Raw genomic sequence first — 144179 nt, forward strand, 5'->3', positions numbered from 1 at the left:
AGGATGGATGATGGATTGGACAAGGAGGGAAGAGGCACCGTGCAAGGAAGGAAGGAAGGAAAGAGGGAGAGAGAGAGCCTGAGAAAAATGGGTGAAGGGAGGGACGGGGAGGGACAGATGAAGGGAAGGAGGGAGGAGGAGCAATCGTGCGGAAGAGAAGGAAGGACGGAGAGAGAGAGAGCGAGAGAGAGAGAGAGAGAGACTTGTGCGTTAGTGGTAAGAGTTGGTAGTCCATGGCTCGTATTTTCGTCGGCCAAGAAACCCTAACACCTCTTCCTTAGCGATTTATTTTTAGATGTGGCTGGTTAGTATCCTTTTGTACGTTATTTATGCAGAGTATGGCGATAATGGAAGAATTTATGTAATACAGAAGGGGACAGTAAAATGTAGTGAACAATATAATTCGCTTAGGAAAAGATGTTAGGGAGCTTCCTCAACGGACGAGAATACGCGCCCATGGCTAGTTTATGCTTATCGTGTGTGTGTGTGTGTGTGTGTGTGTGTGTGTGTGTGTGTGTGTGTGTGTGTGTGTGTGTTTTCTCGATCGTGGGCAGTTAGCTGATTCTGTTCATATCTTGCATGTTTTCCCCTCTAATGCCTTCCTTCGCCCTGTGGTTACAAGAGCGGATTCTGATGCTTAATTTATGCCTATCTATCTATCTATCTATCCATCTATCTATTTATCTGCACTTATCTGTCTGTCTGTATCTACCTATCTGGATGTATCTGTTTATATTTGTCTATCTCTTCTTTGTGTCTCATCTATCTGTGTCTGTCTATCTATATCTGTCTATGTCTATTGTTACATAGCCTATGATTTCATCATCCTTTGTGTAATTTTAACGCACAGTATGCTGCATGTTTGATCACGAGCGTGTTCTGCCTCAGTTCCCCCCTTCTACCGTTATAGTAGAGTAAGTCGTCCTTTCTGTTGTTCAGAGCGGGATTGTCAACTCTTTGTCCCCATGGCTTCATTTGCGCGTCCTTCTTACAAGTTGTATCAAGCTCTGCCGGCCCCTATATAATGAGCTCAGTCTCTGCATCATTGCCACTTAGATCTACTCCTCATTTTGCTCACATCTCTGTCCTCCCCTGTACGGTTATTATTGTGAGTACTCAGGAAGTCTCCAACCATCTAGCAGCTGTGTAATTTGAGTGTAAGTGATATTGCATTTTGTTCTTGTATTGTGTAGCATAGAGTGTTGATTCTTAGGCCTAATAAGGTTTTTGTGATTAGTGTAAGGTTTTATGTCAGTCATTTTTTTAATATTTTGTATCTGTAATAATTTATCTTGCATTAACTGAGCATTACCCAGTGTATTTTCATTTTATCAGGGCTGACTTAGGTAAATTTACTCTTGCTAATTTCATGTTAATAGAGGCTATTGCAGTTAACCATATATTTAACCTGTTTTTTGCCATTACATTATCCTTATGAGTCCTGAATGTTTTGTTGTTAGTTTGAGCATTAAACTTTAACTTGTAATTTTACCTAACTCTTTTGTTTTGAACCTGGAACTTTACGGGACAGTAGTGATTCTTAGTATTCTCACTTAAAGTGTACATTATCTTTCTCTGTTCCGTAACACTATATATACATATCCATCTGTCTATCTATTAGTGGCTTGTCTAATGCACCTGTCTGTTTCTACCTACCTTCCTACCCACCTACCTACCTACCTGTCAGCCTTCCTCCCTCCCCATGAATCTGTCTATCTGTCTTTCTATCTATCTATCAGTCTGTCTATCTATCTATCTATCTGTCTTTCCCTCTGTGGCCACCAGGTCGGACTCTGATGCGTAATTCGTAGCAACTCGCCTCCATAAACAGCAATTTGCCTCTGCCTGCATAATGGAAGAGGGCTGGGGCAGGGAGGGAGAAGGGTTGGACATGCAGATGGAGGAAGGGAATGAGGAGGGAAATGAGGAAGGGGAGAGGGGTGAAGACATGGGAAGGAAAGAAGGGAGAAAGGGAGGAGGGAGGGAAGACAGAAAGGAAGAGGGAGGGAGTGAGGAAAAGGAAGGAAAGAGGGAGGGAAGGAATTTTTTTACTTGAAGAGATGTAGATGAAGGAAAAGGAGGTTAGGACATGAGGATGGGAATATCAAGAGGAAAAGAGAGAGAGAGGAAGGAGAGTGATGGAGGGAAGTTAAGATGGAGAGATGGAGAACAAGAGGAGTAAACTCGCCATTAAAGAAGAAAAACGATAAAATGTTTAGAATAAGAAACGGATAAAAAGAGTGAACGGATGGAATAACAAGCGACAACGAGAGAGAGAGAGGTTAATAAATCATTCAGTAGAGAAGGCAGGTGCTTAAATTGTTTATCCTAACAAAGCTCTTGATACCTAGTGATGACTTGGTAATATTCATTAAGACTGTGATTTAGCCAGCGACAGACAGACGTGACGAATTCAGTAATAACAAGGAGATTGACGTGCTAATTGCCTGATTAATAGTCCAGTTTGACTGACTGAACGGATCCCCAATCTCCCTGCATGACGTAAAGGGAATCCAGAACGGGGAAGGGTTCTCTGTAATCGGTTTGTGTTTATCTGACGGAACTGGTCCACTCCCAACTTGAATTCAAAGTCCCGTATTCTTGTCGCTGAAGGAGTCCCCCAGCACCACTTCCTTAGCGATTTATTTTTTTGTAAGGCCATTTAATATAATTTTATACGTATTTTGTGAAGAGTATGGTGACTGGAATGACCTAAATAACAAAGAGGAAGCAGAGTGTAATATGCAAAATAAATCGCATAGGGAAAGGTGTTAGGGAGCATCCTCAACCGACGAGAATATCAGCATAAGTCGTGTTTGCATGAAATTTAATGAGATTTAGTTGTGAATTAGAAGTGGGTTTCCTTAATTACAATAACACCCTTTTTTTTTTTTCTCCTCAGTTGATAGCCAAGTATAGCCAGACTGGGGGGTTGATTTGAATAGTAATCAAGGAGACTCATTTTTGTAAAAAGGTCATCGAATTTCTTGCAGCTAAGACTTGAGATTCGAGGTTGTGAAAGTGACCTGGTTTCTTGAGGAAAATAAGGACTCTAGTAACCAAGGAGACCCATTCCTGCCTCATAACCAGGTTCCATTGAATTTAATGCAGCCACGGCATAATATTCCTTCAGGTGCAAAGAAACTGACTATTCTTTTTATAAACATACTCGGACCAGAATTTTGAGACGAAAGAGAAGATATTGCTGTGTATAAGGATTAAATTTTACTGCAACCAAAAACTAACAGAAATCCTTTATTTTTTTTTTCCCCCATCATGTTTTCTTTCCTTCCTCCAAAGTTCTCTCGTTCTTTCCGTCTTCCTTCATACTTTTCTTTCTTCCTCCAAACTTCCTCCAAACTCCTTTCTATCTTTCTTCCTTCAAGGTCTTGTTTTATACACCCTCATCTCAGCAGGCATAACATCATTTTAATAGCCATTAAAAAACTCTGAAATTCCTTATTCTACTGTTATTAGACTCTCTCTCTCTCTCTCTCTCTCTCTCTCTCTCTCTCTCTCCATTATAATGCTAATTCGGTTAGCTTGCTCGCCGACCAGTTGGTCAGACAAACGAAAAGCAATTTGGCCAAGTTAAAGAAATGTAATGAAGTGTTTAAGACATAGTTACTTCCCCATGAATTTTAAGTTTCGTATTGAAATGTGTGTGTGTGTGTGTGTGTGTGTGTGTGTGTGTGTGTGTGTGTGTGTGTGTGTGTGTGTGTGTGTGTGTGTGTGTGTGTGTGCAGTGATATTCATTTAACTTTCCAAGTCGCTCACCCATCAAGACACGGTAACCATGAAAGTACATCTATCTATCTATCTATCTATAGCCCGACGCCCTAATCCCGCAAAGGGTGGCCGCAGACAAAACGCCTCCAAGTCACTCTGTCACCCACCATTTGACTCCCCTCCCCCCAACTCACCCCCCCCTCCCTCATATACCTCTCAACTCCATCCCTCCACCTCATCCTCGGTCTACCCCTCCCTCTCCCTCCCTCCACCTCACCTACATACACCCTCTTAGTCAGTCTTTCATTCTCCATTCTCTCCACATGTCCAAACCACCTCAGTGTATTTCTCCTAATCTTTTCAACCACATCCACATCTACCCCACAACGTTCCTTCACTACTTCATTCGTCAACCTGTCCCTCCACGTCACTCCACATGCTCCTCTCAAGTAACTCATTTCCACTGCTCTCACTCCTGACTTGTTCCCCTCTTGCAATGTCCACGCCTCGCTTCCATACGTCAGGGTAGGGATCACAATACCATCATGCAGTGACTTCTTAACTTCCATACTCACCTCCCTATTTCTCATCACTGCTTTCAGTGTACCAACAACCTTTCTTCCCTGCTGTACCCTTTCACGTACTTCATCCCCCAAAGTTCCATCCTTACTCATCACATTACCCAAGTACTTGAATGCACTCACATTCTCCATATCCTCACCATCCAACCTCACTGCACACTCTGTGACTTCATTCCTCTCAAACACCATAACTTTACTTTTGTTTACATTAACTTTCAGCTTCCTCCTCCTACACACTGTCCCAAATTCATTCACCAAACCTTGCAACTCCCATTCATCTTCACTCAACAATACTGTATCATCAGCAAAGTACATGAAAAGTAATAAAATCAGCTTTCTTAGCACAGAAACTGAGCGACGCAGATAATTATAGTACTCGCTTAGAATATACAGTGTCCCTAATTATTTGACATCATCTTTATTTACATATAGAAAATAAAAGTCATTACGTAATCAGTCGTCATTCTCAGCCAAATTAGCAAGATTCATATACAACCTAATTAGTAACATGCCCATAATATTTCTTCCTCGACACAGTGGCGTCTATTTTAGTTATTTCTGTTACTTTTATCAGTATTTTCTACTTTGGAGAGACTTTTCATTTTGGAGGGGTTAGATGTATCCTCCCTGAAGCCCTTCGCAAAAAAAGGAAAAGTTAAAATGAATTGGCTGGAGTTAGTAAGAAATAATAATAATAATAATAATAATAATAATAATAATAATACCTGGTAATAATAATAATAATAGTAATAATAATAATATTAATAACAATAATAATAGAGTAGTAGTAGTTCTGGTGGTAGTAGTAATAGTAGTAATAATAATAATAATAAAAAAAAAAAAATAATAATAATAATAATAATAATGCGTCACCGAGAGGGGTTACAACATACCAAGTCGTCCCTCCCCCTGATGAAGGGAGGTACAATCATATATGCAAATTTGTGTTAGCTTGTCCTCTCTTATATTATGTCGTTTTCTGGTGTGTGTGTGTGTGTGTGTGTGTGTGTGTGTGTGTGTGTGTGTGTGTGTGTGCTCAATTATTATTGGTGTTATCATCATCATCATCATCATCATCACCAGTATCATCATCATTAATACTGTAATAATTATTGCTGTGATTATTATTATTATTATTATTATTATTATTATTATTATTATATATTCATTATCATTAATTTGTAACAGGAAAGATCTCGGTAAGCCATGTCTAGACTGAAAATTTCTACTAGTGGTGTGAAGAATGTAGTAAAAAAATAAAAAGAAAAATGAAAGTTGGACATGGAGTAAAAAGGATTAGGAAAGAATGAAAACTGAGAGATAATAGACTGTGATTCTAGTAAGCATCTTTGTCATTCTAACTAGCGAGAAACAGGCGTCCCGAACAATATCTAAGCAGTTTCTAAGCTCCTCGTTTTCCTTCTTGTTATTTTTAGCGTAACTTCCTGAATGAAAAGCAAATCAATTTCCCCGTTCCAGATGTAAACAATAGTCACATAGATGAGGGTAATACAAAGCTAGCAGACTTCTTTAGCCCGAGTATTTCCTTGTATTTTTCATGCTGCCAGACGATTTTATTCAGTTTTAAGAATATTATTTGTTTTGATTAGTGAAGGCTCGTCTATCCCCACCACCCGAAAAACTTCCCCTAACCTGAAGATATAGTCAAGAAAAATTGTATAAAAAAAAGAGAGAAAAAGAAATAGTTTGCCATAGTGAAGAGGAGGATCCGTTTAATACCAATTCAGTGTCTTCCCTAATCTGAATATAAAGGTTTAAATACAGTAGGATTAATATAAATAAAATTGGAGTTATACCCCTTTTACTTTAACCTGGCCCAGATTGTTGTCCTTATGCGGCTTATTTCCTGTACCTGAGTGGCAGAGAGACAGTGCTACGGCTTCTTTGCATAGCACTTCTTCGTGACAAGCATCGTATATTAGTGCTAATCTCTCATTAAAACTCAGCATTCTAGATAGAGATGGCAATTTTAGGCCAAGTTAGAGTAAATAGGGTATAGTAGTGAAGAAAAAATGCATGATACAAGCCAGTTAAGGTAATTACTCTTCTTAATCACCGACCCTAATTAATGTGTTGTTGGTAGTAAGGCCTTTTTCCTTCCCTGGGGACAAATTCTGTAAACACTGGATAAGTTTATTTAATTAGTTTTTTTTTTTCCTTCACCGACAGTAACACACGAGGCCATTAAGTAAATTATCCAGGGAGCGGTCTGCAGTAGCCTCCCGTGTGTGTTGTATTTTTGTGGCGGGAATTAATTTATTTTCTAATTAGGTCTCAAATAACAGCGCGTTTTTTAAAATTTGCTTTCCATTTTCGACGTCAGCAGAGGGAAGGCTTTACACGAGCACTTCAGATGTATTTTTTTTTTCCTCTGGCACTTCTCGCACTAACACTTCACAATGAGGTTGAAGGCTAGTTTTGAACATCGTTAAAGAAGGTGTTCATTATGATTATGTTTCGAGTTTACTGTGCAGCGTCTTCATCTGGGAATAATTAAAGATGTCCACAGAAGACCGACAGGAACTTTATACAGCCAAAAGCAGCAAAAGATGGGAAAGATTTACGCCTGTTAAGTAGACACTCAGTTTTACCAAGTTCCATTTTTCTCCCCCAAAACACAACCTTCAATAACCGAATTTAACCCTGGTCCCTAACTGCACTGCTGTGTTAAAAGGGGAGAGTAAACAAGCTTTATCGAACATTCTGACCGGTCCGATAATGGAGCAAGGTGTAATTATAGGATATTGGACACATTATGAATGTCAAGGTTGCTGTTAAATAATTGTTTCAATACCAAGATAACAGTTTGGGAGTATGTGTCATTGTGGTTATCAGAATATTTCAGTTTCGTTATTAAGATAAACAGTTTCGAGGTAGATGTCATTGTGCATACAAAGTTCCATAAAATATATATATATATATATATATATATATATATATATATATATATATATATATATATATATATATATACCGGTATATAAAGAATAGTTTCGTCCTTGTTTTGTTGGCGAGGCTGTCAGGTATCCCATGCATATTAATATCCTATCAGAATAATCCTCTTTTACCCACACGCCCGCCACCTTCTACAGTACGTTGTGGCAAAAATAGTGTAGGTCACTGCCCCTTCACGTCCCCTTCACCACCTCAAAAAACATAATGGTCATGGTGGTGGTCGTCGTCGTCATTTTCATCTGGGTATTCTTGGTTATCTCCAGCTTTATCGTTCTTTTGTATTCTTCATCATTTTCATCTCTTCATCTTCATCAGCATCCTCCTCTTCATTTTTATCATCTTAATTTTACCACTTCAAAAACAGTATGGTCGTGGTCGTCATTTAATATGAGTCGTCATTATTATCATCAACATTATCGTTCTTTTGCCTCCTTCATCTTCATTTTCATCTCAGGTTTCATCTTCATCAACATCCTCTTTTTCATTTTTATCATCTTAATTAGCATCTTATTCATCTTGATCTTCAGGCAGGTAAATCAGTCCTAGTTAAAGGGAAGACACGAAATATCCCAAACGCTTTCTGTTATTCACATCTTCCGGGGAGAGCGAAGTGTTGCCTTTTTTATCATTATCATCATCATCATCTTCGTTATTCTCGTCTGGGTCTTCATCTTTATCATCATCATTCTTATCGTTATATTGTGTTGTATTCATCTCCATCTTGATTTTCATCTATATTTTCATCTGCATCAGCATCCCCATTTTCATCTTTATCATCTTCATTAACATCTTCGTATTCATATGTATATTTATATTTCATCGGCATCTTCATATATATCGTCATCATCACCATTATCATCAATACCATCGTTTTAATCTTTTTTAGCTTCATCATGTGCTTCATACTCGTCATCACCACCGCCACTGTCTTCTTCAGCTTCATCATCATTTGCTTCTTTTTTGCCATCATCATCATCGTCTTCGTCTTCAGAATCGTCATCATCATTTGCTTCTTCCTTTTCATTATCATCATCATCGTCATTTTATATCTTCTTCACTTTCATCATTAGCCAATCCTGATCATGAACAGCGTCCCCAGCATTTTCACTCAGCTAAGCAATGTCTCAATTAACTCACCCAGACCATCTCAATCTACACCACCTCATCACAACACCAATACATTCAAGTCCCATCTTTCCTCTCAACACTTAAACAATGGAGGGGGCTTAAGCATACGTCACCATTCCTGTGTATCATTTCGCTCAGCTGTAAATATTGTGAAGTCTAATATCCTACACTCCAAGCACACTATTACATGCACTGTGAAATTGTTGAATGAAAATGCCTGTCTGAATTGCAGCGCATCAGGAAAATGCGTTTCATTCACGACATCGTTGTCAGTAAATGGAAAAAATGGAAAAGAGAATGAAAACGCGAGAATATTGCTTGGAAAGTGTGTTGACATTTTTATTTACTCATGGACTTGCTGTTGAATGTATGAGCCACGTTAATCTTTATTTTCAGTCTTCAGTCTGTCTGTCTGTCTCCATCTATTTATATCTACCCATCTCCTATTTTTCTGTCTGTAGCCAGCCGCCTTAATCCCGGAAGCGGTTGCTATAGACGAATTGCCTTCAAGCCATTCAGTCGTCTACCATCAGGCTCCCTTTCACCAACTCATATCCCTCTCACTCATATACCTCTCTGTCCCATCTCCCATCTCATTCTCGTTCTCCCACTTCCCCTCCCCTCTCCACTTCACTCACATACATTCTGGTCAGTCATATATTGTTATCACCGATTTTTTATAAACTTATAAGGTTCCTTAGTCTTTTCCCTGCCTTGTTTACTTTGCCCACCTAGTATTGTTTACATCCCCTGGTGAATTTGTCACCCTAGTATTGTTAACCTGCCTTGGTTAATTTTTCTGTCAAGTATTGTTTATCTGAGTTCATTTTCACCTAGCATTGTTTACCTAGGTAAATTTTTCTGCCAAGTTTTGTTTACCTGCCGTGTTTGCTTTTTTACTGTTTTCTTCTCTTGTTTACTCTCCTCGTGTCTTTTCTTGTCTTGTTTTCTCTGTGCCTGCCCTTTCCCCTCGTGTTGTTCTTTCTCTTGATCCAGCCACATATAAAGTGCATTCAACTCCCCCCACCTGTTCTTTCAACACACAACTTGTTTTTCCTCCTCCTCCTCCTTCTCCATGCTGCATGGTGGTTTTTCTTACTTTTTCCTGGAAGGTTTGGGAGTGGGGGGAGCCTTCTTGCTTTACTCTCCTTATCCTTCAGCATGTAGAGTTAGATCTTGTAGTCATAGTCTTCTCTGTAACAAGCAGCCTCGAAAGGACCATAAGGTCTGTTGCTGTTTGCTCTCCTCCTCCTCCTCATTATCCTCATCCTTCTCCATTTATCTTATCTTTCATCATGTCACCCTGCTTCTCGTCCTTCCTGTCTTGCTGTCTTTCTCTTGAAATTCTTTTTTTTTTTCAATATCCCCATCGTGATCATTTCCTCCTCCTCCACCTCCCCTTCCCTCACCCTCTTCTCCCCTTCCCCATCCTCTCTCTCCTTCCCGTCCCCCTCCTTTCCTCTTTCACCCCTCCATCTTCTTCTCTGGTGTTAGTGGGGCAGCCATCTTCTCTATGTAGGTCAAGGAGCTCTTACAGAATTTATTTTTGCCCAGATTGAAGACCTCTATGGTAGGTGGCTTTGTACTGCTTGTGTGTGTGTGTGTGTGTGTGTGTGATTTCTCTCTCTCAGGAACTCTGTAAAATTTTTAAAGATCACCCTGTTTTGCTGGCGAGTACTCTGCTCTCGTATGCATGAATGTTAACTTGATATTTGCATAGTTTAAAGGTTGCAAGAAATTTTGGAAAGGATGTGTAGAAGGGAAGGAGAATATTAGTGCATGCATAAAATAATAGATACAGAAAATAATATTAAATTGAAATACTTTAGAGAGTTTGGCCATGAGGAGAGGGTGAAGAATGAGTGACTAGAATAAAGTGCGTGAACGAGGTGAAGGTGGAGAGGAGGAGGGATGAGACAGTGGATGAAATTTAGGGATGGACTGGGGAGATACGTGAGGGGTATGTGAGTTGGAGAGAGGGCAGCCTAATGGTAAATTTCATGGCGACGTGGAGGTGATTTGTTTGTGACCATCCCTTGCAGGATTAAGGAGTTAGGCAATAGATAGATAACGTATAGGGTAGTTTTATATGTAGCTTAGTAAAAACGTGAATCCATAGGATGTTCGTGTGTGTGTGTGTGTGTGTGTGTTTGAGAGAGAGAGAGAGAGAGAGAGAGAGATGGATCAGTTGAGCTTGTGTGCGCGTGATTGAGAGAGAGAGAGAGAGAGAGAGAGAGAGAGAGAGAGAGAGAGAGAGAGAGAGAGAGGGAGGGAGGGAGAGAGCTGGATTAGTTGAGCTTGCGTGTGCGTGACTGAGAGAGAGAGAGAGAAAGAGAGAGAGAGAGGTTGTGTTAATTAGGTGTGTGTGTGGGTGATTGGAAACAGAATGACATTTATTGGGAGCTACTGATACAAATATCTGAAGGGAGCAATATTGTACACACACACACACACACACACACACACACACACACACACACACACACACACACACACACACACACACACACACACACACACACACACACACCTTTGCTTCCATATATTCCTTAGTTATCCTTTCATCGATTGATTTCCCTACTTCTCGGATGTGATTTTTATTATTTATTTATTTATTTATTTGTGGGTTTGCTTGTTTGCATGTATGGTTAATATTTCGGTTAGCTGTAGACTTCGGGTGTTGGAAGATAGTGCTGAGAGTGTTCGTGCGATTTTGTTGAGAGAGAGAGAGAGAGAGAGAGAGAGAGAGAGAGAGAGAGAGAGAACGAGCTGTGACAGTTGAAGGGTGCGACTGTCAATGGGAATGACAATCTGCGTGTGTGTGTGTGCGTGTGTGTGTGGTTCAGATGATCAGTTTATTCAATTGCAGCAACTGATATACGATTTTTTGTCAATAAGGCAACTTTCGTTAAATTATCCTGACGCTATTACATACGTAACCAGCCCTGCCAAAAATTCACCTCAATTCTCCCTTCAAATAACGGGCTAAACATACCGAGATTTTGCTCCTAATGTTATCTTGAGCTTTTCTTACTTGTGTGCATAGCCAATATTTCGTCATTTTTATAGTTAGGATGTTGGTATATAGAAAAAGTGTGTCTAAGATACTCGTATTTATTATTTTAGGGGTAATTTGATTTAGATTTAGTTACTGGAAAGTCAAAATAAAAGGTTAAATTTAGGTATGTGAAATATCAAGTAATATTTGACTGGGTTGTTTGTATAGTATGTAGGCTGTACTTTTAGCAGAGAGAGAGAGAGAGAGAGAGCATAGGAGAAATTGTTTTTATTTTTTAATGAAATGGATGTAATCAATATCGATGATCGGATGGTCCGCCGTAGTGTTTATATATATATATATATATATATATATATATATATATATATATATATATATATATATATATATATATACTGTAGATATGAGGCCTGTTTGAATATGAACATTATCTTTACCAGTTCCTTAAAATGTTTCTCTTTTTCGTTTCAGATTAATCGTAGGCTTGACGACCATTCCCGGATAAGAAAATGTGAACCACAGTCCTCTGACAAAATGAATAATACGTGTGAGAATAAGTACTATGCTAATTTTAACAATGACTTAGATCGTAGTAGAAACTTGTGGAAAATTAATCGAAATTTTCTCCCTTCATTTCAGTTATCCGCAGTGCTTTATTTGTTCATTTCTCCTCTGTGCCTACACATACAAAAAAGCCAAGCATTTGAAATGAAAGTAATGGTGAAGATGTTTTTAATGTTATTGCTGGATTACTATTGAAGAACTGGAGTATTTGGCTAGTGTATGTGCAAGCATTATTTGAAAATGATAAGCAAGTGGTGTAATTAGCTAATGCAGATAAAAGCAGGTGACGCAGGTCGTTTTCCAAGAAGTGCTGGGCTTTATAGATTAAAGGAGTCTAAAGAAAAAAAAAAAGAAGAGAGAACAGCTGTGCAAGGATTCTCAAACTCTGGTAAAAGGAAATAATGATCAAACTCTCCTGAATTAATGCCTCCAAAGTTTTTTTTTACGAGTTACGGCATAACGACACAGTTTGCCGAAAGATGAAAATAAATCACGTGGAAGTTATCTAAGAAAAGCAGGTATGCATCCTCTCATTTACGCCATGTGTAAAAGTTTGCAGGAACGCCATATTGTATCAGTATTTTTGGCTCCTGAATGAATTTATATGAAGTAAAGGACCATGAAAGATGTACCATAAAAGGCACAAAATTTTATTAATATTTGACCAGTACGTGAATTAATAAAGTCTTGTGAAACTAAGAACCATTATAATTAAGTAACACAGTGATAGTCAATTTTGTGACTGGTAATTGAGTTTTGGAAGATTTTTATGAAATGAAGGTCCATTGTTAACCGTGGCGTGTTAAAAATTGTCAATATTTGTGACTGGTGAGTGAGATACGGAAGATTTCTGTGGAATTAAGAAAAATTTTAGTTAATCCATGAAGTGTCAGAATTTGTCAGTATTTTATGGCTGGTACTTGAGTAATGGAAAAAAATTTATGAAACAGATCCATGGAAATGATAGTGTCCTGATCGACGAACCATTGACAAGACCCTAAATGCTTTGAAGTAAATGGTTTTGTGTGAGGCTGAATCATGGAAATTATGCCTGCTATCCTGACCAACTCTGAATCCACCAACAGCGAATTGGTGAATCATTGAAGAGAATTTTTGAAGAGTAAAGTGAATCTGGATGGGGAAAATTATCAGTATTTGCGACTTGAGGGAATAAATTGAAGCCATTCGTGAAGTTGAGAGCCATGGGAGTGATACCTACCGTCCTGACCTATGCTGAAGCCACCAATCTGACCTTCATTGACCTTTGGAATGGTGAGGAGGAGAGGACGTGGACGGGTCGAGGAGGTCAGGGTCAGGTTGCAGAGTGTGAGCCTTTGTATACCAACCTGAGTGATCCCACCGCTGCCACCGCTAGACAGGTGAGTTAGATAGATAGATAGATAGACAGACAGACAGACAGACAGACACTAACAGACATAATAGTGTATTTACCACTCAGACTGCTGTAATGCACTCAGAGGAACAAAAGAGTCTGGCCTTTATTATCCCAGAATTAACACTTTTAGGTTCTTGTGTCCCTCACCTGAACAGATTCATCAGTCGAAGAGAGAAACCTGTACGGTACTTTACACAGGAAAAATCATCCAGTATATTACCATCATTGTGGAAAAATAACCAGTTCTTAGCTAGAGCAAAATATCATTCATAGTGAGCACTGAGACAGAAGGAGAAAATTTTCATAATCGCCCTCCTAACCCTCATGCCCACTTAATAAAAAGGGAGGAAGTGATTCGGGACCAGGAAAAGGAAAATGGGAAAGCTGGAGGACTATCAAACAAATTTCCCAGAACAAATAGGCCACAACTCTCCTCCACTTATCAAACTCTCGAAATTCTGGACTTGACATCACAGGTAAAAATGATCCACACAATTCTTTGACGAGCAGTTTAAAAAAATGGAGGGTAAGAGGTAAAGAAAAAATATAAAAGAAAGATGACGAGAAGATACATGAGGAGTAAGATGATAAGAATAGGTCGTAAGAAATTAATAAAAGGAAAAATGATTGAAGAAAATTGAAGGCGAGAGAAAAATCAGACTAATTACAAGGGAGAAAAAATTATATGGCGGAAATAGATCGTTTCGAGGTAGTGAAGACCCTTATATGAAAGTCTTTATATAATGGAGGAAAAAAGAAAAAAAAAAGGATGAGAGAGTGGAAAATCTGAAGAAAAGGTGGAACAAAAAAGTGGGAGATAGAAATGGGCAGACAAAGCGAAATGGGGAAAGAAAGAAGCATTGAAGAAGGGTAAGAGTTTGAATGGATCGAGTTACGAGAAGAAAAATGGGGAAGACGGTCAGGAAGAGGAGAGGATAGGAGAGGAAGGGCGAGGCGAGGCGAGGCGTGGTGTATGGTGTGGTGTGGTGTGTGTGGTGTGGTGTGGTGTGGTGTGGTGTGGTGTGGTGTGCGAGGAGAGGAGAGGTCAGGAGAGGAGAGGAGGAGGAGGCTTAGGAGAAGACAAGAAGGAAGTAAAAGAAGAAGAAGGGAAGAAAAATGGATAAGGCGATCTTACAAAGGAGGAGGAAGTGGAATAGGAGGAGGAGGAGGAGGAGGAAGAAGAATAGATTTGGAAGCAGTTAGATGAGAAAGGAGAGGAGAGGAGACGAGAGGAGATGAGGGGTGATAAAGCAAATTAAAAGAACGATGAGGAGGAGGAGGAGGGTCGGAAACTGAAAGGAGGAGGTTCTGAGAATTAGAAAAGAAAAAAGTAAATAGTGGGAGGAGAGAAAAGATGAATAGCGGGAACTGCTAATTAGTGAAGGTAAAGCCGAGAAAAGTCTGAGTAAAAATTGAGCAAGTGATGAAAGGTTCTAAAGGAGAGGGTTGCAGAAGAAAAGAGAGTACCTTGAAGAATGTGATTTGAGAGAGAGAGAGAGAGAGAGAGAGAGAGAGAGAGAGAGAGAGAGAGAGAGAGAGAGAGTTTGTTTAAGGAGAGGGTTGCAGAAGAAAAGAAAGAGTACCCTGAAGAATGTGAGTTGAGAGAGAGAGAGAGAGAGAGAGAGAGAGAGAGAGAGAGAGAGAGAGAGAGAGAGAGAGAGAGTTAGTTTAAGGAGAGGGTTGCAGAAGAAAAGAAAGAGTACCCTGAAGAATGTGAGTTGAGAGAGAGAGAGAGAGAGAGAGGAGTTTGAGCTGATTACCCTCTCATCGTCAGGATAACTACTATTTTATATCGACTATCGCCAGACGAATTTATTCAGCTAAGCATGAGTCATAGGAGCCTGAGAATAGGAAGAAAATTAATCAAAAGAAGTAAGATGTGAAAAGTTGGGACGAGAAAAGAGCAAGAAGTGAGGGATCAGAGTGACCTAGGTGTCAATGTAGTGAAAGACATTGGTGAAAAATTACAAGAAAAAAAAAATATATATATATATACTGTAGTTCTAGGAAGGAGAGATGTGGATGTGAATGTTATGGAGGAAAAAAAAATTATGCATCAGCAGTTAATAAAAAAATAATGGTACCTAGAGTGTTATTGACAGGTCTAGGAAAAAGTTTATTTTCCTCCTCCTCCTCCTCCTCCTTTCTTTCCTGCTCTCTTTCGGGCGGAGGAGGTGGCGGAAAGTAGGAGAAAGCAAGCTCATTTGGTCTCATTCAGTCTCACAGGGGTTGTAAAGAGTGATCAGCGTCTAACTCCTACTCGGTGCAAATGGAACTTGAAATAGAACAGAGGAATACAAAATGAGGAGAACTGTCTAGTAGAGAGTGCCCAGAAAAATACACCACACACACATTCTCATATATAACCCCTTTAAATGGAGAATATATTTTTTCTTTTATTCATGTAACCCCCAGACAGTTCTTATTCTTTTTATGGAAGACATCTCGTAGGGGAAAAAGGGTAATTTCTCCCCGCACCCCCATTAGACACGTATCAGTTAATAAAATCGTCTGTTGGTAGCAAGAAAAGGTAATACATAATCGATTTGAAGGGAGAGTTTTCGAAAATTGTGTTTTGCTCAACCAAAAGATGAACACAAAAGTAAAATAGTACAGTAGATGATGATGATGATGATGATTGGTGATAGTAGTGATAAAAAGCGTAATAGTGATGATTCCACTGATTGACTAATTGAACAGTGAGTGGAAATTTTATCATGTTCGTATTTATATATTCTCTCATCTGTCCATTCCTGTCCATCGTCATTTCTTTGGTTCCTCAGATTTCACATTTGGCTGATTCGCTTTACTTCCTCAGGTGTGAATATCCCTTGCTCAGGTGTAATTAATCTAGTTGTGTAATTTTCCTTCATTACGATGACCTCTTATTCTCTCTCTCCCTCTCTCTCTCTCTCTCTCTCTCTCTCACACACACACACACACACACACACACACACACACACACACACACACACACACACACACACACACACACACACACACACACACACACACACACACATTCCCTCATATCACTTAACTAAATTACCTTCATTGACACCTCAGAGCATTATCTTCCTCTCATAATTTAATAATAAGCACATGAATTACTCTTAATCTCCCACGCCTTCTCTTTCACTCTCACAAACCATAAATCTTTCTTATCATCTCTGACTCTCAATTATTTCCTTTCACCCCTCATTATCACTTTATCTCACCCTCTTTCCCCTCTTATCTGCTATTGTGTGATTATCCAGTCTACCATTTCCTTTGTCACATCTTTGGTCCATTCTGATTGTCTGCTGTTTTTTTCCTTTTTTTTTTTATCACCAATTTGCCATAATTTTTCCTAATGTACCTTCGTCTATGTGTGTGTGTGTGTGTGTGTATGTGTATGTGTGTGTGTGTGTGTGTGTGTATGTGTATGTGTGTGTGTGTGTCTGTGTGTGTGTGGTGTGTGTGGTGTGTGTGTGTGTGTGTGTGTTAATCCCTTCACAACAGTTACCTATTTCTAGTATACTGTTACTCTCATCTTAAGAATTTTATATATTGGTGAAGGGACTGATGAAGGCCCTATCTAACCCCCTCATTTCAGATTCACGTCTAGGCTTAATAATTTTTCTGGTAGTGACAAGAATTAAGATAAAGAAATAACTAACGAAAAGAAATTTATAAACAAGACAGGAGTATTTCAGGGCATAAGTGTTGATTATAATTGTGGGTTGGTATTTAAGGAAGGACGTTTTGGATTTAATAGCTACGTTTTATTAGTTCGACACAGATCCTTGATAATTAAGCCTGTTTCCGATCTCGCTTCTGTAGTTTGTTATCCCAGACGGGGGAAAATCGGAAAAAAAGAAGAAGAAGAAAAGATACTGACAGACCGAATGTTGTAAGACTAGTATTCAGCATTCAGAGATAATTAAGCTATTCAAAAAATAAATAAATAAAAATAAAAGAGAAAAGTATAATTAGGTTTCAGAAAAAAGAGAAAAAGGGACGAAAAATCTGATAGTGACCTTACTTTTGAAGATGTGTGTTTAGTATTTGTATTTTAATTAACCCACTCAATTGGACAAAGTTTTTCATATATGTTACTCCAGTCACCATCAGACGATTATACTTAGCTTTGGAGACACCTTTCTTCGCCAAGGGATGCAGGAAGACTACATCTAACCCCTCCAGTTTAAAATGCATGAGCTGAAGGAAATCCTGTTGGGTAGTTGGAATAAAAAAGATAAACGTGTGAATTTCTGTTTAGAAGGTATAACTGATTAAAATCGTCTGAGGCCAGCAAGAATTAAAAGTTTGACGGCAGGTTGATGATGTATTTAAGTAGGTAAGGTTGATTGCAATCGTCTGAAGATTTGAAAAATATAGTAATGGAGGATCTTAAAAATAAAGCAAAGAAGGATCCTAGAAGTAAAGTAAGGGAGGATGTTAAAAATAAAGGAAGATGTATTACAGCTGTGTGAATTCATATGTATGAGTATATGTACTTAATTGAAAGGAATCTCTTGACTAGAAAAAAAATGATACCAAAAAAAAAAAGGTGGTCAGGTGTGGATATTAATTTAGTCAGGTTGGTAATAAAATGCATGATAGCAGTGTCAATATTTAGGCAAGTGTTGCTAAATGAAATAGTATGATGGTAGTAAAAATAATAGAGAGAGAAGTTAGACAAGAGTGAATGTATATTTAGTTAGGTATTTAGCTCAGAAGGTCGAGAGGTTGATATAAAAGGGTGGCCCTAAATTTAAGGATAGAACACTGGCTGGGTTGTTTGACATATCTGGAGGGTGGATGGGAGGTGAGGAGAGAGGGAAATTCTCTCTCTCTCTCTCTCTCTCTCTCTCTCTCTCTCACACACACACACACACACACACACACACACACACACACACACACACACACACACACACACACACACACACACACACACACACACACACACACACACACACACACACACACACACACACACACACACACACACACACACACACACACACACACACACACACACACACACACACACACACCAGCAACAACAACAGCGATGGACGTGCTCAAAATGCGAAGTAGACGCAATTATGTAACTTTTGTCCCAGACTGTACACTGTATTTCTGTCTCGCAGTGCACGTTACTTGTACCTTCGTATACCCGTCACACGTACTATTCAACAGGTGAAGTACGTGCACTGTTATGCATTGTGTTTCTTCTTCAGTGCACGTAACCTAAATATATTCCTGTCGCACTTACTGGCCGACAGATGAAATACGTACACAAGTTACACATGTCCCATACCCGGTGCACGTAATCTTCGTATTCCCACCCAACGTACTGCCCCACAAATGAAGTACGTGCACTCTTGTATCCTTTCTCCAGTATACGTAACCTTCTGATACTCACCATACGTGCTGCCCTACAGGTGAAGTACGTGGCATACGGCGTGGTGCTGCCCGTGCTGGTGTGTGCTGGCGTGCTGGGCGACGTGCTGAACCTGGTGGTGCTAACTAGGCCAAACATGACAGGGGCTGCGTACATCTATATGAGAGGTGAGTGGGGTGACGGCTCTTGTTTGTTCCGCTGTTGTTGTTATAGTTGTTGTGTGTATTCGATATTGTTGCTGTGGCACAGAAGAGGATAGTGGTGTTCGCAGCAGCTGGCGCTAACGAGGAGACTATACGGGGTGGCGCTGTGCACCCTTGGATGGAGCAGCTGTGGCGTCCTGTCGGGAGCCAAACCTCCTCATATTTCCCTACACCTCACCGTGAAAAAAAAAAAAAAAAATGATTTGACCCTGGAGAAGCGCTGCCAGCCACACGAGGACACTGGTTCCCTACACAGGGTATGTGCTGGATTGTACATGAAGGACGGTCCCGCAGAAGCAGGTGCTTACCTGTGGTCGACGGGTCTGCTTGGCCGCACAAACCGGGATTTAAAACAACAACAACAACGTTTATCTTTATTGTTATTGTTTGGTGGAGTTTATAGTACTCTTTTGTATCAATATTGTGTTGCGTGTAAGTGATGGAGTTTAACGCACTTTTATCATAAGCCGATTGTTATTGTTACATTAAGAAATATAGGATTTTACAGGGTTTGACTTTATCATTGTTATTTTTACGTCATATGGCAGGTAAGTGGTGGAGCTTACAGTTATTATTATTATTGTTTATGTGTGACGGAATATACAACATTTTTATTATTATTGTTTTTCTGTCGTCAGATTTACGGCAGGTATTTGAATCGTTATTGATATAATGTGGTAGTTAGTAACATATGCCGTGGTCCTCATGCACGTGGTGGGACAGTACAGGATTGAATGATGTGTGGAATGGACGATAATAATGATGATGATGATGATGATGAAATATTTGTACCGTTATTTCCTCCCCCAAGGTGGTTATGTTTTTGCCTGCGTTGGTTTGTTTGTTTGTCTGTCCGTTACTGACTTTACTCAAAAAGTTATGAACGGATTTTGATGAAATTTTGTGGACGTGTGGGCCATGGGCCAAGGAAGAAATTGTTGTATTTGGGGGCGGATCTGGGTGTGAATCCGGATCCGGAGTATCCCGCACAATGTCTCCTAAAGTTCTCAGTGAATTTCAAATGAAATTTTGTTGAAATCTGGACCATGCACCAGGAAAGAAGTGATTAGATTTTGGGGCGAATCCGGATCCATTTTGATGATAATGGCGTTGGCAGAGGTATGCTCCCTCTGAGTGCTCTCTAGTTAATAATAATAATAATAATAATAATAAAAATAATAATAACAATAATAATAATAATAATTATTATTATTATTATTATATTTTTGTACTTACTGTTTTTGAGCCAGTTTAAAGGGCTTACCATTGACTCATTAGTTGTGTTAATTACAGGTCACTTTTATGTGGCAGATCTCTTCAGTTAGGTGACGTCATTGTGTATTTATTATTTACTTATGTATTAATATTTTACACACGTCTTAACGATTATGTTCAGCAACTTAAAGACCAGTCGTATTAAAAAGTAAAATAAGCCTCAATATAACCCCTCCCGTTCGTAAAGCCTCTCCTGGAATTCGCAGAACCGTCTCAAGGTAGCAAGAATAAAAGACGTTATTGGATTAGCAGACATAACATTGTTCATCGACATCCTGAAGCCTTGGGAAACTACAGTGTGTCTTAAGGTGCATGATAAGCGTCTTCAGCTTAAGCAGAAGGAGTCTGCTGTTTGGCGGAGTTAAGGAGAGAGAGAGAGAGAGAGAGAGAGAGAGAGAGAGAGAGAGAGAGAGAGAGCAGTAAGTTCTTGCTTAAAAATTAGTTTCCACGTCGAAATGAGATGGAACGGGAAGAAGTGAAGGAGGAAGATAGATAGATAGATAGATAGAGAGAGAGAGAGAGAGAGAGAGAGTGGGAGACAAGTAAGGTATCCACCGTAGATGAATGGAGAGGAGGAAATTTAATAAAGGAAGTTGTATGAAGCAGAAAGAGAGAAATGGGAGGAGTGAGGCAGAGTGGGGCATGGATAATTGAATTGGAAAAGCGAGTAAAGGAAGGATATAGATAAATGGACAGACAGATAAATAGATAGATACATTTATATAGATTGATCGAGCGAATGAGGTAGATATGTAGTTTAACTGATAGATAGATAGATTGATACAGACATGGATAGGTCAGTAGAGAAATAAATAAATGAATAGATATACACACATACGTACATACATACAGTCGGCGTCAAAAGTCCTGTCGCCTCTCCTGTCAGTGTGGTGAATCCGTAGCAGTGGTCAGTAATGAATTCGCTTGGATACACATCAATGTCGTCAGTGTCTTTTGGTGGGGCTTCAACACATTGGTATTCAGAATCCATGGAGAGAGAAGCAGGAGAGACGAAATAACTTTTTGATGCCTACTGTACGTACATACATACATATACATAGATACATACTGTACATACATACATATACATACATACATACGTATTAATACATACATACATACATATATACATAGTTACTTCCATACACATATATACAGCCATACACATACATGCATACATACATACATACACACATACGCATACATACATACATACACACATACGCATACATACATACATACATACATACATACATACATACCTATATTTTATACATACAGTATATGAGACAGACAGACTGCCAGACCAAGATATAGGTACATGGAAGAGTGGGGAGAGAGAGAGAGAGAGAGAGAGAGAGAGAGAGAGAGAGAGAGAGAGAGAGAGAGATTTGTATATAAATTATGTTTTTAGGGAAGACAATAACGTGCATAGGACAAGACGAGATCTAATATTCGGAAACAGGAAGAAGTGGAAGAGGAAGGGGAGGAGGAGGAGGAGGGAAGAGGGCTGGGAAAAGTGTAGGTAAAACACGAGACAGCGAGGAGGGAGAGGGGGAGGGGAAGGAGGAGGTGGAGGAATGCAGTTGATGAAGGAGGGGGAAAGAATTACCAAAACACCCCGGTAATTAAATGCGCAAGATCACACTGGATGCACAGAGATGATATACAGTATACGCCCATTGTACACTGAGAGGCAGATGTTGGCTTAATATTTCACCTTTGCTCCTTATTTCCCTCTTCCGTCTATTATAATTTGGCGGAGGCTTGGCTATGTTTCTCTGTCTAATATTTCGCATCTACCTTTCAGTTTCCTTCTGCCGTCGTACGCATTTAACCTGAGAGAGGCTTGACATGTTTTCCTGCGTAATATTCCACATCACAGTTTCCTTCTGCTGTCTGCCGTACTTAATCTGAGAGAGGGTTGGCATGTTTGTGTGTCTAATATTTCACTTCTCATTTCTTCCTGCTGCCGAATATACTTAATCTCAGAGTACTGGTTCATTTCTCTCTCTGTTAACTCTGCATCTCCGAAACGTCACTTAATATTTCACCTTTTTCCGCTTAGTATTTCCCTGTGCTGCATATATATTGAATTTGAGGGATTTGATATGCTCCTCTGCTAAATGTTCTGAGAGACTTGGCTTGTTATTCTATCAAATTTTCCACCTTTACCTCTCACCTCTTTCCACTGGCTGAAGTTGTACAAATGAGAAAGGAATGGCGTGTTTCTCTACTTATTAATTCACCTCTGCCCCTCATATCCCTTTTCTGCCTAATACACTTATCCTTAGAGAGGCTTGGTATGTTTGTCTGATGTAAAGGCTTGGTATGTTTGTCTGCCTGATATAATACTTATTCCTTTCACTTCATTCTGCTGGCTAACATTTCTAAATTAGGTACGTGGTATATATATATCTGCCTAATAGTTTGTCTCTTGTCACTTCTCTTTGTAATATCCCAAGCCAGAGAGGCCTCGTTTGTTTCTCAGCATAATGTTTCTCCACTTTTACATCTTACTTCCATCTGGTGGTTAATATTCCAAAGCTGAGACACTTGGAATATTTCTTGGTCTAATATTTCACCTCTTCTACATCTCGTTTATCTGTGGTGGCAAATGTACTTAAACTGAGAGAACCTTGTATATTTATCCACGTATATTTCAACTCTTCTGCCTCCCGCCTCAATTTACTGGCTTATATTCAGAAGATGAGAGAGGCCTGGTATTTTTCTGTATCCTTAGATGATTCCTTTTGATACGAAGCTTTTGTGAGGAAAGTTATCGGCATGCCAAAGTTAGAACCAGACGTCGTGGAACTGTTGGCGAACTTTTGTACCTTACTGTAAAATTGCCTGGCTAAGTTTCCGTGCCTGCTCTTTGTCTCTGTCTCTCTGTCTCGTCTGTCTGTCTGTCTGTCTGTCTGTCTCTCTCTCTCTCTCTCTCTCTCTCTCTCTGCGATCAGTTTACATTCCTTATTTTTCCCATTTTCATATTTTCTCGTTTTATTTTTTTTCTGCCGTCTCTTCCTCTCGTTGTGTCTTCCGTCCCTCTCTTGCATTGTTTCGTATTCCCCTCAGGTTACATAGTCCCTGTTATTCTTTTTATCTCTTCTCGTGTTATCCTTATATGCTTTCTCCTACCATTTTTTTTTTTCAGTGATTTCTTGTGTCATAATCTTCGTTTTGTCTTTGTGCCATCTGTTTTTGTTTTCTTCTCTCTCTCTTCTTCTGTTCTATTTTTTTGCCCTCCTTTGTTTCCTTATTAATTTTTTTATTGCTATATATATATATATATATCTTCTTCCTTTGTTATAGGCTTTATTTGCATGTTGTTTAATGTAATGCTTGTATTTTGTTGTTTCCTCCTTTAATGTCGTCCTATTTTCTCGATTTCTTATGTCATTTAGCCTATCATTTTTATTCACTCCCCTTTTATTTCACTTGTAACCATTCTTCCTTTCTTTACTCGTATTCCTTTGGTTTTATTATTGTTTCTTCATTGCTTTGTCTCACTTCTTTCTCATTCCCCTTTTATGTCTCTCTTCTCTTTCTCTCTAGCCAGCTTCTTCTTCTTTTTTTTTTACTACGAGCTATGTGATTGTCATTGTATATCTTATCGTCGTTTGCCCGCCTTTTATCTCCATGACTCCTCAGCTTCAGGGATATTGCCTCTCTCTCTCTCTCTCTCTCTCTCTCTCTCTCTCTCTCTCTCTCTTCAGTCTGTCTATTTATCTGTCTGTCTATCTGTCTCCTTCTCCCCACTTCTACGCAGTATTAAAAACAATAATCTCTATTCTAATCAATCTGCCGCTCCGTCCATCGTAGAGAAGGTAAATATAACTAGTGTTTTCGAAGTCCTGTACGATAATATAATCTGCGCATGTATTGCTTTGTTCCATTGTTGACATTATGACGCTGAGGAGAGGGTGTGCACGTGCAGAAGTGGTCTGCCTTATCCTTCAAAGAGAGAGAGAGAGAGAGAGAGAGAGAGAGAGAGAGAGAGAGAGAGAGAAATAGAAGGATGATTGAAGGAAGTCTTGGAGGGATGATAGAGCGAAGGAATTGAAGGGTGCCGGTTGGAAGAGGAGGAGGGGGGGAAGGAGAGAGAAAGAGAGGGAGAGGGGGGAGGAAGGGTAAGTAGAAGGGAGGAAGGAAGAGAAGAAGGAAGGAGGGATGGAGAGAGAAAAGGATAGGAAAGAAGAGAAGAAGGAAACGAGGGTAAGGAGAGGAGGAAATGGAAAAAAGGGAAGGAGAGAGGGATGATGTAAATAGGATGGACTGGTGAGGGTAGGAAGGGTAAGTAGAAGGAAGGGAAGGAGAGAGAAAATGAGGAGGAAGAGAGAAGAGAAGAAAGTAGGGGAGGAGAGAAGGAAAAGAAACAAGGAAGGACGAAGGGAGAAAAGGAAAGGAAGGAAGAGACAGGAGAAAAGAAGGGAAAGTGGGGAAGGAGAGAAAAGGAAAAGAAGAGAGAGAGGAGGAAAGAGGCAGGCAAACGGGATGCCAGCTGTGGTTAATATGGCCTTATCACCAGCTGACTGTATCTTCAACCAGCTGGCTCTGGCATGGTTAGCCTTACATTGGCCAGGCGGTGTCACGAGATTGAATTTTCTATACTTTTTTCGCGTAATTGACTTGTTGAATGCACGGACCCCTTCCCTTTTTAAATATAATTTTTCTAGCTAATTCCAGGCATTATTTTTTTTCGTTTGTATGATATGCTATTTATCCAGCTTAAGGGAGGGGGAGGCCGAGGATGAGATGGAGGGATGGGGTGGAGAGGTATATGAGAGAGGGGGGTGTGAGTTGGGAGCAGGGCAGTGAAATGGCGGGGGACAGGGCGACTTGGAGGCGATTTGTTTGTGGCCACCCCAAACGGGATTGAGGCGTCTGGCAATAGATAGATAGATAGAAGGTTTGACTGATTTTAAAAGATTAACCCATTGAATCCAGTCACCTGTTTTTTTCTAGTTTCTCTCTGACCATTTTTTTATTTTTCTGATCCGGTATTGGCCTAACTTAAGGTTTGACGGATTTTCTTTTGTACAGAAATAATCCATTGAATCCAGTGACTTTTTTAAGTTTAGGTGTTTCCAGACTTTTTATTTTCTTAGCCTCATATGGTGTTCTCCCAATTTACGGTTTGAGTGAGCAGTGTTGTTCGTATAAACCGTCGTAAACTGTGTGTGTGTGTGTGTGTGTGTGTGTGTGTGTGTGTGTGTGTGTGTGTGAAGTAGTCATTTTGTTTTCTGTAAATCCATTTTATAGTGAATGTAGGTTATGTTAGAGCTGGTTTGTTGCATAGTGAGTACTGAAGTGTTAGGCTCTGCTGCGTGTTATGTGTTGAAGTGTTAATGCAGTTACTAAATAATCAAAATAGGGTAGAACTGATATAAAGAGAGAAAGGGTGGATGGGTCTGTGAGGAATTGGTTGAAGAGTGGATTGTCATTCTTTTACCTTGCCATATGAATCTCTCTCTCTCTTTCTCGTAATGAAAGGATTAATTACTACATTTTCCCGCCACCATGGTTTCCCTGTGTGTCCTGGCCTGATTAGTCTATCCCCCTCCTCTCTCTCTCTCTCTCTCTCTCTCTCTCTCTCCCTCTCCCAGCCATCTCTTTCCCTCCACCCTTCTCTTTCCCTCCACCCTTCTCTCTCCCTTCCCCCCTTTTTGTCCCTCCCCCCTCTCTTTCCTCTCCCCCCCTCCTCCCACATCCCTCTCTCTCTCTCTCTCTCTCTCTTGTCACCCTGTCGGTACTTTGGTGTGAGCAGTACTGGTCGGTCATCAGTTATCTTTATTGCTCTCTCTCTCTCTCTCTCTCTCTCTCTCTCTCTCTCTCTCTCTCATTGTGTTTGAGTCACCTGATTCCGTTTCCAAGAGTCTGTTACCTTGTTTGACCAATTCTTTGTTGACCGTTCCTCTCTCTCTCTCTCTCTCTCTCTCTAAATACACTCCTTTTTACCCCTCCTTAATCCTTCTCTTGCTCCCTCTTTAATCCACTGTCCACCTCCTCCTTGTCCCTCTCTCCTCCTTTCCACCTCCCTGCTTTCCAACTTTGATCTGCCTCCCTTCGTCCTTTCTCTCCCTCTTTCTTTCCCTCTCCCTCCTTCTCTCCCTCCTCCTCTCTTCATGTTTCCTCCCTGCCCAGTACTTAGGCAGAAAGACTTTGTGAGTTGAGCAAGTTGGCCATCAGTCACTCCCCTCCTGTCTCCTCTCCCTCCCTTCTCTTTCTCTTCTCTCCCTCTCTCTCCGTCATCTCAGTACCTCTTCTCTCCTCGCTCCCTCAGTCCCACGCCGTTTTCTCCCATTCTTTACTTACTCTTACTGTGTGTTTGGTCTTGTTTCAGCGCCCCTCTCATCCATGTCTTGTTCATTCCACCTTATTTGTCGATGTATTGTTTTTCTCACACCTATCCCCACCTTTATTGATTTTCCTTCACCTTATTGTTGTGTACTTGATCTAGCTCCAGTTACCCTCTCGTTCTCTCCTTGTCCTATTCGGTGGCACTGACGACCAAACCTTTAATCCTTCTCTATGGCGCACTCCTACTCTGTTTTCTCTACGCCCTCAAAATGCTTTTTGATCGAATTATAGTCACGTCCCAGAATTTGTAAACACGTGATATTTTCTTGGGCCTCTTTCCTTTGACCTTTCCTTGTTTACGTGCATTGACCATACATTCCTAATTTGGCATCCTCTGCTCTATTGTAGCTTTGGTATTGGTCGCTTTGGGATCACCAGTCTCATTTCAGTGCTTGAATCAGTTTACACACACACACACACACACACACACACACACACACACACACACACACACACACACACACACACACACACACACACAGTGCTGTCGTCGCCTCTAGATTTTTGTTACGTACTTCAGGTACCAGGCATCGGTCATCTTGTTTGACTGATTTTCTTAAACTTTACTTGTTGTTGTTGTTTGTGTGTGTGTGTTCGTGTGTGTGTGTGTGTGTGTGTGTGTGTTTTGTGCTTTCCATTTTACGTCTTTTCTCTCCTTTTTAAATTTTTATTTGTATCACCTGAGAAATCAATTCCTGAGTCAGTGCTGTTGTTTGGATGGAACTGCCTTTCTGCCTATTCATTTTTCTGTTTTCATTTTGTACGTGTATCTATTTGGGGGACGATTTCTTGCACTATGCTGCAAATTTCTTGTGTCATTTTGTCCGATCAGTTTCCCTTTACCCTGTTTACATGTGTACTTTTGTTTCAGTGGCTCCTTCATTTTTTATTTATATATATTTTTTTTACGACCACCTTGTTTCTCAGTGTGCTTTTGTGTCTGTGTCCCTCTTTGTTCTCTTTTTCGCTCTCCAGTTTTTCTTCTCAGCTTTGGGGTTACTTCCTTGAGTTTCCAGGCACGAGTCAGTTTATCCGGCTGATTGTGACCACCGTCTTGTATATACTCGTTTAGATAATGTTTTTTTCCTGCCAACCTCATTGTGTATTTTTGTGCTACTTACCATGTCCGATAGAGCCTCCTTGACCGCTTTACGATCCTGTGCGTAGCGTTTATTGTCCCTCTTGTTATTATTTTCGGTCTGTGTATCCTCCTTTTTCGGTCTCTTTATCTTCCCTTTTTTTTTTTGTCGATTTAGGTGTTGCCTGATTTTATTTCCGGTCTTGTTTCAGATCCATGGTTGTAGTTGATGGTCCTTTCTACCTTTTCCCATTTTTTTTTACTCTGACCCTTTTTTTCCTTTCCATTGTCGATTTTCTCATTAAATTTCCAGGGGATCACTCCTTTTGTCCAAGCGGTTTTTCTTGATTTTTTTTTTTTTTTTTTTTTACGGGGGGAGGGCGTTTCTAGGTCGCCTAAGTTTCCAGACTCATTACCTCTCTCTCTCTCTCTCTCTCTCTCTCTCGTTTCGTATCTTTTTCTCTTTTTGGAGGATCTGATTCAATTTCCCGGCTCCAATCATCTTCTTGGACCGATTTTCGCTTGACCTATCCTTCACTGATCTCTCTCTCTCTCTCTCTCTCTCTCTCTCTCTCTCTCTCTCTCTCTCTCTCTCTCATTTTTTCTTATATTTTCTTTGCTAGCATTTAATAAGCCTGATTTTAACCTTTGACTGACGTGTGTGTATCGAAACTGAGTAGACGTCGCTGACCGGAATATGCTGTATTGCCGAAGAATGGTATAATGGCAGCTTTTAACAGTGGGATATAGGATAATGATGATGATGGTAATAATAATAATAATAATAATAATAATAATAATAATAATAATAGTAATAATGATAATAATAATAATAATAATAATCAGAAGAAGAAGAATGATAATGATGATAATAATGATGATGATTGATGATGATGATGATGGGTTCTGACTATGGGGGATTTTCAGAGCTAGAGTAGTATGATCTTAGTCATGATTGAATTTAAACAGGTTCTGACTTCTACAGGAGATAAAGACGATTGTTACTAAAAACTTTGGTCGAAAAGGCCGCTGCCTGACCAGAATAATAATAAAAAGACAACATCGTATTGGAGAGAGAGAGAGAGAGAGAGAGAGAGAGAGAGAGAGAGAGAGATTTACTGACATTAACTCAGCTCTGTAAAATCTCTTCCTTTCTTCTACCCTAATTCTTCATCTCATATTTCTGGGCCACACCTGATTCATTTCTCTTGCTCAGTTATGTTGGTTTTATAATTTTTTTCCCCTTGCCTTTTGTTCATGCTTTGTTTCGTCTCCTCTTGCCATCTGGTTCTAAGAGTTTGCTGTCTTTCGTATCCTTGTCAATCACTCTTTTTGTATGATTACTCTCTCTCTCTCTCTCTCTCTCTCTCTCTCTCTCTCTCTCTCCATTAATGGTTTTCTTTTTTGTTTCTTGCATTGTTCTCACCCTCAACCCACTTCCATATTTATCCATGTTAATACTGTAAATTACCTTCCAAGCCCTTCCCCTCCCGTCTTCTCATTATCCTTCTTTCAAGCTCTTTCATGCTTTCATAATTATTTTCTTCCTTGCTCCTCTTTCCCTTTATTCTCTTTGTTACCTCTCCATCTCCTCCATATTCATTCTTGCTTATGATGTTTAATGCCTTTTTAGTTTTCCTGATCTTATTCACGTAAGACAAACTTTGATGCTTAACAATTTCGATTAAGATTTACCTATCAGACTCGAAGTTAACATAATCCAGAATTCATGATGGGACCGATACTTTTGTGGGATTTGCCCAGTAAATCGCCTAAGTCAGTCTGTTTTCCTATAATGACATCACGGGGAAGATTATATACATTTATTGGTGACTGCACTGAATGACAAGCCGAAGTGTTTCCTGTAATTTTTTTTTTTTTTTGGTGGTGGTGGCAGTTCTCATATAACTTAATATACTCTCGTTGGTTTAGTGAGCTGTGGACGAATTTTCACCAAACCTTCAGAAAATAGCACCAATGTGGATGTCCAGAAGCCAGTTACTTTTGGTGAGGATCAAAGACGACCGAATGCCAACCGCTATGTTTCATTTTTAATATGGAAATTTTTGAGCTATATCGTGGAAATTTTTGAGCTATGTCGTGGAAATTTCTGAGCTATAACGTGGAAATTCGTAAGCTATATCGTGGAAATTTCAAAGCTATATCTTGGAAATTTCTGAGCCATGTCATGGAAATTTCTGAGCTATATCGTGGAAATTTCTGAGCTATATCGTGGAAATTTCTGAGCTATATCGTGGAAATTTCAAAGCGATATCGTGGAAATTTGTAAGCTATATCGTGGAAATTTCTGAGCTATATCGTGGAAATTTCAAAGCAATATCGTGGAAATTTCAAAGCTATATCGTGGAAATTTCAAGGCTGTATCGTGGAAATTTCTAAGCTATATCTTGGAAATTGCCATAGTTTTAAATAATTGGGAGTATTTTTTTCTAGACCGCCTTGTCGTAATGGAGGAGTTTCAAGGATTAATGGGGAAATTGGCCAGCAGTGTTATTTCCCTTTTATTTCCCCTACAAACTTGTGTTGGTTATATTATCCGTGTTGAGAGTATTGATGTGTGTTTTCTGTATAACCTGTGTTGTTAGTATATTCTGTGTTAGCTTAAAAGAAATATAGTCTGGTGTTAGCCCCAGTGAAATCAGTCTGGTGTTAGCCCCAGTGAAATCAGTCTGGTGTTAGCCCCAGTGGAATACAGTGTGGTGTTAGCCCCCAGTTAAATACAGTCTGGTGTTAGCCTCAGTGAAATGCAGTCTGGTGTTAACCCCAATGAAATACAGTCTGGTGTTTTCCCCCAACGAAATACAGTCTGGTGTTAACCCTCATGAAATACGGTCTGGTGTTAGCCTCAGTGAAATACAGGCTGATGTTAGCCCCAGTGAGGTACAGTCTGGTGTTAACCCTAAGTGAAATACTCATACATTCTGGTATTAGCCCAAATGAAATATAATTGACGGGAGCAAAGGAATTAATGGTGAAAATATTAGCTCACTCAAGATCCCATGTCTCACCCTCAAATGAATAAAGGCGTCTGCTGTAAACTCGAATGCAATAGTAGAGTTGACCATGATAGAGTTAAATAATTCAGCCCGGCGACTTTGATTACCTTTCTTGCTGCATTTGTATTACAGGGTGCTTCAGGAAAAAAAAAGCAAAGAAAAGAAAAAGAAAGACTGGCAACTTGTATATATTTTTTTATCATTTTCTTTGCAGTTGCTTGAAATGGCAACGAGATTGACTTTCGAGCGAGAAGAAAAGTGGAGAAGAAAATGCTAACGCTTGTAGAGGGAATTTTTAACGTATAGGAAATTTTAAATACGGTACTTTTTCTTTTGCAGTTGATTGAAATGGTAACGAGACTGATTTTCGAGAAAGATGAAAAATGGAGACTTGTTTGACGCTCTTGAATATATGAACATGGCTTTTTTTTTCTTTTTTTTTTTCTTGATTCGGTATATTGTCAGTTCAGTTTCATTTTAAACATTAGTGCCATGTAAACGTTCATTCTTTTAACCACTCTATATATCATTTTCAGTTTCAGTTTAAGAGTTATAAATACATATAATTCGAGTTCGTCAGCATTGTTATCTGTTGGCTATCAGCGCTGGAGTGAATTGATTAAACTGGTAACTGGGGAGGTAGGAAGCGAGGGAAAGAAAAATTGCGTGATGTAACAATAACAGAAAATTGAATAATTGCCTAATGTAAGCAATAAAAGGAAATTGGCTTGGTTATTATATTCCTGTCAGTAAAGCAGAATTTGTGATGGTTTTTGATACAGGTAAAAGGAGACGAGATAAAAATGTAGGATTTAATTATAGACACACCGAGTTGCGGAAAATACTTTATTGGAGGCGAAGGAAACGATATTATAGTCTTTCGGTGTTGCTATCTTAATGGTAGAGGCTCTGAATATTCTTAATTGAAGTATATTGACACACATACACTCTCTCTCTCTCTCTCTCTCTCTCTCTCTCTCTCTCTCTCTCTCTCTCTCTCTCTCTCTCTCATCTTTTGATTAAAAAAAAAAAAAATTGCATGCATAGAGTAAGTATGTGGCTGTTTGCCCAAATTTTCCTTTTCCATATTCTACTTTCTGCCGATCCTATAAAATTCCTTCAGGTTTTTCATTCCTGCAAGGTATTACTTCCTCTCTTGTTTCCTGTACGGCAAATGCCGGAGGGTCTGGAGGGTGGGGGAGAGAGCCTTCTGCTGTGCTATTCTTTTGTTCTGCTCCTATGCACTATATTAGGATTAAGGCCGGACCACCTCGTAGGGACCGTAAGGTCTGTGTGGTCTGTGTATCTATGACACACACACACACACACACACACACACACACACACACACACACACACACACACACACACACACACACACACACACACACACACACACACACACACACACACTCTCTCTCTCTCTCTCTCTCTCTCTCTCTCTCTCTCTCTCTCTCTAGTATCAGCCATACTGCAGAACTTCTGCATGTCAGAATTCTTTCATTCCCAGAACTGCATCTATCTGGAACTCGCTTCCCCCGAGTTGTTTTCCCCCAAACTTCAACCTACAGCTGTTCAAGTCTGACTGTTACAGATATTTTATGAACAGAGGACACCAGAAATATGGTGTATGGATTATTTTTTTTACTCATTTGTTTTTCCTTCCTCTGTTCTGTTATTTAAAAAAAAATAGTTTATTGGTTGATTTTATAAGTGAATAGGACAAAATGGTACTTGACTTTATTAATAATTGGACAGAAGGGTGCTTGGTTTGATAGATAATTGGACAAAATAGTACTTGCTTTTATAAACTGCACAAAATGTACTTGGTTTTTGCACATAAAGAGGACAAAATGTTACTCAGTTTTGCACATAATTTGGACAAAATGATACTTGCTTTTGTTTTTCGCTTCCAAGATTCATTACCTTTCTCAGTTGTAAATAACCAGCAGTTTCCCCAGCGAGGTGTAGGCGCTTCTTTCCGTCAAGCATTATTCTTTCCCCTCCTCCACTTCCTCGTGTTAAGTCTCTCTCGTTTGTCTTTATTTCTCATTGTAATTTTTCTCGTCCTCGCTCGAGTATTTCGGTTTCCTTTTCGAATAACGTGGAAAGACATTTTCAGTGTTTCTTCCTTTATACTTATTTACACTTCGTATGTTTTTGTTTTTTTGATGTCAGGGTTTAGTTTTTGTGTAGTAACAGAGCAAGAGAGAGAGAGAGAGAGAGAGAGAGAATCATCATCACTTTCTTCCTTCACAGAGCTAATGAAGATATATATATATATATATATATATATATATATATATATATATATATATATATATATATATATATATATATATATATATATATATATATATATTTCAACACCAGGCTCATCAAGACGTGATTACGAATATCACGATTGGCAATCGAAGTAAGGTTTTCCGTGGAAGCAGTGATGAGATTCATAATTAATCTTTTTTTAGATCGCTAATTAGTGTTGTTGATAAATACACATGCTAACAAAAAATTCTTAATTACGCCATGCCATTTTTGTCAGCAGCAATGTTATAATACTGGAAAAACTGCAATATATTCCTGCATCAAAGGTAATTAATGCAACATTTGAACTATTTAACAATTTCACCCTCATGATGTATTTCTTAGTTTATTCCCGTTGTGATTTTATTGAGACGATTTATTCAGCTTAGGAGAGAACTACAGTAGTAAAGGAAATAATGGAGGCCAATCCAACCCCTACAGTTTGGAAAATATCAGGTACAGTATCTAAAAAATCGTGTCGCTTCTCTTGCTTCTTTTTCTGTGGTTATGAAAATTAGTATGAAAATTAGTGTGGTGGCTCCGCAGCAGGGGACACATGACACTGATCTCTGTCCAAATACAATTATCTGTGTAGGTTGCTGTGGGTCCCATTTACCGATTTTCAAAGCCCGTGGAGAGAAAAGCGGGAGAGATGACAGAACTCTTAATGCCGACAGTACATCATCTATCTATAATAAGAATAAACTACTTTTTTTTCTGTCTGTTGTCTTCCTTATTCTTCTTATCTGCAGTTCACGTCCTCCTCCTCTGCTCTCTGTTTTACTATTTCTGCCCACTCTCTTCCTGGAGTTCACTGTCTCCTTTCCTCACTCTTTTTCTCTTCAATTCACTCTCATCTCTCCCCACTTTCTCTTCTCTGCGGGTCACTCTTTCCTCTCTCCTCGCTCCATTGTCACCTTCCACCTACTTTTCTCTGCAATATACTCTTTCCTCTTCTTCTTTCTTTATCTCTTTGTCGACACTAAGACTGCTCCTGTCGTCTGCTTTCCTGCATTGTTCTCCTTTATCTCGTCATCTGTTTTCCTCGTTTTCCTCTCCTTCATCTCTCTCTTCCTCTTTTTCCTTTCCTTTCTCTGTATCTTCCCTTCCTTTCTTTCTTGCTCTCCCTTGTGTATTACAGTCATTTCCCTCTTCCTCCTCGTCTCCCAGATCTCTCCCTTCCTCTCCATTAGATCGCTTATCTTTTTTTTTTTTTTTATCTCACCCTGTTCCTTATGCCCTTTGCTCTCTCTCTCTCTCTCTCTCTCTCAAATAAAAAAATACCGCAGACAAACGAACCTCATTGAGTTAGATGTAAAAAAAAAAAAAATTCTGTAAACATTCTGGTAAATAAATTCCCCCCCCCCTCAAAAAAAAAGAATAACCGAAATAAACTCACTAACTACCCGCGTGACGAGATTGGCTCCATTTTCGGTGATGCATAAATTAAACAAAAATTACAATATATTTTTTAAAGCCTGCGTTGGTAGTTTTCCCATTTAGTGCATTTTTTTTTTGTACCTTTCACTTCCTTGTTGGTGCTGGAGGGACGCCTTCGTATGGTGACACCGATATAACTGGGTGGCGCAACTGCCTGGTTATACGGATTTCTCATAGCTACGTCCCTCTCCCCCCAAAAGAGGACGGTGGACACTAGGCAGAGGGTAGTGTAAGCCTGCAGTCCACAAGGTTCCCGTTTCAGATGAGTCTAGGGTTGCATCTACTACTACTGCTATTACTGCTATTATCACTGTCCCCTAGTGAGTGCATAAGGTTTCTCAGTAATGATTATGGTCGTATTTAGTAAGTAAAAAAGATGTAAAGCCTGAGAGTCGCAGAAAAAAATAATAAATGCGCCGACTTTTTTGTGAGCCGTATATCATCGTTCATCATAAGCGGACATATAACACAATGCTGCTTATTTTCGGTCAAGATTATAGTTTTTAGTTTTTATTATGATCTGCTTTTCTGTGTGTCTCGAGCATATTAAGATTGTCCATTGTAATTTGGCGTATAATACGAAGCCCTTTTCGTCAGAACCGTAATTTCGATAGTTTATAAGTTTTTCTGCTCCTCTAGATGTTTTTTGTGCCTCGTAAAACCCGTTTGCCGGAAGCTGCAATAAAAATTCACAGTATTTGTCGATATTTTGCGGCTAAAAGGTTGACGGAAGCCAGTGATTTTGTGTAAAGTGCATTACCCTGTTTATTATTATGATGACTGTGATGATGTTGATGGTGTTCATGATGATGATGATGATTATTATTATAATTATTTACTACTACTACTACTACTGTTATAATAATAATAATAATAATAATAATTATTATTATTATTATTATTATTATATTATTATTATTATTAGCCCTTTATGTCAAATGACACTCCATGTTAGTCTGCCTGTTTACATACGATATAATTTAGTTTAGGAAAGACCTCTCGTGTTTAAGAGTTTAAGGAACACCAATTCTCACCCCACCATCTCGAAAAGTCTCTCCGTTGCTGTGTAGCACCTCTTGTCGCAAGCAAGAATAAAATATCAGTGTTTTCCTTTTCTGCTTCTTAAATGTTGCACTAGATATATTTCTTAAACACATTCGTTTTAATTCTGAAATCAATTGGTCCTTCTGTTGCAACCATGAATAAAATATCAATGTTTTTGTGCCGCGTCTTTAATGTTACTCTTTACATATGTTACAGGGAATTTGTATAACCTGTGATTTCATGAAATCCCTAGGGAATTCGTGAAATGAGTTAAAATAAGGGTGGCTTAAATAAGGTTAGGTTAATTTAGGCTACGGTTAAGTTAGGCTGGGGTTAATTTAGGCTACGGTTAAGTTAGGCTGGGGTTAATTTAGACTACGGTTAAGTTAGGCTGGGATAATCTAGGTTAAGTTTAGGTTAGGCTAGGGTAGATTAGTTAGGTTAATTTAGATAAAGACTAAGTTATGTTAAGCGTTCATCTAAACCAACCTAACCTAACCTAACTAATCGAACCTAACCTAACCTAAACTTAGATTATCCCAGCCTTAATTAACCCGTCCTAATTTCAACTTTTTCACGAATTCCCCAGGGATTTCATGAAATCACTTGCTGCGCAAATTCCCTGCAACAAATAAATTCTTAACTTTATTTTCTTTTTGATTCTGAAAATCCATTAGTCCATTAAGGCTTTTAGAGTCTGCATGCAACAAAACCAATGCATGTTGAGCTGGATATGCATGTTGAGCCGATTCTGTCATGCTGGTTTATTTTGCAAGTTGGGTTTGTGTGTCTCAAGCAATTTCCTCCCTTCTGTGCCTGAGGGATAAAGTTGAAAATAATAGGATGCTTGAAAGAAACAATACTCGTAAATGAAGGAAAATGGTTAAAAGTAAAGTAAGGGCGCACTGAAAGAGAGAGAGAGAGAGAGAGAGAGAGAGAGAGAGAGAGAGAGAGAGAGAGAGAGAGAGAGAGAGAGAGAGCACTACTGATCCCCAGGACGGAAATAGAAGATATAATCAGAGTTTAAAATAATAATTAATTCTTTTGTAATGTTAGTATAATATTGGGATTTTGTTTAGAATATTTGCATAATAATAATGTCGTTCTCATGAGTGATAATGTGAGTCAGTAATTTTACGTTCCATTCTTATTTTTATATTTAATTATTTATTTGGGGGCGTTTCACTAATTTTGCTTTGTGCTTATTCAGTCATTAATTTAGGATGATTCAATAATTTTACTTTTCATGCTTTTTTATTGATTTATTTCCTTATTGTGGTTCAGTAATTTTACTTTTTCATGCCTCTTATTTATTTATTTTTATTTGATTCAGTAGCATATGCAGGTAAAGTCATATGATCCTTGCGATATACGTTAAAAGCCCTAATAGCAATAATTTCCTTCTCATAAGGCTTTAACTTTGATGCCTTCTGATAATACCAAGCATCATAACTTGGGATAATGTTGAGCGTGTGGATAAAGTTGGCTCATAATACCATTCTCATTTAAAGTTTAGGTCTTTTCGTTTTAGTACAACATTTTCTGGCCCTTTTAACTCCACTCTTTTATCTCCAGCATAAAATTTCTTCCTATAATTTGCATTGAAAATATATAATATACATAAATTTTTGGTCAACTTTATTTTTTCGATCTTTTTTTTTCTCATTAAGCTTGTCACTCCGGTCATATATATATTGATTCTTGCTGACTCTCCAAGATTTTGTTCATTAAAGGATATTTTTATTTTGAAATGGATGGATTAATTGGTCTTCATAACACCTTCACTACGAGTCTCTCCCAGTGTTTAATGAAGTCGTAAGGTTTCATGAGGAATACAGTGGAAACACGTCATTAGAGTGGTAGCAGTAGTAGTAGTAGTGGCAGCAGCAGTAGTAGTAGTAGCAGTAGTGGTAGTCGTAGTAGTAATAGTTGTAGTAGTGGTGTTCGTGATGGTTGTAGTAGTAGTAGTTGTAGGAGGAGGAGGAGGAGGAGGAGGAGAACAAGAAGAGGAGGAGGAGCAGGAGGAAGAGGAGGAGGAGCAGGAGGCGCCGGCGGCCATTTTTACCGTAGTTTCATAATACTTCTGATCAACACCTAATCCCGAAGGTTATCCAGAGAGCCCCGTGTGTAAAGATTATGCCCTTCACTGCGACGACGCGCTTTTTATTTCATTGAGGCTACCTTCGATGATTTTATTCACCTTATGGACATCTTTGACTAAGGGTTTTAAAAGGAAGTTCTAAAAATACCTTCCTGTGATGACCAGTTGTTTTCATTATATTGTCAGTAACAGAGAGAGAGAGAGAGAGAGAGAGAGGGAGAGAGATTGTCGTGGTTATTGTTTAGGATGTGTGTGTGTGTGTGTGTGTGTGTGTGTGTGTGTGTGTGTGTGTGTGTGTGTGTGTGTGTGTGTGTGTGTGTGGCCGGTCTTAATTTAAAGTACAAAGGCTTATTCCTTAATTAGAGAAATTTAAGAGGACAGTAAACTCCAGAGAGAGAGAGAGAGAGAGAGGGAGGGAGAGAGAATGTCCATGGTTCTATTTAAAGTTTTCTCTTAGTTCACTTTTATAGCAGAGGGCGATTCAGGCGAGGGTGAAGTGGCTGTGTTTACTTTCCCAACCCTGCATAGTGGCTGCTCTAACATTGGGGATTTTCGTCTTGTTCTTGCGATCTCCAGTCGATTTTATTCAGCTTAGGGGAGATTTTTTGAGCAAGAGGGGTTAGATTTAGTCTTTATTTTCTCCCTTCACTGTCTCACTGTCAGTAGTAGTAGTAGTTGTTGTTGTTGTTGTAGTTTTAGTGTTAGTATTCGTATTAGTATTAGTTTTTGTTGCCGTAGTAGTAGTACTAGTAGTAATAGTAGTAGTAGTAGTAGCAATCCCAGGCTCATTTGAATGTGAACTTAATGGACTCTATGCTGAAGTTCCCCTCCCTCATCCTTCAGTCTATCATCCTCTTTTCCGGGGTTAGGGAGGGAGATGAGGGACGTTTGTATAACCAGGCAGCAGAGTCGACCGGTGATATCAGTGCCACCGCGAGAAGGAGTCCCTCTTCAGAACCTCTCATAGTCTCAAGAATGAAACAAGATGATCCAGTACGACAAGAGGAAATGTTAGATGGGGGAGAGAGACAGGGTTGAGCTTGAATTTTTTTTTTCTTTAACGTTTCGACATAGGTTCTGTGTGAAACGTTAAGAGAAAATGAATTTCTCTCTCTCTCTCTCTCTCTCTCTCTCTCTCTCTCTCTCTCTCACACACACACACACACACACACACACACACACACACACACACACACACACACACACACACACACACACACACACACACACACACACACACACACACACACACACACACACACACACACACACACACACACACACACACACACACACACACACACACACACACACACACACACACACACACACACACACACACACACACACACACACACACACACACACACACACACACACACACACACACACACACACACACACACACACACACACACACACACACACACACACACACACACACACACACACACACACACACACACACACACACACACACACACACACACACACACACACACACACACACACACACACACACACACACACACACACACACACACACTCCTCGGGTTGACTGGCTTACTCGGTCATGCATAATCCCTCGCGGAAGTCATGCACGCACGGCCACATACGCACAGGCACACTTAAAACGAAGCACTAAAGTTATAGATGTGTGTGGAAGAAGAGACCAGGATATATTTCCACCTCGTAAAGAGAAGTAGTAAAAAAATGTGTGTGGAAGCGACGACCACGAAATAGTCCCACTTTACGAGTAGGATATTCTCTAGTTTTTATCATGGTAGCATTTAAATCTGAATATTTTAATGCTTTCCAGTACTCTCTGTCTCTGTCTCTGTCTCTGTCTGTCTCTGTCTCTCTCTCTCTCTCTCTCTCTCTCTCTCTCTCTCTCTCTCTCTCTTTCTCTCAAATATGTGAGCACAAGGAAATGACTGCAAAGAGGTGAGTGCAAGACTGATATCGTTGAGAGTGAGAGCAAACACTGACAGCTGAGTGACAGCCTTTACATGTGAACCAGGTAGTGAGAGGAGTGGAGAGGAAGGGGAAGGACTTTGGAAGGATATAGGGGAGTGTGCGAGGGGGACTCTGAGGGGAGGGAGCAGGAATTGGTAGTAGGGATTTGATGGCAAGGATTGGGGATGGGGGATTAGGAGGAGTGACTGAGAGAAGGGGTGCGTGAAGCAAATGAAGATTGATTGATTACACTAAAACGATCATGGCAACATGACAACAGAGGTTAGTGCCACCGATGAGAATGGAGAATTGCTTGCATAGTTGTGAGCGTAAAGGGGATTGGTGATATCAAAGCAGATAGCTAAATAGAGCATGCCAACAAGATTAAGTAATGGATAACTACAAAAGTAAAAACATATCCTACAAAATGAACTGAAATAAAGGCTACCTACAAAAGTAAACATGGGTGAGTTGATTGGAATAAACACTGGACACTGGTGGACTTTGCTGGTGTTTGCATAAGGTTTGAGGAGGAAGAGGTGTTTATATAAATGTTTTGAACGGGACAGCGGGAGTGGTGTCGAATAGTGAATGTTGTCAGTATGAAACTTGATTATTTAAGGATGATATCGAGTATGTTGTTAGTGTTAAGCTTCATATTTAAGTATTTCTTCCCGCTACCTTTTCAGTTATTGCCATTCGGCAATAACTCGATTTGAATGGGTTAAAGATACAATTTAAAGCTAGAGATTGCGAAATATTCCCTCTTGTTAACGAATTCTAGGTTACCTCATTGGTACACTGTTTAAAGCTTTTACCCAATCCCGCATCCTGTGAGAGGCGACGTCACCAAAAATATCGCCAGGTATTTCTCTCCCTGCAAAGTAAGAACACTTTGCCTTCCTTGTTCTTTATCATCTGTGTCCTGTAACTTTTTTCGTACTCTTCCTCTCCCTTTAGCTCTCCCCTCCCTCTCCCCATTCTCACAATTTTAGTCAGTCTTTCAACTCTCCATTTACACTGTTTGGCACTCTTGTCTTTACAATATTAACCCGTTTATTACATCTTTTATTCACTGATTATGACTATCTGGGTTTAGCAATAGTTTTCACTGTACTAATGGAGAAAACTGAGTGTTCTTAATTCCTTTAGCAGTAGTTCCTCCCAAAGCTGCATAAACGCGTCCGTCGGTGGCGAAATGTAGAATGAAGGTAACTGACGTCATCAGGTTGAACGTAAACATTTCATCTGCTTAGTGTTTTGTGGGCAGTTTTGCTTAGTATGTTTTGGCAACCTCTGTGATAAGGTGTGGCACTGGCAGTTTATATTCAGTATAGCTCATTAATCATTTTTTAATGTGTTCGCACATGTCAAAATATTAGGAATTCATGTCCAGAATGCTTTACTGTGACACATTTTTTTTTTTTGTACAAGGCACTTTAATAGAGAACATAGTTAAGCACAAACTTATAAGAGCATTGAAATTAAAAGGAATGATGACATAATACGAGTATATTCTTGCGAAAAGTTGTGATCAGTTGCGATATTCTTTTACATTTCTTGAGATTCTAAGCCAATGAAGCGATGTTCCACCCTGCTTGATTATCATTTATTTATTTACTTAATTTATTAAGCAAGATCTCATTAAGTTCTGAAGTGACTCGAAGTAGTGTCAGGAAGTATGAACAACAACTGCTCGTAAAGTATAATTCTTAAAAGTTCTCCCTGCTTTCGTACCATGTAATGAATGCCGGCACCATAAAACTAGGTAACGCTGATGTGAGAACCAGCTTAAGATTTTATAGCTTTCGTTAAAAAAAATCATGTATTATGTTTTAGCCAGTTTTTTTCTGAGTGAAGTAAGGAGGGGCATAATCTTTTCAACTTTTGCCTCCCTGCCTAGCTTCCTACTTTCCTTCCTCTCTTCCTTCCTTCTAGCGTAACAAAACCAGGCTAAGACAAGGAAATACTTTTAAGGTGTCCTATGCATCTTCACCCAGCTCTCCTAACAAGTACATTTCCCCAGCACCTCATAACTTTAACCCCTAACTTTTTTAGTGGCCTATTCCTGAAAGAGAGAGAGAGAGAGAGAGAGAGAGAGAGAGAGAGAGCAGAAAACAAGACAGCATTCTCAGATGAAAATATTTTATGAATACCAACAGAGAGAAAAAAAATAACACGAAAAGACAGAAATGTCCAAGCCTTCAAAATTGTGTTGTGTTGGAATTCCCCTTTCTTCTCGGGCCTCGGATTGTCTTTTGTTTTTCGTGTTTGCTGAGATAGTTCCTCCTCTGTGTCATTTGGGAGAATCCTGCACATTTATTTTCTTCTTGGAGTAATTTTTGGTGGATGGCAGTCTTGTGTTTATCTTGTTGAGGAATACATGTGTTTAATTTTACCTTTTATTTTCTTTCACTACGATGGCATTTTGTCTTACTTTTACTATGATGATGTTTTATTCATTTATTTTTTTCTGTTTGGGGAGAATTATATTTGACAGAGTTAGGACTGAAGAGGTTAGAAATAGCTTTCACTAACACCTTCACACTTAAGGTAAATTGAGTAACCTTGTTTGGTGGCAAGATGATGATTATAATATTAATAATGATAATAACAACAACAATAATAATAATAATAACAATAATAATAATAGTAGTAGTAGTAATAGTAATAGTAATAATAATATTACCATCACCATCAACAACAACCTTCCTCTAAAGAAGTTGAATTTCACATAATAAAGTCTTCCAAATGCAATGAAAACTGCACAACGCGTCCCTAAAATACTTATAATGGCTTCCTTCTGTCTCAGCTGTAATTATACAAAGGAGTCTGCCTTCCTGCGCAGGTAAAATAATGAAAAAAAGTACTGATATTTTTGTCTTTTGCGTTTTACGAGGCTCCGCCGCACTGTCATTTGAATTTGATGACAACTGAACAAACATTGTTTTAAATTTTACTCAGGGAACTTGCTTCTTGATATACTATAATTTATAAAAGAACTGCCTTCCTGTGTTGACAGAAGAATAGTTAGGCAAAGTGGGAAGCAGTTACAGTGTTATTTTTTATTTTACATTGCACACCACACCACACAAAGCCTCCTCCCCTCGTCTCTCTCTCTCTCTCTCTCTCTGTATATATAGTATTTCACTGATGTGTTTTATTACATCGTGTCTCAGGAAAGAATACACAGTTTACCTCGCATCAGCTGTTTCTCTTTCCTTTAGTGTTGCATTCTTTCCTTTCTCTATTTCCCCAAGTGCAACCATGTGAAGAACAGAAAGTGAGAGAGAGAGAGAGAGAGAGAGAGAGAGAGAGAGAGAGAGAGCAAATTGTGTGATCCAGCAGCAGTATGCGACAGTTTATTAAAGAAATGTCAGGATAAATATTTATACGAGTATATGATAATTTCAGCGTTTTACTGTCATGGAAATTTTCTGCCTGCTTCTTCTGGACATTTGCGTTTACAGAACATATCAACAAATTTTTAGTTCATAACAGAACAGGGAGAGAAAGCACATGAATCTTACCAGTTAATATATTATTATTATTATTATTATTATTATGTAGGGGGGCGCCTATCATCCGCTCTACTTATGTAGAGGTGCTCATGAGTGACACTCCACTGACTGACACGGAAAATCGTTTCTCGTGTAACGAAGAAACCATTGACATACTACGCTGGGTGGTAATCATATAACTAGATGACGCCTGGTGGTTTAGTGCATTAATGCGCGTCAGCCGGATCGAACCAGTAAAGGTTAATATTTAACGGATGGCTGGGTTTCATTAGTAATACCTCTTAGGGACGAGTGAGGCTGGTCACCCTCGCCTTGAATGTCGGGTATGAGTAGCCTAGCCCCGGGCTCTTACGCTTCTGATTGGGCAAAAAAAAAAATGGATGCCGCCAACGAAGTGGGAGGAGGTTATGTTTTCACCTACTGTATGTTTGTCTGTTTGTTTGTCCAAACGATTTCTCCAAAAGTTCTCAAAGAATTTCAATGAAGTTTTGTGGAAGGGTGTGCCATGGGTCAAGAAAGAAACGATGAAATTTTAGGTCGGATCCTAATCCGGATCCGGAACCTTCTGTGTCACTGGCGTAGGTATGCGCTCTCTGAGTGCTGTCTGATTATTACTGGTTATTATTGTTGTTAATTCATGGTATTACACGTTCGACGAAATAGTGCCTTAAAATGAGAGGAAAAAAAAAAAAACTCATAACGCAGACTTAGTCTCTTAGTTGCCGTGGGAAATACCCTTTTATAAAAAAACGATTTACAAAAATAGGGTATCATATTGAAAGGCTAAAACTTTTAAAAAATTCTGACAATATGAGAAATAAATAAATAACACCCACGTATTGGTGGAGTTTATTGTGTGTATTTTCGTTTTACAGAAAAAAAAAAATCATTCACATATCTATTATTTTGACATCATGCGTTCATTTGCTTTTCCAGAGAAACCATGTAGTAACTAAACCATATAACTCTTTTTCTCAAATGTCTGGTCATAAAAGTGTATTTTTATGGGCGTTTTTTTATTAACAAGAATTGTCTGATTTCCTGGAAGTCTCATCTGAAAAATACGCTTCGTGAAAAACATATATATATATATATATTTTTATAGCGCAGTTTTACAGAAATAGTGTGATCACTGTGTTATTTCGCCCATATATCTTGCATTAAAAATCCTGCAATCTTTTAACGCAGTGAAGTAAAGCTCGACTCAGCCAAACATTATGTGGTATTTGCTTAAAGAGATTTTTTTTTTTTCTGTCATAAATGCGTTAATGGTATCAGTTTTAACATAGGTTCCGATGGCTTACTCTTGGCTTAATAAAATCGTCTGGGTTTAGCAGGAAGAGAAGAATAAAGTTATCTCGACTATGAGGGAGTTAATAGTTACATCATTAACACAGAGCCTCCAATGATTCACTCTTGCCTAAATCAGATTCGTCAGACCTTAACTGGACTAGAATAAGAGTTGTCTCGATCATGAAAGGGGTTATGTTACGATATAAACTTTCATCTCCTGTGACCCACGTAGCTGATTAGACCGTCTGACTAAGCAGGAGAGAATAAAGAGCTGTATCGACCATGAGAGAGTTAAATTTCATATATGCGTATGTCGTAATGAAATAAAACTTGAATTAAAAAAAAAAAAGATTAACACCATGTACTAAATGGAACTTCATGCTATTTACGTTTACTGTGTTAACTGAACTGTAATTAAGAGTAGTGGCACAGTTTCTGAGTATTATGTCACCCAACTTGGCTTTCAGGTCTGTTCGTGTACACGCCTAAAATATATCAGTAATCTATTTTGTGTAGTCTCACGTGCTTCAGTAATGCCAGCATACTATATCAACTTAAGTATCTCTGTCTGTTTGTATCTATATGTTTATCTGCGTCAGTATTTATCTGTATATTAACAGTCTTTGCTTCTTAGATAATATCGCATGGTTAATGTTAATTAAAGACGTCGTAATTGTGTTTCAGTTAGTACATAACCATTATCCCAGGCAGCACAAAAAATGTAACATCCATCTACCTGTCCATCAAGTTATCTGTCTGCCTTTGTCTGTATCCACCCCTGCCTATATTTGTCCATCTACCTACCTCTGTATCTATAAATACGGCATCTGTTCACCCATATATCTGTATACATGTGTCTCATCCATCCAGGCATTACTAGAACAACATAACCCCATTCATCTCTTACCAAACTGCATCGGAGCAGGGATGTTGATTTTATAAAGCAATTTGCTTTCACTGTTCGTAGGCGTAAAGCGGGAATTGAGTTAGCTGTGTACTGGACATAACTCAGCTACACCCCAGCACACCAGCCTGGTAGAGGGTAGCTCCGGGCAATGAGTTTGTCACTGCACCATCGCTTCAGTACACACGCACATATACACACATACACACTAGCAAACATAAACATTTAAATGCATACTCATTGACACTCACGTACAGATTCGCAGACTTAAACATATTCACACACACACACACACACACACACACACACACACACACACACACACACACACACACACACACACACACACACACACACACGAAATAACTATCAACTGGTCTAATGTTACCTAAAACTAACAGGGAAATACAGCTTTTAATTAGAGTATAACAAAATTGATCCCCTCTTCATTTTCCCCTTTTCCCAACCAAGGAATTATTCTAACAAGGAAGTTCCACACCCTTGCAAACAGGAAGCTATAATTCGCTTGTCGTGAAAGCAGTTTGTTGGAAGACGGAGTGAGTGATGAAGGGAGAATTACGTGGGTTCTGGTAAGAGAGAGAGAGAGAGAGAGAGAGAGAGAGAGAGAGAGAGAGAGAGAGAGAGAGAGAGAGAGAGAGAGAGAGAGAGAGAGAGAGAGAGAGAGAGAGAGAGAGAGAGAGAGAGAGAGAGAGTTTAATGCGAATGATAATAGTTGGGATAAGTAATAACTTCTGAAGAGGTTACAGATAAAAATAGAAGTAGGAGAGAGAGAGAGAGAGAGAGAGAGAGAGAGAGACTGTGAAAGTGTGACATGTACCGGGTACAGTGAAGAGAGGAAGAAGAGTAATTTGCATATAAATTCAGAATGTTCGACCTGGTTTAGTCTCGTCTAGAAGAGGAAGGAGAAGGAAGGGTGGAAAAAAGAGGAAGGAAGTAGGAGAGTGAGAAAAGGTAATGGTAGGAAGAGAGAAGTTGCGAGGACAGGAGAGGAGCTGAGAAACGAAGGGAGGAGAGGAAAGGAGGAAGAAGGGAAGATAGTGGAAACATAGTGGAGGAAATTTGAAGATAAGAGGAAAGAAGAGTGAGAGAGTAAAAACAAAAAGGTGAAGAAGAGAGTAGGGTGGGAGAAAGAAGAGTAGCAGAGAGGAAGGGAAAGAATGAGAAGATATGAGGATTGATGGGAAGAAAAGGGAGAAGTAAGTAGAGAATGAGTAAGGGAATAAGGAATGAGAAAAAAAATGATGAGACATAGAAAGGAGGGAGAAAGGGAGGGAAAGAATGAGGAGAGAGGAAAAGAGGAATGGTCGAGGGAAAAGATGATGATGAGGGGAAAGAGGAAGAAGGAGAAAAGTGATAAAAAAAAGGAAAATAAAATAAGCAGATACACAGTCGCAGTGAAGTTGAAAAAAAAAAAAAAAAAACTCCCTGTTTGTCTGTTTTGTTCGTATACTTTCAGAAAACGATATTCCATTTTTTGTATAGTTTTTTTTTATTGGTTTACTCTTGCTTTCTTTAAAAATATTTTGCTGAAGTTAAGAAGGACTCTGTTGATGAAGATGTTAATGTTGGCTGTATCTAACCTTCCCGGGTTGAAAAATTCCCAAGTAAAAAAAAATAAAATATAAAAATATAAATTAGAATGGACGTCCGCCGAGTGAAGGGCTGTCTTTAATCCGACGTGTTTTTATTTTTCTTTATTCCAAAATTTTATGCAGTTTAGGAGAGACGTTTTGATTGGAGGGTTTTTAATATAACCCCCATTAACACTTCCCTTACAAGCGGTCTTTCTTAAATGGTATATAGTTAGCAGTTTAATATACAGATTAAATTAAGCGTCATAATTTTGAAAGGATTAACACATTTCAGTATGCGATTTTCTTTTTTCCCTTTTTAATTCGTCACAGTCTCCAATCTAATTCAGCTAATATGAGACTTTTTTTTTTTTTTTCAAATAGAAGAATTGCATATAGATCTCCTTAACCCCACCACTATAAATGGTCTTTCGAAATTTATAACAAAAAGTAGTCCACAGATGGTAAGAATAAAATAAAAATAGGAGGTTAGGTTGACGGGGTTGAAAGAGAGAGAGAGAGAGAGAGAGAGAGAGAGAGAGAGAGAGGCGAATAGAGAAGCTCTTTAGCAGGAGGTGGCGTTTCCCCTAGAGGCCAGCTTCCCCATCAGGCCCTATTCTTGGGGAAGGGAACGGTGCAGTGACGTGAATTGGACTGCTGTTAAACTGAATGTGTGTGTGTGTGTGTGTGTGTGTGTGTGTGTGTGTGTGTGAGAGAGAGAGGGAAAGAGAGAGAGAAGCAAACTGTCTGGCACCTTTTTACTAACGATATCTCACTCGGAACTTTATCGTGCCAGGATGAAATGTATCTGAGGTTCCGTTCAACTGTAGAGGCAGGGGTTCGTACATAAACTTCATTGCGAGGTCCTAAATAGGCTTGACTGGAGCAGATGAGAGAGAGAGAGAGAGAGAGAGAGAGAGAGAGAGAGAGAGAGAGAGAGAGAGAGAGAGAGAGAGACTTTATACGTGCAGCTATCTGTGTGTACTGTATGTCTTTCTTTTCCCTCTCTCAGCTGATAATGTTTTAGTCGTCCTCTCTTTTACTCACACCATGGTTTGTCGTCCCTTTATTTCCATACTAATCACGTTAATTATTCCAGCAAAATGGGTGGCTTACTCCGTGTCTTTGATCCTCTCATTTTTATTCTCCATTGCCTTGTACAATTTGTTTTAGGCCTCCAGTTTCCTTTGATTTTTTTCCTTCACATAAAGTTGTGCTCATTTTGGATATTAATTTGGGTGGTGGCCGAGTACGTATAGAAGTCGTCTGTTGTTTAAAATGACATGAGTTCAAGCCCACGCTAGGGTAAGGAACATATAGATAAACTGAAAATGGTTTGAACAGACTTTACTGATCTTTCACAAGTCCACTGACATGCCACAAAAACACTTCCGCTGTTACCTGTGCACCAACTCTGAATGAGACAGCCCTCTCATTTGTTTAGTGTGGACAGTGGTAAATAGTGCCGAAGTGGTGACATGTGAAGGTGTGTGGCACATAGGAGGACTTCTGGGCTTAAGGGAACGGGCTGTTAGATCTATGCCCAGAGTCGAATACATAATGAAAAAGAAAAATCATATAACTGATGTGTAGTATTCTATCAGGTTTAGGTTTATAATTCTACAAGAAAATCAACCTCGACAAGCACTACACTTCACGTAAATCCGTTTCTGATCTGACGAGAAGCCTGGCGGAACCTAGAACTCATTAAAATTCCTCATGTCCTCTTGCAATACACGGAATTCTCTCCTGTGGTCCCCTTTTGGCTTCCCATGTAGTGGCGGGATAACAATGCATAATCAGGGGGCGTACACAGAAACCAGCTCTCCCTGCCTTTGCTTGTGTGGGTGTGTGTGTGTGTGTGTGTGTGTGTGTGTGTGTGTGTGTGTGTGTGTGTGTGTGTGTGTGAGAGAGAGAGAGAGAGAGAGGCACTGTCAGCAACAGAATTCCGTCTCCCCTTCAGTCTTTCTCACACAGCTGAATTCACAGACTTAGTGGACCGAGAGGAGTATTGCTGTGGGTGATAATACGCGTCTGTGTCTATTACCCCTCCTTCAAGAATCTGTGACTCCAACGATGAGAGAGTGACGAGAGGCGAGCGGGCTTTTGTAGGTGACCGTAGTTTAAGAGGAGCTGATATTTCGTTCGCTTTAAATTTTTCGGAGCCCCTGTTTTTCAGCGATTAAGTTTCCATACAACACAGTAATAGTCCCTTCAGTTATTTATTTTTCTCCATTGCTCCGTTAATAAATATCTCTACTTTATTTTTAGTACCTTCATATGATTTTCCATAGCTTAGGGAAGGCTTTGATTGGAGAAGTTAGATATCGCTTACGTTTACCAGCTTTGCACGAAAGGTTTTAATAACTTGAATAAAATCGTTTCGAGGTAGCAGAAGTTATCATTTAAAAGATGTCACCTTATTGAGAGGACTACTGTCAACATGTACTGGGTGAAAGAACCACATTAAGGATAAACTGCTTAAGAGGGGGTGTTATGGTATCTTCACAACGAGGAGAAAACGGTCTTAGATGGCGTATTTTTGAGAAGCAGGGATTGAGAGGGAGAGGGAGAGGCAGGGGAGAAGGGTGGAAGATTGAGGGGGGGAAGGAGAAGGAGAGGAAGGTATGGATGGAGAGTGGAATGGAGAGGAGAGGAGAAGGGAGAGGAGGGGAATGGGGATGGTTAGGGAAGGAAGAGGTAAGGGGAGGAGAGGGGAGCAAGGATAGACAGGGGGGAGAAGTGAAAGAGAGGGAAGAGGTTCAGTGGGAAGAAATAGATAGGGGTGGGGATGGGACAGGATAGAAGGGGAAGAGAGTAGGTGGGATCGATAGGTTGGGGATAGAAGAGGGAGAGAATGTTAGGATACTGAGAGAGAGAAAAAAAAAAAAATTCCCCCGATCGCCAGATTTATGGCCAAAATTTATAGGAAAGTGAACTGTCAGAAAAGATTTATTGACGGGGAAACTCGAGCAAGGAAATACATGGAAATATGAACTAAAGTATTAACTAAACTGATATTATATAGCTTAGAGTATGACGATTTTTTTCCACGACGATGATGCATTATAATTGTGGTGACTAGAAGACAATTGAACCTCTCTCTCTCTCTCTCTCTCTCTCTCTCTCTCTCTCACACACACACACACACACACACACACACACACACACACACACACACACACACACACACACACACACACACACACACACACACACACACACACACACACACACACACACACACACACACACACACACACACACCGGCGTATATGGGCCCATTCTGTATTCCAATCACAGACAGAAACCCACCAGTATGGATCTTTTCCGAACTCACTCAGGCTCCGTAATTCAACAATAGCTTTCCCCACACATTCATAAGTGCCGTATTTTACACCTGTCAGGGACAATAAGGGTGAGTGATAGAGGAAGACATTAGGAAGGGGGAGGTTGATATTTGGGATGGAAATACAGAATGAAGGGTAGATCGAGTCTTGGGAGTTGAGAATAGATTTTGTGATGTGGAAAATTTGGTGAAAAATGTTATAAACTGATGTGGTAGACAGCTGGAAAAGGAATAATTAAAGAGATGGAGGAGATTTTAATGAATGGTAAATATGTGGAAAGGAAATTGAGGCGGGAGGAGGGGGTATTTGCGAATAGATTTTTAGGAAGTGGAAAGTTATTAACCTTCCCCTCGTGAGGTAAATTGTTTAGCTGTGGTTCTCAATCTAACTCGGTGTTCAGGGACTGGAGTGATACCAACTGTTTATATTTAACTAGAAGCACGCACAGTGTTGCCCGGGTTAACGAATTTACGGATATTTTCTTGGAGAGTCTACAGCTGCGTCCCCTTCCCCAATATCCATGCTTAGTTATATTATCTTTGGGTGTCAAGAGCTGCGTCCCCTTCCCCAATATCCATGCATAGTTATATTTTCTTTGGGAGTCAAGAGCAGCGTCCCCGTCCCCAATATTCACGTTGTTATATTTTCTTTGAGAGTCGAGAGCTGCGTCCCCTTCCCCAATTTTCACGCTTAATTATATTTTCTTTGAGAGTCGAGTGCAACGTCCCCTTCCCCATTATCCACCCTTAGTTATATTTTCTTTGGGAGTCGAGTGCTGCGTCCCCTTCCCCATTATCCACGCTTAGTTCCCATGGTGCCTATGGCTTACCTGGACCAGGGATTATACACACATTATATGGGGTGTTTTTTTCATTTTCTTCAAAATAAGATATTTCCTCGGGAGCCATTATGAAACCTACGGACTCTTCAACTCCAACCCTTCCTTCAACCCCTATTCCAATCCTCCAACTCCAACCCTTCCATCAACCCCCACTCCAATCCTCCAACTCTAGCCACTCCTTGAAACCCCACTCCAGCCATCCCATTCCCACCTGCGTGCCCACTCCAATTCCAATTCACCCGACCCAGCGTCAACATCAGTGGCCTAAATATAAAAGAAAAGGGTTGAGTTGACACAGGCGCCAAACACTTAGCTCCTGTTTGTTCCATCATCATCCACTGCCCAGAAAACCCCCACCCATTAGAACCACGATGACCTCTTTTGGGAATGCAGGCTGACTAATGGGTTGTTTGTCATTGAGATTCATGGCGTTCTGGTTTTTATATGTAAGTCTGATTCATGTGTCATGTGTGGTTCATACCTGTATATGTAACTGTTTGGGGTTTCTTTTCTTACTTGATTCGATTCATGTCTTGGATATGCGTTTGTTGTTTTTCTTTGTGTTATCCTGCTTTCTTTTTTCTGTAATTCTGGTTCGGTTGATGATTACTACACCTTGGCCTGAACAGTCGTGTTGGGAATCTGTGACTATCTTTCTTCTACTTTTCGGTATTTCAGCCTGATGTGTTTTCATATCTGTCATGCATGTATGACTAGTTATGTGTTTGTTATATAAAGCCTCTCATGTTCGTGTCGATATTAGTAGTTTGTTTAGGCACCAGCAAACGATATAATTCAGAGTTATCATTCGAGGCTGAGTGTTAATACTGGTACTTTTAACCCTCTCGTGATGGGGACAACTTAAGCATTGTATTCCAGCCAGTTCAAGACTTTTAATATTTATTTATTTTTTTTTTTTTACCATGAATGAGTCGTAGGAGGCTTTGTACTCGTGTGGACGAGAGAGGAACACGTGGTTCTTCGTCTGTCTAATTTCAGATATTTTTTGTTTTTCAGGTGAGTTGTTAGCAAAAAAAAAAAAAAAGAAAAAAAAAAAGACCAAGTATGAGGAGGGAACAATGTAGGGAACGAGAGAGAGAGAGAGAGAGAGAGAGAGTAACGAGCTCAAAACCACCATCATTGCTTCCAGGTCAGTATTTGTTCCAGGAAGGTCCATTTCACTACTACGTTGGTGGAGGGAATATGTGTGGTTTGAGAGAGAGAGAGAGAGAGAGAGAGAGAGAGAGAGAGAGAGAGAGAACCAGAAACCACCATCACCACGTAATTGATTTAATGGTAGTATTCGTTCTAGAAAAGTTCATCATACCAGTCTGCATTTACAGAAAAAGAGAATTCCAGTTTGACTCAATAAGGAAGTAATTTTCTCCGGGACGCTAAGTAATTGTCTATGGTAATGTTACGATGGAGGCGCTTCCGGTATGAGTGTTGTGGATTTAGGGAACTTAGTTGTTGGGAAAGTTTTGTTGGCCATCTAAAAATTGGGTCGTGCTGGAAACATCAGAAACATAAAATTCATGGAAATGTCTTTTCGATTGCTTTCACATTACGAACTGGCTATAACAGAACTGATGAGGAGTTTACTTTTTCTTTTATTCCTAGAAATGTAATTGCAGTTTCTCCATTGACTATAAATGTAATAAATGTCAGTCTGAACATTTGAAGAACTCACTGCATATGTTAAGAATCGTATGCAATGTTGGTAATCATTTCGCAGCGTTGCATCCATAAGCCTTTACCCAGAGATTTGCGATAGACACGTGTTGGTGAGAAGACGAAAAAAATATACAGTGATTTAAAAGCGCCATCCGGCTTATGGTATTGATGGAGTCGGTTCTACTTCTTAAAATGCCTAGTTAAAATGAGTCCATCCTTTTTTTTTTTTTTTTTTTTTTTTTTTATAAACTCCCAAACCCACATACATAGAGCCATGTAATCCCCCTTTTATTTCGAGGGATTAGGCTGAATTCGGATGGCCCGTATATATTTGTTTACTGACTCATAAATCCGGTGACGTATTTTTATGTTAGACTATTTTATTCGGCATGGGGTAGACTTTCTGATTTGGAGGGGTTTGATACAGCCTTCTTTCCAGCTTCTACCTGTGTTGTGCCGCCCCTGTAAGCTGAATAAAATCGTCTGGGAATACAGAGAAATAAATAGAAAACACGTCATTGGATTATATGGATTTAAGAGAAAATTCCGCCTTTGTGAATACACCCACAGATCTCTAGACGGAGGCAGATGATATCCTTTCATTGCGTGAGATGTACTGAGATTTACGAAAAAGTCTGTTGTGTTGTTTGGTCGTATTCTTAAACCTCTTCACCGCGACGATGTATTTGTTATTTATTTGTGTATTTAGTTATTTCTTTAGTAATTTGTATAGTCATTTTGTTACTAATTGCTGCCTTTGAACGGTTTTTCTCTGCTTAAGGGAATGGTAACTGCATCTAACCTGTGCACTTAAATCACTCCCAAGTTTAGACAGCATAAATAAATAAATAAAATAAATTAAGTCGTAAGTTGCTGAATGGATTTAAGCTTCAGAGCGTGTGAGGCCGGTAGTCCCCCTTCATTTTATGGGCTTGTGTTGGATTCACGGAGAGGATGATACTGTGTTCTGTGGCTCTTTCCTACCACAGATGATTATATTCAGTGATTTAGCCCTTTTACACCAACTTAGCCAAGATTTTCGTCCATTTGTAGCATATTTCACGTCACTAATTGGCAAAGTAAGACAACACTGAGGCACTGCACCCTTCTCATAAGACTTTTGGTGACTAGTGGAATATTTGAGTTTTAATGTATCGTTACAACTTAGCATTCAAGATGGAGAGGTGGTGATTTTAGGCCAACTTAGAATAGAATGAATATAGTAGTAGTTCTTTGTTAGTGAAAAGGTTAATGAAGGTTGTGTCTAACTTTTTCTGTTCAGCAAAGGAAAAAAATATTCTGAGATAGTAGTATAAAGTAAAGGCCAAAAAAAAAAAAAAAAAAAAAGTATGAGAGCCCATAACACCAGGTAATCTCCCGCCTTCATTTTGTGGAATTATGTTGGATTTACGAAGGTGGAGATAATTGTGTTCTGAGCCTTGTTGCTGCTGCTAAGGCGACTTCATTTATTGTTTGGAGAGCATCTTGGTATTGAAGAATTTATTGAAGTCTTCTAGCAACTCTCCACCCCCTCTCCGAGTCCAAAACGTTTCTAGTAAGCTGAAGAAAATCGTCTGGAGATCTGGCAATAGGAGTACATTGGAAATATAGATACAACAAGACAGTTGAACCATAATAAAGTTATCTGTTGGAAGAAAAATAAAATCAGATAAAACCAACTTGTGTGGGTAAAAAAAAAAAAAAATGGAGTAGGAGGGGGCAGGAAGAAACAGATAATAAAAAAAAGATCCTATCGTACTAAAAATAAATAAAGAAAGAAAAGGCATGTGGGGCTCGTAGTGTCCCTTCATTTTCTGGGATTGTGTCGGATTCCTGAAGCTGGCGGTATTGTGGGGTCGAATCCTCTTGCAAGGGATCCAGTCGGCACACCAGGGGGATCGGGGTCGTATTTTAGTGTTCACTGGAGCACATTGTCGTTACAGTAAAGAATATTTATGGCCTGAAAGTGTTGAAGTATGGAAATGACGCGGCCTTATGCGTTTCGAGAACTACCGTCATTGGGTTCCTGAGAATCGGTAAGGCTGGAAGTTGTTATATGACTTTGGTCGGGTGGATGAGTGGGCGGGTAATTAGGTAGGTAGGTAGGTGGGTAGGTAAGTAGGTAGGTATATATAAGGTGGCAGGTGCAGTGTTAAATCGATGATTAGAAATAATTTTTTTTTTTTTTTTTTATACGCCTGGAAATGTTGGAATATGGAAATACCAAGTGGAAGGCAGTTTGAACATTACTACATCGAGGTCTTGATGGTTCGTAAGACTGGCAGTGGTTGGTAATGTTGGCACAGTTCAGTTGAAGGTGAGGGTAAAAAAAAGTAAGAGAGCTTTTCATTTTTTTTCATTCTTGTTTCGCCTGTAAACGCTGAAGTATGGAAAACCGAGCATTTGAAGCACTACCACTTTCTAGCTCTTGAAAATTCGTGTTAGTTCCTTCAGATCGATGACGCATTTTTATTTATATTTTTTTATTAATATATTTTGATTAACATAGATAATATTATAGTACTTTATTTTTGTTCACTCAGTATTAATGGTCGTTTCCTGTGCTGCTAACTTTACTGTTTAACACTAGATATATTTTGATTAGCGCAGAAACTATTATAATTGTTTCCAAGCAGATGCATCCCAGGAATAATGACAACCATAGGATACAACCATACTTCAGGCACCCCTCTCCGCATATCAAAATCTTTGCTATGCCCCAACTCATAGAACTGCTAATCATTTCAGAGCCAGACTGGAGTGTTTGTTAAAGTAAAAAAAATGATTAAAAAGAAAAGAAAAAATAAAGAAGAATAAGAAAAGGAAGTAAAAAAAAAGCACTAGCAAAACAAGAAAAAGAAAAATCCGATCAAAGTACTTCATTTCTGTTTAAACTTCCCTTGGCCGTTTATCAGCTTAGTGTAATACATTTCCGTGCCCGTACAATATGATGGTGTTTTACAGTATCTCACTATATTATCGGCAAGGCATTTTTTTCAGCTTAGCAGGTTACGAACTGGATGGGATAGACAGTCTTCCCAAACTCCTCTAACTCCCTCGCTACAAGGGACACATTTAATTAAAGTAAGAGGATTCAGTAGTAGTAAATAATGATTAAGATTGGCGTCCTGTGTTGAATATTGACCTTGTGTTGTTGCTGTCGTGTCCCTAGGCTCACCTGAAACGTAAACTCTGGACTTGGAGCTTAAGTTAGTCTTCTTCTGCAAGTCTTCCCATCCTTTTTTCGGGAGATAGGGAAGTAGTTGAAATAGGGAGCCCCTTTTTCAAAGCAACTTGTTTTCGAGCCTCATATTTTCGACCCTAATATTTTCAAGTAATCTGTCTTCCACTTCTTTCCAATACTTCATCTCCGGGTAACCATTAGGCGCGTCTCCGTTCCCAGTCCTAACATCTCGAAAAGTTTCCTGTTTTCCTCAGGTGCTTGATAGACTGGAGAGTTTTCGAGGAGTTTGTGTTTCGGTGTGTGTGTGTGTGTGTGTGTGTGTGTGTGTGTGTGTGTGTAATTGCATTTGCGTTAGTGTGTTTGGGTGTGTGTGTATTCTTGCCTAATTTTTTGTGTTTGTAATCTAAGTTTTAATCCTTTTATTTCCACGTCTGAGGATATGACAGCAAGCATTTGGTTAGAATTGGCTCACCCTAAATTGTTTTTATTATCTTCCACATCTAACATCTGTGTAGTAAAATAATAAAAGCATTTTTGGACATCACCGTCGCGGTGGTTGGGTGAATTTACTGTATATTTCATTGTCAGGCGGATATTGCTCTCCGGCGCATATTTTACGTGTTATGTTTTCACTTCATTTTCGCATGCACTGTGTTGAATATTTTTATGTTGAAATGATTTGTTATTAGACGTGTTTTTAGGTAATGTTTTTCCACACACTGGCGCGTACATAGCTTGTATGTTTTCACTTATTCTTTTTCGCATTCACTGTTTCTTACTTTTGTGTTGAAATTATTATTGGATTTTTTTTTCTTATTTAATTTTTAACTTTGGCGCACTTGTATGTTTTCTGTTATTCTTGTTTGCATGCTCACTGTTTCATATTAGCCTTTTTTTTCTCTCTCTCTGTAAACATGTTTTGGTGAACGCATTTGTCATACTTTGTTTTTTCTCCCTTTTTATGTTTTATACCATTTTGTCAACGTTGGATAGACAAGAGAGGACTGTTAGATTTTTTTTTTTTTTTTTTTTTTTTTTTTTTTGGGTGATGACGATGATGATGATCATGATGGTGATGATTTTCTGGGCCCATCATATTACTTAGAATGTTGCTGAAAATGGAAAAGGACAATCCAGAATGCAATAGAAATCCAGAGCCACGAAAATGATGAAAGAGTAATTCTGCTATAGTTTGTTCCTAGCTGAACTGAAAACAGACACTGATATTAGTGTTTACTGAGAGATATAATTTCTCTCTCTCTCTCTCCCCCCGATTCGTCTTTCCTTTTAAAACCACATTTTGCCAGTTCTCATACCTTTCTTCCTTCCTTTCATCTCTCCCTCCCTCTTCCTTCCGTCCTCCTTTTTCGCATCTTGTCATTCACATCCCCTCCTTCTGCGTCCTTCTCATAATTTTTCCTCCTCAATATGTCTGTCTTCTCCCTCGCCCAGAATCCTGTCCCTCACTCATTTTTGTCCATCGCGTCCCTTTCCCCCTTTCTTCCTTCCTTTCTTCGTTTGTTCCTTAGTTCTTGTCTTCGTCTCATCCACTCTCTTGCTCTCACATTCTCAATTCCTCTTTCTTCCTTATGTCACTCATTTTTTTCACTTCTGTCCTTCCTTCATCTTGTCATTCATGGCCCTCCATTTCTTACATTTCTAATAATTTTTCCCCTTTGCTTCCTTTCTTTCCTCTTTCTGTCTTCCGTCCTCCTTCGTTTATCATCCCATTCACTGTCTTGTTTTCCTACTTTCATCCAGTAATTTTTCCTTCCTTTCCTTCATTTCGTTCTGTATTTCTCGCTATCTTTCCTTGTTTCTTTCTTACCCTTCTTTTTTTGTTCCCTTCTTGTGCAACTCATCGCCACTCCTTCGTACTCTTCTCTCATGATTTTTCCTCCTCAATGTGTCCATCTCTTCTCCCCTTACTTTCTCTTTACCCCTCTTTCCCCTCCTCTTTTTACACCACCTTCCCCCCCCCCCCACTCGTCTCCTGTCAATCATTTCCTCTCTCTCTCTCTCTCTCTCTCTCTCTCTCTCTCTCTCTCATTATCCACACCTCCTCTCTCACTAGTCCTTTACTTCATAAATTCTCTCCCAATGTATGTGCCTTTTCTTTGTCTTCTCTTTTTACTGTGTTACTCAGTCTTAAATAATTCCTACCCCATTATAAGATCTGCAAGAGATTTACGGAACTATACTCTTTTCAATAAAATTTGGCCTAAAATTAACGTGTTTATCTTAAATGCTGGGGTTTAGCACTAGATTAATAATATATGATGCCAGTCAAAAAGAAGTGCTATGGATTGAATGCAGAGCCATGTTATTGTCTTTTCCTGCCACTGAGACACGTGATATAAGCTTCAGGAGGGGGGAAAAATTGGGCCAAGTTAAAGAAATACCCATCGTGAGAAGTGTCCCCTTAACCCTGTAGATTCCGGTGGTGTTGTTGGTAGGCCGTGTATTTACAGATTCTCCCAGAGGCTGACATTTAAGAGAATGAGGTAGTGTGTCCCCTCTTGTGTTCTCAAGTGTTCAGACTTTATAGGAATTCCATCAAAAACATTCTTATTCTCACTCAAACACAGCCGTCCAGTAATAATTTTCTACATGCATTTTCAGTCTTGCACCCCAAAAGTCTTTCACACCTACTCATATCACATACATACATACATTCATACTTACATACATATATACATACCTTCTTACCATTTTATTCTTGTCTTTACTCAGGGCATAGTTCTATTCGTAAAAAATAAAAAAGGCGAAGGGAATAATAGGTTTCATGCCTTTTTCCTCTGCACTCTTCTATACTCCTTCATACATGCATACATATATACATAAAAACAAACTTGATTACGATACCAACGCAGTAATGTAATTAAATATAAATAGTAGCAAGGATACAACTGATGGGTAAAAGTATTAAGTGCCAGAATACCGTCACTTATATCCACTTTTTCTTAGCTGTAGCACTTGGATACATCTTCTATTTCATTGATAACGTTACCCAGTCGCTCTTGTACTATACAATGTTTCACTCACTATGTTATGTAATTGCCCTACCTTATCGCAAACTTTGAAATAAAATGTCATTACTACATTGTTTACAAGTAATGTTAATCCAAGTAATATGTTTAATTATATGAGCACCTCGCCATGAGTGTGTTTACGTTTATCACGTCTTCGCATATAATTTCTTGTATGTCCAAAGGTAATGCTAGGGTGTTGACAGTTAACCTACAGATGTTTCTAAATCTACGTTGAATCGTAGCAGATATACAGTTCTCATAAGGTACGTATTTCTGACTAATATTACGCGTAGTGTAAACAGGAGAGTAAAATATGTTTAATTAGAGCACCATGACGTTGATTTGTGATAACCAGGTCAGACTCTGGCAAACAAGTCATTATCGTACAAATTGGATTATGGAGGAATGTTTTAATCTTTTCACAACAAGAGGTCCCTCCTTAAGCAGAAAATCGTTTGGCCTTAATATGAACTAAACGCAAAGTCTGTCATGGTACTAAATCAGCACAAAATCCAGGCCGACAAAGCTAGTCCAGTGGGATATAATGTGAAGTCTAGGCCGGCCAAAAACCCACAGTGAGCTCACAAACACAAAGCCTCTTGTCTCCCGCGTTCCTTCCCGACATTTGTTATTGTTGACCTCAGTGGAGAAAAGAGCACACACACACACACACACACACACACACACACACACACACACACACACACACACACACACACACACACACACACACATGGACGCACGCCTTTCGTGTTAATAGAAGGTATATATATTGAGGTAGGAAATATATATCGCCTTATTTCAGGGTGTAAGATAATTCATAACTAAAGTATAACAGTATTTTTCTTTAGCTTTAACAGTATTATCTTTCTGGGAGGAAGAGACTCGAAATCCTATATATTTTCTCTTCGCTGTTATAGTAAGTCACACACAACACAAATATTGACAGACAATTAACACAAGAACTAGACCGACGAGGATGATGATAGGTCAAACAGTTAACAGGGGCTGGAGTGACTGAGGGGAGGGGGGGATCATGGAGTGGATGAGGGGGTGGAGTCATGAGTCTGAGGGTAATTGCTACACTGACAATCAAACAGACTATTACCCTCCTTGTTATGGCACTGACACTAATGTTCCTCTCGCCTCTTTTGTTTACACTTGCTTCTCTCCTTTATTGCTGTTTTCCCTCATCCTCTTTGTTTCCCCTTCCGTCACAGTTCTCCCATTTTCTTTGTTCCCTCTTGTTAACATCTACTCCTCCTTTTATTTCTTTTGATACTATTTGCCTTTGTTATTTGAATTTTGTTTTTGCGATTTTTTTTGTATCTTGTATATATGTAGTTAGTCTTGGTAAGGAGCATTTTAATTACTTCAATTATCTAGTTTATGTAATGTGTAATAGCAGTTTTGTGGGAAGGCCTGATGATGATGATGATGATGATGATGATGATGATGATGATGATGATGATGATGATGAGGAGGAGGAGGAGGAAGAGGAGGAGGAGCATACATACATACACACCCTCACACACACACAAGCCCCAGTTACGAAGGACTTACTACAGTGTCTTGGTTGCCTTTTTAACCTAACGCAACCTGAATATGTATGTATATGTGATTTTGCCTAATTGTGTGTGCAGGTCGCGTACGAATTACTCTGCTTGTGTGAGTGCGGCGGTCGGTGTATTATTTATTTAATTTATTTATTTATTTATTTATTACATTGATATTATACTCAAACTTAGCATGAATAGTAGTAGTAGTAGTAGTAGTAATAGTTGATGTTACCCAGTGGACTGTAGGTTTAAGTTCTCCTGCAGACCACCATCCTCCTTTCAGCGGAGAGGGAGGGAGTTGAGGGACACTTGTATAACCGGAGAGCGGATGCGATCTGTTTTATCGGTGCCACCGCGTGAAGGCGACCCTCTCCAGCGCCGGAGATAGAGGAAACACTGATAAATCTATTATAATGCTTGTGATAAAAATAATAATAATAATAATAATAATAATAACAATAATAAAAATCTTGTCTCCACCTCCTAAATAATATTCATGACGGTCTCTCCAAATTTTTTCAGACTTATGATTTCAGATGAGAACAAAACGATATGTAATTCACCGAAATACGTGTCAGAAATACCTGTATTGAGAGGGAAGCGTGGCACCAAATCCCGCTTCAGATTATTTAGGGTTAATCTTGCAGTAACCAGGCTGGAAGTAATATCCAGTTATGCATTTGACGATGGGGAGCGCAGACGATAAGTCAACAATGTATTTACAATCCTTGCTGGTAGACAAACAAGGAGAGAGAGAGAGAGAGAGAGAGAGTATTGTCTATAGGTAAATACTCAGATACACGAGAATTAATTGACCGACAGATATATACTTGAAAACAGGTGGATAATCATAACGTCTTCGATATCGACTAATCTGCATTCAATATGGTTATAGTTAGTTGACACGCATATAGGAAACCACTTAGTTGCCGGTCGCAGTAGTAGGTAATTACAGGGATCGATAGATAGTTGTGTAGATGAATTGATGCATTGATGGATGGATAGATGACTGAATATGTAGCGAGGTGAATAGGTATGTGGAAAGGTAGATGGATTGATAGTTGGATAGATATGTGGATAGGTGGAGGGACTAAAAGATGGATGGATACAGAGGTGCGTAAGTGGATGAATATGTAGCTGGATGGATAGGTAGGTAGACTGGTGGATGGATGGATAGATGCATTGATGGGTGGATAGGTAGATGAAATAAGAGATGGATGGGTAGATAGATGCATAGGTGGATGAATGTAACTGGGTGGATAGGTAGATAGACAGGTAGGTGGAAGGGTAATAAATGGATGGATGGATAGATACACGGGTAGATGAATATGTGGATGAACTGAAAGATGGCTGAATAGATGGCTGAATAGACGGATGAATATGAAACGAGAGAGAAGAATGGATGGTTGGCAGGTTGAATGTAGGTATAAAAGTCGATTACTTAGAAGAATAGGTAGATGATTGGATAGGCAGAAGGATGAACAGTAGATAAAGATCGACGTTTTACATTGAGAGAGAGAGACAGACAGACAGACAGAGAGAGAGAGATGAATGAACGAACGAAAAATTATTTATATTAAGTATGTGAAACGAAAGATGAAGAAAAAGAAAGATGGAGATAAACAGATACATAGATAAGAAACCAATAAAATTCTAGTTAATCTAAAGTTCACAAAATCATCACCCTATCTAGGCCACGGGGTCAGTGATTAAAATTAGTATCTACAAGTTCACAAAATCATCACCCTATCTAGGCCACGGGGTCAGTGATTAAAATTAGTGCATCGATTTAATTGCCAAGACATCGATTTCGTTTACCGCAAACAGCCCAGTAATTGGCCCTTGACACGCCGATAATGGCTCGTGCTTGCTGGGGGTTCTGTCTTCAAGGAAAGTATAAGAATTTTGCACGAAACTCTGTGACATTAACCAGATACGGCGATTTTTTTTTTTTTTTTTTTTTTTTTGTAACCTCCGCCAATGAGTTTCGACGTTTTTTAATTTTTGTTTACGTCCTCCAGCGAAAATGGACGGCGGTTATGTATTCACCCGTGTTTGTTTTTGTGAACAAAATATCTCAAAAAGTTTTTATCGGATATCAATAAAATCTGGTGGATATGGGGGCAGTGGAGCAAGGAAAAATTTGTTAGATTTTAAGGTGGATCCGGATCCGGATGCAGGAATAAATAAATAAAATAAATAAATAAATATATATATATATATATATATATATATATATATATATATATATATATATATATTACGTTGGCGGAGGTATGCGTTCTCTTTATGCTCTCAAGTCTGAGATTAAATTTTTTTTTTACCCTCCAGATAATTTAATTCGTCTTAGGAAAAATATTTTGTACGTAATCGATCAGAGAAGGCAATATCTAACCATTTAAGTTCAAAGTCACTCTTGTAATTATATTATTAATTTCTTTTCTAGGATGTTATAAGAATTTTGCTCCTTTTTTTCAGAATTTTGTACCATTAGCCCCTCCTGTGGCACGTAGTATGTATAATTTTCACTATTCTTGCCAGATGAAGAAAATGGTATTCACCTATTGATTTCGATGATCTACCTATTATTTGTTTTATTATTGTTACCTACAGACGATTCAGTATGGGAGAGACTTCTCGAATTGGCAGGGTTAGGTACGTTCGTTATCGGCCTGTTGAAGAAAATCGTGTAGCATTCTTTAGATGAATGTGAATAAAAAACTGTCGCCCAATTAAAAAAATAAAAAAAAATCCATCGTACGTAGAATGAACAAAAAGCCGTCGTTATTCTGAAGTGGTCATTGGCTCGGTAAATGTTTCTCCATCGGCCGCTATTGGGTCTTGCTGGCATGTGGTTCAGCCTTCGAGTCTTTAAGAAATTTGTCTGGAATCTTGTAATATTAAATCCTTTCAGATCTCTCTCTCTCTCTCTCTCTCTCTCTCTCTCTCTCTCTCTCAGACGCCTGGTAGTTAAGTGGGTTAAGGCACCTCAGCCTCATGTGGTCTAGAAAGGTGTACGCCTGAGGGTTGGTTAGAGTTTATTGCTTTTATTATATTCAAGAATGGACGAATGCTTACCCTTGCCTAAAATATAACCAGAAACCTAGCCACGGACCCCTACGCTTAGTATGCCACAGATAGATAGATAGACAGATAGATGCTACAGCGACCTCATTAAGCTTAGAGGAAGACTCTTACTGAAAGGGCTAATTAGGTTTCCACGCTCCATTCACTCGCTTCATAAAAACGCACGTGAGTAATTTCATTCCCCATGTTTTACTCCATCACTGATTGATAATTACTAAGCACAGTGAATTTACTTACGACACAGACACAGTTTATGTCAGCCACTCGTAGTTTTTTTTTTTTTTTTTGAATGTCGATTTATTTTAGGCCTGTAATAAAGAATTGCTATTGACCTTGACTCGTAAAAAATATTAATGACGTCACCATCTTTATTTCCCCTCCTCCTCCTCCTCCTTTGTTCTGCTGTATGTGTTTAAGTGTTTGTTATGATTGTTTTGTTTATATTTGTTATGTTTGTGTTGTATGTATTTATATTTGTCTTGTGTGTGTTATGCTTGTTATGCGTTTGTTATTTTTCTGTATTGAATTTTGTTTTTGTTGAATTTATTGTGTATATATTTGTTATGTTTGTGTTATATATATCTTATTTTTTGTGTGTAATGTGGCTGTTATGTGTGTGTAGTGTGTGTTTTATGCATTTTATTTGTTCTCTATATATCCTGTGTTTTAGGTATGTGTTTGTGATCTGTATATCTGTTGTGTAGTGTGTATTTGTTGTGTTCTTTGTACTTCTGATGAAGGTACCGGTTTTTATTATACCGTTTGTGTTGCAGGTATTTGTTACGTTTGTTGTTTGTATACCTGTTATGCTGTATGTATATGTTATCTGTTTTACCCCCCAAAAATGCATCGTCAGCCAGATTAACATAAATGAAAATCTGGGGCAGTATCGCATTAACAAGGTCTGACGCATAAGGTCTCATTTTTTGTTTAGCGTCCCGATTTTTAGTTTGAAATACATCCGGCTCTGCATGAGTTATGGACTTCAAATATATATGAAATTATTTACATACACCGGCTACGCATACTAGATCAGTTTTGCGGATAGCATGATACATTCAAACTCTTCTCCAAATACCAAGATATAGCCTACCCGAACTCTCCGAAATAGCAAGATATTTCCGAACGCTTCCCCATATAACAAGATAAATATCCAAACTCTTTCACGGATAGCAAGATATATCCAGACTCTTTCCCAAATAGCAAGGTATACCCACTTTCCCAAATAGCAAGGTGTATCCGAACTCTTTCCCAAATAGCAGTATACTGTACTGTATACTCAAACTCTTCCCAAGTAGGAAGATATGCCCGAACTCTTTCCCAGATTGCAAGATATAAGCGAACCCTTTACCAGGTTGCAGTTGATATATACACAAACTCAGATAATAGCCAGATGTGCCTCAGCTCTCAAATAAAGAACTATATTTACCCGGGCTGTTAGGCAAATTCTCAAACAAAGCCACCCACCCGCCAGACTCTTAAAAAAGAAAAAGAAAAAAACAAAGCCTCGTTAGTGCAGAAGGAAAAATGGTTATCGACAAAACGTAAAATAAAAAATGAAATATTGTTGTCTCTCCACGTTGCATTTGCGCCGAGGATTTATAATAGAATGCGAGGGAAGTTGCACAAAGTGTTCTGGTACCTGGATAACACTTGCTTTTACCTAGGCTTTCTCGAGTTAAGTGCTAGGCTTTTTTATGTTGAGTGTTTTGTTAGATCCGTCGCTGTTGCTTTGGCTAGGATTTTGTGTCACTGCTGTTGTTGTTTGCCATCACTGTCATTCATGTCATTGTGTTAGTATGTTAAGGTTAAGTTGTAGTATATTTTTATTTGCAATCATCTGTTTGTTTTGTTTTATTGTGATGTTATTTTTTGCTGTCACCGTTGTCATTATTTGCCTGCTGTCATATTATTTAGTACAGTACATTAACTTGATGCGCTGTTTTACTAGCTCCGTCACTACTACATGGTCATTAGTAACATTATTACTGTCGCTGCTGTTGTTTGTTATTAGTATCAGTTTCACTTCTGTTATAAGTTTTTTTTTTTCTTTTTTACCTAGGGCGAAATCTGCAGGTCTATAAATGGTGCACATGTTTTTTTTGTTTTTTCCCCTTCAACGAAAGTTCGAGTACCTGCTCTTGGAGTGCTCTAAGCGATCTTATGAAATACAGAGTTGCTCAGCCTGAAATTTTGAGTTATCATGTCAGCTGTTTAGTCAGCTGACGCATCAGGTGACTATTAGGCGATTTTAAAGCATGGCCATATTGCAGCTATAAGGAGGCATTTTTTGCGACATTCTTATGAAATGCAAAGTTATATCACATGAAATTTTGAGTTGATTTGACATGTCATCCATTGCATTAGCTGATGCATAGTTTCAATGCAGGTCTGTGAAGATAATTCCGTCTTTTTATCGATATTCTTACTGCCTTCGGTATTACTGACGTTACTCTTGTATCACTCTTATATTACTGTTTTTGCTGTTATTTTTGTTATTGCTTTTGACATGGGTCGTGATGATTCTGCCATTTCTATTATTTCAGCTTAGTTTTATTCTTAGCCTGAGCAGCTTATCTTAATTCTTATGTTAAAACTTTAGTCAATGCAGAGATTGTTTTATTTGAAAAAAATTAGTGTGGGGTCTCATCCCCCCTCCCGTCTCTCTCTCTCTCTCTCTCTCTCTCTCTCTTGTATTTAGCCATTACCTGTTCCCCAACTTTTATGCTCGCTTTTTCTTTCTCCCTTCCACCTTCATCACCCAATCTTCTCCTCTCAAATCACCCCTCTCAGTAACCAATTTCCCTCTTTAAAACTCTCAGTCTGACGTGTGAGTAAGAGGAGGGTATTTGTGTCTGCCTTGAGCGAGACACCGCTGCAGTTAAGGTGAAAATGGTCCCTTGATTCTGAGGAAATTTCTCTCTCTCTCTCTCTCTCTCTCTCTCTCTCTCTCTCTCTCTCCATAGATTATATTACTATTTTAATTTTTTTTTTTCTCTTTTTTCGCATGACAGTTTTCAGTAGGAACCTTACGTTTGGGTAGGTGGCCCCAAAGCGGACGGCCCATCTGACTGGGTATATAAACGTCCCTCAATTCCCTCTTCATTCCCCGAAAGGAGAATGGTGAACTCCAGAAAGAGGGCAGTTTCAGCCTGCAATCCACCGGGTTCACATTCAGATGAGCATGATATGACGAGTTTTTTTTTATACCTGTATATTACTCAATTTAAAAAGGATATGTAGTTGTGAAGAAGTTAAGAATATATTTATACCTTAATGTGGAAAAAAAAAATCTGCTTAGCTAAGAAAGTCGTATGAAAGTAGCAAGAATCGGTCTGAAAATACGTCACCAGAGTGAAGGGATTAAGCACTTAAATCCACATTATTTTAGTTCACTTAAATCCATCGTCATTCTTTTTTAGTTATTCTGCATCTCGTCCGATATCATTCCGTTCTAGAGTGAAATTTCAACCCGCAAATATTATATAGTCTTTTTTTTTTTTACAACGTTTATTGCTACAGGTTCGTCCGAAATAAATACAGTCGTCTGAGATAAGACTAAGATAAAAAAAAAATAAAGTAATGGGGTTAAAGAGACAGATCCCATCATCTCCAGGACGCCATTTTTTATTGCGATCGTGAAATGATTACCACCCAGCGTGATAAATGGTTTCCTGGGGTTCGCGAAACTATCTGGCTTGTCATTCAGTGTAGAGTCAGCTGAAGTTAGCACAGGATTGGGTGGACGATGGAGCCCTCATCTGACACACACACACACACACACACACACACACACACACACACACACACACACACACACACACACACACACACACACACACACACACAGAGGGCGGGCAAACCTCGTTCTCGCCAGCTGAAGCCTATAATTCGCCAAGACACAAACTGACTGTCAAAGCACACGTAAACTGGTCGGGGCTGTTTCCGCGAGTTGTAATGGGCTGCAAATTGGTACTCCCACTCCAGGTAATTGTGCAAGTGGAAAAGATGGTGCTATATGGATGTGCAGGTGGGATTGGGGGGTTGGAGCGACGTAAAGGACTTTGGGGGTGTTAGTGTGGGGAGGGGTGAGAGGGATGTGAGTGGGAGTTGTATGTGTTTTGGGGTGAGGTGTGTGTGTGTGTGTGTATGTGGAGGTTTGTGTGTGTGTGTGGGGGTGAGAGGGTGTTTTGCTTTGTGTGTGTGTGTGTGTGTGTGTGTATCATTATATGGGTGTGAGTGACATTATGTGGGTGTGTATAACTGCTTGCGTGCGTGCGTGCGTGCCAGTGCGTGTGTGTGTGCGTGTGGCGTTTTCTGTGTTGACATGAAATATATCCACTGGAAAATTACGGTAGTCATGTTTTTTTAAGCCTGTTAATTACCACATCTTCAAACGCCATTATTCACCCGAATGTTTATGTCTGGTGATTCATGTGGACTAGCCTAAATGACCCTCGTGTGTGTTTGTGTGTGTGTGTGTGTGTGTGTGTGTGTGTGTGTGTGTGTGTGTGTGTGTGTGTGTGTGTGTGTGTGTGTGTGTCGCTACCGTTGTTCCCAGCAGATAGCTCGGTTGGAAAATCAGACATTCACGGTGTTCGCCCTGTTAAATACTAGAACGAAAGCTTGTTCCAGTGGTGCATAAAATCATCCAGCATTAACCAGAGTAAATGACATATGTCCTTCGTTTATTGGTTTAGTACATTTTCACGCCTATATAAACGTTAGTGCTTGTACTCTCGAGTTGTCCTTCGTTGTTATGAATTTTATAGACAGTAACGCTATATTTTCATGATCTATTTTCATATCTGCTATGTGGTGTAAATTAAGTGACATTTGATTCAAGTGCTGATGATCAGTGATTCCGCTGTTTACATAAATTGGCTGAAACAATGCTTATTCGTGGTATTACTTGGTTGTTTGGTTCAGGAAATGAAATGGAGGGCAGTGGAGAGTATTTTGGTCCCATGTGGAGAGGGTGGAGAATGAGAGACTGACTTGGAGTGTGTGAGGAGGAGGGGGAGGGAGAGACCGAGGATGAGATGGGGGCTGGGGACGAGAGGTATATGGGAGGGGTGTGTGAGTCGGAAAGATGGCAGGCAGAGGACAGGGTGACACCGAGGCAATTCGTTTGAGGCCATCCCGTACATGATAAAGGCGCCTACTGATAGATAAATAGACATATAAAGTAGATAGTCCAAACCTTAGGGGATAAATATATTCTTAATTAACCCCGCCACCACTAAAGATAATAAAATCGTAAGAGTTGAGTAGCTTGATGGTAATAAAATAAAGATAAAGACAACCGTACTGAGTGGGCTAGGTACAATGAAACTCTCGATGGATGGTAGTAAAATAAAATAATAGACATAACTGTACTAAGTAGGCTAAATACATTAAAATGCGCCCACGTTTACACTGGAACTCATTCGCAACCGCTGTTTTGCCCGTAATTAATTTTCATGAGGAGCTTTGTGTGTGTGTGTGTGTGTGTGTGTGTGTGTGTGTGTGTGTGTGTGTGTGTGTGTGTGTGTGTGCTCAGTGGTCGGCTTGAAAAGTTTAAATACCAAGGTCTGTTATTCAGCATTGCGGTAATTGTCTTTCAGTACGATGACGTATTTTTTTGTGTGTGTGTATTTTCTTCCACTAGACGATTTCATTGAGCTTAAGGGAGACACCAGTGAGGGGGGTTAATGAAGAGTATGTCTGTCCCCTCCTGCACGAAAAATGTATCCCAAGATAAAAATGTCTAATGGTTTGCAAGAATAAAACGTGAAATGTCATTGGATTGAAGAGATTAAGGCAAGCCGTGTTTTTTTTTTTTTCTAAGCTTCAAAATTCCCCCAGTCAGATTTACATACAGCTTACAGTAGGATTTACTTTCAGGTTACCTCTATTCCAGGTCTCATACATACTCTTTTCGTGATATTTTTTCAAAGCAATTGGGTAAGTGCTTAGAGGGACTCCTTACCACCTTCAGTCCTGTCTGTCTAACTGTCTGTCTAATACTCTGTCCATCTATCTGTGTATCTCATTTGTGTTCGTGCCACTTTCAGATGCTTTTTTATTCAGCTTAAGAGTAGATTTTCGACCTGGGGAAGTGAAGGGATCAAAATATACTTTAACACGTTCCTCACCAGAGCTCATTCCTAAACTGAATAAAATCGTCTGGTGGTAGCAGTAGTAAAATGTACGTCACCTGATATTAAAAGGTTACCCATGCCTTACACCTGCCATAATTTTGCACACCTGATTACTGCAGTTTTTTTTTTCCGAGGCAAAAGGAAATGCTCTTTCAACGTGGTCACTTTCCTTCTTCAACTCTCCTTTGTAAACCAGGAAAGAAAAAAAAACTTTTTATTTGTGGATGAAATGTGAATGTATTTCCCCGTGAGTTTAGAAAAATTGCGCGCGCGCAGCACACACACACACACACACACACACACACACACACACACACACACACACACACACACACACACACACACACACACACACACACACACACACACACACACACACACACACACACACACACACACACACACACACACACACACACACACACAAGGGAAAGTAATGTGTGAGTCCGGGCCTGAATGTAAGGTGTCTTCAGGGATTTGGGTGCAGTTTGCATGCATAGTTTGTGTGTGTGTGTGTGTGTGTGTGTGTGTGTGTGTGTGTGTGTGTGTGTGTGTGTGTGTGTGTGTAGGAGATCAAGAGAGGATTTGGGCAGGGTTGTAAAAAATGTGTTTGTATATGTATGTGAGCTTGCTCGTTCATGCGTGAGTGTGTGTGTGTGTGTGTGTGTGTGTGTGTGTGTGTGTGTGTGTGTGTGTTTATATGGGGTCGAGTGAGGCTTTGGTCAGGGCTGTATAAAAGAAGCAGTCACACACATATGCATATTCCTGCGTTGCTCAGGTGTATATATGTTTGTAAATATGTCAGTCTGAATATCTGATTGCATATACATATAGTCGTATGGATGGGAATGTGCATTTGGGTATTTGTTTGTCTGGCTTTCTTTACGTCTCTCTGTCAGCATATATATATATATATATATATATATATATATATATATATATATATATATATATATATATATATATGGAGCCTCTGTGGTACAGTGGTAGAGTGTGCGTTTCGTACACGGGTGAGCCAGGGTTCGCTCCCCGCCAGGGTCATAAACTTTGGGAGTGTTCACCCGGCCACGTACTGCATTGGCGGACACAAGGGGTGCTGTGGTTGAACCAGTGTCGCTTGCTATAAAGTATGCTTGCACCCAGTCGGCTTGCGCGGGCCGATTACACTTGGTTCACAGACTACACACACATCCAAAGCCACTCCAACACTACAATTACACTTACAAGCACTTCTCACCCTACATACAATCTCTACCAGACAGCCTAAGCCACTTGTTAGAGATACATTGGCTGTATCGTCCCGACTTCGGTCGGGATAGGCCGGTCCTGGAGTGGATACTCAAACGGATGATGATATATATATATATATATAATGTTTTTTCTAAATTTGTCTGTCAGGCCATCTTTATTTACCTATCTGTCGGTTTTTCTATCTGTCTAACCATCTGTTTCTTCATCTGTTGATGTATCTGTATCTCTGCATGTATTTGTGTGTTGTCTGCCTCAAGCTATCGGGCAATCCATCAACCTATCTACATGTATCAATCCATCTATCTATATATGTTTCTTATCTTTAGCGGTTAACTCTTGCTTCACACTTCACATTAAACTTGTAATATTTTTTGTGTGTGGCCTTTATGTATCTACCATATCTCTCGTGGATCATTTATTTATATGTGTGCTTTCTGTCTATAAATAATTTGATTGAGTTTTGAATTATTCTTGATGTGTATATTCTTGTATTTAGTTATAACCTTTTTACCCTAACTTGGCCTAATTATCATCTCTCCACTTAAAATGCCAAGTTGTAAAATGGATTTGCTACTTTAACCTGGCTTAAAGTTGCCTTTTCCAAGTAGTGTCGAATTGTAACAATAAATTTAACACAAGAATATGGTGCTAGTCACGAAGAAGTGGTGTAGGAAGGCTGAACAGCAAATGTTGTCTTTCTCATAATGCTGGAATATGATGCTTGTCAAGAAGAGATGCTGTTAAAAGGATGTGGAGCCATAATGTTGTCTTTCTGCCACTGGTATCTATGTGAAATAAGTTGAAAAAGGACGAAAATCGGGGCCAAGAGAGAGAGAGAGAGAGAGAGAGAGAGAGAGAGAGAGAGAGAGAGAGAGAGAGAGAGAGTCTGAATGAGGGTAACCTTTATCATATGTCTTCTGTCGCGAGTTTCTTCTGTTCATGTGTGTGTGTGTGTGTGTGTGTGTGTGTGTGTGTGTGTGTGTGTGTGTGTGTGTGAGACAGTCTGAACGAGGGTAACATTTTTCGGATATATTCTGTCGCGAATTTTTTCTCTTCATTTGTGTGTGTGTGTGTGTGTGTGTGTGTGTGTGTGTGTGTGTGTGTGTGTGTGTGTGTGTGTGTGTACATAATGTATTTGTATGCATGTATGTGCGTTTGTACTCTATGTGTTTGCATGAATGTTTTTAGACTATGTATGTATAAAGGAGCGTATATTTTAATGGATGTATGAAAGTGTGTGTGTGTGTGTGTGTGTGTGTGTGTGTGTGTGTGTGTGTGTGTGTGTGTGCCTGGTATGCTGGCGGGTGAAGGGTGGGAGGGAGTAAATCTGTATTCTGGGAACTGCAGGATCGCTCGGCTTCTTTGCAATTGCCATTCGCATATTTACCTTCCATACATTTTTTTTATGTGTGTGTGTGTGTGTGTGTGTGTGTGTGTGTGTGTGTGTGTGTGTGTGTGTATGAGCGGTTTCATATTTTCATTGATTACTTTCTGCACATGCATTAACTCGATCTTATTCCATGCGTATTTATTTATTTGTTTTTATGACTTCGGATTTTTTTCTTAACCAGTATGCATAGTTCCATACTCGCACATCTTTAATTTACATATAGATACAGGTATTTACATACTTTATTTTTTCCTTTTTAAGTGATCAGAACCGATTTCTCGTGTTTCAGATTCACTTTTTCCATATAAGTAAACACAACGTTGGATTCCCACTGATTTCATTTCCATGTCTACGCATGTTTTTTTATTTTTCTCTAGGCATTTCTTACACATGAACAGAATGCCTTATTTTGTAATATTTTTCTACTTTTAAATTTACAAGTGAAGACAGTCCCATTTCATGTCCACTTTTCTTTAACTTTTTTTCTTATAAACTAATACAGTAGCTTACTAGGCTGACCTCACAAATGAACCACAAAATCGCTTACTTTTCCGTAGAATACCACTCCTCTCCTCTCCAACACCCTCCAGCTCCTGTGACTTCTTTTAAAGTGAATGGAATCGTCTGCTGTCAGTCGGAATAGAATACTAGAGGTGTACCGACCGTGAGAAGGTCAATAATTTACCATCCTTTTTAGTGGTATAATTTTCCAACAGACCAGACACAAACGCAAGAAACCCCACGATTCAGGAAAATTCCGGTCTCAACATTTTTACATATGCCAAAACAACCTCAGCACAAAAACGCCTAAGAATGCTCAGGATTTGCCGTTGATTCGTAACTTTTTCTTTTTTTTATGTTAAATATTTTTTTTCTTCTTGTTCTTTTATTCTTATTTCTTCTTGCCTATTTCGAACACAGGAAAAGTTTAGTGGTTTTTCGGTGAAGCAGTATTCATTCCGCCTTTCCAGTAGGCTATACTTTTTTTCTTTTGTCCTTGATAGCAATTAAAACTACAGCATACTTCTTTCATCTTAACTTAGTCTGAAATTGCCATCTCTCCATTTTGACCATTGAGTTGTAGCAACAGATAACACCAGCATATGATGTTAGTCACGAATATGGGTCAGGGAAACGATGTAGAGCCTTATTTTTGTCCTTTTCAGCCACTGAGTTACGTGACCTAAGCGATAAAAAGGACGAAAACCTGGGCCAAGTTAAGGTTACGGAGCTGTAGAATTTACCACCTCACCTTGATGACGTTTTAATTTTCGCTGCTTCCAGGCGATTTTATTCACTGTGGAGAAGCCTTCCTTGCCTTGAAACATAAGGGGGACGATTTCAAACCCCTCCAATTCGAAAAGTCTGTGTTAAGGCGAATTAATTTGCATAGAAGTAGCAAGAATGAAGGGAGAAATAGTATCGTTGGATTGAAGGGGATTATCTGGTTGCTGCTTTCAGACGGTTTTTGATATGCTGTTGTTGTTGGTGGTGGTGGTGGTGGTGGTGATTGTGATAGCGGTGGTGGTGGTGGTGGTGGTGATAGTGTTGGTGATCTATTTTGTAATGTTGTTGCTTCCTGCTATAGCTTTTTCCGTATTTACCGTGCTATAGCTCTCTCTCTCTCTCTCTCTCTCTCTCTCTCTCTCTCTTTCCTCGATACTCTATTCAACCATGTTTGCTCCTCTTCCCCTTTGTTCTTTCCCTTCCCGGTTTTGAAAATTTAATCTCAATCTTTTTTCCATCTTCCCTCTCTCTCTTGTTCCGTCCTTCATTATTTCCTGATTCCCACAGCTTTATCAATCCTTCTCTCTTTTTTTTTTTTATTAATTTCGCCCATTCATTTCTTCTAATTTTTAGCTATATTTCTCTTTCTTCCATGTTTTATTCATTTTGTCCAGGTCACTCCTTGCTCTTTCTTTCAGCAACTTTCATTCCTTCTTTGTCTTCTCTCCCTCTTTCTGCTTCTTCGCCTATCTTCCTGTTTTCTCTCTGCCTCTTTCCTCCACCTTAATCTTTCTCCTTCCTGTCTCTGGTCTTTCTCTTTCCTTTCTTATCGTCTCCAGCTTCTTCTGTCTCGCTTCGTTTTTCTCTTTCGTCTTCCATTTTCCTGTCAGTTTTTCATCCTTCTTTCCTTCCTTCCCTCCTTCGTTCTTTTCTTTCATCTTTCCTTCCGTCCTTCCTTTTTTTACTTTATGTACCACCCTTCTTTTGCTTATTTTTTTTCTTGTATCTCTTTGCGTTTTTCTTCACTTTTTCTTCTTTTGCCTAACCTCCCGTCTCTCCATCTATCTCTTCTCTGTATCCCCTTTCCCTTTTTATGTTCTATTCCACCCCCCCCCCTTTTTTTTCATGTCCTTCGCCATTCCCTTCATGTTTTTTCTTTTTCTTTTAGTCTTTCAGTTTCCGTCTTTCATTCCCCCTTTTTTTTTATATTGTTTTCTAGCACCTCTCGTCTTGAGCCTGTCATCTGTTTTTTTTTTCTAGTCATCCTTGCCTTTGTTGTCTCTGTCCTTTCTTTCATTCTTTCTCTTTTCAATCCTTTTTTTCCCCTTTCATCAGACAATTCATTCATTCATCCATTGTTTCTTTCCTACCTTCCTTCATCTATCCATCCATCCATCCTTCCTTCGTCTCTTCGTTCGTTCGTTCCTTCCTTCCTTCCATTACTGTAGAGTGAAATGTCCTGCCCTTGCCTTAGATTCACCTACATTTGCATATACTGTACTCCTTTTCCACATTTACATTTCCTCTAGTGTTCATTCTCCCTTTCCATTTCCCACCATATTTCGTTTTTATATTTTCCTTTGTCTGTTTCCCCCTTTCCCACTTCTCCCTCACATTTTCCTTTTTCCTTCTGTCTTTTTCCTGATTTCGTTCTCGGTGTTCTTTCTATTTTTCTGTTCTTTTCCATTTCTTTACCTCATTTATATTTTCGTCTGGTGGTCATCTTTGCTTTTCCTTTTTCATTTATTTTCCTTTTTTTGATTTCTGTTTTGCTTCAAGTTCTCATTCATTTTAATTTCCATCTTGTCTCCCTTTTCCTGGTTTTATATTTTGCCTCTTCCATTTTTTTGTTGTAATTCAGATATTCCTGTTAATTTTCCTTAGTCTTATTTTCTTCCGATGATTTTACTAGTGATCAGAACCTCTATATAACAACATGTTTATTGTTTCAAAGGTAGTATTGCATCAGGAAAATGGCACTTAATGATAAAATGTTAATGTTCAAGTGTTCCCATGCTGAATACTTGCTTATGTAGTTCCTCCCCTGCTCTCTCTCTCTCTCTCTCTCTCTCTCTCTCTCTCTCTCTCTCTCTCTCTCTCTCTCAGCTTTTTTTGTTATTATCGGTTTTCTCCTGCCCCCGTCCTCTTTCTGTCGATCTCTCTCCAACTTCAGTTTCCTCTTTCCTTTTGATGCTTTCGATATTGTTCCATTATTCGTCCTGTTTCGTCTTATTTTATTCTTCGTTCCATCATTATTTATTTGTATCCTTTGGTGAGAGGGAGAGACTAACGAAGAGAGTGTATGCAAGTGGTGGATGACAGGAGAGGAATGGGGAGGCCGAGGATGAAGTGGAGGGATGGAGTGGAGAGGTATATGAGAGAGGGGTGTGTGAGCTGGGAGCAAGGCAATGAAGTGACATTGGACTGGGAGACGTGGAGGCGATTTGTTTGTGGCCACCCCTTACACGATTGAGGCGTCTGGCAATAGATAGAGAGATAGATCCTTTGTTCATTTTCTTAACCGTTCGTACTGATTTCATCCTGTATTCATTCTCGAGTTTTGTATTTTTCCGCTATCGTATTTTCTCTGCTCAATCCTTATTCTTTTTCTTTTTCTCCTGCTTCCTTGTATCGTCATTATTGCTCTGAGTTTTGCCTCGTTCGTACTAATTTCATTCTCTCTCTCTCTCTCTCGCTCTCTCTCTCTCTCTCTCTCTCTCTCTCTCTCTCTCTCTCTCAGTGGCTTTAAACTAGGGACCCGTGTAGAATTAAGAGAAAGGTTCCCAGATTAATTCCCAGAAAATACGATAAACTTGAAGAAAATATTGCATGCGTAAATACAAATCAGTCTGTTAACAGGACCACTAGATAAACTTCTCCTATCCCTGGAATTTTTTCTATGATATTTTAACAGCCCAGAAATATATATTTTTTCCGACTTTGGATTGATCTTAAATAACAAAGCAATTTATTGTAGGATCACTGGATAAACATAGCCTAGCCAACCCAATTATGTATTTATTTTACTTTTACAACTTTGAAATAATTTTAACATGGGATAGATTTTGAAGGGGATATTGGAGACAGACTAACAGAGGCCTAGATTTGTTGTATTATTGTTTTTTACCTATATAACATATTTTTTGTATACGTTTTATCTCAGCTCTTATAAGCCAAATATGATTATAAGGGAGATGCACAAAGATGACGTCATTTTCTCTTTCATTCATGCTATCATAATACGGTTTTAACTCTACACGAATTTACTTTGCGTGTGGGAAATATTTAGAACTGGAGGGCTTAAATATGAAATCCATTCGCCTGTTATAATTCTTCCACCTTAACTCGCTCGAATTTTGGTTCGTGATTTTCGTCTGTTTTTGGTGTATTTGACGTAGCTCAGTGGCAGAAATGGACAGTATTCTGGCTCTATATCCATTCCATAACACCTCTGCACGACTAGCATCATTATTAATCTGTTGATCCAACCCAGCTCTCAAGATGGTGAGATGGCACTTTTACACCAAATTAAGGTGAAGAGAATGTAGAAATCTCCCCTAAACTAATACAAAAAGAATAATTTGTGGGTAGCAAGATTAAATTAACACACGTCACCAGATTCACTTCGATAAAGATTCCTCCCACATTTTCTTCAAAGAATTCCCCTTCATCAGCCAAATCTGGTGGGATCACTGAGAAATTTGCTGAATCTTAACGGAGCTCCGGCATTTACCAAATCGTGGAAACGGTGCTTTTGATCAGTCTCTCCTCTCAAGCCAGCCGAGACAGCGATCACGACCGCGTCTCTGATCACGTCCGGATATTCATTTTTGGTTAGGGAGATGAAATGCTTAGGCGGCATGCCAAAGAAAAGCTTCTGCTGCTTCTGCTGTTGGTGTTTCTGTTGCTGCTGCCGGTGTCATTGTTGCTGCTGCTGCTGCTTTTGTTGCTGTCGCTGCTTTTGTTGGTTGTTTTTGTTTTTGCAATCCCAGACTCTTCTGAAACATAAACCCGGTGGATTCCAGGCTACAGCTGCCCCCATCCTGCAAAACACCCTCGTCCTTTCGGTGGATAGGGAGGGAGTTGAGGGACGGCTGCTTTACCGGGCAGAGGAGTTGCTCAGTTATATCCGTGCCACTACGTGAAGGCGTTCCTCAGCAGCGCTGAAAATCAGGCAGTCAAAGGGTTAGAAAAGCGAGTAGTTACAGTCGAACCTGTCATTACGTAGATTTAGTTTTGGCAAAGAGATGAAAATTAATGCACTTACACCCAAAATTTAAATCCGTACTCTCGGTGGTGTAGGGGGTTTTCATAGCGTTATATATTGATTATTATATTTTGATAACTTCTGTAATTTAAGCGGTGTTCGTTTTTGACAAGACGAAATGATTACCTCGGCGCCCAGCAGTAATAATGATGATGACGACGACGACGACGATGATGATGATGATGATGATTGTGATTAGTAGTAGTAGTAGTAGTAGTCGTCGTCGTCGTTACGGTGTTCGTAGAATCTCCATAACAGGATACTTACGAGGCAAAATGTTTTGTAATTAGCTCTGTTGTTAGCCATCTTTTATTGCGAGACTTAATTGCCTCAGATTCATTTTGTTGTACACCCACCCACATGGAATGAAACACGCACATAGTTACGCATACGGTACATCTATGCTGTCCTGTATACCTCCACACGGTTACACACACACACACACACACACACACACACACACACACACACACACACACACACACACACACACACACACACACACACACACTCGACACGTAAATCCTTTCATCCATACATACACGCAAGCATCCATCCATCCGTCAACCCTACCACCCACTCACCATCTCCATCCATCCATCCAACACAACTCAACAGCCCAAATTTCCCCATGGCCTCATTTGACACCAACGCTAGGCTGACAGAGTATAATATCTTCCTTTACTTTGATGACCCATTAGCAAAATACAAAGAGAAAACGACCACAAAGCGAAATGTGCCCCCAACTTTCAGAGGGAGCCTTTGAACTACAGAAATCAGTATGAATGTAATTAGTTATCACGGTCTTTTGTGGCCTTTAGTTGGCGTCAGATGTCGGCCGTGAGTCTTATCCTAGAGACTTGCCTTTGTGTGTGTGTGTGTGTGTGTGTGTGTGTGTGTGTGTGTGTGTGTGTGTGTGTGTGTGTGTGTGTGTGTGTGTGTGTGTGTGAGAGAGAGAGAGAGAGAGAGAGAGAGAGAGAGAGAGAGAGAGAGAGAGAGAGAGAGAGAGGCAAATGTAGCTAAAATATGAAAGAAAAATATATAGTAGCAGTAGTAGTTGTAGAAGATGGAGAGAAGGCAAATTAAGGCCAAGTAAAAATGAACAGAGTATAATTGTCCATATTGAGAGAGAAAGAGATCAGGTTTTCCTTACCTTTACTTATATATTTATTTTTATTTATTTTGTTAGTTATTAGTAGGCATTGTCATTTTGTCACAAGGATTCACGATATTCCTTCAGTGGGATTTGTTAGCACACACACACACACACACACACACACACACACACACACACACACACACACACACACACACACACACACACACACACACACACACACACACACACACACACACACACACACACACACACACACACATTCATACTCCACATCAGGTCTGTAAATCCAATATCTGTCTCACTGTACTGTATGCAAATCCACCCCATGCAAACCACCCTGTAGTATACCCATGACATATTATGGGTATGCATATAATGCGGCTCATATAGTGCAAGCTCAGTCTACATTCGGCATTATTCCCCGACGTTACTGCTTTATTTAGGACATACAGAGAGTGCGAGAGAGATTGGAACTTGCTATATTTAGGGCATACAAATTGTGTCCTGATGTATTTAGGACATAGAAAGGTTGTGTCCTGCATTATTTAAGACATAGAAAGAGATTCCTGTATGTGCCCTGATTTCACAACGCAGTGATTATTGAATATAGAGGAAGTATATTTAAAAAACAAGGACATAATCCATGAAGCACTCAAAATGTCTACTTTCCTCACAGCAGCAAACTAAACCATCCGCACACCACAGAAGATAAAGGGGGGTGCAATATACGAATTACCCTGTGCTCACTTTTATGGAAATTGGGGTTAGTAAGAAGATACAATAGTGCCTCGGTGATTATAATTTCCTAATAACTGCTCCACTGGATAAATTCGGACGAAGTGAATACTAATATAGTCAAATAGAAATGTTTGTTCGCCTCTCCAAGCTGTTTCTTATATTGCTAGATTCACTGAAGTTTTTGTAAGGCATAGGGAACAGAAGTGCAAAATTACTCAGATAGATAATATGCAGAGAGAGGCAGGAGAGGCGAACGAACTACTGAATTTTCAGTTCACCGTGAGCAGTGTACAGAAATTGTGCTTTCGTAGAACGCAGATAAACAGCCATAAATACAGCGAGTCCATTCTGCAGTCACCATTAGTTTCCTGGATTGCTGTTTTACTCACGGCAGATGAGAGAGAGATAATTTAGCCTGAAGTTAGTGCTTGTACCTCATGAGAGAGAGAGAGAGAGAGAGAGAGAGAGAGAGAGTTAATTTCAAGGAATCGATGTTTTCGTAGACTTCACCTTCTTCCTCTACATGATACAGTACCGATGTCATGAAACGTTTTTATCTATGGCGTGTACAGATAAAAACATGTATCCAGACGAGGAACTTGTTTTTTCGTCAGCTTCGAACAGAGTAGAGCAGAAAAAAAAAAAAACAGTCCCAAGATCTGTAATAAAGGCAAGAATATGTATTGATGCAGTCAGCAGTTCATTTATATTTTACACTGTCTTTCAGCTCCCCCTCCCCCTTCCAAAATAATGGGGGGGGGGGAGATTTACAGACAGGCAGTAAGAACGGGACGAGAGAGAGAGAGAGAGAGTTAATTTCACCAAGGTCGATAGGACCATAACACTTATCATGCAGATCTCTGGAGCGCCCCATTTTAGCCTAACTGCGCTCTCTCTCTCTCTCTCTCTCTCTCTCTCTCTCTCTCTCTCTCTCTCTCTCTCTCTCTCACACACACACACACACACACACACACACACACACACACACACACACACACACACACACACACACACACACACACACACACACACACACACACCAATTTTACTCCCTGGGTGAAACAGGAGCCTTATTGTTAATCACTTCAGCCCAAGGTTTTACGTGTATTAATGTCACCATCTGTAAATTATAACCTGCTTAGGGGATAACTTTTGAGCTGAAAGATTGTCATAGATTTCATTTACCTTTCAGTACTTAATTTACTTTAGTTGAGGGAAAAGAAGGTAATCTAGTGGTTCCGTAAGTTAAAAAGAAAATAAAAAAGTAGTGATAGGGATAAAAGCAGCAATAGAAATGTATCTTAGGAACCAAGGGAGAGAAACCCACCAGAAAAGTTAAATTTTTGATAACTTGCCCACGAAAAAGTAAAATACCCCTGTAGTATAGTTAACCTTGTGACTTTGCTGTTCGTCTGTTTTTATGTACTTTTAGTGTTTTATCTCGTATAGAATGAGGGATATTTGTTGGTATCAGCTGGATATTAGCGAAAATGCAATATTACGTTTACCATATTATTATTATTATTATTATTATTGTTGTTGTTGTTGTTGTTGTTGTTGTTATCATCATAATCATCATCATCATCATTTTACATGTAATAATAATTATATTACTTCTACATCACATGTTTTATTCCCATAATGAAAAGATCACCCCCCCAAAAAAAAAAAAAAAATTAACTTAATCCCACCTCCATAGAGCCACTCCAATTAGGTAAATCCCCTCAGGCCCCTCCCCCGTATAATTCCCCTTAATTAAACCCAAGTCCACAGCCTCATAAACCTGACTCCCAAGGTGGCAGTCTCGCGGGAAAGTCCATCAGCCGGAGTGCTCTTCTTCATCATTATTTTCCCTTCTTTTTCGTCTCCCATTTTATTTCGTGCACCTCTTGTCACCTCTTTACCTTCTTCGTTTTTTATCTGGGTTTTGAGCTACTGTTTAGATATGGACATTATCATCACTCTGCTCTTATTCCCTTTGCATCTGTTATCGCTGATTAGATGCGGACGTTCTCATCTATCAGTTTTTGTTATCAAGCATGAATAGATTTGTTTAAGTTTTTATTATATATTTTGTTCTATTTTGAGTTGGTGTGTAAGCATGCACTTTCTCATCTCTCTCTTTTTATTTCTGTGCATCTCTTATCACCACATTATTGGATTTTTTTTTTATTTATAGGATTTCTGCTTGTGTCGAAGTGTGCTATTTATACACTGTGTTGATACTCAGTGGTCTTCCTCATCTCTGTTTTTAGTGTCATTCCTTTCTTATCACCTTATTATTGGATGCCATTATTTATATTTTTTTATTCATTTTTTTTTTTTTTTTTTTGGTCCGAAAAATTTGCTGCTGTTTACAGAATCATGGGAAACTTTTTTTTTTTTTTTTATCTTCCTCATCTCTCTTTTTATTGTCATTCCTTTCTTATCACCTTATTATTGGATGCCTTTATTTATTTATTTTTATTCATTTACCCTTTTTTTCTTTGTCCAAAGTTTTGATGCTGTTTACAGAATCATGGGAAACAGAGGTCTTTTTGTTTTTTTACGTATCAGCTGAAGATTCACGTTCCCATCTGCGTTCATTATCTTTCATCATTTATATACATAGTTATCGGATATTTTAAAGTCTTTATCATTTTTATGTACCGGTATTTGTTTAATGGTAGTGAACTTGATCAATTGCTGTTACGATCTTTGGCAACAGATACTCCCTCTTTCATTTTTTTTTTTTTTAAATCTCCGCACAACCTGGGGAGGCCACTTTCTTATCTCTTTTCATTATCATGCAACTCTTATCGCCTCATTATTGGATTTGGTCTCTTCTTCTTCGATGTATTATCTTTCACGTAATTTTGCCGTGGACTTCGGCTGCTATTTTTAGGATCAGTGATAGCAGGGGTTCGTCTTTTATTTTTCCACCTCAACTTTTCTCACTTTTCTCTTCTTTTTCGATCTACTCTTCTTTAATTTTCTTTTCTTTTCCCATCTCTACTTTTCTGCACTTTTCTTTTTCGTTCCTTCTTTTCTTTTCTCTGTTTTCCTTTTCTCATCTCGAGTTTTCTTTTCTCTGTTTTTCATTTTCCATCACAACGTTTCTTTATCTACGTTTCTTTCCGTTTTCTGCCTTTTCTTTTCTCCACTTTTCTTTTTTCCATCTCTGTTTTTTTTTTCCTCTGCTTTTCTTTTTTCCACCTCTGTAATAATTATGCATATCTTATCTCGGCAGTGGATCTGGTACCCGGTTTCTCCTCTTAATCCTCGTAAAATCACTGGTATCAGGGGCTCTTCTTTTAAGTTATCCTTCTCTGTATATGTGTTTGGGAGTGCATGTCCTCTTTTTTTTTTTTTTTTTTTTTTTTTACTATCATGCATCTCTTCCTGTCTCGTTATTGGCGTGATGTTGTGCTTGCCATTATTCCTGTATTTAATGGTGAGTGTATAAGAACTGTGGCAGTGAAGTTCAAATTATCTTTTTCCTTCAGTACATGAGAAATACGTCAAAAGAAACCAAAGTCTTAAATATGTTCGTGTTGAAAAGCCTGGGGATGAGATCAGCCGGCCAAACTAGCAGTCCATAACGATCAAGTGTAACAACAAATAGAACACACTAATTGACTTAAATATAACTTTCTGTGTCGTGTTAATAACGTGTAACATAGACGTTTAGCTGAACTATTTTTTTTTTTTTAAGCGATAATAACCAGGCTGTTACCTAAATGGACGATGTGGATATGCTTGTTCTTTTACCGCTGTCTTTGCTTTTCAGGCTACAAATTTACTCTCTTTCTTAGGGAAGTGATGGAACTCTGAACCCGTCACAGAGACAGTGGATCATCTGTAGCTAACAAGGATAATCGGAGCGCATTACGCTAGAGATGGAGTATGAGAGAGAGAGAGAGAGAGAGAGAGAGAGAGAGAGAGAGAGAGAGAGAGAGAGAGAGAGGAAAGGGTTGAAAGGAAATAAGTTAGAGAGAGAAAGAGAATAGACAGACAGTGAAAACAGAGTTAAGAAGAATGAAATTAAGGGGAAGGTGGGGCCAGGTGGCAGTGGAAATAGAGTTTGGAGTCACAAAGTTAGAGAAAGAGGCCAGCCAAACATTGGCAGCTGAAGAGTTATAAGTCATTTACCTTTACCTGACGGATTTTCGTCCCTTCCTTTTTTTGTTTACTTTCCCGTAACTCAGAGGATGACTAAAACAATACATACAGTTTACATCCTGCAGTGTGACCCTTTCATGATACTGCTTCGTGATTAGCGTCATAGTAGCTTGTAAATCTGTTGTTATAGCTCAGTAGTTAGTATGAAGAAGTGTCAGTTTATGTCAAGGTGGACGGTGTGTAATCTGAGAACGCTGAAGGCCAGATAGGTAATATAAATCTGCCTACTTAAGCACTGTCAAATCTATTAGCTTCGTACAGCGGGAATTAACCAATATTCTCAGTCCTTCATGTATACAACTGTTCATTTCTGGAATTACCTACCTAAGTGTCGCTAAGATGATCGTGTGTGTGTGTGTGTGTGTGTGTGTGTGTGTGTGTGTGTGTGTGTGTGTAAAATGATCTGGGGTTAGCCAAAATAAATCCGTCTCCAGCTTGCGTTTAAACTCATATATCCGATGAGGTATTTTTATATTATATACTCTTTAACTCTAGACGAGTTTGCACATCTTACGGAGGAATCTCGCCTATAGCAAGGGTTGATGAAGGCTGCGATAAACTCTCCACCTCGAAAAGTATGTGCTGAGGTGAGTTAAGATCGTCTGGAGATTGCAGGGATAAGGCATGAAATGAAATGCCACTGGAATCAAAGGGTTAAGGGTTAAAGCCACGGTTCAAGTTAGCGGGTAGTTAGATGTAAAAAAAGGAAAGGAAAAATTACGCGTGTATGTGTCGGGAAAAAGAAAGAAAAAAGTAAAGGAACGCGCGAATGTGTCGGGAAAAATAGCACACGTATTTCGGAAAAAATAGCGCGTGTATATTTCGAAAAAAAAAAAAATGCGTATATATGGGGAAAAAATAGCGCTCGTAGAGCTCTGAAAGTATATAGCTCGTATGTGTCTCAAGAAATAGCGAGAATACTTATGAGGAAACAAAAGAAAATTCAAGCGTCCCAACAGTGGCTCCTTCGCTGTTTCGTTACCTCTAAAACTTATCCCCTCAAAAAGAAAAAAAAAAAAAAAATGGCAATCCGAAAATAATACAGCCGTAACATGAACCGGGTGTAGTAGCGACCCGGAAATAAGAGAGAATACGAGACAGGGAACCCGCGGGCTCAGTGGGGTGTAAGGAAAACGAAGAGAGGAGGACAGGGTTGGGATGCATTGTGGGCAGTGAGGGAGTGGATGGAGTAAGGATGTGCTTTGTATGTGTGTGTGTGTGTGTGTTTTTGTGATGGCATTTTTTTTTATGCATGGAAGAAGGAACCAAAGGCCAGGAGCCTGCAAACCATTGCTTCCAAGAAAAAAGCAAAAAACAATACAAAAGAGCCAAATTCAAGATCCGTTCTTTTCGAGATGCCTGGACACACTGCGTTTGGAAAGACTGGAGATCAAAGAAAGTAGGAAATACAGACAGAGGGAGACGGTTCCAGAGTTGACCTGTTGCATAAATGAAGGACTGGGAGTAGCGGTTAACTCTTGCATAAGAGAGTTGGACAGAAAAGGGATGAAAGTTTGTTGTTTGACGGGTGCTGCGTGCCCGTCGTAAAGGTGGAGGGATGCAAGCAGACAGTTCAGAGAAGCAGTGAGGCCAAGTGAATGTAAAGAGTATAACACAGGGTTAGGACGAACGAACATTACTCAGTATTTATTTATCGTCTGTAGAGTCAAATTGTTTCACCGGAATTGTGTACCGATAGTTTTTCGATTGAGCGTACTTTGTGTATCCAATATCGACATAGCATCACTGACATAATGAGGGTATATACGATGTTTTATGAAGTATGCAAAACCAGCGAGAATATAGTGATAGCCAAGATACGTATCAATATGTGTATAAATTGCTGACTTACTTATTGGAAAGCTCAAGTAGTAGGGAAGAAGGACTGCAGGCGGATGGAATTAATATGAGTAGATTTTTTTTTTCACATTCATAACAGCACAGAGAAGTCAAATTATTAGAGGTAGATTACAGGAAATAGTCAAATTATTAAAAGTTGATTTAATATAGCAATAACTCTCTCTTATTTCTTCATATTTCCCCTTTCAACCTGATCACACTTTTTCTCATTCTCTCTCTCCTCCTCCTCCTCCTGTTCCCTCTACCTCATTCCGTCCCTCTCCGTCTTCCCCTACCTCTTCCCCTGTCTCTGCCTCTTCCCCCGTCTCTACCTCTTCCCCTGCCTCGCCTCTTCCCCTACTTCATCCTCTTTCTTTACACTTTCCTCTTCTACTTCCCCTTCCCCCATCTCTTCCTCCTTCCTACCTTTTCTATTCACCTGCTTTTTTTTTCCCTCTTCCCTGCCTCTTCCTTTTCCCCAATTGTATCTTCCTCTTTCCCGTCCTCTTCCTCTTTTCCGCCTTCCCCCCTCTTCCTCTTCCCTTTCATCCTCCTTTCACTCTCCTTTTCCCTTTCCCACTTCCAGTTTGTCTTCCTGTTTCCCTACCTCTTCAGGAGGAAACTTGTGTACTTGTCCCGCATGGGAAAGTTCCTTGTCTCAGTGGAGTGAACGGGGCTGGGGCCTGATTGACTGCTGCCTACCTTAAAAGCGCCAGGCAAGGCTGCCGCACCACCCCTGAACATCCACACAATGCACTGTGCAATTTCCACGCCGTGTCTACAGACGCCCCGTTAACTCAACGTGCCCATACATGTCGTGCCTTAGTTATTTAGTATTTGATTATTCATTTTACTTTACTACTTTCTCTTTCAGGTTATTCAAACAGGTAACTTATAGATAAAGTATTGTAGAATGTAACTTTTCCCTTTCAGTTTTTCCTATGAAATCTCCATGTCAGTTTTTCCATGCTGCATGGAAGTTATTCTCACTTTCCTGCCACTTTTAACTGGAGGGTGTGGAGGCGGGGGAAGCCTTCTTGCATTACAATCCTTATCCTTCAGCATGTAGAATAAGGTCTCTTAGTCATAGTCAACTCTGTAACTAGCAGCCTCGAAAGGACCATAAGGTTTGTTGCTGTTTGCTTTCCATTGTACCCATTTGTACTCCTCCTACTCAACCTATTCACCTCTCAGTCTCTTCCCCTACATCATCCTCTTCCTCTTCATCCTCGTCCTCTTCCTTTAACTTCGTCAATGACCATCAAAGTGAGAGAGAGTGCTGAGGATCAGAAAAGAAGAATGAGTTAATCCTGGTATATTTCTCTCACGAACTCAGATAAAGAGGATTGAAAGGGATATTGGGGCGCGCGCGCGCGAGCGAACCACAGAGAGAGAGAGAGAGAGAGAGAGAGAGAGAGAGAGAGAGAGAGAGAGGCACGAAGACAGACAAATAGAAAAAAACAGACAGGCATTAAATGAAAGAAAAAGCAACACGAACAGTAAGACACACACACACACACACACACACACACACACACACACACACACACACACACACACACACACAGGTGGAAATTAAGAGAAACACCCACGAAAACGTCATTAAGGTTGATTGTCTCAGCATACACCACACCTGTAAATTAAGGAAAACGTCATTAAGGTTGATTATCCCAGCATACATCTCTCATTCCTCTTCCATCTGGCACTTTCCAGCGGCTCACCAGCTCATTAAGACTTATTAATCGAGGTCGTTTGTTACCTGGAGGGCCTTAATGAGGGAAAATGAGGCCGGAAGCAAGGAATGGGGAAGAAGAGGAGGGGGGAGTGAGTGCGGGAGGGAGGCAAAAGAATGAAAGATAATGGAATGGAGGAGGCAGGGAAATGAAGAAGGGGGAGTGATGAGGAGCATGGGAGAAGGTGGAGGAAAAAAGTGGGAGATGAGGTAAGAGGAGTGGAGAAAAGGAGGGAAGTGGAAGGAAAGTTGGTGGAAAGGAGTGTTCTGGGAAATGGGGATAGGGGAATGGAGTGAGGAGGGAAGGGGAAAGAGGGGAAAGGGAAGGGAGAAGTGGAGGAAATGAGAGCCTATGGAAAATAAGGAAAAGGGATTGGAGAGGATAGGAAAAATGAGGAAATGAGAATGCAAGGAAAAAGGACGATGAGGCATGTGAAGGAAGGGTAAATGTGAAGGGAAAGGAGGTGATGTATTTTGAGGGAAGGGAGGGCAAGGTCAAGGAGAGAGTGAGGGAAGGGAGAAGTTAAGGAAAAGGAGAATCTGAAGAGACAGGCATATGTGAAGGAAGGGAATAGTGAGGAAGAGGGGAAGGAAAAATGAGAGGGAAAGTCCAAGTCAAGAAGGTAATGGAAAGTGGAAATAATGACAGGAGAGGAAAATGTGATGGTGGAGAATGTGAGGAGAGAAAGATGGGGATAGAAAGATGGAAAGTCTGCCAAAAAGACAAAAGGATAGAACGGAGTGATAATGAAAGAGCCGGAAAGAATTACGAAGGAAATTTGGTTTCATTCTATTAGCACAAGTCTATAGCGTGAAGAAAGTGAGGAAATGAGAGAGGAGAATGTGATTTGGAGTGAGGAGATGAGAGAGGGTAATGTTGTAGAAAGAGTGAAATGGACATATGTGGCAGGGCCTTGTGGGAAATTTTGAAAGATTGACACAAGAGTATAACATAAAGAAGAAAACTGGGAGGGTAATATAAAGGAAAGAAAATGAAGGATGTGATGGGATGATGAAGAAATGAAGGTAATGGCTTTGATATATTTGATTAGCACAGTTTGATGGCTAGATGAGGTGAGGAAATGTAAGCCAGGAATGTCGTAAGAAAGGTGAGGTGAGTGAGTGGAAATAAGCTCAGAAGAAGGGAACAGGAAAATTTTGAGAATATTTTGAGCCGAAGTACTTTTCATTCTTGCTCCTACTAGACAATTTGTATAGATGGGGAGAGCATCTTATTGGTGAATAGTTCATTGAAGGCTGTATCTAACCTCTAGTTCAAAAAGTCTCACCATCTCACACAGACCAAAAATACACACACACACACACACACACACACACACACACACACACACACACACACACACACACACACACACACACACACACACACACACACACACACACACACTTAGGATGACTAGAATAATGATTACGACTTTGGAATCGCGGGGTTGAAGGCACAAGCTCACTGCATGGAAAAGAAATGAGAGATGTTAAGGTAAGTAAACGAAGGAAATGATTCGGAATAAACTTAAAGATGAAAAGATAATGAAAATTTTGATAGATTACATTAGCACAAGTTCTTGCTTAAATCTGGAGGTACACGGAACAGCAAGAAAAAAAATAGTTTGATTGTAATGAAAGGATTAAGATAGGAACAAACTTAGCCCTGTTTCTAGATCCTTTTTTGCTAGTGTGCCATAAGCGTAGTGTGGAGTTGGGTAGATGAGTAGAAGTGGAAGAAATCATGTTAGTGTAGGGCATAAATTTAAAACAAACTTGTCACATTCAGTTCCCCCCCCATCTCTCTGTCTGTCTGTCTGTCTCTCTCTCTCTCTCTCTCTCTCTCTCTCTGGGGGCGTAGTAGCTCAGTGGTAGAGCATTAAGCTCGTGGCCGGGGGTCGCAAGTTCGAGCCTCGCCCGGGTCTACCGTTGCCCGAAGGGGTAGCTCCCTCCTGTAACTTAGCGGGGCTATATGGCCTTCGATGCCTAGCTCGGGGAATTCATTTCTCCATCTCTCTCTAACCTCTCTCTCTGGCACACTCGTTTTCACACTCCCACTCACTGTACCACATTCTCACACTTTATCGCTCACGTAAAACTCTCTGTCACTTACACTAACACACTCAGCGTTAACTCAGTCGTGCATTTTGACGCAACACACTTGCTGACTGTCACATAAGTACACTCATTTACTCACTTTCACATTGACATACTCTCACATTCATCACTCACTCATTCACTCACCAACTTATTAACTCATTTACCTTCACACTCACTCCTTTACTCTCACTCACTCACTCATTCACAGTTATCCACTCACTCACACACGCTCTTTCATCCACGGTACTCTGCTGGACTGTAAATATTGAGGGAAGGGGGGGTGTAAAAGGTTATCAGAAGTTGTCAGGCATCTTTTGAACCCCTCCAGCCGCACTCGCGTCCCCCTCCCCCCCTCGAACTCGCACCTCCCCCATCCCACTTCCATTTTTACTAATATTTAAGCGGTTGTTTGTTATACCCCTACTTGCGGTCACTACTTTTTGGACACCCTGTATATATGTGGTCACTGCTTTTCTCCGTCCTTTCTATTCTCCCTTCCCCTGTTCATTCCCTTCTCCTCTCCATTCCCTTCCCCGTTCCTCTCTGCTTTTCCTATCCTCTCTCCTTTCCCTTCTCCCTCGTCCTGTCTCCTTTCCCCTCCCCTCTTCTCTCTCCATTCCCCTCTACTGCGTCTTAGTTCCTCTATTCTTAACTCCCTCCTTTCCGATATCCTTTATTCTTTTCCCTCCCCTGTTTCCCTTCCTGTCTCCTACACTCCCCTTCCCCTCTCTCCTTTTCTCCCCTCTTGCTTCCCCGTTCCTCTCACCCTTTCTCCGTCCCCCTCTTCTTTCCCCTGCCTTCTCTCTCGCGTCCGTTCTGCTCCCCTCATCCTCTCATTTCTCCTCCTGAGTTCCTCTGTCCTATACATTCTCTTTCTCCCTCCTGCACTCTCCTGTCACTTCTCTTTATTCACCACTCCTTTCTTCCTTTCCTCTCCACTCCCTTTCCCTTTCCCCTGCTGTGTAATGGTGCTATTCACTTAGGCTAATATCCGGTCCATTTTAGGGAGTGAGGAGAGGTGATCTGGTAAGGAGGGAGAGGACAGTGATAAAACGGTAATGAAAGCAAAAAATAGTAACCTGTTCATTGCAAGGGTCTTTTCTGGGGTGAATTGGAATCATCTGGCCGGAGGAAGAATAAAAACACATTATCATACCAAAAAGGATTATGAAGATTGTTAGTTATTCCTTATCTATAATTGGACTCGTGAGCCAGTGAGATAAGACACAGAAGACGTCATGGAACTATATAGATTAAACAATAAAAGTTGAACAGTGAATCTTAATTCTGTGTTTCTCTTGTCTCTCTGTCTGTTTCGTTTCATTTCCTCTTCGTAAAGCTAATCTCCAGGGTAATGTATTTTGGGACGGAGTGATGGATAGGGATAGTGCGTTTTACTGTCCTCGTTCGTCAGGGTTGTTTATTCTCTACCAACTCGCAATCTCACTCAGTAGTATTAGCCATTATTATTCATGCAGAGTATCGGATATTTACAGTTCTGTGTCAGCCGTGATAAAAGGGAGGGATGAGTAAGTGTGGGAAGCACTTAACCTTTGGACAACGGGAGAGTAGAATTGGTTGGTTTTGCCTAAGTAAAATAAACAACGGCCATACCACGTTGAGTACGCCGCTTCCCATCCGATCAGCGAAGTTAAGCAACGTTGGGTCTGGTTAGTACTTGGATGGGTGAACATCAGATGCTGTTGGCATCCCTACGTGTCAAGTGGGGTTGGTGGAGGATTAGTGCCCCTCCCTGTAAAACAATTAACTCTGAGCCCTTGGGCACCCCGTTTGGGATACATGGCGTCTGGCAATGAATGAATGAAATGAAAAATCTTTTTCAACCCATCCTTTTTCGTTCTGTTTTTGCGTAGAGTTGTGTGTGTTGATCTCAGTTTGCCTTGCTTTTCTGCTGGTAATTGTGCGGTATTCTCCCAGTTCGTCGGAGGTAAAAGACTAAATGAGGGTGTGAGGAGAATCAGAACTGTCTTCATCTCCTTAATGTTGTTATTCTGAAGTAGAGGTGGGTGTAAAGAGAGCCTAACACGTCCCCATTTCTCTTCGGTTTCGCTACTGCCTCCCACTTCGCTCTGCTGTGTCCTATCCCATTCTCTAAACGTTCTTATTATTTGTTTGATTTATTTAGTCTGTTATTCAAAGATATGGATATTAGTAGAGAGAGCCCAACCTGATGTTTGTAGAGAGCCCGACCTAACCTGGCCTAACCTTACCTCGTTTCTTTCTTCCCAGGCTACGCTGCTGCCTCCCTCTTCGCTCTGCTGTGTGCCATCCCCTTCAGCTATCACGTGCTGACCCACGAGGCGGGCAGGTGGTCCAACTACTACGTCGCCGCCTTCCACGCCCACATCGTCCTCTACTTCGGCAACTCCTGCATCGGTGGGATTTAGAGAATTTGTGTCTGGCTTTATGTGTCTTCATAGTGTTGGAGAGGGACGACTTCATGTGGTGGCACCGATATAACCGAGCGGCTGTCTGCCCAGTTATACAAACGCCTCTCAACTCCTTCTGTCCCCTCGAAAGGAAGAGGATGGATTACCGGAGAAGAACAACTTTACCTTGCAGTCCACCGGGTTCACGTTTTATCTAAACCTGGTTGGAGTTACAACTTACATGACTACCACTGTTGTCTCTGTCAGTTAAGCTATTTTGTCTGTGTGTGTGAAAATGTGCGTTTATTCAACCCTTCACATAGATAACAGCGTTTCTGAGTCATTCTTGGTCGTGCCATACGATATTACTCATCTTTGGAAGGACTCCTTGTAGTGAAGAGGTTACAAACAGTCACCTCACTGAATTTTGGAAGTTATTGGTCTCTATCGTTAATATTATCGTTATGAAAGTGAATCGATATTAGTGTTCGCAGTAGTACGTCTTACGAATGATTGCTTTGATTTCCATTCCTAGGCTGCATGTAGGAAGGACAAGGAGAGTATAGAAGTTCCCCCCGTCACTTGTTGCTTCTGGAAATAATAATCGTGAGAGAAAAATTATCTTAAGTGATTTTTGTTCTGCTGGAAAGAAAGCGGAAGAGGATGTTAAATCTTCGCATGTTTATTCTTCTCGCGAGAATCAAGGCCAAGTTACGACAGGAAATCAGTTGTAAATATGGTCGAGAGAATCCCCTCCACCCCCCGCTCTCTCTCTCTCTCTCTCTCTCTCTCTCTCTCTCCCTCTCCCAGCTGATGCATGGCTAGGAGGCTTCAGGGCAGGATATGAACTGCATGCATTATTCTCTTCCTCATACAGCATTTCTGATTCTCACAGCATATTTGTCTGTGTACCAGCCTTTCTCAGTCTTCCTGCTACCAATCTTTGTCGTCATGCTATCAGTCTTTCTCAGTCTTCCTGCTACCAGTCTTTGTCATCCTGCTACCAGTCTTTATCTTCCTGCTACCACTTTCTCTATATTCCTGTTACAAGTCTTTTTCTCCCTTTCTCTGCCTTCCTGCTACCAGTCTTTCTCTCTCTCTTTCTCTGTCTTTCTTATTACTCCCTTTTCCATGTACTATTTTCAAATTAATAAACATACTGAAGTGTTTACAGTGTGCATCAGTAAAAATAAAATCTGTTCCATGCAAAAATCACAACCCCCCCCTTTTTTTTTTTTCAAGAATTCTGATGAAAGTGCACCCTGATTTCTTCTGTGCCACTTTGAAAACAAATTGGTCGCTTACTTTCATTGTGGATAAATTAGTATAAATGTTCTTCACTGATTCTCCGTCACTAATTCGACTGTAGGTTTAAATGAAAAAGTTGCCCTGCCCTTATGTATCCCAGCTATTCCATACCATCACTTCCTGCCTTTTCAGGCTCTCCTTAAAGATTCCGGGCCACGGTGTTGCCAGATGCTGCTTGTGTGATTTAATGGCCCTCCTGTATGATAAGCTACATATGAATTAACTCCGTGACCGTACAAATTCTTTTCCCATTTTTTCCATTTTCTTTTCAGCAGCGTGTCTGTCTTGGCTGTTAATCTTTCTATATGATGATCTATTTTATTCTTGCTATGGCCATACGATGTTTCTTTTGCATTCAACGCTTTTTTCGAGCTGCAGGGGTTTGATTCTGCCGTCAGCAACATCTTCCTTACTATAGGTTTGTCTTGAGTAAATTTATGGTGGTAGTAAGAGTAAGCGATCCAATTAGGTCAGCGGACAGAAGGGGTTAACTGTTTACGTCTCTCTCTCTCTCTCTCTCTCTCTCTCTCTCTCCATAAAACTATTTTCGTTCTCCCCTATCCCTTCTGTCATTACTCACTTCCTTTATTTCTCTCGTTTATTCCTCTCATTTTCTACTGTAGTTGTTTATCAAGCTACTGTTACTGGTCCGTTTGTCTGTCTCCAATTGTCTATATATTACGCAGTCTTCTTTCTCCTGTACCCCTTCTCTCATTACTCACTCCCTTCTCTTTCCTCGCTCATACCCCTCTAATTCCATCTAACTAGGTATCTGTCTGTTTGTGTCCTTTATCTCTCCATCCCTCTGCATACTCGTATCACATTATCTTTTTTCTCCTCTACACATTTCTCATTACTCATTCTCTTCGTTCTTACATATTTTCCATTCATACCCTCCACCCTTTAAGGCACGCAATTCAAACGGTCATTATCATCATCTGTCCATCCCTCTATATGTCAGACAATCTTCTTTCTCCGCTATCTGTTCTCATTACTTGCTCATCTCTTTTACTGATTTCCCTCTGATTCCCTCCGCCTCTTCTGGCATGTAATTCAAACAAATCATGATCATCATCAGAGTACTCAATATATAACACAGTCTTGTTCCTCCCTCATTACCCACTCTCATCTCTCTTACTCAGTTCCCTCTGATTCCCTCAACCTTTTCAGGCACGTAAATCAAACAAATCACCACCACCGCCATCATCATCATCATGGAGGACAACATATTTTATAATAGTTAATTTCGTTATGCAAATTAACAAAGTAAACATAATCCCACCCACGGCCACCGTAAACAAACAGATCATTATTTTTCCCATTACGGGGGAGGGTGAAGGGGAAAATCTTTTGAGTACAGGATGATCTACGCATTTCCTCTTCATTGTATTGTTCTCTTGTTAATGATATTGCGTAACGATAGTGCAGGTGTGAGGATGCATTTGTTGGGGATTGAGGAAAGAGAACACAAGGGAATATTACGAACATATAAATAAAAGGATCAGAACTCAATGGAATCTGTGTGGAGGATAAAATGGAATATTTCATGTTTCATTATCCAGTTCCTTTTTGTTTCATGTTTCATTATCCCGTTCCTTTTTATTTCGCGTTTCATATCATTTTGCAGTCTCTTTTCACCCCATCAAGAGGATAGGGGGCCAGGGTTAGGCTTCTCTATTCCGGCATTCAGGGTGAGGTGACCAGCCTCGCCCGACCCTGAGTGGCATTAGTCGTGCATGAAACCCCAACTGTCCCTTGTATGTGAACCGTTACTGGCCTCACCCGGTTGGAGCCTCATATCCCACTAGACCACCAGGCGTCACTTGGATATATGGTTACCACCTGTCGTAGTAAATGTATTCCTGGGGCACAGGAAACATTTAGGTTGTCACACTGTATTAAGTCATCCTCTCTCTCTCTCTCTCTCTCTCTCTCTCTCTCTCTCTCTCTCTCTCTCTCTCTCTCTCTCTCTCTCTCTCTCCGTCAATTAAGGAAGCTAATGAGTGGGGCACGTGTGGTAAAATTAATGTTGTTAATCAGATTGGACAGATTGCTGTAAATTTTTATTGGTGTAAAATTAATGGACATCCACTTATCTCCAGTATTATGTTTGTGTTTATGTAGGTATGGATATGTTTGCCTGTATGTACGTATTTATGTATGTATGTATTCGGTAAGTGATAATATTAATGGAAATAAGGAATTCATCTTTACTGGCGGATTCCAGAAGAGAGGAAATCCTAAACAACGCCGGTGCTCTACTTTTTATTATTATTATTATTATTATTATTTTATTATTCCGTCTCAGGGTATTAACTACGTGGCCCACCGATTCTCCATGTCAGACACCTACACATGTCACCATTTAAGCATTCATACTCATTCTCTGTACTTATGCATGCTAGGTCCTATCTCACGTCGCTAGTCCCAGTTTTCCCTTTACTTGATATTCCTGTACCCCCTCCAAAGTCACTTCTCTGAGCCATCACCCCATTCGTCTGCACTTGATTAATCTCTCTCTCTCTCTCTCTCTCTCTCTCTCTCTCTCTCTCTCTCTCCGCCACAGTTCATCCACTTGCCACGGCGAACTAATCTCGTCAATATCTCTCTCAAAGGGGCACTCCTTTCTCCCCTCTCACTTCATCACAGCCTCTTCCACTTCACCACACTCTCTTCCCACTTGATCATACTTCTCGCTCTCTCTCCTTTCACACCCTTGCCCACTCTCCACCCTGACACTTTTTCACTCTTCCTCTTTGTCACACTAATTCTCAGCCCTTTCACTTCTTTACACCTCCTCTCCTCTCACAACTCTTGTGGCTTCCTTTCTCTTTCTCTCTCTCTGGCCCCTTTTTTGCTGTTCTTTCTTGACATGCCCTCTATTATCTTTACCTTTCTTTCCCACTCCTCTTTATTTTTTCCCAAACCCTTTTCACTTTGTAATACACACACACACACACACACACACACACACACACACACACACACACACACACACACACACACACACACACACACACACACACACACACACACACACACTCTCTCTCTCTCTCTCTCTCTCTCTCTCTCTCTCTCTCTCTCTACCTTTGTATTCCAGTTTCTCGTTGACTCACCTCCAGTTCTCCTCCGTTTACTTGATATCGCCCGCCTTAACTCTTTCATGGTGGGAACAGCTTTAGGTTTCTACTCCAACTAACGTCAGACGATTTTATTCAGCTGAGTGAGTCATAGGAGCCTTAAAGAGCCAGCTTGGGGGAGATTTTTTTCCTTTTGTGTAGCCTGTTTCCCGTGGGTCAGTGGCAGCATAAGACACCTTCACAGTACATCCATTCCGCAGCACTTCTGCGTGACTAGCATCGTCCTTTACCGTAGCGCTAATCTCTCGGTTCAGCTAAGCATAAACGATAGAGAGGTCGGAGTTTTGAGCCGGGTAAAATTAAACAGAGTGTAGTTCGTTTCGTGGCCTGTCTCCGTCACTTCTTTTCCTCATCTGTCATTTCCAGTCACTTTATTGACATTTCCCTCTTTCCTCTTTGAATTAGTTGTCCTACTTTTTTATTCACAGGTGAAAGAATGGGGTGGAGAGGTGTATATGTGTGAGGGGGTGAGAGTTGGAAGGCAGAATGATGGCGGGGGAAAGAATGACATGGGGCAATTTGTTTGTGGCCACCCCTCTGGGAATTAATGCCTCTAGCTGCAGATATGATAGATAGGTGGATGGATGGTTAGTCAGATAGATGGATCGATGGATGGACAGATAAGATAGGTAATAGATATAGATAGATAGATAGTTTTTCCCCTCTTAGTTTATTATAGATAGATTTTCCCCTCTTTATTCTGATTCATCTTCTGTTTTCGGGAGCATCTTTCACACATACTTAATTAAATCATCAACTAAACTTCTCTTTCCTTGAGCATCTTTTCACACATACTTAATTAAATCTTGGACTAAACTTCTTTTTCTTATTTTCTTTCCAAACTTCGCTCTTTGCTCTCCAGATTCTCATCCTGCCCCTCCCCCCCCCAGTCCTCCTCCGCCCCCGCCTAGTTTCGTGCCGTTCCTAAATTCCTCAGACTTTTCTTTCTAAATCTCTTTCCTATACTCCCTCCCCCATTTACTTCCGCGACTTAAATTTCTCTCTCTCTCTCTCTCTCTCTCTCTCTCTCTCTCTCTCTCTCCACGTCCCTTGGTCAGTCGCTCTTCCAATAAATTTTTAGACTTTTTCTTCTAAATCTCTCCTCCCTTCCCAGTTTCTTCCCAGGCGTATATTTGTCTTCCTCCCCTTCTTCCTGTTTTCTCTCTTCCGCCTTTCCCTACTCTCATAACTTTTCGCACTTGTTTCCAAATCTCTTCCCTTACTTAGAGATCGAAAAGGTGATGCTGGCTCTGACGCGCGCGCGCACGCACGCACACACACACACACACACACACACACACACACACACACACGCACACGCACACACACGCACACGCACACACACACACACACACAGAAACTCTTACACTTGCGACTATGACGACAAAAATCACTCAGTCGTTTCTTCCAACCTAATTCCATCCGGTCCTCAGGTATCGGAGTGGTGATGCTGCTGGCCCTGACGGTGGAGAGGTTCGTGTCTGTCTGCTACCCTGCCCAGGCGCGTACTCTGTGTGGGTCCACCAGAGCACACGTCACGGTGGCTGTCATACCTGTGGCCGCCTTTCTTCTCAACAGCCCTTACCTTTTCTTGGCCCACGTAGCGGCCTGTACGAGCGAGGCAGGTAAGTGAGAGAGAGAGAGAGAGAGAGAGAGAGAGAGAGAGAGAGAGAGAGAGGATAATGCATCTATGGATACCTGATAAACTGTAAATGTCAAGTAAGAGTAGGATGGTTTTTTTTTTTTTTTTTTTTTTATGTATCCAGCTATGAGGATAGAATTAGAGTTTCCATTCCCCTTAGGTCCAACAGTCCCTTCAAGTGTTAATAAAAGGTGTCATACATACACATCCAGGTTTCAGTGCCCATACCAACCGTCTATACTGAACACACGTTAAGTTTATGTTATTCAGGACCGGTGTGAGTATTATTATTATTATTTTTTTTTACATACTATCGGGTCTTGTGCAGGCATAATTTAGGCCTGCAGCGAAATTCAAATCCTCACCCTGTCCCCTATCCTGGCCTGGAATTGAACTCGCGTCCATTCGGTCAGGAGCCCACTTATTTACCTTTGACCACCGTTGCTACCATGCTGGTCTAAAGGAATAACAGCAGTGGGTTAGTCACAGGAATCACTCAGCGCCTCCAGTTTGTATTTGTATTTTTAGTGTGTATTTGGTTAAATTGTTTTATGTTTTTCATTTCATCTTTGTTTATGGTAGGTGGGGGAGCTCACCATCCACTTGCTTGATGTGGTGTTGCCTTTGGATGATTCTGCACTGGGTGACGAGCCAAATCGTTTTCTGTAAACCAGGAAGCCATTTACTTCGTTGGGTGGCAACCATATAACCAAATGACGCTGTGGTTTATTGCGCTTCAACTAAATTGAGCCAGAAAGGGTTTATATCAGAGGAGTGGCTGGAGATTATGGAGTACATAATGCCACTCAGGGGACAGGGAGGCTAGTGGAGACTGTGTAGTTAGTAGCCTAGTTCTGAGCTGTACACTTCTGAGGAGGCAAAAAAGGATTGGATGATGGTGATGATGATGATGATGAGGAGGAGGAGGAGGAGGATCCGGGTTTATATTTACCTGTATTCTAGAATTTCCCTTATCTCTTGCAGGTGTTGTGGTGCATGTGAAGGAGCAGAGCAGGTGGCTGTTGGAGTCGGTGTGGTTTCAGGTGTATAAGTGGGTCCTGGAGGTGATGCTTAAGCTTGTGCCTACCCTCGTCTTGGTGTACCTGAACGTCCGCATCATTAGGACGTATAAGGCGGTGTGCGAGAAGAGGAGAAAGATGACGAAGAAGGTGGGTGAGAGAGAGAGAGAGAGAGAGAGAGAGAGAGAGAGAGAGAGAGAGAGAGAGAGAGAAATATGAAAAATGTCGTAGATAGATAGATAGACACATGGATGGATGGATAGATAGATTGTGGAGGAAGGGAAAGAGTTTAGTATAAGATACACACAAAAGATAGGGAGAACAGATAATGAAGGCTGAATCGAATGACAGCGAAAAATACTCATAACTACCACGAGAAGAGATGAAATGGGGGAAAGACGATTGGTAAGTTCGGTGTTGAAAAAAATAAACTTCCAGAAGGGACGCAATTAGCAAGGAGAAGTTGCAGGTTTCACCATTCCTTTAATATCAGTCCCACTCATCCTTTCAGACACAATAATTCTTCTTTCGTATCCTCTTAAATATTTCGCTCTTGTCTATGCATATCTCGCCTTTTCCTCTCTCTATTTCACTCCTTATATATATATATAGATAGATAGATAGATAGATAGAGTCCTCATTGAATATTTATTTTCCCATAATTCCCCCTCTTTCACTCATCCTTATGATCATTAGCCTCCCTTTCCATCTTTTTCCTATACTTGGTCAAAACTTTTCCCCCAAACTTTGTTGCTGTCCCAAGTTTCCCAGTTTCCCTTCCCTCATCATTCTTCTTGAAAAGTTCTTTCCCTTCCTTCCTCCCTCCCTTCCCCATATTTAACTCATTCCTCTGCCTTATTTTTACTGATGTCCCTTGTCCTCATCTTCAGATTAATCTCCATTCACCCTTGCACCATACTAATAATACATTCTTTCACATTTCCTTAATATCACGATCATCCTTCCCTCCCCATATTTCACTAAATCCCTTTCCGTCTCTTAATTCACTTGCCGGTTCTTAATTTTAACTCTGTCTCTGTCTGTCTGTCTGTCTCTCTCTCTCTCTCTCTCTCTCCATTCCTTAACCCACCTTATTCTTCATCCATCCCTCATTTCCTTTTTTGCGCCCTCCCTCATTTCTCCTCTCCATCCCACACTTCCTCGTTCTCCTTCGCTTCCTATTCACATATCCCCTCTAATATGCTTCACTAAACAGCTTCAGCCTCCACCAACTTCCACCAGCCTGAATTATGAATGGCCTTGCTTTACACACACACACACACACACACACACACACACACACACACACACACAGTCTCTTTTTAGGACTTATTACTGATTCCGTAGCATAAAAAAAAAAAAAGTCCTTAACCCCTGCTGTCCGATGATGTATTTTTATTTTGATCTTATCTCAGATAACTATATCTGATGTGAGAGGTGTAAGGCTGAGAGGGAGACCACGAATAGGATGGATGGACAGTGTGAAGAGAGCGCTGGATGCGAGAGGGATGTCTGTTGAGCAAGGAAGAGTGGCTGTGCGTGACAGAAATAAATGGAGAGTTGTGAATGAATAAATGATGACGCAGCCCTGAGGGGATATTCTCCCGCATTTGGTCTGATCAGCTAGTCAGGTCAGGTGCTAGTAAGGGGTTGAGTCTATTATGATGTGGCAGGGGTAAACCAGCTCTGCTGTCGGGCCCTGCTGCGGATGTCACTGACTGCACTACGCAGTTGACCCTTGTGCGGTGAGGATCTGTCCCTTCTTCCCTTTGGGGCTAAGATGCGAATGAATGTGCTTGAATGGATGAGTAAATGGGGTGTGTCGTCCTGTCTCGGCAACCTCCTTTTCCTTGGGGGAAGCAGCCTAGGTATATAGATAGATAGGTCTCTAAACGAACGATTTTATTGAACTTTAGATTTTTTTTTTTTTTTGAGGGGTTAGTTACAGCCTTCACGTTCACTGCAAATTCCCACTTTCACCCGTTTCGCATTTACCTCTTTCACACTTACTCGCTCCTCATTGTCATTCTCTTTGTCCCTCTCACCCCTTCTGGCTCACCCCTTTCTCACCAATTTCAGACTCACCCCATTCACACATACCCACCCCTCGTCTCCCCTTCTCAACCACCCATTTCAAACTCACTCCTCACCGTCACCTTCTTTTCCCTTTCACCCTTTGTGTCTCACCCTTTTCTCATGCTCACCCATTTCATAATCACTCCTTCACGTCACCCCCGCTTAGTCTTACCCCTTTCTCACTTTCACCCATTTAAAACTCACTCCTTAGTCATTCTCTTTTCCTCCCGCTTTCTGTGTTTCACCCCTATTCTCATGCTCACCCATTTCAAACTCACTCCTCAGCATCACCCCCTTTTTACCCTCACCCCATTCTCCCTGTCAGCCCTTCTGAGCCTAAAACTCCCCTTGCTGTAGATTTAATAGAAGGGTAAATTGGAAGACCATGAAGAATCAGGGGGAGGCAAAATGAGAATCCGCATATGATGCTAAGGAAGAGAAGAGTAGAAGGAATTAGTGAAGGAAAGAAAGACTAATGACAAGAGTCTGGGGGATGAGAGATACAGCGACTGAGGTTGAGAAAAAGAGAGTAAGATATAGGGACAAATGATGGAGGGAAAGAAGACTGATGACAAGAGTTTGTGGAAAAATTGAGGAAGATTAAGGGATAATGAGGAATAGGATAATAATTAGATTAAACGAAGGCAGTAAGGATGTGGAACAAATATGCGAGGAAAAAAGGAGATATGGTGATGAGTGATAGTGACGAAGACCATTACTTTCTTTGGACTGAATGAACGGAAGGAAGACATAACGACAATTAAAGGCGAAAAACAAGGCATGCTTAGTTAGGAATGTGGAGGACGTGGACATGAGTAAATGAAAGAAAATGAGGTAAAGATCTTTAAGGATCAAAGGAGGTATGAAATGTGAGGAGGAGAGTATTAGAAGAAAATGAAAAAAAGAGTAGATGTCAAAAGTTAAAGGATAAAACGAGGTATGGTGAGTAAGAATGAAGAAGAGAATGTACCGTAGAAATTAATATATGAAGAAACACGAGGAAGTAGAATTTGATAAAAAACGAGGAATGGTGAGAAATTGAGGGCGAGGAAGGGGATGCTGGAAAGGCTGAAGGCTGAGAGTTTAGCCTGCAATATATTCACAAACTAGCCAGGGAACGCAGCCCCCCCGAGCCAATTTCAGAGGAGTTAGGGACCAGAAGCCCGTATCCCTCCCCTCCTTTTTTTTTTCCCCCTGCAGAACTCCAGGTAGGTACCGAAGTTTGAATAAGTTTAGGAAATAAGGAAAGGTGCTAGGCAATAAAACGAGCTGCCATATTAAACAGCTATATAACAAATTTTATATTATGTCAGACGTAAGCAGTTGATTCTCCCTTCCGTCTTCACTTTTCTGTTGTCACTTTTTTACCTTATCCAGGCGATTAACATTAACTGTAGGGGGTTTGGAATACTTACGAAATGAAATAGGGTTCCTGGCGGTGAAAGTGCCAAATTACACAACCAAGCAACAAGACTATACTTTATTTCACTTGCGTATAACTCGAAATGATGATGCCTTAACTTATTTTTGGTACCACCCGATTATTATTTCCAGCTTAGGAGAGACTTTTCGGAAAAGAGGGTCAGCTAAAACCCCATATTAACCTCTTCATTAATCGATCGTTCTCCAGAGCTAAAGAAAATCGTCTGGTGGTAGCGAAAACAAGGTAAGGGATGCATTATTGTAACAAGGTTGATGCCATACCCCTGTAGCCCAAGGCGTGACTTTACAGAGCTCCCTAGTAGTTAAGGCTATATGTATCTCGGGTTCTAAAAAGTCTCATAAACTTTACATATTTTTTCCAGAGTATTGCGAGCCTTTTATTCTGTTCTTAGCTAATGCCAGAACCTCTTTTACTTTTTTTACCCTTAAAATTTACGTTTTTAATACCATTCTTATGTAATTTCAGGTAAGCGGGGAGCAGAGAAGACAGTACGCCGAGGAGTCCCGTCTGATGTTTCTCTTGGGCGGCACGTCTACACTGTTCTTCGTTTGCATGACGCCAATGATTGGCCTCTCCCTCACCATACACCAGAGATGGAAACACTCCCTGCAGTTCCAGGTGAGAGGCGATTTAATGATGGAAGGAAACAGTGACGACAAGCGGAAAGCAAGAGGGACTTATGCTGTTTTTGAAACTCGATCTTACTTGTTATCACCAGCCAAGCATGGAAGTAGTTTAGCTCTTTTTTTTCTTTAAATAGAAGATAAGGAAGAAAAGGAAGTAGGAGAGACAGGGAAAGGAGTAGGAGTTGATAATAAATTAATCCAGGTCAGAAGAGCTATATAATGTGATGACATTGATTTCATTCTGGTATGGTAGTCATTTTTCATGTATGTTTCTGATGCAAGCATTGTTGACAAAAACATGGTATTATGGTAAATCGCAAAGAAGTCATACAAAGAATCCTATGTCATTTAGAATGTAGCTATTACTTCGGCCTGCCCATTATGCTTCCATTGTCTCTGCCAGATCTTCCGTGCCATGGCTAATGTGCTGGAGGTGACCAACTTCGCCGCCACCTTCTACATCTACTGTGTCTTTTCCAAGGACTTCCGGGACACCTTTCTGCGGACACTGCGGCGGGCGAAGGAGTCACCTGTGGGCATGTCCTTCCTAGGGTCGGTGTCTGGCCTGAGGGACGCCATTAAGGCACCATAGGGACACGCCACCACCACCATCACTCACACACACATCACTGGCAACATCTGATAATGAATGGTGGTGGTGCGGCAGGTATTGGTGTTGTTGCTGTGGCCCCAAGATCATCTGACCGTGAAGCCAGTGGGCTGCAGATTGATCTAACCTGCTTTTTGAGGGGACTGGGAGAGTTCAGAATTGAGAAGTGAAGTTGCCCAGCTATATCAGTGCCACCTCGTGAAGGTCTCCTCCAGTCCCACGGCAGGTATAATGATGCCTGATGTACTATCACAAGCAAAAAAATCGTCGACACTTCGCGATGGGCAGTGTGTCCTGTCTTCCTTCTCATTATTTTCCTGCCCAAATGTCAGAATCTCGTTCTTTCTCATTCCCTTTTGTTGTGTCCTCCATATTTCTATCGCAGACCTATTCCATGTAATACCTTTCATCGCCACTGCTGACAGGGAAGTGTCGGTAAACTTTGCCATTGATAACACATGGTTGACTTTATGAGATGAGATTCCATACTTTGACTAATGTTCTAATTAAGGTTTTGCCCATTACCACCACGACGGCCAACCACTCACGTCCACATCGTTGGCAACCTCTGATAGTGAACGGTGATTGCGCAGTGAGTATGATTGTGCAGATTTTACACTCTCGGACTGAAGTTTGCACCTGCTTCGCACTCAGTGCGTGACCATCACTCTCATCCTGGGCGCGGCAGAGTCACTGGTGAAATAATTAGTGAACTATCCCTAACACATGTAATTCCATCGCTTCCACTTTCATGCTGTCTTATGATGGCAAAGCTTCCTGTGAGATAGATTGGGTTTCTCTCTCTCTCTCTCACTCTTTCTCTCCATAGATGACTCTTAGAAATGATGTCAGAGAGAGGAAAGTGATGGACATCCACTGAGTGTGAAGTCCAGGCAGTGGAGTACGAAATAAACTATTGGCTGTAAGTGTTTATAGCAGACTTTGACACAGAGATCAAATTCCAAACTTTGACAAATATTCTTAGTCCTGGTTTAGCCAGAGTTTGGAACCTTTGGACTGATATGAAGCAGTAGAGGATGCAAACATGATGGGAACTTATTTTTCACTGAAACAGAGCAAATTAATGGATCACCTTACTTGTGTACACCGGGATGAAAGTACAATCGTCCACTTCATGACCAGAGTAATGGAAATTATTATGTGGGATTGCTTAATGTGTCAGCCATTAGACTAATCCACAGTGCAGCAAAGTGATTAAATTAGACATGCACTCGATGTTGTTGGTTTTTACAAGTGTTGCAGATATAATACTGATGATAATACATATGGAAGCAAAGCTTAGGGGAATGTGTTGCAAGTGTGTTTTTCTGAATGCATAGGAATTTTGTCGTAACCCTTAAACAGTTGGGGTGGCAGAGCACCATTTCCTTCAACGTAGGCATTTTTACACACAAAAAATGGTTCATGTATTTGCTCATTTTCATGTCGAAATTACGCCATGAGAGGAAGAGTAATTTAGTAGTGCAAGATGCCCATGACGAAGTTCAATCGTTCCTATGCAAGAAACAAGAAAAAAAATCATTACTAGTTTGCTTGGTGTTACAGCAACAAGTCAATTTTGATCTAAAAAAAAAAAAAGCATTTAGAACGGTGTAGCAATATAATTTAAATACAGGTATTTTAGGAGAAATAAGTGCATCATGCTTTGTGGCTCCAGACTCATTTAGCTCTGGCAGGTGTGTGGAAGGGTTGTAAATATAACAAAACTAACAGGTGTCTCTCCGTTTTGGGAATAATGACTTTCAATACATAACAAAACTGCATAACCAGAATGATCCCGATTGTCATATGATGTATCACGTTTAAAGGTTTATGCTGGCTTCAGTATAAGTGCATACTGAAACTGGTGCAAAGTATTCCCTACTTAATATATTTTGTGGGGAGATTAAGAAAAAAAAAAAAAAAAAAGGAAATTATATACAGCCATTTGACTGCCTTTGAGATCGCTAAGTATTAGATTATACTAGAACCCAGCATTTGAAAAAAAAATGTAATTCCTGAATTTGTATAATTTCATATAATGAATGCAATTATTGTACCTGAGATTATAAAGGTTTAGGTGATGCGAAGGGTGTGGTATTGCAATACTCTGTCCATTTGAACTTGGCCCCAAATTGTCAATTTTTCACATTGACTGGCGAGTGGCCTCAAATTGTCAATTTTTCACCTTGAATGGTGAGTGGCTTCAAATTGTCAATTTTTCACCTTGACTGGCGAGCCGTTAGAAGAGTTTAACACTAGAGTATGGTGCTAGTCAAGAAGGTAAATGAAAATTATAGCCAGTAGAGTCAGTAATGTTTGCTATTGTGCTTATGTGAAATGAGCAACAAAACGATGAATATCTCCCGGCAGGTTACGTTGGGTGGATTATACCTTATGCATAGTCAAGGTCAGGATTTGTAACATAACCCCCTCAGTTTGGTGACGACTATTCAGTACAACCAGCAACTTTCCTGCCCTGTCCCCCGGATAGTAACATATCCTCACACCCGCCCACTCACCACTTTACCCCCACTCCTCCCATCCAACCAAAATAATATCCAACGTGTCCACTTAACCCCCAAAGTGCCAACCTCACCCACGTAACACCCATCCTGCTCACCTAGTACCCAGTCTGAAACCAACCCCCAATTTGCCCATCCCACCTACCCAACGATCTCTGTACATGGCCACCCCACCCACCCAAAGCCCAACCTACTTACCCACCTCGCTTCTAACCATCCCAACCTCTAACCTACCTAACCACCCACCCAACCCAAAACCTACTTTCCCACTCATCCAACCCCCATCCTACCAGCCCCATCCACCCATTATACATCTCGTCCCCATTCTCGCCCACCCTACCTACCCCATACCCGCCCTCCCTACACACCGCATCCCAATCCCTGCCCACCCTGCACATCCCATCCTCATCTTTGCCCACCTCACACATCCCATCCCCACCCACGTTACACACCACATTCCCATCCTCACACCCCCCATCCCCACCCACATTACACACTGCATTCCCATCCTCACACACCCCATCCCCACCCACATTACACACCGCATTCCCATCCTCACCCACCCTACACACCGCATCCTCATCACCCCCTACCCTACACAACACATCCCCATCCCCACCCACCCTGCACCCCCCGTCCCCATCCACCCAACTCCCAGACTTACCCACCCTCCCACCCGGCCCCCAAACCTACCCACTCATCCAGTCTCCAAACCCACCCACCCACCGAAACCCCACACCTAATCCGCAAACCTACCCACCCACCCACCCAAACCTCACACCTTCCACCTAGCCCCCAAACCTACCCACCCAAACTCCAAAGCTACCCACTCACTCTCCCACCCAAACTTCTTAGCTACCCACACTTAACTACCCAAACCTCAGCACTACCTACACCCTCCCATCCAAACTTCATAGCTACTCTACCACCCACCCACCCTTGTCCCCCCTCCGCCCTACACATTCCATCGCCATCCCCACCCAGCCAACACCGAAACCTACCCACCTACTCAACCATTCCAGAAACCAAGCCTCAACCCAACCTCACAGATCTACCTACCCACCAACCCACAACCCAACCCAAACCTACCTACTCACGCACCCACCCAACCCCCAAACCAACCTACCTACTCACTCAACCAACCCCAAACCTACCTACTCACTCAACCAACCCCAAACCTAACCCATTAAACCCCCAGACTTGCCCACTTGCCTACCCACCCAACCCCAAACCTTCCCACCCACTCCAGCCTAATCACCCACCCCAACCTGCTCTCCCACCCCATGCATCTACCTCCAACCTATTCATCAACCCTCACACCCAACCCCCGACCTATCCACTCAATCTCCAACTTAACTGCACACCAACCCACCCAACCCCACACCTTTCCAATCAACTTTCAGCTTGCCCAACCAACCTCCAACCTACCCAACTTATGCACCCCTTCCACCCACCCAACCCCCAACCTGTCTGCCTCATCCTCACAGTTCTTCACGCCCACTCCCAACCTGCTCATCCCACCCCACACACCTCACCACCCTACCTCTTGTCTGCCCACTCTCGACCCACAATCTACACACTCGCACATCCTACACACACCATCCTTATCCTCCACCCACCTTGCCCTACCACCACACACTCCCACCCCAACCTACTTACCCCCATGCCTCATCCCACCCACGTCACCCAGCTAACACTCCTAACCACCCCCAACCTGCTCACACCCACTCCTACCCCACCTCGCCCAATCCTACCCTATTTCACCCTCAATCCCCACCCTTCCTCACCTTAGCTCACCTCACCCCGACACCCAACCCTACCCCAGTCCTCACCTCACCCCCACAACCCACCCCACCCCACCACCTCATCCCAGTCCTCCTCACCTCACCCCTACAACCCACCCCACGCCACCACCTCAACCACACAACCAACTCCACCCCTATACCTCACCTCTACTCCCACACCTCACCACCACCCCTACATCAAACGAACACTCCCACACCTCACACCAAACCCCACGCATTACCTCATCCTAAACTACGAGTAAAACCATTCCCCATTCCACCCTTAAACCTCTACCCATTCTATGCTTACACTCCATCCCACCCCAACACCCCATCCCCAGCACCCCATCCCTCCCCTACTCCCCACCACATCCCACACCACCCTCACATCCCACTCCACCCCTACACTCTATATCACCCCCACAACCCACCCCATCCCCACATCTTACCTCATTCCCACATCTCACCCCAACTCCACATCCACACCTCACCCCAACCCCACATCCACACCTCACCCTTACCCTCACCTCACCTCCACAAACCACCACTCCCACACACACCCACATATCCCCACATCCACAACTCACCCCCACACCTCACTTCCACCCCCACACCTCACTTCCACCCCCACACCTCACTCCCGTTCTCCCACCCCACCCCCCTCTACCTTACCCCCACATCCCATCGACCCCACACTCAACCCCAATATCCTACCTCACTCCACACTCAACTCCAATATCCTACCTCACTCCACACTCAACTCCAATATCCTACCTCACTCCACACCCCATCCCCATGCCCCAACCCACCCCACCCAACACCCCAGAACCTCTACACCCCAGCCCAACAGTCCACCCTCACCACCCACCCCAGCCCCCACACTCCACCCTCATCACACCTCCCCACTCCCAACACCACCCCATCCCCACCTACGCACACCACCTCACCTACACGCACCACCCCATCCCATTCCCACACATTACCTCACCCCATCCCCACACCCCACCTCACTCCCACACACCACGCTACCCCGCCCCCACGCACCATCTTACCCCACACCCACACACCACCCACACACCCAACCCAACCCCACACTTCACCCAACTCCCACACGTCGCCCTATCCCCATACCACCCTCCACCCCAACCCCACCTCCAATCCCACACTCAACCCTACCCCACCCAACATCCCACCGTACCTCAACCCCGCCCTTCTTTCCACATACCACCCCACCTCAACCCATCCACACCGCACTCCTCTTCCACCAAACCTCACCTACACCCGCACCCCACCCCCACGCTCCCACCCCCACCCCCACATTCCCTCACCCCCACTCCTACTTCCCATCTCACCCTTCCCCTTCCTCACTCCCCACCCTCACCCACTCCCTTCTCCTACCCTCTCCTCCCCTCCAGTCCCCTCTCATCTCCTCCCTTCTCCTCCCCTCCAGTCCCCTTTCTTCCCCTCTCCTCCCCTCCCCTTTCTTCCCCTCTCCTCCCCCACTCCTTATCCCACCACACCCCCACCCTCAAACCTACCAACCCCTCCCCCACACCCACACCTACCAACCCCTCCCCCACACCCCACGCCATCGAACACATCCACCCCTCACCTCCCAACACCACACCCCACCCCTTCCCTCCCCACACCCCACGCCATCGAACACATCCACCCCTCACCTCCCAACACCACACCCCACCCCTTCCCTCCCCACACCCCATCTCACTTCTCTCCCACCCACCCATCCCACCCCACCCCAACCCCCACCCCTGCTTCCACACCCCTCACCCTTACAACTCCTCCGTATCCCCCTTATCCCTACCTCCATCGCTAAACCTTGACTACAATGCCCCCTTACCCCCCACACCTTACCTTGACACACCACACAACTTAGCCCCCACAACACCTTACCCTCACATCCCCTCCCTACTCCCTACAACCCCCTTATCACCCTTTTTGCCACCCTACCCCACCCCACCCACACTGGTCACCCTACCCCACCCCACCCAACCCACATCCCCAACCCCCCAACCCCAAACTCCACCGATCCCCCAACCCCCTAAAATCGCCTACCCCACCAACCCCCATCCCCCAACCACCCCCAAAATCCCATCCCCAACCCCCCAACCCCAAACTCCACCGATCCCCCAACCCCCTAAAATCGCCTACCCCACCAACCCCCATCCCCCAACCATCCCCAAAATCCCACCCCCTCTGAACCCTCCACCTCCTAACCCCCAACTGCCCAAACCCCCAACCTCCCAAACCACCCACACCCTCACTCCTCTACTCCCTGAACTCCCACCGTTCACCTAGTCCCCAGTCGCTCCACTCCCCCACACCGCCCACCCCACACCACTCCCCCACACCGCCCACCCCACACCACTCCCCCACACCGCCCACCCCACACCACTCCCCACCAAACCTGCCCACCCCCCACCCCAACCCCCGTCCCCACCCCCGCCCCAAGTCGCCTACACCCCCACACCCCAAAGTCCCCCCACCTCCATCCCCCATCCTCCAACCCTCCGTCCCCCCACCTCCACCCCCAAGTCCCTCCACCTCCACCCCCCCAAGTCCCCCCACCTCCACCCCCAAGTCCACCCACCTCCACTCCCAAAGTCCCCCACCCGCAAGCCTCCACCCCCAAGTCTCCTCCCCTACACTCGCCCCCCGAAGTCCCCTACCACATCCCCCCAAGTCCCCTCCACGCCCACCTTCCCCAGGGCCCCCCATCCCCCAAAGCCCCTCACTCCCACCACCCCTAGCCCTAGGTCAACCCCAACCCCGAAAGTCCCCCAAGAACCCCCCACTCCCCAAAGCCCCCCACCTCCAGTCCCCATGTCCCCCTCACCCACCCTCACAGACCCCAACGCCCAAAGTCCCCCCACCACATTCCCCAGGTCCCCTGACCCCCACTCCCCAAGTACCCCCACCCCCACCCATCCCCCCATCTCCAACCCCCAAGTCCCTCCACACCCACCCCTCGAAGTCCCCCCACCCTCTTCCCCACCCCCTCCAAGTCCCACCCTACACCCGCCCCCCGAAGTCCCCCACCACATCCCCCAAACTCCCCCACACGCCCACAGCCCCCAGGTCCCCCCATCCCCCCACTCCCATAAACCCTAGCCCTAGGTCTCTGCACCCCCCGAAGTCCCCCCAAGACCCCACACTCAACTCCAATATCCTACCTAACTTCACCCCGACACCCCCTAAGCCCCCCCACTCCCCAAAGCCCCCCAGCCCCAAAGTTCCCCTCACCCCCAACCCCCTGAAGTCCCCTGCAACCCTTAAGTCCCCCCCACTGCCTCCAGGTCTCCTCACCCCCACGTCCCCCTACCCCCATGTCCCCCTACCCCCACCCAAAGTCCCTCCACCCCCACGCCAACCCCCCAGAGATTCCCCCACCCCGCCAAGTCCCAGCTATCCCCACCCCCAAGTCCCCCCACCCCCACTCCCCCCACCTCCCTTAGTTCCCCCATCCTAGACCCCACACCCCAAGTTCCCCTCACCCCAACCCCCCCAAGTTGCCCCACACCCCCCCCAAGTCCCCCTCTCACCCCCACCCCAAGTCCCCCTCTCACCCCCACCCCGCCAAGTCCCCCCACCCCAAGACCCAGCCACCCCCACTCCCCAAGTCTCCCAACCCCCATCCCCCACCCCACCCCAAGTCAGCCCCCACCCCTACCCCCACCTCCCAAACTCCCCCCACCCCCCAAGTTCTCCCTCACCCCCACTTCCCAGTACCCCCACTCCCGTAAGTCCCCCATCCCCAAATTCCCCCTACACCAAGTTCCCCCAACCCCTCCAAGTACCCCCACCCCCCAAAGCCCCCACCCCCCAAAGCCCCCCTTCCTTCCCACCCCCCAAAGCCCCCACCCCCCAAAGCCCCCCTTCCTCCCCACCCCCCCGAAGTCACTCACCCCGTCCCCCAACCTCAAGTCCCCTACACACCCCAAAGTCTCCCCCATCCAAGTCCCCCACCCCCTCAGGTCCCCCCCACCCCGCCAATTCCCCCCAACCCCAAGTCCCAACCACCCCCCCTCCCTCAAGTCCCCCCACCCCCACCCCCAAAGTCCACCCCACCCCCACCCTTAAGTCCCTCTCACCCCACCCCTCCAAGTACCTCCTCCCCCAAATCTCCCCGTCCTCCCCACCCCCCAAAGTCCCCACCCCTAAGTCCCCCACACACCCCAAAGTCTCCCTCACCAAAGTCCCCTCACCCCCCAAGTCCCAGCCACCCCCAGTCCCCCAAGTCCCCCCACCTTTAAGTCCCTCCGACCCCCATCCTCAGAAGGCCACCCCACCTCCACCTCCCAAAGTCCCCCCACCCCCAAGTCCTCCCTCACCCCCACCTCCCAGTCCCCCAACCCCGAAGTCCCCCACCCTCCCAAGGCCCCCCAGACCCCAAGGTCCCCATTCCCCCTACCCCACCCCCCCAAGTCCCCCCACCCCCAAAGTGTCCCCCACCCCCCAAAGTCCCTCCCACCCCCACCCTTAAGTCCCTCCCACCCTCTGAAGGCCACCCCACCCCCACCTCCCAAAGTCCCCCCACCCCCCAAGTCCTCCCTCACCCCCACCTCGCAGTCCCCCCACCCCCAAGTCCCCCACCCTCCCAAGGCCCCCCAGGCCCCAAGGTCCCCAGTCCCCCACCCCCCAAGTCCCTCCGCCCCCAAAGTCTCCCCCACCCCTCCAAGTCCTCCCCATACCAACCCCCCAAAGTCCCCCACCACATCCCTGCACCCCCACTGCCCCCAGGTCCCCCCACCCCCAAAGTTCCCCCCACCCCGCCCTCACAATTCTCCCACCCCCCAAAGTCCCCCACCCCACCCCCACCCAAGTCCCCCTACCCCCACCCACCCAAGTCCCCCTACCCCCACCCCCCAAGCCACCCAGTCCCATTCAACCCCCACATCCCTTCACTCCCGAAGTCCCTCCAGCCCACAAGTCCCCCATCCCCAAAGTCCCTCCACCCCCACGTCCTTCCAACCCCCGAATCCCCCCACCCCCAAAGTCCCTCCACCCCACCCCCTCCTCACCCCCACCCCCAAGTCCTTCTACCCACAAGTCCCCCCAAACCCCTAGTCCCCCTACCCCAAATCCCCCCACTCCAAATCCCCCCACTCCCCTAGTCCCCCTAACCCCATAGACCCCCCACCCCAAGTCCCCCCACTCCCCTAGTCCCCCTACATCCCAGTCCCCCCACCCCCCCGTCTCCTCAACACCACCTCCCTAAGTCCACCACCCTCACTCCAAAGTCCCCCCACCCCACCCCCTATAGTCCCACCCCCCCCACATCCCCCTATCTCCCGGTCTCCCCATCCCCCACACCCCAAGTCCGCCCACCCCTCCAAAGTTCCCCAAGTCCCCCCCAACCCCCGGTCTCTCCCATCCCTCAAGTCCTCCCCACACACACACCCTAGTTCCCCCACCCAACCTTCCAGTCCCCCCACCCCCAAAGTCCCCCACCCCCCGAAGTCCTCCACCCCACCCCCCGAAGTCCCCCCACCCTAACCTCCCAAAGTACCCAAATCCCCAGAAGTCCCCCACCCCCAAGACCCTCCCCAGTCCCCCCAGTACCCCCATCCCCAGAAGTCCCCCACCCCCAAGGCCCTCCCCAGTCCCACCCCACGTTCCCCCAACCCAAGTCCCCCCCAGCTCCCAAGTCCCCCCAAAGAACCCCCACCCCCTGAAGTTCCCCAATCCCAAAGTCCCCCCACCCCACCCCCCTGTCTCCCCATTCTCCCACCCCCCGTCTCTCCCACACCCACCCCCCAAAGTCCCCCCACCACATCCCACCAAGTCCCCCCACCCTCACCCCTCCCAGGTTCCCCCAAGTCCCCCCACGCACCTCCAAAGTCCCCCCACCACATCCCACCAAGTCCCCCACCCTCACCCCTCTCAGGTTCCCCCAAGTCCCCCCCACCCCCCCCAACCCCCACCCCCAAGTCCCCTGACCCCCAATTCCCCTACCCCGTAAGTCCCCTACCCTCCCAAGTTCCACCTCCCCTGACCCCCAATTCCCCTACCCCGTAAGTCCCCTACCCTCCCAAGTTCCACCTCCCCAAGTCCCCCCACCCCCACCCGTCCCAGGTCCCCCCTACCCCACCCGTCCCAGGTCCCCCAAGTCCCCCCCACCCTCACCCCTAAATACCCCATCCCCACGTCCCCCTCACCCCTACCTCCCAAAGTCCCCCCACCCGCAAGTCCTACCTCTACCCCTTGAAGTCCCCCCACGTCCCTCCACTCCTCTAAGTCCCCCACCCCCAAAGCCACCCCCGTCCCCCACCCCCACAAGTCCCCGCCAACCCCGCGTCCCCCACCCCCACAAGTCCCCGTCACCCCCGCATCCCCCACCCCCACAAGTCCCCGCCACCCCCGCGTCCCCCACCCCCAAGTCACCCCACCCCCAAAGTCCCCCCATCCCCACTCCCCAAATCAACCCAAGTCCCACCACCCCCACGTCTCCCCCCTTCAAGTCCCCCATCCCCATCTCACTAGTCCATCCCTATCCCCTAAGTCCCCCAATCCCCACCCCCAAAATCCCCCCCATCCCGACCCCTAGGTCCCCTTCCCCCACCCCCTAATCCCCCTACCCCCCAGGTCCCCCAACCCCCACCTCCACCCCCAGTCCCCCCATCCCGACCCCCAAGTCCCCTGCCCTCACCCCCTAATCTCCCTACCCCCCTGGTCCCATCCCGACCCCTAAGTCCCCCCATCTCGACCCCTAAGTCCCCTTCCCCCACCCCCTAATCCCCATACCCCCCAGGTCCCACCCAACCCCCACCTCCACCCACAGGTCCCCCAACCCCTACCTCCACCCCCAGGACCCCCCAACCCCTACCTCCACCCCCAGGACCCCCCAACCCTCGAAACCCCCCCCACCCCAAGTCCCCCACCCCCAAAGTCCCCCCACCCTCACCCTCCTAATTCCCCCCACCCATAAGTCCCCCTAACCCCACCCCCCTAGTCCCCCAAGTCCTCCCTGCTCCCACCCTTGTCTTCCCTACTCCCATCCATTAAGTTCCCCCTACTCCCACCCCCCAGATACCCCCTACCCCAAGTCCTCCCCTACCCCCTACCCCCACCCCCTAAGTCCTCCCCACTCCAAGTCCCTAAGTTCCCCCGCACTCTCATACCCCTCAGTCACCCGACCCCACATAACCCCCCGACGTCCAACTGCACCCACACCCCCTATACACCCCCACCCCAACTTCCCGTCTCCCAAATCTTCCCATCCCAACCTTCCCAAATCCCCCCATCCCAACCTTCCCAAATCCCCTCCCACCCCAACCTCCCCCAATCCCCTCCCACCCCAACCTCCCCCAATCCCCCCACTTCACCCCCCAAAACCATCCCACCCTCCCAAACCCTCAAAGTCCCCACCTCACCCCCCAAGTCCCCCCCACCCTCACACCATACACCACCCCTACACCTACACACTTTCATCCCTACACACACACACCACTCCCACCCCAACACTCTCACCACACCCACCCCTACACCCACCCCCACACCCCCACACTACCACCCACATCATCCCCACAAACGACAATTCCAACCCTCACCATTTCCATTTCCTCCCTACCCATTCAACCTGTCTCACCTTCCCACCCATCCTAAACCCACCCACCTTCCCATCCATTCCTGAACACCATCCTCCACTGTACCTAGAGTTGTCAAGAGGTAGCAAGAACAATATAGACGTCACCAGACTGAGAGGGTTAATAGCAGGGATTTTTCAGCAGTTGAAAATCGTAGGAGTCCTGTAAATGTATCAAAGAAACGTGAAAATAAAATCAATTCTGCACAACAACGGCATTTTATAATTATATACTTGCTACTTCCAAGCGATCTTTTAAACCTGTGGGAAATATATGGCTGTGAAAGGCTTGGAATCAATCTCCATTAACCGCTTCAGTCCGATAATAGATTTTGTTTCTTGTCATCGCTAAACGATTTTTTTTTTTTTTTTTTTTTTTTTTTTTTTTTTTTTACACTGCCTCGTAAGAGATTAAAGAAGGCCCATTTAACCCCTTCAGTTCCAAATGTTTACAATGCTGAACAAAATCGTATGGTGGTAGTGGGAAAAAACGAAAAGTAATTGGATCTACGGGGTTAAACTGTCCCACTTTAAAAAACCTTCTCCCGAAAGTCAAAGAAAATCGTCGGATGGTAGCAAGAATCAACGGAGTGATGTCACTACGGGGACATTTTTATCTTACTATCTAGAGACGATTTCAGAGAGATGCCTCTAACAAGGAGAGGTTTGATACGGCCTTCGGTAACCCCATTTATTACAGGTTCTACGTAAGCTGAATAAGTTAAAATCGTCTGGAGATAACAAGAATATAAAAAATATATACAAGGGGGTTATCGACTTCGGCTATAAACTGCATGATCATGGAGTTTATCATGCTGTTGTCTCTGGAATATATTGTCAACTTCTTCTCATAAGATATGCTAACAGATTATGATGACGGCAATTTTATTTTTTGTGCTATCTTCAGATGATTTTACTTACCTTATTTAACACCTCTGGGATTCAAGGGAGTAGTAAAAGCAATACCCAACCCCCTCCTGTCCCACAAAGTCTATCCTAATTTATATAAAATCGTCTGCAGATAGTAAGAATAAATCAATAAAATAATAATAATCAAGGTGTTATAATCACAGGTGCTGAGTATAGTTAACCTAATGGTGCTAATGCATATTTTATCAGAATATTTTACAATATTATATCGCATTACCTACTTGTAAAGAATTATTGTATATACTGGAAAATTAGCTTTATCTGTGACCACATAAATATAGAACACGGTGCTCCAATATATTATCAGCTCTGTCTATATCGATTTATATGTCTACTGTTTCACAAATACATTCTCAATGGTTGAAATGTGTCTCATCTGACCTATTTTTGTATTTCTAACTTTAAACCATTTCCATAACTTGATGTCTGACTAGAGAAAAACTTGAAGGCAATGCAGAATGACATGACGCTTTCCAATCTTGTGTGTTGTGGGGACGGCTTTCTTTTTTTTTGCTTACTAATTAACTATGGAACCAATACACACACACACACACACATGTAAAGGGCTAAGAAAAGTAGAAAATGATGTACAGCCGTCCCCGCCACAGACGAGAATTGGGTTGCGCAATGTGTGGACCTCCCTTCATTGCCAGTGTTCCATTTTTATGTACTGTAATGTTAGCTTTTAACAATTTCTCACATAACTATTATCTAGATCTTTTATTTCACTTTTGTGGGAAACCTTTATCATTTTCGTTTTAATATTGACATACCTGGCTTCATTAACATACGAGATGATACCGCGCTGTAATGTGAAGAATAAATCGCGAAGGAAGAGGAACTTGGATATCATCATTGCCACAGTATAACCTTAAAGCTTTACAATGGACGTTAGGAAGTGACATGATTGACGATTCGAAGTCTGGAATATCACTGAGAAGAAAGTTAATAGTGATAATAATAACAAAAGTTGGAAATGCAAGAGACCTATCGAAAAAGAAGGTGGTGGCCGTGTAATTTGCAATCGCCTGTTGTCTGAAGTGATCCGAATTTAATCCCAGCTGGGGTAGGGGACAGTTTGAATTGAATTTTGCTAGAACAGACTTCACTGATAACAAGACCAACAGACATGGCAGAGAAACACTCCCGTTAATACCAATGGACTAGGCCTAAACGAGACGGCCCTAGTATGTTCTCAGTATGGATGGTGGGTCTTAGTGCCAAAATGGTGACCTGTGCAGGTGCGTGGCACGTAGGAAGACCACTCAACCTCGAGAAGCGTCCTGCTTAGCTTATGTCCACAGTCATTCTTCGTCTCCATCCCTGTCTTCCGAAAACTCGTCTCCATCCCTGTCCTAAAGGGTTATGGTGGAAAAACAAGCTAACAAAGAAACGAGGATGATACTCTAGCATGGACCAATCAAGCTAGCAAGGATAAAAAGGGAAATAAAGAACAAGGACAATACGATAACAAGGAATCTAAGGACAATAAGACGGCAAGGAAACTGAATCAACCAAGACAGCAAGAAAACATGGATAATCAAGCTAGCAGAGAAACAAAGACAACCAAGCTAGCAAGGAAACATGGACACCCAAGCTAGCAGGGAACCAAGGACACTCAAGCTGGCAGGGAAACAATCAATGTAGCAAAGAAACAAGAACAATCAGTAAGTTATAAAACGATATAAGATTAAACGAGTAAGTACGCAATCCAGTAACCATGGAAAAATAAAACCTACTATCCAGTAACCATGGAAGAACAAAACCTGCATTCTAGTAACCATGGAAAAATAAAACCTGAATACTGTAATTAAAGACTAAACAAATAAGTCAGGGTAATAATCAAGAATCACACAACAAGGAATCAAAGCACATAAAGCTCTGAATACATCACGGGCGAAATTTGTCTTTTATCATATCCAATTCCACATTGAACAGAACCGTCAAACTGAAGGGGTTAGATACAGCCTTTATTAATCTAGATACAGCATTCATTAAACTCTCCAGTACCATGTAGCTCTCCTTTGCTGAATAAAATTGTCAAGTACCAAAATGAATATACATGTCACCCAATTCAACGGGTTAAGGAAAGCTAAGCAATCTAATAACCATGGGAGCAATCAAGGTGTCGAAGAAAGATAATCGTAAATACAAAATCGATGAAATAATAATAATAATAATAATAATAATAATAATAATAATAATCCATCCATCACCCAATCCTACACTGCCCCATGAGGAGCGTAGGAGTCCGGGGTTAGGCAATTGGTCCCGACATTTAAGATAAGAGTGACAAGTCTCACTCATCCCTGAGTGGCATTACATGATCAATCAACCCCAACCACCCCTTGGATATAAACCTTCACCGGCTCAATCCGATTGGCGTGCAATAATTACCCACTAAACCACCAGGCGCCAATATTTGGTTATATGGTTACCATCCAGCGTAGTAAATCGTTTCCTGGTGTACAAGAAACCATTTGGCTTGTCACTCAGTGTAGGCAGAAGGAAGAGGAAAGAAAGACAGAAGAAGGAGTTTAAAGTCACCCGTAGGCAGAAGGACAAGGAAAGAATGAAGGAAAGAAAGACAGAAGAGGATGGAGGGAGAGAAGGATGGAGGAGAGGAAAGGGCAGACACCCGACAGCAGCATTACATCGAGTAAGTGGATGGAGTGCCCCCACCTACCACAAATAATAATAATAATAATAATAATAATAATAATGATCCTTTCTACTCCATGAAATAAAAATAATCTTGCTAACTTTACTCGGCGAGGACGTATTTCTAATTTTATTCCTGTTATATTCAGACGACTTTTATACATTCTGGGGGCGACCTTTCGATATGAGGGGTTAAATTATGGTCCAATTATCCTCACGTCTACCACAGACTCTTCCTAACCAAAGTAAAATCGTCTGTCGGTTGCAAAATATAAAACAGGGCATCGTAGTGTAATGGGTAAGGCCAAAGTGCGAAGGTCTAGAAAAGATACTGAATTTGACGACGAATTCTGAAACAATGATATTAAATTTAAACTTTCTTCAATGTACCGTTGGTAACTACACTTTGTAATATGTGACGCAGGCTATACCTTTTTTACTCTAATTTGGCCTAAAACTGCAATCTCTCTACCTTGAATGCTGAGTTGTAAAAATCGATTAACATTTGAATACGATGCTAGCCAAAAATTGCTGTGAAAAGGATGCAGAGCTGTAATATTGTATTTTTCTGCCACCTAGCTTTGTGAAATAAGCTGCAAAAGGACGAAAATCAAGGGCAAATTGGAGTAAAAAAAAAAAAAAAAAAGTATAACATTTCAGAATTCAAGGTATTTGATAAATGACTAAAAAATCTGGGCTTATTACCTATGTGCACACAGTGTTCATATATGGATCGATTATTATTATTATTATTACCTCCGCCAACCAAGTTGGAAGAGGATATGTATTCACCTATGTTTGTCTGTCTGTTCAGACGATATTTCCAAAAGCTTTCGATGAATTTTAATAGAATTTGGTGGAAAGGTGGGCCATGGGCCATGAAAAAACTGATTAAATTTTTGGGTGGACTCGGATCCTATGTATCCCGCGCAATACCTCCAGAAGTTCTCAATTAATTTCAAAAGAAATTTAAGGAAGAGTGGGCCATAGATCAAGGAACAATTGATTAAATACTGGGGCGGATCCGGATCCTATGTATTCCACACATATTCTCCACGGATCCGGATCCTTTTTAATGACAATGGCACTGGCGGAGGTATGCGCTCTCTGAGTGCTTTCGTTGTTATTATTATTATTATTATTACTATTATTATTATTATTTATTATTATGTAGGGCCATGTTCTAGGTTGCATAGGACGCTTCATAAAAACTCTTCCTTAGCAATTTATTCTGCATACCGGTATTACTACGGTCCTCGTATTCTCCTGCAAGCTATTTAGGTCTCTTTAATTTCGAGCACATTTAAATATCGTACATCACATTTAAATAACGTATTTCATCATCATTATCATCATCACCACCACCTCTCTCTCTCCCTCCCCCCATCCCCCAAGTCCATACACTCCTACACTAAACCAAACATCTACTCCATACCTTGAAAACTCCACCAAACACTATGCTGATGGCACGCTGAGATTAAACGGGGGCCCATCGTGAAGAATCAGTTGTCATTTACGAAGAGGTCGGTGGATGTAGGTGCCCGTGGATGAGTATGGTCGATTATGCAGTCCAACAATACATAACTTTGGCAGCTCCTTCATTAGACCGTACTGTTAAAGGATTTCCCAACAGCTGCTCGTGCCGTCACTGTAAAAAAGATAGATGATTAGAAATAGTACTGTATAGGTGGATAGGGAAGGACAGATACACTGGCACGAATAGGCAGACAAAAGACATATAGGGATAGAGGTGCAGACAGAGAGGGATAGATACATAAAGGCAGGCAGATGGGCAGATAGCTGGAGACACAGATAAACTTAAGTAGATTGGGACAGACAGACCCAAGCAGATAGCGAAAGATACGCAGACAGACAAATACAGATAAAACCACACGGACAAAGATGGGTAAATGAGATAAAAAAGGGCATGGGAGTAGTATGTAACCTAATTCATTACATACTGTACACATAATTACTGTACTATTGCATCAAGAGTTGTATACATGTACTTAAATATTCTCTTTTAACATTAACCTTCATATTATCGACTGAGAAAGGCAAGAACAAAACAGAAAATACGTAATCGGATTGAAGGAGTCAGTTACCTTAAATTGGAAACCATATTCAGATAGCTTTTAGTGGACAGGTGTATAGCTCTGAATAGGTGTAAAACCAAATATTGCTTTTATAGTTATATTTTAGTTTTTAATAAGAATGATTGTAATACTCCATCATATAAACAAGCAACGTCTACATTAATATAAAACCGATTAATCACATACAGGTAAACAGCCACAGGTAAATACAGAACAAAATTATAATGTAAGGAAAAGCCGCCAGAAATTACATGTAAATGAAAGAAATTCATGATGGCCAGTCCAACACGTGAAGAAAAATGTAAAGCAATGGCTATCGACAGCACGAGGCTCAATCGATGTTCCATCCAGGTCCCTAGATGTACTACTGATTAGAGAGAGAGAGAGAGGGTCCCTAGCTGTACTACTGATTAGAGAGAGAAAGAGAGAGAGAGAGACTTTATCCATGAGTCTGACCGGCAGCAGAATCGATCTCGGTTTCTTCCAGGTGGGTGAAGTTGTGCCTCCGCTCTAACCACCACCCTAGTCTCCACGTCGGCTGTTCTTACCAACGCGAGACCAAGCCCAAAGAATATCAGTACTGGTGGTTACTTAGGCAGGATGAGAAAAAGAGAGAGAGAGAGAGAGAGAGAGAGAGTAATTTTCAGGCTCCTGTACCTCACTCTCAGCTGAATAAAATCGTCTGGTGGTCGTTGGAGGAGAGTATCGAGAGTTGCTACGATTATGAGAGGGCTGACCGCTTCAGTACAAAGACGTATTTTAAGTTAGGTCGCACCAGACGATTATATTCAACTTAATGGAAGAGCTCAAGCTGTGAGGGAGATAATGACTCTCTCTCTCTCTCTCTCTAAGCTGAATAAAATCGTTTGGAGAAACCAAGAATAAAAAAAAAAAACGTCCTCGGGGTGAAGGGATTATCATTAAGCTTCCAGTAACTGCCCAGAACCATAAACACGGCATCTATTAAAAAGAAATAAATATGTAAAATCCGGACTCATGCTGGGAATCATGTCAGAAACACAATAACAATAATAATAATTGATTGATTGATTGATTGATTGATGATGATGATGATGATGATGATGACGATGACGATGACGATGATGATGATGATGATTGATTGATGATGATGATGATGATGATGATGATGATTGATGATGATGATGATGATGATGATTGATGATTGATGATGATGATTGGAGGGCAAACTTTTCATTTTGTTCTTCCTGCCTCCAGACGATTTTACTCAGCTAAAGAAGCACTTTTCGACCTGAAGGAGTTAGATATTGCCTTCATTAACCCCTTCAATACAAGATGTCTCCCCCAAGTCTTAAGAAAATCACCTGGAAAAAAAAAAAAAAAAGGAAAATTTCGTTACCGGGGCGACAAGGTTAAACAAGAAGAAAGGAGAGCGCAAAGTAAGTGTAGGAGGCGATTGAAAATTTCTAATACATAAATGTATAATTAAATAAATGTTCTCCAAGCCGGTTATGAAGCCAGGTTTTGAGCAAGTGAAAAAAAAAATCCACTTGGCTCATGGGGTTATTTTCTTTCTAAATTAGACAATACTCTTTTATCCTACAGTTTAAGCTCTATATTAGTGTAGTAAAGAAAATACTACACAATATTCCTAAATTTCAAGTATTTCCTACGCATATAATCGAGGTTTTTAGTGTCATGAAAAAATACTGGAACTTCCTGTGACGTGTAACCTGCTGACGTTTTCCTCAGTTGAGCAGACTCCACCATGGCGATCGCTCTTGCCCGCTGTGATTATATTTGCAGTGCATTTTTATTCAGTGGACCCTCACTCTACAACATCCTGTATGACCGTGACTACTAGCCAGAGTTGACTGTGTGTTCTGCTCACGCCGGGTTTATTCTTCAGACTGATTTCGTTGTGACAAGACTGCTGAGATGAGAGAGGAATGCTAGAAGGCCGGCGAAGTTAAGACATTTCACCTGTAAGTGTAGCCTACTTTTACGTGTTCTGAGGGAACATGTCTTTCCCTAAAATATTCATATGTCCTACTGGCTTTCAATGAACTACGGTGGCATCAAAGAGGTGACAAAACATAGAGAATTACGAACATATCGCAGACTGGAACGGTGCTATCATTTTGCCCAAAGTGACTGAACTACTCGCCTTATAAATGAAAATTGGTGAATTGATTATGTCTGTAAGCAATGATGAGGTAAAATTTGGCTATAAAAGGTACCACAGAGGAAAATACCGTACTCTTATATTAAGTGGGTGTCCAGAACAAATGAGAAAATGAACTTATATCGTACCGCACTCTATATCGTAATACTGGACAACCGAGAAAAATGATACGAGATGAAATATTAGACTATTTTTTTCGCGACTGGGCCTACGACAATGACAATGACATTTTTGTGGGCCCAAACACCAATCAAGCACGCAAGAAAAGGAGCAAAGTTCGAAAAAAAGCTCAAGTCGTGTGGTGGCTGCAAGAATAAGAGAAAATAAATACTGGAAGGAAAGTGCTGAGAGCCTTGCCCGACGCCGCACGTCGTTCATTGCTACCTACTCTTCGCTCCTCCCATCTCGCCGCGGAGGTAGGCATGAATTAACCCTTTGAAACTGAGAACGTACTTTACATTTTATTCTGGCTATCATCAGACTATTCAATGAAGCCCTGGAAAACTTAGTAATGAAGGGGTTATTCTTTGACCTATCCACTTCCATAATCCTGAGGGGGTTAATTAAAACTGTAGTTAATCCTTCCAATTCGATCATCTTAAATTTCCTACCTTAATCTTACTAAATTAACAAACCAGTAAAGTACGCCGTCGGAATCAAAGGTTTAAGCAATTCTACATTATATCCAAATTGGCCCAAGTCTGGTATAATTCTTGTTAAGTTAGGTCTGTCTGGGTTGGGTTGCCAACTGTTATTTAGTTTGGTCCCGATAGGTCTGGTCTGTGTAGTACCTAGACAACCAAGCCCTTTAAAGGATAATATCAGGATGGAAGGATATTTGGGATATGAGCGAAGGATGCTTTTGTTGAGATTAAAGTTAAGATTAAGATCGTATGTAGGATTTGGTCGGGGTGGTGGGGGATATTAGCGTACTAGCCAAACCGGGAAACGAAGTGGGGGTAACCGGTAGATGAAGGAGGGGGGAGGGGGAGGGAGGGGGAGAGGGAGGGGTGAGACAATTAGCTAAATCCCCTCCAATGTTTTGTGAGAGTATATTAACCTCTCAGCCCAATGACGTAGCTTTTTCTTATTTTATTCCTGTTTACTCCACACGACTTTATTCACTTCAGGATAAACTTTCCAAAAAAAAGGAGAGTAGATATAACCTTTTTCTTCAAGTCTAAGTGGCTCTCCTGCACTAATCATAATTGTCCAGAAATAGCAGGAATAATATATAATACGTTCTTGTGAGTGACGGGACTAATTAACAAAGTTTATACCACACATCATGCAACTGTGTGAGGTGTACGGTCTTGATAAGGAATAATTACTTGATATTATAATTTCATGTTTGCACTTTTTTTTTTTTTTTTTTTTTTTTTTCGGGAAAAGGGGTCTCATTACTACGACTCCCCTCCCCCACCTCCCCTCTTAAATACAGACCTTAAGACAAATATACCCAAGATAAGATCGAAGGATGTTGGTCACTGCTAATCTTACCTCAGCAGCAATCAGATACTTCACCAAATTCACGACTCAAGAAGCTGCCTCGGAATTTCTGTTTCTCGTGTTTGCTTAGTTTCACGGATCAAAAGCTGGCGCAGATCGTCGTGTACTGGTATTATCTAAGAACTGAGTGAGAATGTATATAAATCGTACCCTTGCTACTAATTTCCTTCCATTACTCGACTCTCAATGCTGGCTTGAAATTCCTATCTGGGCTTTTCATTAATCTACTCAGAATCCTGTATCTTCCTTTTTCTTGTTCTCCTCCAGTGTCAGGGGTTTGATTGTAACACTAACGAGGTACCAACAGTTTTTCCGATATATATTCAAGTTTCATTAATAGCTGATGACTTACAGTAAAAAAATCGGGGGAAAAAAGAGATCACGATATGAGTCACACACAATAAATACATAAATAAAATAGTGTATGTATGTATCTTATGTACGCTGGTAGGCAGGTATGTAAATGTAAGTCCTTGAATTTCTCCCGACTCATAACTTTGCTCCCGTTTTATATGTAAATTAGGCTATATAAGTTTCGTCATCGTTCTTCCACAGACAACAGACCTAAATTATTGAACAAATCGTGAGCTACTTTCTGCTCGCCCCCCCCCCCCTCTCTCTCTAAAAACTCGTGACCTACTTTCTGCTCAGCCCCCCCCCTCTCTCTAACCCCTTCAATCCGGTGACGTACCTTTTTATTATGCAAGCTATAACCACACTATTCCGCCCAACTAAGAAAAGCGCCACGACAGTTAAGAGATTGAATAAAGCTATAAGAGAATAGTTATATAATTACCTTAAAGTAAATTATCAATTAACGTTGACAGCTATTAGTTCAAATGTAACCTCATTAATTTATATTTTACTGTTACTTACTGCCGTGCTACTTATTTCACCGTAGAGCAGGTCTCAGATTCGAAACTTCTGAAGCATATCGAAGTTTTGAGGAAATTTTAGGAAGGGACATTCTGCCTTATCCAGCCCTATTCTGGGACATTCTGCCTTATCCAGCCCTATTCTGGGACATTCTGCCTTATCCAGCCCTATTCTGGGACATTCTGCCTTATCCAGCCCTAATCTATTATTTTACTGAACAAATATATATCTCTACATGTGCACGTGTAAATTTCACAAGTTTTGTTTTGCTGGAATGCTAGTGTAAGAAGCTCGTAACCGGGGAAATGTTAGGTACTTGATATTCTGCCAGATGTCTGAACCTCTGAGTGTGATTCCAATGCAGTAGTCGACTCCCATCTGAGTGTGAGGAGGAGGGGGGTTAGGGGGCACTGATACTTATGTTACTTTTGTGTGTGTGTGTGTGTGTGTGTGTGTGTGTGTGTGTGTGTGCTCGTGCGCGGCCACTTTACAAGTATGTGAGAACCTGCATTCTATGTGTGTCCGTGCTCGTATGCGTGCATGCATGTGCGCTGGAGAGAGTTGTGTGTGTGCTGTGTGCACCTATGGTTGCTTGCGCGCGTGGCGTGTGCCAGTTTTCGTTTAGGAAGGACAGTGGAGGATGCGTTAGGGCAGCGGACGAAGGAATATATAAAGGAATATAAAGGGATGGTGGACAGAAAATGAGGAATACCCGGTATAACTGTTCAAACAGAATGAACAACAAGGAAGGAAATCAAGAATGAGGGTAACAATATCTTCCCAAACACGATGAACAAGGAAGTACTGGACTAAATTAATTAAGCAGGGATCTAAAGGGATGATAATCGGACAAGTAACAATATGAATGATGGGACGACAGAGTGAGAGGTGGAAGTGTTACACAGAGTTATCATACTGGGAATGGAAATGATTTAGTTGCCCTCTCTCGACTGGCGTTTTCTATTAGGGTGCGTTGACAGAAAATGGCCCAGTACTGCCTTTAACGTAAACTACCCTAAAATGTCCAAACTTGTGTTGAAAGACTAAAACGTAAAACTACGCTTTCTTTTAGGCTAGTGTATTTTTTCGTTGCAGAAGCACATGTATGAGTGGCTCTGTTCGAGTCAATTTTCGAATGGGAGGTGCTAAACTCCAGAAGACTTTTACCGACACCACATACCTCACCACACAAGAGGACACACCACACCACACCACACCATACTACACTATACACATCACAACTACACACACTACGCGAATATAGGAGTATATGTAAAAACAATTTGCGTAAGGAACTAATAAGCTTTAAATCTCACGTTCAGGTTTGTGTACATATAAAAAGATGGAGAGCAATAAATATGTACCAGAACAAACCGGAAATAAATCAGTTTACCCGCACACATTAAAGAAAATACCCTAATATTGCAAGGATTCAGAATTAATTATAAACATTAATAAAGATGCCAGAACACCATTTGAAGAATCTGCTAAAAAAAAAAATTAACTTTGCCCCCTCCCCACCTCAGAAAAAAAAAAAAAAAAAAAAAAAAAAGGTCTGGGAGGCTGCCTTCTCCCCACACCCCACCCGCCATGTACACCTTTGCTCCACACACACACACACACACACACACACACACACACACACACACACACACACACACACACACACACACACACACACAGAGAGAGAGAGAGAGAGAGAAAGAGAGAGAGTTGTAAGATAAGCAGTTAGTTATGCAGCCCGAGAGAGACTTCACGAGACAACGAAAGCACATCAAAGACTTAGGGAACATCAGTCTTTCTCCGCGAGTCTTAATGGAATATCACTCTTTCTCCGCGAGTCTTAATGGAATATCACTCTTTCTCCGCAAGTCTTTATCGTATGCAATGAAGATAGAGAAATGTGTGTGACTGGTAATGCATTCTGTACAATAGTCTCTTTCTTATCTTTGCTATCAGTTTGTTATCTTCCGTTCCTGTCCTGTATACGGTGTCCCATGATAAGTTTGGAATCATGAAGGATGTAAATTTCGTACATTATTATTATTATTATTACTACTACTACTACTACTACTACTACTACTACTACTACCACTTCTACAACTACTATTACCACCACCACCACCACCACCACCACCACAACCACAACCACTGCTACTACTGCTACTTAAACTATCAAAACTATTACTTACTTTTCACTCATTTATTTTTTATATTTTTCAGGCCCAAAATGATGACTGGATGTCGACTGATGGACACACTAAGCACGTCACGCAAATAAAAACTTTTGTGCTGTTTTTATTTTCCTATGACTCCAGACTTATGGGACACCCTGTACATCGAGAGAGAGAGAGAGAGAGAGGTAATTTAAACATAATTTTTCGTTTACCTTAGAATTTCAAAGTGTGTGAATTTCTCTCTTTTAGATGTGGTATTAGCCTCTTCGTTTATGATATACAAAAACTGGTGTATGTATGGCAAGGACATGTATTTCAATCAGAGAGGAAGATCACGCACGTGCTCAAGAACGTACACAGCGGAACAGTAGGTGAACTTTTACCCCTAACTGGAAAATATGCTTAAAAAAGAAGAAAAAAAAGTATTGCCTTTCTACCCTCAGTTCTTTCAGAATATTTTCACTCCTAGCTTTGTCGTTGCGAAATTACAAAGAAACTGTCATGGCTTTACATCCTCAGCTTTGTGTATTTTTAATTTTACTCCCAGCGTTCTCGTCTAGGAAAAGTGGGTAATGATATGGATTCATTCATTACCCATGTGGGGGAGCGGTAAGAAACTTTCCATATTTCCAGCGGAGTTTGCACAGGGAGTGGGAGTTCCAGTGTTATTGTTGGCGGGACTTGGGTGGGAGGATTGTCGATAGCACGCCTTGCATTCATATTTCTCTCGTTTATCTCTCGTCAGCGTCCGTGTGGTGAAGAAAGTGTTCGAGGTATTGTCTGGTTACAGGAAATCGTTGGGAGTGAGAGACGCACCTTTACTGTCGCAGAAACATCATTATTTTCCTCCAGACATATCATTACATTTGCTTAGGTGAATAAAATTATACCACAGATGCGGCTCCTTTGTTAACCATCCATTATTGACTTTATTTAATGATTCACTGAGATATTAAAATCCATTTCGAGCGTTGCGGTAACAAAGACATTGGTCCATCCCGATTATTCCTTTTCTTGCTTTGGATGCATGTCAATGTTTTGTTTAGAAAGAAACCAAATTATTCTACTCGTTTAAAATTAACCTGGCAGTCGGAGAGAGAAGAAATAATGCATAGGAGCATAAGAATAACGTTAACATAAAGCATGATTGACGAAAATGGAGGAGGGCGAATGGAAGTAGGAAGTAAGTCCAAACGAGAATGCAAGTTCTCAAGAATGAATAAGATAAAAGGGAGGGGAGAAGCGAGAAACAGAAGACGTAAAATGGGATCACAAAGAGCTTAGGAGAAGCTTAAGAAAGGAAGAGAAAAATGGTGACTGATGGTGTTTTAATGAGGGCAGGCCAAGTTAAAGGGGAGGGGAAAGTTAGGGAATGGCGAGGTGAAGAGAGTTAAGGCCAGGCAAGAAGAAGAGACGAACACGTTGAACAGGATGTACAAATAGAGGAGGATATAAAGCTTTAGGGCAGTAACTATGGAAAAGGGGAAGATAAGGATGAGGGGTGAAGAAGAAAGTTATGTTGAGGCAGGGCAAGAGGGGGAGAAAGATACGATGATGGGTAAGGACAACTGCAGAAGGATAATCAAGCTTTAGGGCAGTTAAGGTAAAGGGGAAGGGCAAAGTAAGGAAAAGTACGTTGAAGAGGCCAAGGCACAGGAACTAGCAAAATTCGTCCTAAAACTGCCTAGCAATGGCGTTAATGAAGGCATTATCTAACACCTTCAGTTAGAAAAAAAAAATCTTAATTTAGCAGAATCTAATAATCTGGAGATCTGATCCAACTTGGGGGAGACCTGCAGCGAGGGGACAAATGAAGACTACACTCTAACCCCTCCAGTTCGAAAAAATTCTCCTTGATAATTTAAAATCATCCGTGGATAGCAAGAACAAAATTTACCTAAGTACTTAAAGTTATCAGTATACTCCTTTTACAAACCATCACTGCTAATCTTTAGATGAGAAAGTTAAGTGTGTTTGAGAGCAAACCAATTATTCATGACAAATTTCGAACTCCAACCTCCTGTCACCCTAAATCTGTGCTGGGAGGCGAGATTATGGAGGAATTAATTGCACAAAAAAAAAAAAAAGTCAAAAGAAACATAAATTCCGTCCTCCCCCACGACAATTCTATTCTTGCTATCTTCAGGCGATTTTATTCAGCTAGAGAGGCTTTCCGCACTGGAGAGGGTTGGCCCAGATATACCTTTCATTAACCCCCAATTAAGATACCTGTAATCAGGAGTTATCAAGTGTGGCCTGACTGAAATGGAAAAAAAAAATAAAAAGCTTATGAGTGATGGATTTAATTTTTTCATCCGACTGCGTATAATTTATTTTATTGACGCACCCAGACGATTATATTCAAAATAAGGTAATCCAAGTAGTTAGAGCATTAATGAAATCTCTGTGCAACCCATCACACAAAAAAAAAAAAATGTGAATAGACACCAATCGTCTGTACGTAGCGATAATAAACGATCACACACACACACACACACACACACACACACACACACACACACACACACACACACACACACACCATCGAACTGAAGGCATTAATGACGTACCGGTACTTAACAATTCTTAGACAAGCTTAACTTCTTTTTCCAGGCTTAAGTTTGAAGAATTATTCCTGTCGTTCTCGTATGCTGCCTTGTCTATTGTTCTCCGCGTTCTCCGATTCCACCTCATATTTTCTCGTGTTCTATGCATTCCTGAATTTTCCTATCCTGCTTTCGTCTTTTCATTCTCCCTGTTCTTGGACTGTCACATTTTCTTTTTCTATGTATTCCTGAATTTTCCTATCCTGTCTTGTTTTTCATGCTCCCTACTCTTGGATCCAATCTTATAAAGTATTCACTTTTTCTCTGTACCCTGAAATTTACTACCCTGCCTTTTTTCCATTATTTCTGGGATTCAGTTTCGTAACATTTTCTTGCGCTTTCCTGAATTTTTCTATCCTGTCATAGTCTTTCACTCTGCCTTTTCTAGGAATCAGCATTTATTATTCTTCATCTACACACATGTAATTCTGAAATTTTCTATACTCTTGACCATTTCTCTACGTATGTCTTTCCTCAGACTACCACGTTTTAAATATCTGCAACCAATTTGTATCTAATTTTGATGATTAAGCTGTAGCTAAACAAACGACGAGACTTATTTTATCCACAAAGGCCTTTGCCTTCCTTTCAATTCTCTAAACTCGCTGAAAACTGTGACGTCTATTACAACTTCATATTTCCTAGTTCCAAATTATTTTATTCAGCTTAGGGTTTTGTTCTGAAAGGCTGAATGTTGAGGTGGATGTGTGAAGTAATGAACTTGGATAGGACTGGAAATGAGATAATCAGAGGGACAGTGAAAGTGGGTGAGGTGTTAATGAGGGTACAAGGAAGATGACTATGTGAATGCTGGGGTGAAAATTATGTAGGGAAGGAGAGATGGAAATGGAGGTACAATGGAGGAGGAGGAGCGGAAGGCCGAGGAGGAGGTGGATAAGGAAGGGAATGACGAAGGAAGAGGCGCAAGATCGAGCTATATGGCAACGATTGGTCAAACTCACCGACCCCATATGAATGTGGGACAAGATGGATGATAAAGAAGAAGAAAGGAGACATAAAAAGTGGGATAAAGATGGAAGATGATGGAGGAGGAGGAGGGAGAAGTCTTGACAAAAGTTGGAGAAGATGAAAGGTAATGAAGTAAGGAGATATAAATAGTGGGAGAAAGTGGACAATAAAGAAAATGAAGGGAGACATAAGAACTGGGAAAAATGGAAGATAAAGGAGAAGAAAAAGATGAAGTAGGGAGACACTATGAAGAGAAGGTGTTAATGTAGGCTACACCTGAATTAAATACACTGTAGGTAATGGGACTGAAGGGGCTATGAACTGAGGACAAGGGTTCGTCGGATTTACTGATACGGTACCTAATGAACGTGTCTCGAAATGGGATTAACCTGTACAGTGTTGGAACAGTGGATGAGCGTTGTTGGTGGATAGATGGACAGATACACAGACGGGCAGATACAGACATACAAATATATACACAGACACAGACACTGGTACACATACACTGGCACACTTAGACAGATATAGGTAGGTAGAAATGCAGACAGTTAGACAGATATCGAGAGACTAATAGTTATATAGACATGCGCAACGAGAAAGGGATTTAATGCATATGGGAAGAAATACAGAAACATAAACAAAAATAAACGGATAGATGTAGACTAACAGTTGAAGATATACACAGGTCGATGGCAAACACACAGACACGGATAATGAAAACTCAGGCAGACAGATAAACACAGAAAAACTAATACAGGCGGGATTGACTGACTGACAGGTAGATGCAGACATAACAGGTGTGTACACAGGTAGACAGACAAAGACAGCAGACAGTCGGATAATTTTAGAGACAGGGAGATATAAAAGCAAACAGACATCTACGGCTGACAGACACAAAGAATGACAGGGGAAAATATTGGTGGTCTAAGGAGGGATCACTGAGAAACGAACAGGTTGAGAAGTGTAGGCTATATTGATACGAAGACAGAGAGACAGACAGACACCTAGGTAGATAGATACATAGATAGATAAAGACTTGTAAGGCGGGATGAAGAGCTACAGAAATGGGATGGAGTAATTAACAGGAAATGGGAGCCCGAAATTTAACATTATTAAGTGATGATAGATTAGTTATAGATAGACAGATAGATACATGCATACAGATATACAAGAGCAGAGATAAATAGACAAATAGAAAGACATGCATATACTGGATAGACAGCAAGAAAAAAACAAAAAGATAGGCCTATACGAGACAGATAGACAGAGACAGAGGTAGAAAGACGGAGACAGCAAGACAGTCAGACAGAGAGAGGAAGAGACGCCCAAGACGTTATAATGTTATTAATGGTGGGCCAGAGGGCAGGAGAATGATGACATAGATACAGACAGACATACAGATAGATAGACAGATAGATATATAGCCTTGACATAGGTAGACAAATAGGGGAAGGGAAAGTCCAGACGTGGGACAATGTTACAGAGACAGAGGCCAGAGGAAGGATGACAAATGAACTCAGATAGATAATTAGATAGACTGATAGATAGGTAGACAGATAGACAGACAGACAGACTGATAGATAGATAGATAGGGAAAATGAAGCCCAAGACGTGACAATGTTGTAAGAGACGAGGGCAGACAACAGAGGGAGGATGACACAGACATAAATGGAATGGATAGATAGACAGATAGATGGATGGACGGATGGATATAAAGTAGGAGATCGACGGATAGATAGAAAATACGGGAAGGAAAGGACAAGAGGCGACCTAGTTAATAATAATGGAGGCGGATTGCATAAGAAGGATGGCAAATGAACAGACAGACAGACACAGACTGATACGACAGATAGATAGACGTGGATAACTGATATGATAGACAGGTAGAAAGACAGAGACAGTGAAGCCTATTTATCCAAGGGCAGAGGAAGGATGATGAACAGACAGACAGACATATAGACAGATAACACACTGACAGTCCGATACAGATTGAGAGACAGACAGACAGACAGGCAGATATAGATAGATAAATGGACAACTGAAGCTCTGGAGGTGACAATGTTAATGGTGAGAACAGAGGGAAGGGAAAGGATGACAGCCATACATAGACAGACAGATAGACAGATAGATATTGACAGGGGATGGGTTGGCCAAGGCGCTGAGTTATTAATGGTGAGAGAAGACAGGCAGGCAGACAGCCAGACAGAAAGGCAGTCAGAAAGGCAGACAGAGGTGTAAATACGCAGATATAGGGAAAGAGGTCATTAACTGGCAGACAGATAAATAAATAGATAGATAGACAAGTAGATATACAGATGGATAGATACAGACGGATAGATAGACAGCTAAACAGAAAGGGAAGGGAAGACTAAGACGTGACATAATGATATTAATGCTGGGGCACAGGGGAGGAGAAGGAAGACAGATAGATAGATAGACAGACAGATAGACAGACAGATAGATAAAGACGTTACATGTTGATGTTACTGATGCCTGGGCAGAGGACAGTAGATAGATAACAAATAGACAGACAGACAAACAGACTGACCTAACATAGAGACATGGACATGGATAGATAGCGCTGAAGGATAACAGACACTGATACACATACTGATAGATGGATAGATAGATAGAGAGTTACTGACAAAACAGAAATATAAATGTAGTTATATACCGTACACAGATTGGCAGATAGATAGTCACATTATATACATGCAGATAGATAAATAGATAGACAACAAGGGGACGGGCTGACGAAGACGTGGCAGTGTTATTATCTATCGGGGCTGGGTGCAGGAGACGATGGCAAGTAGATAGACAGAAAGATAGATGTATAAACAGATAGATATCCTGACACTGAGAAAGGCAAAGTTATCAAGGACGGGGGCAGAGGGCGAGATGACAGACACATGGACAGACAACGATAGATATACGGACAGATAGATAAAAGATAGATAAATTAGGGGGAGAGGGAGTCCAAGATGCGAGGTCAGAATGCACAGTAAAGAAATAGATATATAGATACCAGGTAGATAGATAATGTTAGATACCGCAAATAGATAGAACGATAGATATCTAAGGGAAGGAAGGGCCAAATGTGACATAATGTTATTGATGGTGGGGGGAGGGGGCGGAAGGGTGACAGATCAGGATAATAAGGGAGAGGTGTTTGTTAGGGTGAAGGGTGGTTGTTGGAGGGGAAAGGTAGCGTGAAGACGAGGAAATTGAGAACGAAATGGGGGAAATATAGACACAGATAGATAGACAGATAGATAGATAGGTAGGTAGAAAGACATAGATACGTACATAGGCTACATACAGATATACAGATGGGTGACGGTGGACGTGGGAAAAGAGAGAGAGAGAGAGAGAGAGAGAGAGAGGAAAAGGGTGGTAAGTGAGCATGGAGAGAAAAGTGAGAAAGGGAATATATAAACTATGAACGGCATACAAGTAGGGAGGGAGGAGGAAGTGATGGAGGGAGGGAGGGAGGAGGGAGAAGGGAGAAAGAAATATGCAGATAAACGAAGACAAAGATGAGGATGTAAGAAAATGAGAATATAACAAGAGAAAACGGATATACATACATGTGTGCCGTATATTTAAGCACAGACTTGTACATTTTTTCCTACTTTTTATTCCTCCGGCATTTCAATTATAGCCTAATACCTCGTCGAAGTGATGTTGTCAAGAGTAGCTTTAGTCTACTATACCGGTACCTTTTTACTCCAACACGGACTAAAGCTGCCATTTTCCCATCTTAACTACCAAGTTGTAACAAGAGAGTAATACATGAATATTATGCTAATCATCACGAAGAGCCACGGTACTGACTTATTCTGCCACCGCTCTAATTGAAATAGGCTGCAGCAGGAAAGAAAACTGGGCCAAGTTAGAGTAAGAGAACTTTAATTACGACTTTGCACTTCACTGTTGCTGACGATGTAGGCTACGTACCGCAAAAAAAAAAAAAAAAAAAAAAAAAAAAAAAAAGTATCGCGCAGGACTATGGTGATATCTGAAATGATCAATATAGCTTGTGCAGTACCTGGAAAATTAATTCTCATCTGAATATACATCCAGTAGCAACATCAACCATAAATTGTCAAAAGAAACCTATTTATGAAATACTTCTGTAAATATGTTTGACAACAAGGAAAAATCATCAAACAGTTCTCGAGTCCATCGTCTGTGGCGTCAAATTGTTTCGGGCTAAATGTGCACCGATACTTTTTATCATGTGTACAAATTCACTTCAACTCAGGATAACTTGCCAGACCTGAAAGGTTAACCTCTTCAGTGCGACGATATCTTAGAATCCTTGCTAGCTACAGACGACTTTATTTAGCTAAGGAAATAGCAATCAGTACTTACTTTACTTTCTTGAATAACTCCATTATGAATACTGGAGATTCACGTTTTATTTCGCAGTGAAACATTAACTACTACAAAATGAGAAACACGTCACAGGTAAAGGTAAACTGTATATGCAATGCCGAAGACGAGAACAACATACCATACCCAACTCGTTTACGCAAACTGGAAATCAGTACAAAAATAAAGGCTCTCGTGCAGGACAAACATTAATCTGGACACATTTTTCTTGCCTATTTCGGAGACTGACCAGTTGCTCCGGCTTCCTATTTCACAATCAGGGCGCAAGCCTCATAATAGGGTATACAGTCAGGACGCAAGCCTCACATACGGTATACAGTCAGGAAGCAAGCCTTACAATACGGCATACAATCAGGAAGCAAAACTTTATACTGTATAAAATCAGCAACCCTCATATACAGTATACAATCAGGATGCAAGCCTCACAATACGGTATACAATCAGGATGCAAGAAGCACCGTGGTAGAGTTTACAGCCCTACATCTTCAGACCCTCAAACGTGTGACGGGGGCAACGTCCTTTAAAAGCCAGCCAGCTATACTGAACATTAAATTCCTCATCGTTCGCTGAAAAATACACCCATTATTTTACGTAGAATACTTAAATATACTTTCGTTTGATGGCAGGAAAGGAATGGGGGGTATCAAGTGTATGCCCATACCTCAAGGACACTAGAGACAAAACGGGGCAGCGTCATTTAAATGCCTCCCTGCCATTTAAACGTTAAATCTCCCTTCCTGCAATGAAAAGATCAGCACTTAAATTAGGTCAGGTACTTACTATACTGTCGACTCTTCGCAGAACACAACTGTTGGCATCACAATCCATCGTGGAGTTAAGAAAACGCAAAGTTTCCTGATAAAAAATAGCACCACACCACCATCACACGTGAAGACCCGAGCCACTGAGAGAAGGATGATACTTGACGCTGATTGGTCGGATGGGCACGCGACTCTGGCGAAACACCTGAGTGGCTGATGAGATAAGCCTCCACCACCACCTTCACTTACCGACATTTTTAAACTCTACGACACGGTGGAGACTTTTAAACTTCACTATTGTTATCACCAGACGATTTTCCTTTGCGTTGGAGAGACATTTCTAGCCGGAGAAATTCGACAGCTCCTAAAAAAACCCATTGACTACTCAGACTCATAAGCTGAATACTTGCGTCTGAAGGGTTAACCTAGTATTTTCGATGGTCATTCCGTAGCTTTACTTATACTTGGCTAAGCTTAAAATAATACCACACAGAGACAGATGTAATATGTAACTCCTATACAGACAAAACAACGAACACTCGTCTGTTAATATAAACTATGAGGTAAATGGAGGAAAAGCTCCGAGTAATATTCAATAAACGTAAAGTGTATTACTCATAATCTGTACTGACTTGTGCTGGGTGTTGCAGTTTGTTGCATAATGAACTGAGCTAGATATCTAGTTGGGAATAATAATACCATCAAGCAAGGCAGACGTTAGAAACTAACTGCATGGAAGCAAACGACAAATTCAGACTGCTTGCTATCAGTGTCAATGCTTAACGGGATACATACATTCTGCAAACGATTATTTTACGTTAAAGAACCGTTAAACTACACTCACTGAGCATATGCAATAGTACAGGATGAACAGAGGTAGCAGAAAATTAAGCTCGCAATTGAACATGCTGCTAAATTACTGTACAGTGCTTAATTAACGCTGACAATGAAACAGGCTTGTAGACTACTGTTCCTTCGCTAGTTTCGTTTATAAATGCTCTAACTACACATCCATAAAATAACGCATTACACATCCGTATGATCATTCCTCTCACAGTACATTTCAGCCTACCAATATCCTCCTTTACAGCCCAAGTTTCACTACCGTACAATATTACACTCCTAAAACAAGCAGCATAGAAGGACCCCTTAGCACTGAGGGAGAGCTCTCTCAATGTCAGGAGAGGCAATAACCTTCCTAAACGTCTTCCAACCACTCCTAGCCCTTGCTGCCGAACTAGCTCCAGTCTCCTGCAAGGATGTCCTCCAAATAACAAAACTCCTCCACACTCGAGACTCTCCGGCAAAATTAATAGTTTCCCGTCTCGCTTCTTCTTTATGCTCTCCTTTACATAGCGCATACTCAAAATCGGCATTATTTTGCAGCCTATCGCTATTACTACATCTCCTATTCCCCCACTTATCACAAACACTACGCAAAATGGAGTTATTTCCCACACCCATGTGGCAAAATGCATATGGCGATACTCCTGCTATAACGGTACCATCACCGACCCTACATATCATCACTTGTTTTATTCATGTTCACTCTCAACCGACTGTACCCATTCCATCTCTCCACTTTCTAAATATTTCCTCCGCCTTCCTCTCATTCTCCGCAATCAACACCAAATCATCAGAATACAACATTCCTCTGGGAGTTCAGATCTGAAGTCACGTGAGGTTGTTCAATCAAAAAATAAAGCCCTGGATGCTACAAACTGCGAGGCTACTAAGCACAACTGACAAATCTAAGGATCTCGAGTACTGGGTTACTGTACAGTCCACAAATAGAGCTAATGAGAAAATAGGGTGGAAAGCTACTACAATGCAAATTAATATTACTGCGCTGTGGTAGGTGGTGATGTCCATCATCCACTTGCCTGATATAGTGCTGCTGCTTCTTCCTTCCCCTTTCTCACACTGTGTTTTTGTCCCGTCTCTTCCTGTTTCTCCCTTTCCTTCCTGTCATTTTTCATTACTCTTCTTTCCACTTCAGGCGGCTCTACACTGAGTGACAGGCCTAATGGTTTCCTGTAATCCAGGAAAACAATTATCGCTGGGTGGTAACCATACGACCAAATTACGGGGTGAAGTGGAGCCTACTACGGTGTCCCTGTGTGGAGACGGAAATGCGGCGTCCATCCAGGAACCGAACCTCAACATTATTCCCAGCGCAGCTCTGTGTTGAGGCGCTGTCAGCTGCAAGGGAACATCGGTTCATTGCATGGGACGGCCCTGCTGGGACGGTTGCTTGCCTGTAGTTCATAAGTCTGCTCGGTCAGACAAACAACATTATCATTGCGTGCATCTTGATTTACGTTCTGAAGTGGAGTTACAGAGATTTAAAAGACTATTCTGTGTGTCTTGCATCAATACCCACATAGTAGTTTTAATACTTCACTGATTAAAGTAAAATAATGTCTCATTAGCCTAGAAGTGTATGTTTTACAAAATCACCAGCCAGTAGAAGCATTTGGTGAAAACATTGTTCGTTTCATTTCCACTGCATAACTGGATAACGACTGTTAACAAATATTTTATTGGAAATAATCTGAAATTAATTTACAATCCAGACATTGCCGGAAATAAATAATTAAATCAGTGGTGGATACATGAATTTATTTGAACTCTGGTGATTAACAACTGGCGTGAATAACACATTTTCTTTGACACAAAAGTCCAGTATATATATATATATATATATATATATATATATATATATATATATATATATATATATATATAATCTCTCTCTCTCTCTCTCTCTCTCTCTCTCTCTCTCCAACAAAGTGCTGTCAACATCCTTCATATTTCCTCACCACCATTTTCGCCCTGTATTTTTCTCCCTCCCTCAGTGTCCTTCCTTCCTTCCTTCCTTCCTTTTCTCCTACTTTACTTTTTCCATTCTTTCTACCTACCTACCTACCTACCTTCCTTCCTTCCTTTCTTTTCTTTTCCATCCTTCCTTCCATCCTTTTTCTCTTCCTTCCTTCCTTTTTCTTGTCCTTCCTTTTGTTTTCTTTCGTTCGTTCCTTCCTTCCTTTTTCTTTTCCTTTCGTTCGTTCCTTCCTTCCTTTTTCTTTTCCTTTCTTCTTTCCATTTTCTTTTCCTTTCTTCCTTCCTTCCTTTTTCTTTTCATTCCTTCCTTCCTTCCTTTTTCTTTTCCTTCCTTCCTATCTTCCTTCGTGTGTTCACTCACTCATTCACACATTAATTCATTCGAGCATTCATTCATTCATTCCCACATTCATTCATTCATTGGTCTGCCTTTCCTCTCATCTTAACATTCTCTTTCTCATTTTCCTAGTTTCCCTATTTTTCTCGTCTCCTTAGCGGCGGAGAGGTGGCCTACTGTCCCGATGGATGCAGGTTCGAATCCCGGCTGGGGCAGGGAACAGTTTAAAAGACATGAATTTCGTTAAAGACTTTACAAATTTACAAGACACGCCGACATGTTGTGAAAATACCCCCTCTAATTCCAATACACCAGTCCTGTAATTAACATGGTCGTTGGGTGTTAGCGCCGAAGTGGTGACATAAGGAGGTGTGTTGCGCAGGACGACGACTGGGCCTCAGGGAACGTGCTACGAACCCTATACCCACAGTCTGACACACAGAAACAACTTTTATAACATACATACTCGTATCTCCACTCTTCTATTTTTTCCATAGTTATTTGTTTTACTACTTTGGTCAAACAGAATGGTTGTAAATGACGCTATGGAAAAGGTGTAAAGGAGTATAAATGTACGAGGCGTGGATGCAAAGATGGTAAAGCCAAGAGGAGGAAAACCCTGGCATAGTAAGTTAATGAATGACGAAACGAAGAAGGACGATGAAAAAATAAAAAAATAAAATAAAAAATGACGAGGGATGTTACTGAAGGAGTGAACGAAGGAGGTGTGGATTGTAATTTCTGACACAAATATAGCTTCACTTCATTCACACGTACTGCTTTACTTCATGACAGTAAAGAGACAGAGAGCTATAACTTTAGTGGTCCAGAGAAGTGATCATCATAACTTGGCAATCCCTCCATTCATTCAGCAGGCTCCTTCCAAATTCTCGCTCCTCCATTTTTCCCTTCCCCAGTCTCAGGTTTACTCTCTCTCTCTCTCTCTCTCTCTCTCTCTTTCTTTCTTCCCTTGGCTTTTCCTCCTCTCTCTCTCTCCACGCATCCATCAGGCACCTTCCTCACTCTGGTCCTTGGGCACCAAAATTTATCTCAAGGCTGGGGTATTGCATGTCGCCTCTCTCTCTCTCTCTCTCTCTCTCTCTCTCTCTCTCTCTCTCTCTCTCTCTCTCTCTCTCTCTCTCTTTCCTTCCTTCCTTATCTCTTCTTCCTCCCTTCTTTCCCTCCATCCATACATCAAGCCCCTTTCTCCTTCCCACTTTTACTGACACGGTCTTTCTCCCTCTCTCTCTCTCCCTCTCTCTCTCTCTCTCTCAGGATTTGGGGTGACCAGATATTCTTGTGTTCCTCCAACATTTTTCTTTCTTTCTTTTCCTGGTCGTTGTGTTATCCTTTTTATTTCCTTTCTTTTGACTTCCTTGCTTCATTCTTTTTAATAGTCTTTCATACAATTTTCTTATTTTTTTTTTTAGCTGTCTTTTTCCATGTCTTCTTCCCCCCCTTCCCTTGATGCATTTACTACGCCTCCATTACTTCTCCGGCATATCGTGTAACCAAAAACCTTTTCCATTAATAAACCAACTATCTATCTATTCTATCATTCTTATCTACATCTAGCAAACTCTCCAGTAATCTATCTTTCTGTATCCATCCAGTCTATATATCGTTATCTATGTATGGATCTATGTATATGTATTTATGTCTTTATCAGTATGTTTACCTGTTTCTTGTCATATGGGGCATCCTGTGTTGAGGTGGCCTTAGCTAAAAGACCTCCAGGAGTTTTTGTCCCTACTCAGTGACGACCCCTCTTCCCAAGACACATCCTTCTAGTTTAAGTGTTGTTTTATGCGTGTGTGTGTGTGTGTGTGTGTGTGTGTGTGTGTGTGTGTGTGTGTGTGTGTGTGTGTGTGTGTGTGTGTGTGTGTGTGTGTGTGTGTGTGTGTGTCCCAGCAACAGACAAGATACGGCCAATGTGTTTCTAGCAGAGCGCTATTTACACACCATCTTGTATAACTCACTTGTGTTAATAGTGAAGGGATTACTGTAGGCTGTAACAAAACACTCCCATTTCAAGCTATAATCACAGGGAATAAAATCGTCTGGATATAAAAAGAATACAAAAGGACGGCCTTGTACTGAAGGGAGTAAATACAAAGGAATTCAAATAAGGCAGGAAGCTCCAAACAAGATTCATATGATAAAGGTGGTTTGTATTCACCTGGCACTGATCCGTAACCCCTTTCAGGTAAGATTTTGGAGGACTGATTTCACTAATAACCATGGAGATTTATTCCTAGGTCAAAACTGAGGTCCATATTCTCGTCGGGTAAGGAGGTTCCCTAGCACCTTTTCTTGAGCGATTTATTATTGGATATGGTTAGTTGACGTCCTTTTATATGTTATTTATGCAAAGTATGGCGATGGCTTAAGGATTTGTATGACACAGAATAGGACAGTAAGATGTAATAGGGGAAATAAATTGCTTGGGAAAAGGTGTTAAGGATCTCTTTTACACATAATGGACAGTAAGGTGTACTAAGCAAAATAAATCGCTTGGGAAAAGGTGTTAAGGTTCTGTTTTACACATTATACGACAGTAAGATGTAATAAGCAAAATAAATCTCTTAGGGAAAGGTGTTACGAAGCTTCCTTAACCAAAGATAACAGGGGCCTCAGATTCATCGAAATCAACGAGCATTTAAGTTTTGAGAGTGGCCCAGTTCCGTCAGATGAAGAAAAAATAAACAATGATTATGCCCTATCCTGTTATCGTTTCATCCGTAACATGGTGAGTGTCCAAAATTTCATCATTTCCACTCCTGACTCGGTTTCAAAAATCTTCGTTCTTTCAGTTTTCGTTCCTCTGGAGAAAACCAATATTCCCTTAATGATGAATTCACGGTGACACGCCATTACTCATTCCTGCACCAATAACTCATGTGCTCTGGGAGGCATGGCGTGTGTGTGTGTGTGTGTGTGTGTGTGTGTGTGTGTGTGTGTGTGTGTGTGTGTGTGACAAGACCACTCTCACAACATGAACAGTAAGGTGTGGATGAATGGCATTCCATGATCTTATTTATGACGATTTTTTTTTTTTTTTTTGTTACTGATCAAACCGTCCCTCCAGTCTGACTACACTTCACCTGATTTAAAAATGGACTCTGTTCTTCCCACTTTTTATAATTTGTAGCCACTAAAATCAACTAACGTTTTTCTAAGCTAAACAGGCTCATTTTGGTAGTCTAAACAATAAAAAACAACAACAACGTGGTGTAGGGGTTCGTTGTTTACCTGTTTGTCACCAAGGCAGAGGAGAGGAAAGGTAAGAGGGGAAAGGAAGGAAGGGAAGGAGGGAGGAGGAAGGTAAGGAGGGGAAAGAGGGGGATAAAGGATGGTACAAAGGCGAGGGTGAGGAAAGGTGAGGGAAGGAGAAAGATACGATGTGGTGGGGAGAAACAAAAGGTGGGAGAAACTTGAGGTGGGGAGATAAACGACCAACTCTCTCACTTCCTTTATTTTTGTCGTACTTGTGAATGGATGGTCGTTCTTGCCACCCTTCCCCCCCTCTTCCTTGTCCTGACTTCCCCCGGTTCTTCCGCCTCTTCCCCCCTTCTCCCCCCATCATCCATTTTCTCCTTTCCACCCTCCCGTCTTCTCCTCCTCTCCTTCCCTCCTTCTCCCTCCCCTCTCCCTCCATTCAGCTTCTTCTTCCCCCCCTCTACCATTTCCTCTTTCCATTCTTACTCCTACTCTCTCTCCTTTCTCCCTTCCCCTACCTTTTCTCCCTTCCTCCCTCCCTCTTTAACTTTCCTCCTTCCTCCCTCCTCCCTCCCAACTCCCTTTTCCCCCTTCCTCCATCCCCTCAGATTATCCTTCCCCTTCCTTCGTCCCCCTACCCCACTCTACTCTTCCTCCTTCCCCCTCTTCATTTTTCTCCTTACCCCTTCTCTTTTCCTCCTTCCGCCTCCACCTCTCCTCATCCCCCCCCCTTCCACCCCACCTCAGCGAACGTGACATCAAGAGACGTGGGGAATGAGGGAGAGGGAGAGGGAGGGGAGAGAGGAAGATGGGGGGGAGGGGGAAGGAAAGGAAGATATATGAGGCGTTCTTGTTTGTAGGCGCGTGTTTTGTGTTGGTGTTTGTTTTTGTATGTGC

At 41.7% G+C, this 144179-nt stretch overlaps 1 protein-coding gene and 1 pseudogene across 1 annotated transcript; both read left to right on the forward strand.

Moving 5' to 3' along the window:
* The first annotated feature begins 13199 nt into the window (after positions 1–13199).
* Positions 13200–103811, forward strand: LOC145392146 (putative G-protein coupled receptor B0563.6). The gene is made up of 7 exons (XM_080266598.1): positions 13200–13376; positions 18826–18952; positions 91825–91971; positions 97846–98037; positions 99039–99223; positions 103059–103211; positions 103623–103811. Exons 1-7 carry the CDS (start codon positions 13200–13202, stop codon positions 103809–103811), a joined length of 1170 nt encoding a protein of 389 aa, XP_080122724.1.
* On the forward strand, positions 91175–91283 carry LOC145392274 (5S ribosomal RNA; annotated as a pseudogene).
* Positions 103812–144179: the final 40368 nt, after the last annotated feature.

This window comes from Coenobita brevimanus, chromosome 21 (genome assembly GCF_032717465.1).
Source record: "Coenobita brevimanus isolate Jiangsu-jjx chromosome 21, ASM3271746v2, whole genome shotgun sequence".
Taxonomy (NCBI): Eukaryota; Metazoa; Arthropoda; class Malacostraca; order Decapoda; family Coenobitidae; genus Coenobita; species Coenobita brevimanus.

Excerpts from the sequence above, each read along its gene's own strand:
- LOC145392146 (XM_080266598.1), top strand. The coding sequence starts at position 13,200 with ATGGGAGTGATACCTACCGTCCTGACCTATGCTGAAGCCACCAATCTG. Across the intron at positions 18,953-91,824 it reads TGCGTACATCTATATGAGAG|GCTACGCTGCTGCCTCCCTC; the intron begins GTGAGTGGGGTG and ends CTTTCTTCCCAG. Across the intron at positions 91,972-97,845 it reads CTTCGGCAACTCCTGCATCG|GTATCGGAGTGGTGATGCTG; the intron begins GTGGGATTTAGA and ends TCCGGTCCTCAG.